The following is a 144,179-nucleotide window of genomic DNA, read 5'->3' as shown; positions in this document are numbered from 1 at the left end:
GCATCCACTTCTGTGAGGAAGCTCAAGTTACCCCACAGAGTGGCTCACATGGAGAACTAACAGCCAGCATCAACCGGCCAGCCATCTTGAGTGAGACATCTTGGAAAAGGGTATTCCAGCCCCAGGTGGGCTGCCCCAGGAACCCTGTATATAGCACACACGAGCAGTCCCCTGCAAGCTCTACCCAAATTACAGATTCATGAGCAAAATAAGTGATTATTTTAAGTCATTAATTTTTAGAGAAGCTGGTTACGCCTAAAGCACATACATATAATTTGGGACTCCGCTTCAAGCAGAAAAGTAAAAATTAAAACCAAAATGCTCAGGGGCTGAAGCTTGAGCTCTAGCAGCTTTAAGGTAAATTTAAACATTCTTCAGGATTCTAGAAGGAGAAACAGGAGCTAAGGGAAAAAAAAGTTTCATTTAGGCACCCAAATCATTAATAATTTGAATTTTTATGTGTTACAGTATTCACTAATAGCAGCTAACTTTACCAAGCACTACATGCTGTTTTAACTGCTTTACATTAAACTCAACTAATCCTCCTGAAAACCATCTAAAATATTGTATTAGTATGCCAATTGTGAAATGAGGAAACTGAGATACAGAGGGATTAAATATATTTGCCAAATTGTACTTTGGAAATGGCCAGGATATAAACCCAAACCATCGAAGTCCAGATCTTACACTCTTAACAAAATTCTAAATACACATTTTCTATTAACAAAGAAATCTTACAAATAGTCACATAAGAAAGATCATTTTCAAAGTCATTATATATATAGCACCTATCATATTAAAAATACCATTGAATGAAAAGTTCACATTTTACTCTCTTTTCTCTATAATCAAACTCAGTCTCTTATGGGCAGCACAGTCTGTTATTTCCAGCACTAATGAATAGAAAAACCCTTACATCTAGCGATTAACTATGTAATAAGAATGGTCATATTACAAACAATTTTAAACCCACAGTGATTTACCATTTGCAAGGTAATTAGTTGTAGGCCCAGATGTTTTTTGTGGCTATCACGATACTTCAATAGAACAAAAGTAATGAAAAAATGCAAGTATGGGGCCCTAATTCTATGGTTACATTCATCTCCTGTGCTGAAAGAAGTGTGCCAGGGGAGGGAGGGAAAGGTTTTTGGTAGCTACAAGAGTAGGAATGGAACTTCCAAATGTACAGAGCCATGAAATCACAAAGATGTTAAAATATCACTAAAAATCATTATAAAACAAGTTTTGAGGCTGTAATAAAATGTGAAAGCAGAAATCACCAGCTCAATGTTTTTTTCAAACTCATGTTAGACTGCTTCAGTTAAAAAAAGAATGAATTAATGACCAATTCCCAATATATAACACTCACGAATATTACTGAGAAATAAAAAATGTGATGAAGTAAAATCTCTTGGAAGCTAAAACAGTTTCAGGAAAGTCTATTAATCATATATTATACTAAGGTCTCAACTACTAGGTATGCTACTGACTCATAAAAGCTAGGGCATTCTAGTCACCTGAAAGCATGAACAGTTTCCAAAGTTTCCTGACTTTACTACTTAAATACTATATAAAACTGCCACACAATGATCAAATTGCTTTACAGTAATACTCAAAGATTATTTCCAATTATTTATACTTCTGGTAGCAAAATAAAAAATCCTAGATACGTTTTAGAAATATATTTTATTATAGTGATGTTTTCAATGTAACACTATCCAATGAAAATACCTAATACAGATGTATTTGTGATTATGCACTTATTTATATTAGAAAATTTAAGATACAAAGTGAATTCATTTTAAACTAAGCCAGGCATGGAGGACTGAGCCTGTGATCTCCGCTACTTGGGAAGCTGAAGCAGGAGGATCACTTGAAGACAAGTTTGAGACAAGCCTGGTCAACACAGAAAGACCCTATATCTTAAAAGAATGTTTTGTTTTTTAATTAGCTGGGCATGGTGGTGCACACCGATAGTCCCAGCTCCTTGGGAGAATGAGGCAGGACAATCTCTTGAATTCAGGAGCTCAAGGCTGCAATCAGCTATGATGATACCCACTATACTCCAGCCTGGGTGAGAGAGACAGATCCCATTTCTACAAAAAATTCTCAAAGTGAAAGAGTGGAGGAAGATTTACCAATAACAGAAAATTAAAAAGAGCAGGAGTCACTATTCTTATCTCAAATAAAACAGACTTTAAACCAATAAAAGTTAAGAAGGACAATGAAAGGCATTACATAATGATAAAAGGTACAATCCTACAAGAAGCTTTAGCTATCCTAAATAAATACACACCCAACTCTGGAGCACCCAGATTTATAAACAACTTCTTCTTGGCCTAAGAAAAGACTTTAGAAAACCATACAAAAATAGTGGGAGATTTTGGAGATTTCAACATTCCACTGACTGTGTTAGACAGATCATTGAGGCAAAAAACTAACAAAGAAACTCTGGAATTAAGCTCAACACTTGAGCAATCAGACCTAATATATGTCTACAGAACACTCCACCTAACAACCACAGAATGTACATTCTTCTCATCTGCACACAGAACATATTCCAAAAACAAACAAACAAACAAAAATACATGCTTGGCCATAAAGCAAGCCTCAATAAATAAAAAACAACTGAAATCATATACCAAGTACACTCTTGGACCACAGTGCAATAAAAATGAAAAGCAATACCAAGAAAATCTCTCCAAATAACACAATACATGGAAATTAAACAAATTACTCCTGAATAACTCCTGGGTGAACATTGAAGTTAAAGTAGAAATGTAAAAATTATTTGAAACTAATGAAAATAGAGACACAACTTACCAAAATCTCTGGAATATAGCCAAAGCAGTGTTAAGAAGAAAGTTAATAGCCTTAAAACACCTTTATCAAGAAGTTAGAGCCCTGTCTGACAGCTCTGAAGAGAGCAGTGGTTCTCCCAGCATGGCATTTGAGCTCTGAGAATAGACAAACTGCCTCCTTAAGTGGGTCCCAGACCCCTGTGTGGCCTAACTGGAAGACACCTCCCAGTAGAGGCCGACAGACACCTCATACAGGTGAGTGCCCCTCTGGGACGAAGCTTCTAGAAGAAGGATCAGGCAGCAATATTTTCTATTCTGCAATATTTGCTGTTCTACAACCTTCACTGGTGATGCCCAGGCAAACAGGATCTGGAGTGGACCTCCAGCAAACTCCAACTGACCTGCAGATGAGGGACCTGACTGTTAGAAGGAAAACTAACAAACAGAAAGGACATCCACAGACAAAACCCTGGGGCAAGGCAGGTCCCTAAAGCCATCATGCAGACAGGATTAGTCTAGGATGAAACTTTCACTGTGCATTAATGGGAGGAAAAACCCCTGGAAAATGAAGGCAAGGTAAATGGCCAGCTGCCTCTGTTTGAAAAGGGCCAGCCTGCAATCTGAGATCAGAATTCTTTGATTACTTCCTTCATATTCAAATGTCCCTTTTTACCAGCCTGGCCAACATGGTGAAACTCTATCTCTACTAAAAATACAAAAATTAGCTGGGCATGGTGCACACACCTGTAATCCCAGCTACTCAGGAGGCTGAGTCATGAGAATTGCTTGAACCCAGGAGGTGGAGAATCAGTGAGCTGCGATCATGCCACTGCACTCCAGCATGGGCAACAGAGTGAGACTCTGTCTCAAAGAATAACATAACATAACATAACATAACATAACATAACATAACATAACATAGCAAAATGTCTTTTTTAAAAGTAAAAAAAAAAAAAGTTAGAAAGGTCTCAAATCAACAATATAACTTTGTACCTAAGAAAACTAGGAGAAAAAGAACAAACCAATCCCAAAGCTACCCATAAAAAAGAAACAACTAAAAATTAAAGAACTTAACAAAATTGAGATGCAAAATTCATACAAAAGATTAATGAAACCAAAAATTGGATCTTTAAAAATAAATAAATAAAATTGATAAACCCCTGGCTAGATTAACAAAGAAACAGAAAGAGTAGATCCAAATAAGCACAATCTGAAATGACAAAAGTTATATTACAATTCATGCCAGAGAAATATAAAAAATCCTCAGAGCCTACTATCAACAACTGTACGCACTCAAATTAGAAAACCTTAGAGGAAAAGGATACATATCTGCAAGCACAAAATCTCCCAAGATCGAATCAGGAGGAGCTTGAAACCCTGAACAGACCAATATCAACTTCTGATTAAATTAGTGATAACGAACGTACCAAACAAAACATACCCTGGACCAGATGGATTCACAGCTGAACTCTAACAGACATACAAGGAACTGATACCAATCCCACTGAAACTATTCCCAAAAATCTAGGAGAATAGACTTCTCCTTAACTCATTCTATGAAGTTGGCATCAACCTGATATGATTCTGTATCTAGAAAATCCTAAAGACTCCATGAAAAGGCTCCTAGAATTGATAATTTTAGTAAACTTTCAGGATACAAAATCAATGTACAAAAATCAGTAGCATTTCTATACACAAAATTCAGGCTGAAAGTTAAATCAAGAACAGAATCCCACCTACAATATCCACAAAGAAAATGAAATACCTAAGAATACAGCTAACCAAGGAGGTGAAAGATCTATATAAGGGGAACTACAAAACATTACTGAAAGAAATCAGATGACACAAATGAAAAAATATTTCATGCTCATGGATTAAAAGAAACAATATCATAAAAATGTCCACACTGACCAAAGCAATTTACAGATTCAATGCAATTCCTATCAAACTACCAATATCATTCTTCACAGAATTAAAAAAAAAAAAAAAACTGTTCTGAAATTAACATGGAACCAAAAAAGAGCCTGAATAGCCAAAGTATAAAGAGCAATGCTGGAGGCGCCACACTACCTGATGTCAAACTATACTATAAAGCCATAGTAACCAAAACAGCTTGTTACTGGTACAAAAGCAGAAACAAAGACCAATAGAACAAAATAGAAAACAGAATAAAAATAAAGCTGCATACCTACAACCATCTGATCTTTGACAAGACCAACAAAAACAGGCAATGGGGAAAAGACTTTCTACTCAATAAATAGTGTTGGTATAAATGTGCACACATGCTCACATGCACACACACACATGAATTAACAATATCTGAAAAATTATGCTTTGGTAACTGGGACTTAATTTTTACTTAATGCCCAGTTCTCAATCAAGTGATTTATTAAATTTCCCTCATTAAAAAACAACATTTTAAAACTTTAATAATTTGTCTCAGAAGAAAATAATAATATTTTATTATATAAATAATAATTATTTCTCATTTTGGCAGTTCATCTAACATACAGTCATAGACTGCATAATGATGTTTCAGTCAGTGATGGACCAGGTATATAATGGTGGTCCATGAGATTATAATATTGTATTTTTACTATACCTTTTCTAGGTTTAGGTATGTGTAGATACACAGATTCTTACCTTGGTTTTACAATTACCTACAATATTCAATACAGTAACATGCTGTACAGGTTTTTAGCCTAGGATCCACAGGATATACATATAGCCTAGCTGTGTGGTTGGTTATACCATCTAGGTTTGTGTAAGCACACTCTATGATGTTTGCATGATGACAAAATCACCTAACAACACATTTCTCAAAAGATATCCTCATCATTAAGTAATGCATGACTGTAATTTAGATAAGTCTCCACCAAAAAGACAGAAGCCATCAGGGAATGGATTCAGTGGGAATCAGATAATATTCAATCACATTTCTGATTTCAGCAATATCCTGGAGAACTCAATCATTATGCTGGCCAATACCACACTTCCTTTCTTAGGAAAACCTACATTCAGTGCTGAGGGGAAAACTGTGAATTGGAAAGCATTACTTTATTGTGTTTCCTCACAATTTGGTGGTCTTAAATTTCTTACTTAATTAGATCTATACACGGAGAGATCTAACTGAAACCTTCAAGCCATCTGTGATGCATTTGCCCCATAACTTGATCCTGAGTTTAACAAGATATATAGAAGAATGGGGACAAATTCCTTTTAAATGCCACTTGTCTGTTTTATCCACGCTTCCTGGTAGGTGAGGAAGGGCATGAATACATTCTCTGATGCATCCTTGCTCCTATTCAGTCCATTCTAATTCCAATTTCCCCCAATTATTTTATTTTCTCCTCTCTCTCAGTACAGGAAATCCTTCCCTTTTCCAAGGTTAGTCCTAAAACACATATCCTATGGTCTCAATTTTTTTTCCTTTGAAAATTATTCACTATTTTCTCTGCATCCATCAAAGCATAATTTGTCATTGTTAATTCATGTGTGTGTGCATGCGTGCATGTGATCATGTGTGCACGTATATACCAACACCATTTATTGAATAGAGAGTCTTTTCCCCATTGCTTGTTTTTGTTGCCTTGTCAAAGATCAGATAGTTGTAGGTATGCAGCTTTATTTCTATTCTGTTTTCTATTTTGTTCCATTGGTCTTGGTTTCTGCTTTTGTACCAGTTCATTCACATATATTTGGTGAATGAATGGATGACTGGATGAATGGCATATTCTTCAGAAGAACTTTTTTATCTTATTTTATTTTATAGACATCAAACCTGCTTAAACACAAAAGTCATGCAAAAGGTCACCACGTACTTCCGACACTTTCTTTAAATGCCTCCTTTATTCTTCATTTAACATTGTTTTGCTGCTACCCAAAACAAGAGCTTATCAACATACATCCATTGTTATTGGCTTTATGAATTTGCTCTCTTCTGCCCATTCCAATAAGCCTTCTCCACATTACCAAGAGAATAGTCTTCAAAAGACTATTTTTATACCAGTCTGTAATACAAAAACTGACAGAGATTCCATAATGTCTAACAAGAGGTAGGAGAAACCCTAACTCTTGCTCTGAAAATCCAAACCAATGCAAATGTCAGGGTAAGGACCTCCTAAAATCCTCTGCTCCATAAAAATGAGAACACTAGCAAAAATTGTCAGAATCCATGCTGGCAGAACTTTGGAAATTAACCAAGGGCTTGCAGGATTCCAAGGAGCATTTATTAAAGAAAAACAGCTGAATCTCCAGGAAATCAGTGTACTTTATTATATTTAAACTTGACCTATTCCCACACAACTCTCCCAGCCTCCAAAGTCACCTTAAAAACTAACAGCCTGCAATCACAGCTAAAACCAGCATCCTGGCAGCCACTGAAGGGAACAGAATGGGGCAGGAAAGCCATCAAAGCCCAATTCACAGAGTTGTCATTGTTTGATCTATCTAGTGGTTTCTTGAAGACTTCGCTCACCACGGTATCTTTATTTGCCCTGACTCAAAGTTTGCCCAGTATATGAAAGGCTTTTCCTTAGAGGCACTTGTCAAAAATATTTATAGGCAATTATGTAACATAACAGCTGCCAGAGGTAGTAGATAACCGCTGGGAAAAACAATAAGCTAACTAAAAGCTTAAAAGGAAAGACTGGGCAATGAGAAGTTTATTGCAAATTTAAAAATTTCTGACATATTCCTAGAACCTAGAAGACGACACACAAGTATAAGGCTGTGCACATGTTCATGAAAAACCTGTAAAAGCCCTACATTCTCACCTCTGGCTGGCTTTGAGGCTGTGTGCAAAGAGGAAGTGAAGGTCAGGCCAAGTTGAAAATTTTCTGGCTGAATGCTAAAGGTATTCTTCAAAATGCACACGGAGCTCCCAAGCAAAAACTGGGAGACTTACTGTTTCCCAGGATTTAAGAAAATCTCTGTCCAATCATTAGCTGACCACTAAGCTAATCAAGCAGAGAAGGCAATGGCCACACATAACAAAGAGTGCATACTTTAAACAGACTTCAGAAAATTCACTAAACAAACAACAATAAAAGCAGTAACAACAACAAACCTAGGAATAGGGGGAATCTGAACTTGAAAGCCATACAGTTTCTTAAAAAAGAAAAACACCAAGCATGGAAAGAAACAAGAAAATATGAGCAATACACAGCAAAAAAGTAATCGATAAATATTGTCCCTGGAGAACATACCAGATGCTAGACTTACTAGATAAAGACTTTGCACAAACTGTTTTAAGTATTTTCAAAGAACTAAGGGAAATCACGTCTATATAAACAATAAAAAGTATAAAAATGATTTATCATCAAATGAATGATATCAAAAAGCTGTTTGTTTAAAAAAAAAAAAAAAAAACAGAAATCTGGAGTTGAGAAGTAAAACAACTACATTGAGAAATTCATTAGAGTGGCTCCACAGCTGATTGAAGCATCCAGAAGAGTAAATCAGTGAACATGAAGATAACTGAAATTATCCAGGCTGAGGAACAAAACAAGGAACAAAAATGAACACAGTCTCAGAGTCCTGTAGGACACCACCAAATATACCAACATAGGCTTGGTGGAAGTCCCAGAAGAAGAAGACTAACAACAGAAAGGAATTAAAGAAATATGGCTGATGAAATAATGGCTGAAGGCTTCCCAAATTTGATTTAAAAACATTAATCTACATATCTAAGAAGCTCAGTAAACTCTAAGTAAAATAAACACAAAGAGATCCACATGTAGACATGTAACAAAACTGCCAAAGCAAAAGATAAAGAGAGAATCATAAAGGAAGGAAGAAGAAAATTATCACATAAAAGTGATATTCTGATTAATACCTGATTTCTCCTCTAGCCTAGGAGGCTAGAAGGCAGCGATGTATTCAAAGTGCTGAAAGACAATAAACTAAGAATACTATATACAACAAAACTGTCATTTCAAAATTAAGAAGAAATTAAGACATTCCTGGATAAACAAAAAGTGAGAGACCATGTGGCTAGCAACTTTCCTTTCCAGAAATACTAAAAGAAGTCTTTCGGGGTGAAATGAAAGAACACTAGAGAGTAATCTGAATCCACAGAAAAAAATGTAAAATGCCAGAAAAAGTCACATGACAGATAAATATAAAAGATGGCATAAATGTACTTTTGTTATAACTACTTTTAGCCTCTCTGATTTAAAAGATGACTACATAGAGCAATAATAATAGATCTGTGCTAAAGAGTAAATACTGTATAAAAATGTAATTTGTACAACAATAACAAAAAGCAGGGGCAGAAATGGAACTATATAGGAGCAAAATTATTGCATGCTATTGAAATTAAGTTGTTATTAATCTGAGCTACACTACTATAGGTTAGGATAGTAAATGTAATCCCCAGGGTAACCAATAATAAAATTAATGAAAAGAATATAATAAAAGAAACAACCACAAAATTAAACTGATACCTTAGAAAATATCTATGTAAAATAAAAGGCAGTAAAAGAGGAACAGAGGATGAAAAGGGACATAGATGCAAAAAAACAAATAGCAAAATGGCAGACATCAATCCTATGCTATCAGTAATTACATTAAATATTACTGTATTAAATACTCCAATTAAAAGGCAGAAGTCATCAGAATGAATTGGAAAAAATGACCCAGCTATATGCTCTTTATAAGTGATGCACTTTAAACTCAAAGCCACAAATACGTTGAAACTAAGAATGAATATATATATAGGCCGGGCGCAGTGGCTCACGCCTGTAATCAATCCCAGCACTTTAGGAGGCTGAGGCGCGTAGATCACAAGGTCAGGAGATCGAGACCATCCTGGCTAACATGGTGAAACCCCGTCTCTACCAAAAATACAAAAAATTAGCCGGGTGTGGTGGCAGGCGCCGGTAGTCCCAGCTACCTGGGAGGCTGAGGCAGGAGAATGGCGTGAACCCAGGAGGCAGGGCTTGCAGTGAGCCAAGATTGTGCCATTGCACTTCAGCCTGGGCAACAGAGAAAAACGGTCTCAAAATAAAATAAAATAAAATAAAATAAAATAATAATCATATATATATATATATATATATATATATATATATATATATATATCAAACAGAAACCAAAAGAAAGCTGAAGTGACTATATTCATTACTATGGTGTGAATGACCTGTTCAAAACTCATATTGAAATTTAATTGCCATTGTAACTAACAGTGTTGTGAGGTAGGACCTTTAAGAGGTGATTACATTATGAAGGCTTTGCCATCATGAATGGAATAATGCTGCTATTAGGGGGGTGGGTTAGTCATCACAGGAGTGGCCTCCTGATAAAAGGATAAGTTTGGTCTAATTTCCCCTCTCTGTCTCACATGCTTGCTTGCCCTGTAACCTTCCATCCTGGAATAACACAGCACAAAAGCCCTTGCCAGATACCAGAGCCAAGTTCTTGCACTTTCAGGCCTCCAAAACTGTGAGTTAAATAAGCCTCTATTGCTTATAAATTACCCAATCTCTGGTATTCAGAAAATGGACTAAGACACTAATATTGGACAAAATAGACATTAGGACAGAAAATGTTGCTAGAGACAAAGAAGGATATTTTATGAAGATAAAGGGCTCAATTTATCAGAAAGATGTAACAATCATAAATCTACAGGTACATAAAAATCCAATCCCAAAACACATGAATTAAAAAATGACCAAATTGAGGAGAATAACAATTTAACAATTATAGTTAGTGACTTTAGTACTCCACGTTCAATACTGAATATAACAACTAAATAAAAGATGAACAAGAAAAAAGAAGAGTTAAAACATACTATAAACTAACTAGACTCAATACACATCTATAGAACACTTCACCCCACAACAACAGACACACATCTTATCAAGTACACATGAAGCAGTCTCCAGAACAGATAATATGGAAGGCCCTAAACCAAGTCTCAATAAACTTAAAGGACTTTAATCATACAAAGTATATTCTCCAACAATAAGAGAATGAGATTAGAAATTAATAACAGAAAAAAACTGCAAAATGTACAAACACGTTGAAATTAAACAGCACACTACTAAATGACCAAAGGATCAAAAAAGAAAGCACAATGTCAATTAGAAAATAATTTGAGATTAATAAAAATAAAATCAGAACACAACAAAACGTATGGGATGTACCTAAAGCAATGCTTGGAAGAGAATTTACAGGCATAAATGCATATATTTAAAAAAAGAAAGATCTCAAATAAAGAACCTAAACTGCCACCTTAAGAAAGTAGAAGAAAAATAGGCAAACTAAACCCAAATCAAGCAGAAGGAAACAAAGAAAAAATATTTGAGTGAGAATAAATAAAATATAGAATAGAAATACAATAGAGAAAATCAACAAAAGTGAAAGTTGGTTCTTTGAAAAGGTAACAAAAGTGACTGGGCATTGTGGCTCATGTCTGTACTCCCAATACTTTGGGAGGCCAAGGTGGGTGGATCACTTGAGATCAGGAGTTTGAGACCAGGTGGCCAACATGGTGAAACTCTGTCTCCACTAAAAATACAAAAATTAGCTGGGCGTGGTGGCAGGCGCCTGTAATCCCAGCTACTCAGGAGGCTGAGGCAGGAGAATCGCTTGAACCCAGAAGGCAGAGGCTGTAGTGAAACAAGATCACACCACTGCACTCCCGCCTGGGCAACAGAGGAAGATTCTGTCAAAAAAAAAAAAAAAAGAGATAACAAAACTGACAAAACTTTGGCTAGACTAAGAAAAAAAGGAAGAATATTTGCATTACTAAAATGACAAATTCAAAAGGGGTCATTGCTACCAACTTTACAGAAATAAAACTAAGTATACAAAGCATAACCATGAACAATTATATGCCAACAAACTGGATAACCTAAAAGTAAACAAATCCCTAGGAAGATACAAACATCCAAAATTGACTCGAAAAGAAATTAAAAATCTGAATATGCCCACAACAATTAAACAGATTGAACTAGTAATTGCAAAACTTACCATGAAGAAAGTCCAGGACCAGATGGTTTCACTCGTAATTCTACCAAATGTTTAAGGAATAATTAACATCAACCCTTCACAAACTTAAAAATATATATGTAAAGAACAAGACTTCCCAAACTATTTTGTGAGGCCAGTATTACCCTGATACTAACACCAGACAAAGACATTATGGCAAAAAAGAACTAAGAAAAAAACTAAGACAAATATTCCTTATGAATATTGACACAAAAACTCTTAACAAAATACTAGCAAACCAAATCCAGTAACATATAAAACAAAATATACACTATACAACCAAATTAGATCTATCCAGGAATGCAACACTTGTTCACCATCCAGAACAAATTAATGCAATGTACCAAATTAATAGAAAAAAAGCAGAGGGAATCACATGATGATCTCAAAAGACACAAAAAAAGCACTTGAAAAAATTCAACATCTTTTTATTATACAAAGTAGGAATAAAGGGGTAATTCTCCAACCTGACAAAGAGTGTCTATAATGGGTATCCACATCATACTTAATGCTAAAAGACCAAAAGTTTTCTCTCTAAGATCACAGGACAAGACAAGGATCTCAGCTCTCACCATTTCTATTCAGCACTTTACTGGAAGTTCTAGGCAGGACAACTAAGCAAGAAAAAAATAAATAAAACGTATCCTTGGGAAAGATAAATTCAACTGTCTCTATCTACAGATGACATGATATTGGATATAGAATATCCTAAAAACTCCACACATAAAAAATAAAAGAGTTCAGCAAGATTACAGGATACAAAACCAATATACAAGATTCAATTGTTATTTCTACACATTAGTAATGAAGAATTCAAAAATAAAATTAAGAAAATAATTGCATTCACAATATTATTAATAAATAAAATGCTTAGGAAGAAATTTAACAAAAGATGTAAAATAATCAAGACTGTGAGGTACTGGCAGAAAGACAATTAGATCAATGAAATAGAGTTGAGTCCAGAAACAAAATCATACATTTATAGTCAATTAATTTTTGACAGTGGAGCCAAGCCAATTTAATGAGGAAAGAATGATTTATTCAGCCAATGGAACCTGGATAATTGGATATCTATGCGCAAATGAAGGAAACTTATATCATATTAAAAATTAACACAAAATGGAATAAAAACCTAAATGTAAAAGCTTAAACTATAAAACTCTTAGATGAAAACACGGGTATAAATCTCTGTGACCTCGTATCAGGCAACAGTTGCTTAGCTGTGACACCAAAAGTATAAGCAACCAAAGAAAAGTTAAATAAATTAATTCAACAAAATTAAGATATTTTGCTTCATATGACACCATCAAGAAAGTAAAAAGACAACCCACACAATGAAAAACAATTGCAAATGATATATCTGATAAGGGATTAGTATTTAGAGTATGGGAAGAACTCTTATAACTCAATTAAAAAAAAAAATTTTTTTTAAACTATTTTAAAAATGGGCAAAAAGCCTGAATAGAAATTTCTCCAAAAATGATACACAAATGACCAACAAGCATGTGAAAAGGTTCTCAACATCATTAGTCTTTAAGGAAATACAAATCAAAACCCGAATGAGACATCACTTCACACCTAATGGGATGGTTAACATAAAAAAGAGAGAAATTGAAACTCTCATACTTGCTGGTGGGCATATAAAATGGTAAACACACTTTAGAAAACAGTTGGAAATTCTTCAAAAAATGAGGCACAGGGTGACAATATGACCGAGCAATTCCACTCCTAGATGTGCAACCACAAGAACAAAAAACGTATGTCTGCACAAAAAACTTGTATGCAAATGCTTAAAGCAGCATTATTTATAATAATCAAAAAGTAAAACCAATGCAAACACCCATCTATTTATAAATGCATAAATGAAAGGTGGCATATCCATACTCTGGAATACTATTTGGCAATTACAAAAAGATTGAAGTATTGCTACATGGTATAACATGGATGAATCCTTAAAACATCATGCTAAGTGAAAGTAGACACAAAAGGCCACATATTGTATGATTCCATTTATACGAAATGCCCAGAATAGGCACACCTATAGAGATAGAAAATAGATTACTGGTTTCCAGGAATTGGAAGGTGGTGGAGAAAGGTGAGATAGAGAGCAAACGCTAATGGGTACAGAGCTTCTTTTGGAGGTGATGAAAATGTTCTGGAATAGACAGTGGTGATGGCTGCACAACTTTTTTTTTGAGACGGAGTTTTGCTCTTGTTGCCCGGGCTGGAGTGCAGTGGTGCAATCTCAGCTCACTGCAACCTCTGCCTCTGCGGTCATACAATTCTCTTGACTCAGCCTCCCAAGTAGTTGGCACTACAGGCCCGCTTACAGGTGCTGGATCCACCACCACGCCCAGCTAATTTTTTTGTATTTTTAGTGTAGACAGGGTTTCACTATGTTGGCCAGGCTGGTCTCAAACTCCTGACCTCAGGTGACCCTCCCGCCTCAGTCTTTCAAAGTGTTGGGATTACAGGAGCGAGCCACCACACCCAGCCACAACTTTTCAAACATATTAAATGTTACGGAAATGTACGCTTTGAAAGGTGATTTTTTTTTCATATGTGAATTATCAATTTAAAAAACAATCAAACCTTCTCTGTACTTCCAGTCATCTCTTTCTCTTCCTTCAACATTTCCGGTCAAGTTAATCTAATATGGGTCTGGGACAAGGCACTTGTATTATTCATGCTTCTGCAACTTTAATCTAAGGTAGTCCCAATCCTCTCTACCTCTTTCCACTCCCTCTCCTCCACTATTTTTTCAAAGTCCCAATGAAGTCCCACTTTTTCCAGAACACTCTCCAACCTTAGCTTACTAGTCTGCCAGAGAACCAACCAACAAGCTCTCTTCGTTTCATTCCTGCTCATTAACACTGTTGAATTTAGTTAAATAAAACGAATGATTCTAACTATAACTGTAATAAAAGCTTTATAATCACAGATTGGAAATATAGATGAAAATGAATTATTTCACATATGTTCTCAAAACTATACTGATCACTTGTAAGACATATCTAAAACACTTCTATTATGCCTTCTTTTGGTTAAACATTATTTGAAGAATGAAAAATGTATTATTTTACTTCCAAATATTTACACAAGTACAGTTATGCAAAAACAGTATTGCACTAAAAGATAGAGCTACACTGAATTACTGGTCCATGACATGGATTACAGGACAATATCATCCTAATTATCCTAACAAAAGGATTACCATACCATACAGTGGCTCCTTCAGAGGAATATGAGTGTATACATGAAGTATATTAATACTACCTAATTGCCAAAATTCATGACTAAAGAAGCTGACAAAAATCTTATTTTCCATCAGCACACAGTACAAAACCTTTATTTCCACAACATGCCTCAGAGCACTTATTCATTTGTTGTAACACTTAAGAATCTTTTCTCTTTTAAACTTATTCCCCACAGAATTCTTTCTGGCATAAAGGAATTGCACCTTCTTTGTTAATTTTGTGAGTCATGGTAACTGAATTAATCCCAGTATGTATGCCCTATGCTTATTGTGCATACTGCATGAGAAATAAACCATTAACAGCGCACACAATGACTTTTTGGAGTTGCATTTTATTTGAAGCTATTCTATGTCTTTCAACCTGTGCCACATTTCAATAATGACTATTTATAATTACAGTCATCCCCTTATTTGCTTGGTATTTCATTTTCCTTGCCCTATGGCACCCTACAGTTGAAGGCAAGGAAAACTCTCTGTTGATTAGTTATTTAAAACCAGCAACAATAACTATGCTGGAGAGAAGACTACTTGGAAAGGATTACATAAGACCTAGCACTCAACAGCCTCAGACAGAGAGCAGCAAATTATAAACCCAAGTACTTCGTTGCATGTAACCAAATTGGCTAGTTGAAATGCTAATTGCCTTTTAGCAAAACTGAAGACAGACAGGGGGACCTTGTGCTTCAGAGAATGAAATGCATTTTTACTCCACTTCTATACCATTGTCTTGCTGAGAATCATTTGGAATCTATTCATAAAGGTAGCTCTTTCCCTAACCTTTAAAATGTGGGAAATTTATTTGGCCCCTACCAGCACCTCAGACGTGCTGATGTGCCAAGATGAGAACAGATGGTTGGATTAAAGCCATGTTAAGCCCCTAATAAAGTGAAGCATGAAAAATCTCTACGCTCAAACGTATAGTTTAAACCAAGAAAATATGCCTAGGGAAGTAAGTTTTGAATAACAAATAGATTTATGAAATTAAAATAACCAGAAAACATAATCTTCAAAACAACTATTTTCAGGGTAATTACATGCAAATGCATACAGAAAGAGTTATCGTTTCTCTCAAAGAAATGCCACAACTTTTCTTTACACTTAATAATTTTGTGAGTATTACTTCAAAACTCATTTATGGACAATGATTCCAGCAGCCAGTGTTTCCCTTTAATATAAAAGAGGGTCCATTCTACGTTTTCAGAATCCTGAATAAATGAATGAGAAATGCCCTATCAGCATCTTGCCCTCGCTTTGGGGTAAAGCCAGACTTACGCCCGACTGCACCAGAAAAGGGCCCCGTGACCACCTGCCCAGCAGCTGGGGGAGGGACTTGGTCTGGTACATTTTTAAGTGTATAGTGTGTCACAGCAGAATCGGAAAACACAGCCTTTGTATTACCACAGTCGCTTGTGCCTCAGCTCCACCCTTCTCCTCCTCTGCCACACCTCACTCAGGGCAACAGAGCTGGGGTGCTGTGGCTTCATGTGTGGCCTAACATCCTGGCATATTGGGGAACCCTCCATGCATGCAAAAGATGCTCCCTGTGTTCCCAATCCTACCTTGTGAAAGGAAAAAATTAGGCATGCAATGTGAGGAAATCAACTTTTCTGTACTATTCCATTCTACATGGAGTAGACTCTAGTTTATTAGTAGTATGTTTACCTTCATTGCTCAACAAATATCTTTACTTACATAAAGTCTGAACTACCCAGGAGTAATGGAATACTAAGACTAAATAGAACTTTACTGTACATGGTTTCAATAAATAATTCAGCTCTCACCCTGATTCGACAGGAATTAAGAGAAGAAAGACCTCTCTGGCTGGATATTCACCAAAACCTTTAGACTGGGGAGGTTCTGGTGATTTTTCATTATTTCTTTACTGTCTAAATTTCCTGCATGACTTTGCATTATCTTTGCACTCAGAAAAAAAGTTATTTCCAGAATGGTGGGGAGGTAAATTGAACAGTGTGTGATACTCAGCTATGTGATTCCTCCCCGCCCCACCAAAATCAGGGAAATACACATCCAAATCTCTCCATGGTAACACACTGCATTTTATAACCAAATTAAACAATTTTCTAAGAAGCTCATTACACTTTGTAAGCATCTGTAAATTGTCTAGTTGCCCTCTACTTGAAGTGAAAAATGGTGATGGCATTGTGCTTCCACTGTGTAGATTTCAGACCTGGTGCATAAAATAACGACTTATCAAAGGCAAATAGGCAACAAGGCAATTTATTCAATAGATTAACCATTATGCTAAACCCTATAGATATAATCACATATATATAGACACTATATAAGAGAAATGTAGAATACAGTCATCGTCTTCAAGGATTTTGCATCCTAACTGGGGCAACCTTGAAATTTTAAATAAAAGTAGGGCAGCAATATAAGAAACGGCACGAGGTGGCATTTGTTTGAGTGACAATAAATCAAACAATTAATGACCAAGTTAACCCATTAGGATACTTCTTACCTAGCAGTATACAAGAATGTATAGGTGACTAAAACATGTGGCCTTAAGTGTGTCTCTTAACTGTTCTAGGTCTCAGTTACCTCAAACATAAAATAAAGAGGTTGGTTTAGTTTGGCTCCAAGTCTCCTTCCAGTGCTTCAAGATTTCATGTTATGTTAACAGCCTAAGAATTTCAGAACAATGAATGATCACACATTTAATCTAAGATAAAAAGTATTTTCTTTGTGGGTCCTCCCAGGACATAGATCTTTCTGCCTCAGTTTCCTCATTTGCAAATCAGGATAAAACAATTTAATTCATGATCCAATATAAAATTACACTAATAAAGGGCTTAAGAGAATTCCTGGCATACAATTCAATAAATGTGACATACTATTATGATTCATCATGGGATATGAACAAAAGAGTTTAGTCACAGCTAATTCCGCTCTCAACACCCTTTTCCCTTGGGTGTAAGCATTTTTGTCTCAAGCATGACTACCTTCAAGTAGAAAGACATCTGACATACTTAATAATAGCATTTGCTTAATACTAGTTTCTGCCCTCTCACATTTTTTCTAGTAGTTATATTACCATAAAACCATTTGTGTTCCAAATATATCTCATATTATCACTTTCTTAGAATACAACTGGCATTCCATAAATATACAGCATAAATATGTAACTTATTAAGATATAATAAATGGAGACTGATACAGCACCTATATATTCAATCGTATCAAGACTCAGTGTTACATAACTTACCTTTGCCCCATTATGGACTCTCATAGTAGTCCAAGATTACTTCAGTTTACGGACAATTTTAGCTTTTAATCATCACATTCAGTATAGTATAAGGTCCTAAGAGCATTCCGAAAAAATATTTGACCCAGCTCTTATAAACTGCAACTCTGGGCAAGGAGCTTAAACTTTTCATTCTTCAGTATCATTATCTATAAATTAGGATATACTACTATTCAATTTATGATGGCACTGTGTTAAATAAGATAATCTATGTAAAGAGTTTCTAAGAATTCACTACCTAGCAGGCATTCATTAACGAATGACTGCTATATTTATTCATCATGGAAATGAGAAAATGGACATAAGATTCAGTCGTACTTCAGCTGTACATTTTTAAAGTGTGTACATCTTGGTTACTTCTTCTAAAAGTAATAATTTGAGAGATATAATATTTTTAGCTGAAATAAACCTTTGCAATCACCTAGTCCAATTACTTTATTTTATAAATGAAGAAACTAATGCCTGGAAGGATGGGTGAATGTCCAAAGTCATTGTGTGTTAATGGCAGAACTAGAACATTATATCTAATCACATATATTTAATATATTTTATCATAACATAGTTCAGAGTGTTTTTGACATCTCCCTGTAACCTACATTTTTCTCAAATTTCATAGGCGGGAATAGTTTCCACTTACTCTATGAAATTAACCCAGAATAAATTATTGGTGCTCATTTGTATCCTGCCTAAGATATCATTTTTTCTCTTACTTATGATCCGTTGGGTTTCTGTTGTTGTTGTTTGATATAATTATTTTGATCAACTACACAAAAAGGGAGAAAAAAAACTTTAGTAATTTAAAGTAATCATAACTTCAGTAAGAATTTCTAATCATGCTGTACTAGTTAAGGTATATTTTTGACTTTCATCCTAATTCTCAGTAATTATGCATCTTTAAAATTTGGTATCAGTTTCTACAGGAGTGTGCAGCATACTAATAAATATATTACACACATTTCAAAGGCTGTGGATTTCATGAAGTGGGAAAAGTTGGTTTAAAACAAGTTACATAAGATAACACACCTTAAAATCAATTTTCCCCTGACGAACACAGCTATAATTTCTTGGTTTTAAGAAAAAATCAATTTTGAGATAGTTTTTAAAATTAAAGTATAAGCTTTTAAATATATATACATATATATGTTATGCTATAGCTCCATGTTAATCCCAAGCTCCCTAAAATCAATATATTTCGCTGAAATTTTTCGACGCAGTGGCTATTTTGGAACACAAACAAGACTCCTTAAGTTTATCTCACCCTTCCCGTTATCAATTATTACCTATGGCGCGCCGTTCTTGGTCGGTTATTTTTCAGCTAGACTTTTTTAAAATTAAAGCTAGGGTTCGGGTTTCAAACAGGCAGAAAAAAGAAGAAAGGAAACTTTTCACTCTGCTCATTCACTTCTCACCTTCTTGAGATCAGGCATCTTTGGAACGGGCGGATAAGGGGTGCAGGAACCTAACGCTCCCTGCAAAGCCGCAGCCTTGGACAGAACCGACGCGGGCAGCTATGCCCCGTTACCCGCAGGCCGCGGCGCCGGCTGCGCGCCCAGCCTCCCTGCGTCCGGCTGTGGCCCGCCCTCCGGGCCGCCCTCGCCGCCCACCTCCAGCAACAGGTGCTGGTGCTGAGGCGCTCCCCTGGGGCACCGCGATGCTCGCAGCACCACTCCTCAGTCATAGCCTACCTGGCCGCAAAAACACCGACATCCGCGCGCTCCCAGCGGTCCCCGCCGGCCCTCCACACACCCTCGCTCTGCCTCTCGCTCCCGTCCCGTCCGTACTCCCTGCTCGGGCTGCTGATTCTTACTCCCACTACGCGATCAGGAGGAGGGCTCCATTCTCCTCCCCTTTCTCCCCGTCCCTTGCCTCCTCCCTCTCCATCCTTCCTCTGCTCCAATAGGACCCCATGGCTCCCCAGGCAGCGCTCACCTGACCAACGGAGCGGGGGTGGCCGCCCAGGGCAGCGCACACTGCTCTGCGCAGCAGGCAGCCAGGTCCGCGCTCCGGCGTCGGGAACACCCTGCCTTGGCCATCCCTAATGGACTCTTCCATCAGCGAGGCGCCTAAGCTGACCTGCCGGGGCTTAGGAGCGCGCGAGTCCTGCCTCTGCCTGCGCGTCCCGCCTCCGCCTGCGCGTCCCAGTCAGAGTGCGCGGTCAGAGCTTTCTAATCGTCTCGTTTGGCTAAACTTTCTAGTTGCCCCTTGGGCACAAGTAACTCACCATGGACAGCGGTGCACACCGCCCTGGGTACTCCACTGTAAGCAATTCCTAGTTTTCTTTCTGGGAAGAAAACCCATTTACTAGTCTTGTTCCGTTCCTAAGAGAATATTTCTTTGCATGTTGACCGAAGCACTCCCTAAGTTTACCCCATAAGAATTTGAGCATAAATTGATGAAATATTAGAAAGGAAGGATCTACCCTCAACTGAATTTATAAAGCAGGGATTGAGGTCAACATCTGAGATGAACTGTCTGTCTCGTCATAAGATAGGATTATTAATTACTAACTCATAAGGCTGTTAGGAGTAGTTGAATGAGACTGTGTGTGAAGTGCAACTCTACAGTATACCTGGCAGGTGGTAAACCCTCAGCAAATGTTGCTTATCTTTCCCAGTGCACAAAGGTAAAGGCCCAATGTCAGACCATACCATCAGCAATGTGCACATCCCTATCTGCACCAGAGATTTTTAAAGCAAATGCAGCATTATTCGAATCACGGAAGTTTCAAACTGGGAGCAAAGAGAAAGATTAGCACTCCCACACCAACTCACCGCTTTTTATAGAAAAAAAAAAAAAAATGGGTTCTCAGCCTCCTCATTTTAAATGCAGCTCACACAAGTACTCTTCCTAACTGGAATAGGAATAACTAGATACTTCGTGTTACATACTGCCGTCCAGGGGCATTAATTTAGCGCTATTATGAGCTGTTGCTGAGCACCTCCTCTGAAAGCTGCAATACTCAACAAACAGCTGGGTATCCAAGGGCAAGTTTGTTCAGACTAAATGATTCTTATACAGAAACCGTGTGGGAATGCAAATGGCACATCAAGGCGCTGCAAAAGGTAGGGAGAATAGCAACCTAGGTGATCTGGGAGATTGAACAGCTTTCCTGTGAGGCAACTACAAAGGTCAGACCTGGGTCTGGAAGCTTTAAATCCACGAGCATTTTAACAGAGTAGACATAGACAGACATCCTTACTAAATCCTGCCGTATATGAACGATAATTTCAAAGCAACTTAAAGTGAAAATTGTGAATCAGTTATCCATGTAGTCACATGTAAAACAGAAAACAGTAACAGAAAAATGTTTTCTTACAGATTATTTAAAACGTCTTACTAAAATGAATATTCAACCCACAGTGTTGTTTTATTAGCATTTGTAAAGGCTTTATTTGTGGTTAAATATTACTTTAGTTGATTAAGACCCTGGCAGAGTCAACGTCTACCAACTAAATATTCCATCTTAATTCTTGTTTCACCAAGTCTCATGATTAAACACATTCCCCACAACTGGACTTACTCAGCTTGCATATTTACTTAGTGTATGACACTACCCTAGGCACTGTGATGAGTAAATGAAAATGTACAACCTCACCCAATCTACCTCAGAGAACTAGGTAATTAACAATTATTACTAAGTGTTTAGGAAGCAGAAGACTCTGGAAGACACTGTGGGAAAAACAGTGATCTCTAAAACCACTCTAAGTTCATTGATTTGCACTCTTTCTGGGGTGAAAGTTAATCAACCAAAAAGCAGAATATGCCATGCAAAAAAACGAGCCACTCAGAGTGCTAGAAATCTCTAGGAAGAAGAGAGCATATGGATTGCTGAAGGCTTCTCCAAAAAGCTTTGCTTTGAAGAATAAAACCACAAGAAACAACATAGGTGGTAATTGTGGTACAAATACTTGACAAAGTAGTGTAGATGCTCTCAAATGCTGAAGTTATTAAACAAATGCTCACTGAACTTAAATCCAAACTTCTTAACATGGAACAAGAGACCTCACATAATTCTATTTCTCTTTTCTTCTCCAACCTCATCTAGTACCACTTTCCCCCTATTTCATTGTATTCCTATCACACTGACACTCCTTTCTTTGGCTGAAACACAGCAAAGTCATTTCTGCCTCCAAGACTTTGCACAAGTTTTTTCCTCTGCCAGGCACACTGCTCCTGGAGAGCTTCATATGGCTGGCTCTTTCTATCATGGACCTCATTTGAGGGGTAGCTTAACTATCTCTTCCTTGGAAGCACCTGCCCTGATAACTTTCACCACCACTCGCAGCCACTACACTCTTCTATTTATTTTCCATAATTTATCCCTAATAAATACCCTGTTTACTTATTAAGATATTTAGGTGTTTTTGTCTCCCCATAAAAATGAAAGCTCCATGGGGGTAGCTTGCATGTGTCTGTCATTTGCTGCTCTATACTCAGTAGCAAGAATAGTCTCTGGGATATAGTAGAAACTCAGTACATGAAGGAAGGAAGGAAAGGAGGAAGGGAGGGAGGGAAGTGGTAAGGCAGGAGGGAGGGAAGTGGTAAGGAAGGAGGGAGGGGGGGATGGAAGGAAGGAAGCAATGAAAGGGAGGGAAGGAAGGAAGGAAGGAAGCAATGAAAGGGAGGGAAGGAAGGAAGGAAGGAAGGAAGGAAGGAAGGAAGAAAGAAAGAACAGACAGACCTGAGAGCCTATCATATTAAAAAGTTTCCCAGGGCTCATTTTTCATTTATTTATATTTCACAATCCAACCTTACAAAACATAAGACTTGATCCCATGTAAAATACAAATATGCCTGAATCAGAGATACTTTAAACCTCACCCATCATTACAACTTAGAGAGCCTTTGTTCTTCAAAGGCTTTGATTAAAAAAGAAAGAAAAAAAAAAGAAAGGAAAAGCATATTACTAGGCACCTGGAGGTGGGAGGTGTCAGGTGCCACTGAGAGATAAGAGTGTTGAAAGGAAAGTTGAAGGTTCTAAAGACAAAGTTAGCCCAATTCCCAATTCTGCCTAAAAGCAACATTGGTAGAATGTAACCTTTTCTTCTACAGGTAATCTTTGTCAAAGTCAACTCAATAGCTCCAAATTTCACACTGTAAAGAGAAATTAGTTTTCTTAAACCCAGTAAGAAAAGTACTAATGTCATACAATTTTCCTTCCTATTCCAATTTAATTAGTCTTGCATACTAAGTAAACCTTATAAATCGTCTGAAAAGAATCTTTTTATTCCCTTGAAAAAGGTATTTCTCATATCCTAGGTTTCACATATCTAAGTTTAGGCATGCATAAAGGAATTTCACCAAAGCAGCAAAATCAAGCTTAGGCAGTATCTACTCCCTCTTACCCCTCAAAAGTAAAAATAGGATAATACTTCAAGAGTACCCGAATCTGCCTCTCAAAGGCTTTTTCTATTTGGGCCCTAGGTCCCAGATGGGAAAAGAAAAAGTTGGGATTGTCAGGAGACACAGACTTGAACTCCTCTTTCTCTCCCCACTCTTAAGTTCAGAACCACCTAGAATCTAAAGATAAAAGAAGGACGCCGGGCGCGGTGGCTCAAGCCTGTAATCCCAGCACTTTGGGAGGCCGAGACGGGCAGATCACGAGGTCAGGAGATCGAGACCATCCTGGCTAACATGGTGAAACCCCGTCTCTACTAAAAAATACAAAAAAACTAGCCGGGCGAGGTGGCGGGCGCCTGTAGTCCCAGCTACTCGGGAGGCTGAGGCAGGAGAATGGCGTGAACCCGGGAGGCGGAGCTTGTAGTGAGCTGAGATCCGGCCACTGCACTCCAGCCTGGGCGACAGAGCAAGACTCCGTCTCAAAAAAAAAAAAAAAAAAAAGATAAAAGAAGGCACCCAGTCACCTCAACAGTCCCCCACCCCCACTGCATTTGCACACTAATATATAGTAACATTCTCAATAAATTTTAGTGTTTGTCATTTTAGAACTCTATAATTGTCTTCATCCATTTTTGCATTGCTTTAAAGGAATACCTGAGGCTGGATAATTAATAATAAAAAAAAGAGGTTTATTTGGCTCACAGTTCTGTAGGTTGTACAAGAAGCATGGTGCCAGAATCTGCTTCTGGTAAGGGCTTCAGCTACTTCCACTCGTGGTGGAAGGTAAAGCAGAGCTGGCAAGTGCAGAACTCATGTGACAAGAGAGGAAGCCAGAGAGAGAACTGGGAAGTACCAGGTTCTATTTAACAACGAGTTGTCTCGGCAACTAATAGAGCAAGAATTCACTCATGGACAGCACCAAGCTATTCATGAAGTATCCACCTCCTGGTGAACCCAAATACCTCCCATTAGGCCCCACCTCCAACACTGGGGATCGGACTTCAACATGAGGTTTGGAGAGGTCAAATGTCCAAACTATAGCAATAATGAAAAAACAAACAGAACTTAAATCCAAGTTATCTCAAAGAGTCAGGCACATAAATAGGCTCTTAACTTTCTTTGAATGAGCGATATGACTGGGCAAAAAAGTGAGGAGGGCCCACTGTCAGAACCTGATTCAGATTTTGTGAGTCAAAGAATTTCCTGTCCCAAAAGGATCAGAGAATCTGTTTAACAACTAAGACTACTTTCAGCCTGAGCATCTGCTCCAGTGTCAGAAAAACATGAGTATTCTTGGGCCTTTTGGAAATAAAAAGCCTCCGCAAGTCTGAGGAAGTTCCTAAACAGTCTTTCACACAGAGCTATGTGTTGGTACTGCCACTTATTTAGACACTCTGCTCCAAACTGATTTTCATTTAATTGATCTCTTACTTAATAATACTTAATAGCCTGCTGCCTCCAAGCTGCCAGACCTTGCTTTTCCTCTTCTTCCAATAGTTTCATAATCCAGCTAGCTGCAATGCATATTTTAAATGAGTACCTATTTATTCAGAAGCATCATTAGTCACTCAGAATATGAACATGAGCACAATATGATCTCCGCTTTCATCTAGTCCACTTCAAGTAAGAGAAAGAAGACATAGTTCAAAGTACAATGTGAACAGTACTATCAGAAATATACAAGGAAAGATGGTTCAGAGAAAGGAGGGAAGATATTACTTGTTTGAATCAAGATGACTTCCCTCTTGGCTCAGAGAGAACTCTCACACCCACCCTGTTTCAGCTCCGGGATCTACTGTTATCCTTCGGACAGAACAGCCAGGTGCTCCCAATCACCTCTACCTGTAGGACCTGGGTTAGCCATGCTATAACTGAGCTGCCAGGAAACATGTAAAAACAGTTTTAAACCTCTATGCTTAGACATCAGGAAACCTTTAATATAAAGAGCCAGATAATAAGTATTTCAGTTCAGTTTCATAGGCCACATAGTCTCTGTGGCAACTATTCAGCCTTGTCATTCATTGTAGTGTGAATGGACCCAAAGACAATATGTAAACATATGAGCCTGACTGTGTGCTAATAGAACATCTACAAAAAGTGGCAGTCAGAAAGGGCCCAAGGGTCACAGTGTACCAATGCCTACTCTATGCAGAAGCAAAAATTACTTAATTATCAAATCGTTTTTTGATACGGGTGTCTGTCCTAAATTGACTAACTCATTCAACAAACATTTACTAAGTGCCAATATTGCATAATGCCTCAGAGATGTAAAGCTGAGTAAGGACATGGTCCCAGCCAACAAGAAGCTTTCTGTAGCAGAATTTGCTGGCTTGTCCCACAAGGTTCCTCTATGTGTTACATGTTAAATACATTCTAGCTCTGATACTTTGCAAAAAAAAAAAAAATCTGCACTGTTCTGTTCTAGGTCCTCATTTTTGTAATCTTCTGTTTCTTCTTTCTCTGCCTAGTTTCTGATCAGTATTTTCACCTTACTCTCAAACCTGTAATATTTCCAGATTCTGGTTAACTTCTTGCTTGATCTGACTTAAAATTCTGACTCTTACCAGACTTACGCCAAATTCCTCATTCTCAACCTCTAAAAAAAGTCAAACAAGTATGATCAGCATCTGCACCCACTGGTACTTTGTGTCCAACTGCTATGAACATTATATGATATTATAAACCAATGCACTAAATGAGCCATCTTCTGCTCCCCTGGAACTGGTGATTAGGTACAAGCTAGGACCAAAGAAACAAGTACATGACTTCTAAAGAAATCTGCCAACCACTGGGAACAGAATCTACTTCCAGAGCTTTCTTAGAGGTGAAAGGATTGAATATAGGACAATTACCTGCCTCCATAGTCACCCCAAGGAGAAGGGAAAAAGGAAAGAGGCCTCCATAGTCACCCCAAGGAGAAGGGAAAAAGTCATAAGTAGTTCGCCTAGTGGGGAGGTTCTGGCTTTTCTCTCTTGCCCAGAAAATTTGTGGTAGAGATTGGAGACTGTATTAGAGAGTGAGAAACAGCAACTCATTCTCTCATTGGATGTCAATAACTTATTTATCTGCCCTAAGCCTACCACTAAGAGGAAAGAGAATTTAAGAAAGAAAGATGGTAGGACCCAGAGAAGGACTGCAAGGGAGAAGCCTCACTCATACCTTTGTATAAGGATGTATAGATCTCCCATGAATTGTGATACCATGTAAGCTGCTTATGAGCAAAATCTTGCCAATACCTGACAAGAAAACAGCCTATGCAGTGGGAAGATCCCAGGAATAAGAGACTGTGTACTGCTGGGCAATAGCTGAAGGAGGTAGTTAAGGAAAAACACACTTCAAGCAACCATACTATGGGTTAGGCTTGCAGAAGCCAACCGAACTTACCTGTGTGCTTTTGGGAAAGTTAGTGTGCTGTTCACACAGGCAAGAGCTAGTCTGTTATCAAAAGAAGCAACCACAACCCTAAAGAAAGGCACTATTCCTATAAGCATGTTAAGTAAAAGGATGTTTGTCCTTTTCCTATATTCCCTCAGTATCCAGAAGAGTTAGGCTTTGAAAAGGAACAGGTAGAAAAGGGGCTTCCTAAAACCAGAATCACCATACACACTCTCTCTCTCTCTCTCTCTCTCTCTCTCTCTCTCTCTCTCTCCTCTCTCTCTCTCTCTCTCTCTTCAAATTGGTCTCTTGGAGGGGAAAGCTTTAAATATGGTTTGAGATTGATGCTTTAAATTATACTGCAGTTATGAAATCTGCCCAAGGGATTTGCTACCCAATGAGAAAGAATGATTTGGCATAGGACACCTACAGAAGATACTGGAGATCACAATGCTGATTCATGTTTGAACTCCACTGAATTAAAATTCCTCAGTAAACCAGTTGTCTCACTATTTCTAAAAATGTTATTATGAGGTGGGACATTGTGGCTCACGCCTGTAATCCCAGCACTTTAAGAGGCCGAGGTGGGTAGATCACCTGAAGTCGGGAGTTCAAGAACAGTTTGGCCAACCTGGCAAAATGCTGTCTCTATTAAAAAGACAAAAATTACATGGGCATAGTAGCATGCCCCTGTAGTCCCAGCTATTCAGGAGGCTGAGGCAGGAGAATTGTTGGAACCTAGGAGGCAGAGGTTGCAGTGAGTTGAGATTTCACCACTGCACTCCATCCTGGGCAACAGAGCGAGACTCCACCTCAAAAAAAAAAAAAAAAAAGTTACTACGAATTTCAGTTCCCCAATTTTGCAAAGGGCAAAAGCCTCAAACCACAAATGTGGGAAACATTCTTAGAAAATCAATAAATTAATAATTTAATAAAATAAAAGTGCTTTCTTAAAATCAGTTTAAATTTGTTTAACTTGCTATTGCATAAATTTTATGAAATAAATTTATGAAATAGCAAGATAGAAACCTTTTTTTCTATCTTATTCCAATTAATATTCAAAATAGACTTTGGAAGTGCTGTTTTAAAGAAGTATTAAAGCCTTACTGTGGGTCTAACATCAAAGTCATATGAATTCCAGTGTGGCAGCTAATGGAAAGGGACTGAGTTTCCTTGGGGTTTGGCATCCTTATGGCTTAGGGCCATGCCTGTCCATGTCAGTCCCTTCATGGGTGCAGGAGTTGTGCAACTCTTGTTCATGTAATTCCCATTTACGTGGAAATCTATGTGACTGGTGCTCCTGGAGTTTGTCTCTCCAATGAAGACTACATAAGAAAATATGTACTTTATGAGGGGATTGAAAAGCTGGTGAAAGGCTGGGCATGTGGCTCACGCCTGTAATCCCAACACTCTGCAAAGCTGAGGCAGGAGGATCACTTGAGTCCCGTAGTTTGAGACCAGCCTGGGCAATACAGTGAGACCTTATCTCTAAAAAAAAGTCAGTTAGCAGAGTGTGGTGGTGCAGGCCGGTAGTACCAGCTGCTTGGGTGGCTGAGATGGGAGGATCAGTTGAGCCCGGGAGGCAAAGGTTGAAGTGAGTCATGACAGCACCACTGCCCTCCAGCCTGGGCAAGAGCGAGATTCCATCCCCTCCCCCTGCCCCCAAAAAAAAAGAAAAAAAAGAAAAGAAAAGCAGGGGAAGATTTTGGAAAATTGACAGGAGTAAGTCCTTCTGGAAGGTATAAAGCAGAACAGCAGAAAGAGTTCAAGAGCTCAAAAATAGCTCCAGTGAGACATGACACCACACAGTTTCCCAGAAAGGAGTTAAGATGTGAGCAGCATCTCAAGCCTAGGTTGGTTCTGTTTGGACAAGGTAGGCCCACTGAAAGCTGCTTCTCAGAAAGCTTCATGCAGTGACCCAGAGTAAAGAATCTGAAGTGCGTCTAGAAGTCTGGTCTCCACATTTTCCTGTCTTGACAAGGCCTTTGGATCTTACTTAGACTATGTGTGGGTTATCTAGCGGTGACAAATTTATGGTAATTTATTATGACTATTTTGAAATCTTTAATGTGATGTGACAAAACCTTCTCTGTAAATGAGTTGTTCCCTATATAGATGAAGTATACAAAAAGTAGTTCCTCTTTAAGACTGAGATGTTTGATAAGCCAGCAGTCAACCCAGATCCTCACAGACAACAGAAGTTGAGGTGGCATTTTATAATTTTAAACCACAAACGTGATAACAAACGCACGCAACAAAAAAGGTTTTTCGCTTTGCTTCTTCATGTGAAATTAATACTTCACTTTTTTGTACTTGTTTATCTCTCTCTTTTCTAAATTTTTATACTCTCATGAAATGTCCTAAAATTAAGTAAAATACAAATGATAAATTAAGTATGATCTTCATGTTCTACTGCAAATATTTTAAATCTTGACCTTCCTAAGTTAAAAATGTTTTTTTCAAGAAGTCTATTTATAGAACATGATGTCTGAGACTTTGTGATGTCAGTCACTAAAACGGTTTCTATTTTTAAAGCCACAGAATAGCAAAAATCAAAATATTTAATATGGTTAGGTCCAGATAATATCAAGAGATCATGTAGTGTAGACAGGTGGAGTGAACTTAGATCAATTAATTAACCTTTCACATTTTAGTTTCCTTATCTGCAAAATAGAGAGTCTCCCAGGACTCATTGCTCAGGCTTGTGTGTGGATTGAATAATATAATGAAGCCTGCTACATAGTGAGATTTTAATAATTGACAAACAGAAAAACAGTAAAATAAAACAAAACAGTTATTGCCTACTCTAGCTGTATTTTAGATGCAATTGAGACAGTTTTTCTTCTCAGTTAACCAATTCATTATTCAAAAAAACTATAGTGTTAATTATACATAAAGTTAACAAATTCATAATCACATATATAACAGCAATTTCCCACTAAAAATTTTAAAATAACATCTTTTCATTGATGTGAATTGCACCTGCTTTTAATATATCTTGATATACTTTATACTAATAAAGAACACATATGTAATTCCTAATTAGCTCCATCAAATGAGTATTAAGATCAACTAATATCCAAGTATACATATTACTTTCTGACATTTATTTCCTTACAAATCTAAATATATGCAGCAGTAATCGTTTGTGATTACACATACTGTATTTTAGTTTTTTACTGGCCATATGTAATACTTTACTACATTATTTAGTAAAAGATGAATTGAGTAGAATTTATTTCCTATGGGAAATATTTTAAATCTATCTTCCCAAGCTAAAAATATTTTATCCTCAAAAGTATGTTTACAAAACATTTACAGAGAATGCTGTCTGAGACTTTTAAAAATCAGTAATAGTTTCTATTTCTTAGCAAGAAGCATGTCTCAGAGCAGTTTTTCTCATATTTTAAAAGGAATTCCTCCATAAATCAAACATAAATGTGTATCAAGTTTTTAACTTTTTGAGAACAGCTAATTAAATCTGTTTTTCTCCTCCAGTTGCCTCTGGTTTAGGCACGCTGTGTGTGGCACTTCCCTTGGTTTGTCATTTTGCTTTAATGGCAGGGGGAGGAAGCCAGCCAGGCTCAGTAAGCAAGCTGCATATCAAAACGTTGCCATGGCAGCGTTTGTCCACTTGTCAGAGTCCTTCTGAAATGACTCAGCCATTCATTTTGTTGAATCAATATTGAAGCTTTTGAGATTTATTACTTGAGATTTGGGAGAAGACAAGGCAAACAAATCCTTCATTCCTAACTTCGAGTTCCAGTTGAACCAAGATTATTATTTCTGTCTACACTTTATTTATGAGGATAGAATATAAAGTTTCCACTCCTTGCATAATTATCTTATAATAAGTTTGCATTTACATTCCAGATACTACAGTAAAAACGAATTTAACATTTTCCAGAAATCATCTGTGGGCCATGGTAAACTTATCCAACGATGAATTCAAATAGTTAATTTCCTGGGAGGTATATGAGAGGGGGGATGGAAATGAGGGGACAGTATAAATCTTTTGATATAAAATCTTTAAATCTTTGATATAAAACATATTAAATTCAATTTCTATATATAATCTATCTGGAAACAGAAGTAACAAGAAGCATGTTATCTACCAAATCTATTTATTAATAATCACTTCCACACATTAATGCCTTCACCATTCAATAAATTTAAATTTATAAAACTGACCCTTCCTATTGTAAAATACTGAGATTTCTTCAAATACTTTTTTATAATCACACAAGTTTCCAGTAGATTGGGTCACAAAATGAGACTGATTTCTCAGTTTAAGCACTCATTGTGTACATTTTCAGCTATCAGTGGGCTATGTCCAGTGCAGAGCTCATCAGTACTGTCCAAAGATGAAATTACGAGAAATTTTTAGACTACAATGCTGCCTGACAAGACCCTGAAGTGCCTTTGAAGATTCATTGACAGATAGGGTCAGGCTAAAGTGAAAGAGGGCGTTTCTCTTCAATATTCCTCTTTCAGATCCCTTCCAGTGGGTGGGGAGTCTCTCACTTAACATCCAGTCCTACATGGATATGCACAGGATGCTGCAATCCAATTTTCCCAAGTGGGGCAAGTCTAAACCAGATAACCTGATGAAGTCATCTGTGTTGGGTTATAGGAAAAGTTCTCCCAGAGCCCCCAAGCTCAACCAAGGACTTCTTCAATCTGAAGTAATGTTTATTTTACCAGTGGCTGCAAGTAAACAAAGACACTGCAAACAAAGCTCCCACTGTCTATTCCCTCGTGGGTGGGAAAATCAAGCCCAGTGGGAAGAGAGGGTTGACTTATGGTGTGTCTGGGGATCATGCAAGACCTTGCAAAGTTTACATCTTATGTGTGGGTGCCTGGTCCACTTGACACAGACATCTCTGCTAACAGTTTTAGACTTGAAGTTAGGAGTGCTCTACTTTTCAAATCATGTTGAAATGCATATACATACTCTACAAAGCTTTAATACTTTGTGGCTTGTAAATGTCAGGTCATATCAGAAAACTTACACTGAAATTATCTCACTTTTCAGAAAATAAAAATTCTTTTTAAGTTTTCTTCTTTTGTAGGGTTCTGAAAAAAGATTAAGATTGTGCTTCAAAGAGTACCATGCAGAAAAAGAGTTTTAGCATTGCATTAGAGCAATCCCACATGGAATACTCCCAAACAAAATGGAGTTCTCTAATATTCCTTAGTTCTTTCCTTTTCTGTCTTTCTTTTTCTCTTCTTCCAAAAGCAAGGAAGTGAATTGTGAATATTTCCTACAAGAAATGCTGAGCTAGTTAATTTCTGATAATTATAAAAGCACGGGTGGCCACCAGTTCAAAGAAAATCTTTCCCAGATAAAACCAATTATGAGCAGAGACTTTAACTGTATCCCTTTATCCACTGCCAAAATGCAGTATCAATAGAACAGAATGTGAAAGCTGCAGCTTTGATATGAAAGGTACTGAAAGTATTCATCTTTAGTAGTAGTTCTGCCACCACATGGAATCGAATAAAAGGAAAAAGAACTATGCAGTATCAAGTTGAATTATGCAACTGGAGAGCCAGAAAGGCAAATCATAACCAGATGAGTACATGCCTACATTTTATTTTTAAATTTCAATTGATATCACCACACAGCCAACGCACTCTACTGGCAGTGTGAAGTAATTAAAAATAATACAAAAGAAAAATTGACTAACGTATAGTATCATTTAAGTAGAAAAGCATTACAGCAAAGAAATAACTATCAGCAATGTCTTTAAAACATCATTAGGCTGAACCACATGAAATTGGTATTTTCTTATGTTAAAATGGTCAAATGTGTAAGAGCATGTACTTACCATAAATCCCATCCTTAGGTCAAAACAACCTTGACCATAAATCCTGTGCCTCAGGAGATTACTATGGTATTCTTGCCTTTCTCTACAGTTGTCCTATACATTCCTTCCCTATGGTATATTATGCCTGAGGAGTGAAGGTGCTGGTATCCACCATCTTGTCTCACCACCACCTGAGACACAGACATGGTTATCTTCATAAATCGTTAATAAATGTTCATTTCTGAAAAACTGGCCCTTATTTTCTTTCTTCGGCCTTTCAGCTTCCTCAGACTTTTAAGGGTAGTCTTGCATAAACCTGCCACCATGAAACACCCTTATGACAGAACTGAGAGGTGATAATGTGCTAGCAGCCCTCACTCTCAGCGCCTCCTCGGCCTCGGAGTCCACTCTGATGGCGCTTGAGGAGCCCTTCAGCCCGCCACAGCACCGTGGGAGCCCCTCTCTGGGCCGGCTGAGACCAGAGCCGCCTCAGCTTGCGGGGAGGTGTGGAGGGAGAGGCCCTAGCGAGAACTGGGATGTGCGCAGCGCTCGCGGGCCAATGCGAGTTCCGGCGGGCGTGTGCGTGGGCGTGGGTAGGCGCTCCGCCGGCCAGCACACGGAGCGGCGGCTAGCACCACCAGCCCAGAGCAGTGAGGGGCTTAGCACCCGGGCCAGCAGCTGCGGAGTTTGCCCAGAGTCCCCCAGCAGTGCCAGCCCGCCGGCACAGCCGGGCTCAGTCCCTGCAGCCGGGCTCCAGCACAGACCGAGCCTCCCTGATGGGCGCCGCCCCTGCTCTGTGGCCCCCAGTCCCATCGACAGACCAAGGGCTGAGGAGTGCAGGCATGGCTCAGGACTGGCAGGCAGCTCCGCCTGCAGCCCTGGTGCAGGACCCACTGGGTGAAGCCCACTGGGCTCCTGAACTGGATGGGGACTTGGAGAACTTTTATATCTAGCAGGAGGATCATATGTGCACCAATCAGCACTCTGTATCTAGCTAATCTAGTGGGTACTTGGAGAACTTTTCGGTCTAGCACTCTGTCTAGCTCGAGGATTGTAAATGCACCAATCAGCACTCTGTGTCTAGCTCAGAGTTTGTGAATACACCAATCAGCATTCTGTGTCTAGCTCAGGGTTTGTGAATACACCAATCGGTACTCTGTATCTAGCTAACTAGGCCTCTGTGACTCTGTATCTAGCTCAAGGATTGTAACCGTACCAATCAGCACTCTGTCAAAATGGACCAATCAGCTCTCTGTAAAGTGGACCAATCAGCACTCTAAAATGGACCAATCAGCAGGATGTGGGTGGGGCCAGATAAGGGAATCAAAGCAGCCCGCCCCCCCAGCGCCGCCCGAACAGGCTTGGGTGGTTTTGCAGGCCATGGCAGCTTTGTGGTTTTGTTGTTTGAAATAAGTCTTGTTGCTGCTCACTCTTTGGGTCCATGCTGCCTTTATGAGCTGTAACACTCACCGCGAGGGTTTGCAGCCTCACTCCTGAAGCCCATGAGACCAGGAACCCGCTGGGAAGAATAAACAACTCAGGACGCGCTGCCTTTAGGAGCCGTAACACTTACCGCTAAGGTTTGCAGCTTCACTCCTGACAGCGAGGCCATGAACCCACCAGAAAGAAGAAGCTCCAGACACATCTGGGTGAACGTCTGAAGGAACAAACTCTGGACACACTGTCTTTAACAAGTGTAACACTGCGAGGGTCTGCAGCTTCATTCTTTAGGTATGTGAAACCAAGAACCCACCAATGCCGGACACAGAACCACACTGTTGATTATTGTAGTTTTGTAATTCAAAAGTGTGTATCCTCCAAATTTGTACTTCTATTTCAATACAAGAGTATTTTGACTATTCAGGATCTTCGGCTTTTGATACGAGTTTTAGGATCAGTTTTTCAATTATAAAAAAATGGCCAGTAAGATTTTGATAGGAATTACATTGAATTTGTAAATATTTGTAGGGAGCATTGCCATCTTACGCATATTAATTCTTCCAATCCATCAACACATCATGTGTTTCCATTTCCATAGATATTCTTTATTTTCCCACAGCATTATTTTGTAGTTTTCAGCGTACAAATATTACACCTCTTGATAAGAGTATATTTTAAGTATTTTTTGATGCTATTACAATCTTAGTTTCTTTTTCAGATTGTTCGTTGTTAGTGTACAGAACTACTAGTGATTTTGTGCGTGTGTGTATCTTGCATCTTACAACTTTACTTAAGTCATTTATTAGTTGCAATGACCAGTAATTCTTGTATTTGCTCCAAATTCAGTCTGTTGCTATATGTGGTTTTGGCTGAAGTAGATAAAAGAAAAATCTGGCCTCATACAGATACATGGTTGGGATAAGGGAAAATATTTTAATAGTTTTTCAGAAAACTGTGAATGTTCTTCTTTGATACTATACCAAGACTCACTAATAGCTTCCTAAAGGTAAGTTGCAATGTAGCATTTGAAGCTGTGAAGGAAAAAAGGAATTTCAGGACCCCAAACTCACTATGCCCAAGGCAAAGTTAGGGAACTGAGTGACACAAAACCTGCGTTCCTTTTTTGTCCCAACAGAGAGCTGTCATTTCGCATGCTTACTTTATCTTGTGTAAAATTTAAACTTAGGGAGCACAAGAGGAACGCATAACTGACTTTTCATCTACCTCCTCCTTTTTGCATGTAAAACACAGATTCACTGAGTGCTAATCAAAGTGGTTATAACAATGTAACCACTTCCCTCATTGCCTATCCATCCTCTTTTTTCTTTTTTCTTTCCCTTCTGCTTGTTATTTACACTTTAAATATTGATGTTTCCAAAACCCTCTTTGGAAAAAGTACAAGTAACAGATCTTACTGTAACTTGTGTTTCTTTTTCCTAGGCACATCCTCAATCTTGGCAAAATAAACCTCTATTCAATTAGATTTACCTCTGTCAATTTTTGGTTTATAAGACCATAGCAGTAAGCTTTTATGCTTCAAATCAGCCACATTAAAATCCTTGGCCTTAACACTTTGAATGGATCTTTTATCTGTGCATGATTTTTTAGCATTTTACATTACATTATTTGGAAAATATTGTTCCCTGAGTTATGCACAAGTTCCAAGTCTTGACAAATTTCAATATATACGATATTTGAAAAATTACATTATTAATATCACCGCTAATCTCATCACAAAATCCTTATAGTTTTGGGAAGCTGCCAACTCTCATAGAGGCAATAAACATTTTCTAAAAATCTAATTTCTGCTTGAGAACTTGAGTTTTATCAATGGTAGCTACTATGGTCTTTTTTTTTTTTTTTTTTTGGAAGTAACTGGCTTGCTTTGCTCATTTTCAAGAAAATGTCCATCAAATATCCAAGTCTTATTGATCATATTTGGTTTTTTTGTTGTTTTTGAGACAAGGTCTAGCAACCAGGCCGGGATCCAGTGGCATGGTCACAGCTCACTGCAGCATCAACTTCCCAGCTTCAAGCAATCCTCCTGCCTCAGCCTACCGAGTAGCTGGGACCACAGGCATGCGCCACCATGACCAGCTAATTTTTAAAATTTTTTATTTTTGTAGAGATGAAGAGTCTCCCTGTGTTGTTCCGGCTGGTCTCAAATTTCTGGGCTCAATTGATCCTCTCACCTCAGCCTCCTAAAGTGCTGAAATTACAGGCATGAACTACTGTTCCCAGCCAACCATAGTTTTTCTGTCAGTCATTCTTTATGTTAAAAAACAGTGTCGTTTGACAAAAACGATTTGCTCAGTTCCCAACTCAAACAAGGCCACCAGACTTTTTTTCTCAGACAACCGTATTACTTTGATATGCAGCAGAAGAACTTCATGTGCATTTCCTGTTTCGTAAGAAAGAATAATAAAACATATATTCAAGGACTGAGAGTTATTTATTTTGAGAGACAGACTCTCACTCCGTCACCCAGGCTGAAGTGGAGTGACACTATCTCTGCTCACTGCAAATTCCACCTCTGGGGTTCAAGCGATTCTTCTGCCTCAGCCTCCCGAGCAGCTGGGACTACAGGCGTGTGTCACCATGCCTAGCTAATTTTTGTATTTTTAGAAAAGACAGGGTTTTGCCAGGTTAGCCATGCTGGTCTTGAACTCCTGACCTCAGGTGATCCACCCACCTCAGCCTCCCAAAGTGCTGAGATTACAGGTGTGAGCCACTGTATCCTGCCTCCAGGAGTGAGACTTAATACAATAAATATATATTTACTGCTTAATCGAGTAACATTTTTAAAGTGGTATATGGTGTTCCTGTCTAATTTGAATCAACCTCCCTTTTTCCTGAGTTACTGCAATTGCCTCTTTTTTTTTTTTTTTTCTGACAAAGTCTCACTCTGTCGCCCAGGCTGTAGTGCAGTGGCACGATCTCGGCTCACTGCAAGCTCCACATCCTGGGTTCACGCCATTCTCCTGGCTCAGCCTCCCGAGTACCTAGGACTACAGGCGACCGCCACCACGCCCAGCTAAGTTTTTTTTTGTTGCATTTTTTGTTGTTGTTGTTAGTAGAGATGGGGTTTCATCGTGTTAGCCAAGATGGTCTCGATTTCCTGACCTCGTGATGCGCCCGCCTCGGCCTCCCAAAGTGCTGGGATTACAAGCGTGAGCCACTGCACCCGACCTGCAGTTGCCTCCTAACTCATCTCCCTGCTGCTGCCCTAACCTTCCTATAAAATCCTTTTAAAAGGTAAATGATAATCTCCTCTGCTCAGAAGCCTTCAGTTGTTTGTTGTCTTGCTCAGAGTGAAAGCCCAAGTCCCTACAATGGCTAACAAAGTCCTATTCCATTTGACTCCCTATGGGCTCATCTCCTATGGCTGTACAAGAATAACTTGAACGCAAGTGATAACTCAGTGAACGCAGCAAATAACTTCTTAGAATTATTGTGAAAATACTTGAGGACCCTACGAAGGAGTCTTGAGGATTGGCAGGGGTCCTGAGATCATACTTTGACAACAGCTTGTATAGTTATCAAAATGTCAGTTTTGCACAGACTGCCTTAACTTTACACATGTTGGAAGTGGTGGTTACCATTCTTATCATAATCTCCTTGTTGTTTTCCAGTCCTTTAGCAATGCATTTGAGTGCTCTTATTACACACATACAACCAGCAACAGCAGTCTCTACTTGTAGTTTTTATGAAACTAGAATTTTAATGAGTAATGGCAGATATTGAGAAAAAAATGAACAAGGCTCATGAGAGGTAACACAGAGCAGGGGGAAAAAACTTACTATAAATCCTTTGTCTATTTTCACCATACTCATTTTGAAACTCTATTCTGTTCAGTTGCTAAAACCAAATACAGTCAAAGGGCTAACATCTCTATTTTACTAGAATAGATTATGTAATGCTTTTATGTCTTTGCCTTACAAGCAATCCTAATATTTGTATACAGAAAAGCGATTCTTTTAAAATATGCCTTCTATTGCATCAGCATTAAATACAAAGCCTATAAACATTATCCTGTCCAAAGCCAGGAATAACACACAAGAAATTTTCCTTAGAAGATTGGTGTAGTAATATTTATCTTTCAATGAAATGATTGAGACAATAGAATTTGAGATCTTTATAAAACAAGTGTTCATTTATATTGTTATGCGATATATAACCAAATCTGTAGTATGAGCTTAAGGACAGGGTAATAAAAGAAAAGTTAATCAAGTTTCAACTAATATAAATTGATTATTCTACAAAATAACAGATTAGATTTTAAACTGAAAAATACTCCAAACAAAAATAAGTACTTTTCAAAACAACAAATCAAAGAAATGAGCTTTTGTATGTTTCTTACTAACAGATTGCTCATTGATCAGTGTGTATCATTGCCAAACACATTGTTCTGGATGGAAAGGAAGGAAGCCTCCACGACCCTTGCTTATATACCCCACCGAGTAAGTCCAAGTGTAAAATCTTCTTTGAAATCAGCAGGCATTCTTTGCTTCAAATAATTCTGAAGGGATTTAGAAGCCAGATAGGATTAAGGCTTGGAAGAAGGGGAAAAAATTCAGCTCAATCTTAACTGTAAATAAAAGAAAACATGGTGAGAGGGCGGAATGGAAACTTTACTTAGATCCAACAATTGCTACAGTGGTAAATCTGGCTTATTTAGAATTAATGGGGAAAAGAGGCCCCGGTATAGAGTCATTAATCAAAGTATGCAAGAAGGAACTAGTGAAAAATATCTTTAAAACTAAAATTGAGCATCCTCATAGAGTCGGGGGTTTTCAAAAAAAATTCTTAAATCAAGTATTTTTAATCCACATCAATGTGATATTTGATGTTTTTCTCTAATTTGAGACATCTTCCCTCTTGCCTGAATTACTACAGTTTCCTCCTAACTGATCTCCCTGCTGCTGCCCTCACTTTCCTATGGGATCCTTTTAAAAGGTAGATGATGACCTCCTCTGCTCAGAACCCTCCAGTGGTTTCCCGTCTTGCTCAGGGCGAAAGCTCAAGTCCTTGCAATGGCCGATAGAGTCCTATCCCATTTGGCTCCCTCTGACCTCTTCTCCTAAGGCTCCCTCCTTCGGCAATCTGCTCCAGCCATGCTGGTATCTTTGTTGTTCCTCCAATACTCCAGGCACAGCTACTTTCTCAGGGAGAGAGAATTTTCATAGGGTGGAGACTCTCCCCCAACCCAAAACACTGCAGCTCCTACCCTATTGAGTGTTCCTCCATTCACTTACCACCATCTAACACAATTTCATTTATTTATCTTTCATCACAAGAATATACGCTCCACGTGGGCAAAGATTTGGGTTTGTTCATTGCATGTCCCTAGTGCTTTATTAAAGCAGGATTTGAAACACAGTTGCTGCTTAATTAACATTTGTTGAATGAATAGATGTAATTTCTGTCTATATTTTGTCAGATAAGCAACTACCTTCATTTTAGGTATGCATATACACCTCACTATTATTATTTTTTGAGCACGGAAGTTTTGCTTTTGAAATTCTTTTTTGGTTTTGTCAGTGTTGACTAAGCTGAGGATGGTCACAGAAGTGGTCTGTATCTGGAAAGGCCTAGACTAGAAAGAGAAGATGCTGTTGCCTCTTCCATTCTTTTTATTCTTCCCCACTCGCTAGCTTTCCTGTCTCTGTGAATGCAGTGCTGAAGGCCTAAGAAATCAAACTGGATGTCTACTCTCTGTACTCCATTTTGACTTGCTCTCCACTTCTGGGTTATCACTATCTACCATTACCCAATTCCATAGACTGGGTCATGCCTCAGGTTTTCCTTTGGTTTAGTGAACTTAATTACGTTCTATCTTATCATCTTAAATCTCTGAAGAAGTAGGCACAGAAACAAGCAGGATGAAGGTTCCGGGGGAATTCACCTGCACTGATCTATGTGACAGTAGTGATTATAAAGACCATGGGAAACAAAGCATTTCAAATTACAGTCTACTTAAATATAAATATGTAACTGTTCCTTTCTATGTGTACCAATCACCTAGCTAAAGAGTGTAAGGATAGTATTTGTGAGGCTAGTTTTCATCGTGTCTGCATGGATGAAGATGTGAAGATGATTGTTTTCAAGTCATGTTTAGGATCCATGAATTAATTACTAGCATTTATAAACAGCTTTGGATTCCTGAAGCATACGTGACTCTTCTTTTATCCACATTATGGCAAAGCCATGATTACAATAATCACTATGTTTAAAAATCACAGGATTAAAGGCAGCTAGAGAGGTCACGTAGTACATATGCTAGCAGAACATATCCAAATCATCCAGTCTGGTTTTTTCCAAGACTTCGAGAGAAAAGACACAATAATTTTCTCTCTACATAGGTTATTTGAAGATCAGAGATGTAGGAGGTTTTTGTTTGTTTGTTTGTTTTTTAAAAGTTTCACTCCATAATCCAATTTAACTTCATTTCAGATTACTTACAGTATTTCCTTATTGTCCAACAGTTCTTTCTAGTTCTGCTTCTGAAAAGTAGAAACTGGACAGAAAAGGCTGCTAAGAGGATAGAAATAGGAATAATAGGAAGGAGGAGAGAGTAAAAGAGCAGGGTTGAAAGAAATCAGAAAGAGGAAAATCAAGAAGACATGTAAAAAGAATTCAATGTTTTGTTACCCTTTCATTTTTTGATTTATGAGAGAATTGATCTGGTTCTTTTCTCCAGACATTTGCCACTTGAATACAAAGTACAAACAGACTCAGGAATGACTAAGAGATGGATGGTTAATTATAGGTTAGTTCCAGATAAACAAGTCCAGTTACTTAAAAATAAAATGTGTTAATTCTTAATATAATAATAAAAGCATGTAGTAATAAAAATTCAATCTATATAGAAAGTTCTAAGAGGAAAAGGCAAAATCTCCTGCCTACTCCCCTGCCATGTCTAGTCCTTTTCAGCCACTGTTAAAATTCCTTGAGTAACTTTCCAAATGGAAAAATTAAATGCATCTCTCTGCATGTGTGTGTGTGTGAATGTGTATGTGTGTGTGTCGGCAGGGTACGGGGGGTAGGATGGGAGATGCTTATTTAAAATTTTATTCCATAGAAATAACATCATACCTCCTGTCCTATCTTTTCTTCTGAAAATAGACTAAAAACATTTTAAAGTTCTATATGCTTTAGTCATTCAAGCTCCACAAGTAAGTGGAATTTGTCTTTTTAAGCACTGTTTTTCTTCAACAAAAACTTCTTAGGTAAATGAATGAATAAATCAGCAAATGCCAGATTAACTTCACTCTTTTGGACCCAAGTATAACATTATATTGTTTTAATGTACCAGAAGTATCAGTCAACTACTGATAAACATTTAGAATGTTTTTAGATTTTTGCTATTGCTGTGCAAACATTCCTGAACATATCTGTTAAATCTTACATATGTGTATCTGTAAGTAAATCTAAGGTAATTACTTAGCAATGTAATAGTTCAGTCAATTGCATTTCTAATTTTGATACATACTGCCTAACAGGATGCATCAATTTACACTCTCACTTCAGTACAACTTCTATTCTGGGGCAACTTACAAAAACTAAACGTTAGTCACTAAAACATATTCCTAGAAATTACATATTATTTCATCTATAGCCTTTTAACAGAAACTGTGTCAGATAAGATTTTGAAGCACTAAAAATCCTTTTGGCTCTGCTGAGCACTGGGGACATCCTTTTTCTTAAAGACAAAATGCTTGTTCCTACTGGCCAGCTTTCTGGAACTTCGCCAAAATTCACGCTCACCGCTTCTTTTGTATATTCTAATAATAAAATATAACCCTATTCTTGCATTTTTATAAAAAGCTTAATATTTGCATCCTTGTTAAATACAAATAACGATTCAAGAGCATGCAGATATCTTTGAGAAAGTTGTTTATATGAAGGATACAGGTATTGGTCCTATAGAGGTGCTTGAAATCTATCACTTTGACTCACATTAATTCCGCTGTCTATTGACATTAAAATAAGAAAAATAACCTATAGACAGAAAGAAGGTTGTAGTCCCATTAACATTCATGAGGGCTAAGCAGCCGAAGTCCTACATATCAAGTAGGGAATATATCCTTTGTCTGCTGATGAGAGAATGTCTCAGTGATAAATGGTTACAGACAGGGATGTCATGAGGGCAACAACACACAGAACAACTCAGACAATCTTTCTTCAAAAGTCGTCTTCTCCTGCAGTTCTTTTTGTGGCGCTGGGGAGCACAGTTCCTATCCCTGCAAATAAAAGAAAACTATTGCAATGCAAAACTCCTAACCTTTGCAGAGGCACTTACCAGAAAACCAAAAACACACCCTTTGAAAAACAATTTAAAACCAACCTTCAAAGGCTTTCTAATGTATAAATATTCAGACATTCTGAAAAGCACTGCTGTGCACCCTGCACCCCAGCTATTTGTGCCTAAAATGGGTATTGTCGTAACAGTTAGCATGGTCGTCAAAGTGCAACATCTCTAATGTCAACACTGAGAGACATCAGATTCATTAAAATGCTTTACATTCATTAGGTTGGTGCAAAAGTAATTGCGGGTTTTGCTATTCAAATACATAAATTCAAACACATTATCATACTCATTTAATACATTTGTGATAAAAATCATGTATGAAGTCATGAGTTTGTTATTTAACAAGCTAACAGCTCATAGAGTCCAATGGTGACTACCAATGACTCAGTTAATTTTCAAACCAAAATAAGTTACATTACAATTTGTTGACTCCCTTGACTCCTCCAGCCAGGGAAAACATTTCCTGGGGCCTGACTCTAGGTGGCTCACTTTCCTCACCTAAAAACACAAAAGTTGAAACAACCCCCCTCCAACCCTCGTCCTTGGTCCCCCAAGGGTTTCTCTCCAGTATTTTGCTTCTTCGGCAACAGTCTGAAGTCTTCAGCATGAAAAGGGTAACAAGCATGGTGCAATTTTCTGAAACTGTGATGTCAACAGTGCTTTTGAGGTGTCCTTCCCCACCCTAAAGAAAATTCGAGATGCACAGCAAGAAAAAAATGCAAGACAGCTCCCGGACACATCCTGAGCCACGGCTCGTCCTCAGTGTGCCTCCGACAGTCTCTGCCAGCTCCGTGTGGTCGCTGGACAAAGACGCAGCCAGTAGGTCGCTGGGGGTCGCGGGTTCGGTCTGCTGACTTGACCACCAGATCTTTTCCGCTGGGAGTGAGGTGACGGGGAAGAAGGAGAAGAGTTAAGTAAGGGCAGGGCTGGGGATTGGACCCGGTGATTGGACCTGCCCCCGGGCCCCTGCAGAGTCCCTGCGCCTGCGTGCTGGGCGTGGACCTGTGGTTGGACTCCCCCGTTCTGGGCTTGCCCTCCGCCTCCTCCCCCGCCCCTTCCCACCTCCGCCCACTTGACGCGATGACGCACCTCAGGTTTGCGGACGTGGCGGCGGCGTACGGCCCGGAAGGCGGAGACGTTGGCGGCAGAGGCGGAGGCGGACTGGGTCAGCCCAAGGCGGAGGCTGGGCCATGAACTTGCCCGGGACAGCGGGGGCGACGGACCTTTTGGTCATCTCGTCGCAGCGTGTCCCCTGCTAACGAGGACAGGTAAAGGTGGTGGCAGGAGGTGAGGGTGGCCCGGTCAGGAGGGCGGGGTTGGGCCCCACCTGCGTCCTCACTGGAGGGGCTGAGCCGTCGGCCACAGGTGTGGTGGGTGCTGTAGGGCGGGGCTCGGCCCGCAGGGAGGACACCCCCGAGAAAGGGAAGAACTTCCAGACCAGCCCTGCCAGGCCCTCTTGTCACACTGTCGGGGAAACTGAGGCTCAGAAGAAGGACACCTACCGGCTTTATTACGGGGGCAGCTCATTTCCCACCCAAATACAGCATTTCTCCCACAACTTTATGTTGGCGTGAAGTATTCGCTGACGGCATCTTGTCACATCGCTTAAGTGTCATGCCGTGACCGAAGAATCTGAGACGTAATCCTCGCTGACGATAGCAGGGAAAGAAAAACTTGAGGCGTGCGATACAGAGGGGAGGAAGTTAAGTTTTAAAAAATAAAATTGGCCCTGGCAGCGGATAAGGCGCCTTTGATTCTGTCCCTTTGCAACTTTAACTTGTGCCCTGTGACCCTCTTATTGCTTCTTGCTTAAAGAAGGTCAAGGCGAAACACCCAGCAGCAGCCGTTCTACCGTACGAAGGTGTTTGGGAAACCATTTTCAGTTACAGACTGAGCTGATGAATGCTTTAACACTGTTTTGTGGCCCCTCGTAATCTACGTAGCGCGCTGGCTTGTTCCAGGTTTCTGAAGAGGGAATTCGTGCCTTTTTCCTGCACTAAGAGAATTAAGAGAAGTGAATAGAATTGAGCCGGATGAGTTAAATATTATGTACTTTCTAATCTCTGAGTAGTAGACTGGAGTGATTGCCTGGGTCTGTCTATTCACTTCGGTTGGAGACACAGCCAGTTCTTGATCATTCAGAATACCCAGTTTTGTAACTAGGTATAGCCAGCTGCCTGCATTTCATTATAAAGGGGAGTGGAGAGATAGTGAGACAGGTGAAGTTCTGACCTTTAAATTACTATTTAGAAATATATCATGGAGAGAGGTTGATAGAAACAAATAGCTAAAATGGCTTTGGGGCATTGCTTAGTGATTTTCAGTTAGCTGTACTACTAAGCCAATTTTTAAGTTCTAAGAACAAATTATTAGGGAGAAAGTGTCTAACGGGACAGCATAAGTAGTTCGGTATAGCCACGTGTAAATTGCTGTATATTAAGTCTTAACTTTTTTGATCATGGATGCCTTTTGAGAATATGAAGCAATAAAAATTCTCCCCAGAAAAATATACATATGTATAAAATTTGCCTGGAATCTACAGGGTTCATAGACATTCCCTAGATTAAAGACACAAGATTAAAAAAAGACTTGGTTAAATGAGTGGAAATAAAACTGTTATCCTTGGAGGAAAAGATGTGGTCATGACTTCAAAACTACTTTGGAGATACAAAATGTGATAGTTTTCTTTAGTTTGATAGCTGTCAAGTTAGGAATCCTAGTTCTTGGTGGTAATGTAGCACTTAAGAGAACAGTTGAAATAATCTACTTAACATATAGCTATTAGTTCTCTGTGTTATCTTAATAGGAAATCTTGAGCTTTTAAAGCATTACAATATTGCCCTTTGAGCAGGGTCAGAAACTGGCTTTCAAGAGTTGGATTCAACTATATTAAATGGTTTTAAAGCGTTTTATGATAAGTATACGCCTACATAGAAAGTACAGGTTGGGTAGTCCTTACCTGGAATGCTTGAGACCGGAAGTGTTTCCGATTTCTTGGGATTTTGGAATGTTTGCATATACATAATAAGATATATTGGGGATGGGACCCGTCTGAACATGAAATTTGTGTTTCATGTTCAACTTATACACATAGCCGGAAGGTAATTTTATATAATTCGTGTACAAAAGTTTTTGTACCTGGAACCATCAGCAGGCAAAAGTGTCACTATCTCAGCCACCCTTATGGAAAATTTGTGGTTGTTTGGCATTACCATCATTCCTAACTCTGAATTTATGTGCTACTAGTAAGCAATCATTTTTTTACAGTTACTCACACATAAGCGCTTAACAGGAAAAATAAAATTAAAAAAAAAGACATACCATTAATACAGTGAAAAACTAATGTGTTCAGGGTACTTAAGCACATCACCAGAATACCTATACAGGTTTAGCATTCCTAATCTGAAATCTGAAATATAAGACGTGGAATTTTCCATTTGTGGCTTCATGTCAGCACTCACAATATTTCAAATTTCAGAGTATTTAAGATTTGGATTTTTGGGTTAGGGATCCTCAGCCTTTGTAATTTATTGTCATCCATTTTATGTACTCAGATTTTTGGAGCTGGTCTTTTCTGTTTTTTGTTTGTTTGTTTTTTCCTGTTTCACTTGGTGCTCATCCATAGTATTAAAAAATAGTGAGTCTTTGAGATGTTATTTTGCTTTGGCTTCCATGACATAACACTTCCATGGTTTCTCCCTCTTCTGGACACTCCTTGTCCATATTTTCAGGCTGATTTCCTTTCACCAAGATACTGAATGTTGGACTTCTTTAAGGCTCAGTCTTGGGCCCTCTTTTCTTTTTCTATACTCTCTAGGTAATATCATATGTACTCACAGATTCATTTTCACCTATGTGCAGATTGGTCATGAAATTTTATTTCTAACCTAGACCTTTCCTCTGAATTTGACTGTATAGCCCATTTGTCTATTTGCCATTCCTTTTTACTATCTTAGAGGAATTCATAGTCATAGCCATGCACCTACTGCCCCAGCTCCTCTTCCATATCTGAGAGAATGGCACCACAATTTGTTATGTAAATCAGAAATCTTGGTGTGATACTTAACTTACTCCCTCTCTTCATGTCTGAACCACCTTAAGTGCAAAGTATTTTATCTCCAAAGTGCTTCTTACTACTTCTCTCCATCTTTCCCAACAAGAACAGAAAGCAATCTTCCCTTTCTTATGTGAATAATTAACACGAAGCCAAAACTGAATGTGGGATTAGTTTTTTAGGTTCTTGTGTTCCTAGTGAGAGTAGATCAACTTGATGATGGTGAGTTGAGAGTGAGTATGCAAGTAAACAAAAAGTATTCATTGATGCATGTTTTTAACTTAGGTCAGCTCCCAGTCAGTCCTACAATGCTTTTTCTAAAGTATAAATGAACACAGTGACCTAAGATCTGTTCACAGCCTTTATGGACCATCAATTGAAGTTGATGAGGACTCTTAAGTTGGCTAAAAGGCTTCCAGGGAAGCAAAATCATAACCTGTATAGCTGGCATATCTGCACTAAATATAAATACTGAAGTCCAGGAGGAAGTAATACAAAAGATACTCCAAATCTGAATGAATTTACAATGCAGAACAAGCCGGAAAGTTTTGAATTCATAAAAGTGTATGTGTATGTAAAACGTGCTTTGATTCCATCAGAGCTATAAGTTGTATAGTCACAAGTTTTTAATACATAACACAATTATTTCTCTGATTTTCTTCACATACTCAGAATAAGGGGAATTTAAGATTTTATATTTATAAATTATATTTAATGTAATATTTTATAGTGTTTAATTTTATAAGTTCTATTTTTACCAAAAAAATTTAGCAATTTGCCTTTGTTAGTATGTAATTACTCCACGTATTTAGTGATATATGATCTAATGGAGGAGGAGATTACCTCTTCTTCCCATACCTTTGCCTCCACTGCCAAATATGTTTGTTGTACTTTAACAGTTATAAAGCCTGAACCTAGACCAGGCGTGGTGACTCACACCTGTAATCCTAGCACTTTGGGAGGCTGAGGTCGGCGGATCACCTGAGGTCAAGAGTTCGAGACCAGCCTGGCCAACATGGTGAAACCCTGCCTCTACTAAAAATACAAAAATGGGCTGGGCATGATGGTGGGCACCTGTAATCCCAGCTACTCGGGAGACTGAAACAGGAGAATCACTTAAACCTGGGAGGCAAAGGTTGCAGTGAGCTGAGATCGCACTATTGTACTCCAGCCTGGGTGACAGAGTGAGACTCCATCTCAAAAACAAAAAAAGGCCGGGCGCGGTGGCTCAAGCCTGTAATCCCAGCACTTTGGGAGGCCGAGACGGGTGGATCACGAGGTCAGGAGATCGAGACCATCGTGGCTAACACGTGAAACCCCGTCTCTACTAAAAAAATACAAAAATTAGCCGGGAGCGGTGGCGGGCGCCTGTAGTCCCAGCTACTCGGGAGGCTGAGGCAGGAGAATGGCGTGAACCCGGGAGGCGGAGCTTGCAGTGAGCTGAGATCCGGCCACTGCACTCCAGCCTGGGGTACAGAGCGAGACTCTGTCTCAAAAAAAAAAAAAAAAAAAAAACTTAAACCTAATGTTTAAATAACGAATACTATTAAAACAAAAACAAAAGATTGTCTCCTGAATGTACGATACATGCTGTCAGTCAGTTGGATCAGCTACATTCCAAAATTTTCTCTGCTTTTTTTTTCCTCTAGATTTTAACATTATGGCAGGAAGGCATCAGAATCGTAGTTTTCCTCTTCCAGGAGTTCAGTCAAGTGGTCAAGTACATGCATTTGGAAATTGTTCAGACAATGATATGTTGGAGGAGGATGCTGAAATGTATGAGCTTCGATCCAGAGGAAAAGAGAAGGTCCGAAGAAGTACATCAAGAGATAGACTTGATGACATTATAGTATTAACAAAAGATATACAAGAAGGAGATACACTAAATGCAATAGCCCTTCAGTACTGTTGTACGGTAAGTTTTAATATCACATAATGCAATCCATAAGAAATTGTTTGTTTACCCACACTGAAATAAATTCCATGTCCTTTTTTACCTTGTTTATTCCTTTCTCCATTTTTTGCTCTTATTATTTTTTGCATAGAAATCTGTATCACATGGGCTGGGCGTGGTGGCTCACGCCTGTAATCCCAGCACTTTGGGAGGCTGATGCAAGTGGATCACGAGGTCAGGAGATCAAGACCATCCTGGCTAACACAGTGAAACCCCGTCTCTACTAAAAATACAAAAAAATTAGGCGGGCGTGGTGGCAGGCGCCTGTAGTCCCAGCTATTTGGGAGGCTAAGGCAGGAGAATGGCATGAACCCAGGAGGTGGAGCTTGCAGTGAGCCAAGATCCCACCACTGCACTCCACTCCAGCCTGGGCAACAGAGCAAGACTCCGTCTCAAAAAAAAAAAAAAAGAGAAAAATCTGTGTCTGTGTCACATTTGTAAATGTTTACTTTTTAAAATTTTAACAAATACTTGAATTTCTGTGTATTTCCAAATCCACGGATTTCAGTATTGAAATCAACACTTAACTATGTTATCTTCTTATTCAAGTGGTAAAAAAAATGTGGAAATGTATAAGGAAAAGTTTTTCCCTGTCCCAATTTCTTGAGATAACCAGTGTTAACACTTTGGCATGCTCCTGTACCTTTTTTTTTGCTCATAAGTATTTATTTATATATACATGTTTTGGGGAGTTACTAATCTTTGTATTTTTAAACGTGGATTGTATCGCATTTTACTCTGCAACTTGCATTTTTCATTTTTTAGTGTATCATGGACACCTTCATGACCATCCCTCAAAGCCTTATAGATCTAACTTATTATTTTAAATGGTTGTATAATGTCTGTAGTATCAATGTTCCAGTATTTTTAAGCCATTGCCCTATTAATTAATACTCAGGACTTTCTTGGTGTTTTACCTTATGTGGCAAATATCATCACAACTGTATCTTTAAATGGCAGTGCCTTTATTTCTGTGGGATAGATCCCAAAAGTGGGATTGCCAGATAAGAGGAATGGTGTATTTTTAATTTTAATAGATACTGTACTCTATTTGGACCCTTTTTCTGTGTTATTATGTCCATCTTGAGGCCTTAGCAGGATATTTTTATATACACATTGATATGGAAACTGGTTAGAATATTTTGTTTCAAACTTTTTGTTCTTATACTCCCAACAGAATTTTGAAATATATGTACTGTGTACCTCCTCGCACATTTTTAAGTGAACTTAAATTCTTCCTCATGACTTAAAATAGTTACAAAGTGTATAATTTTCAGAATGTTGTATTAACATTTAAAAATAAGACTATTAGAGTGCTCTTTAAATGCATCCACAGAATTCTAAGTACTTCCAGGATTTGCTACCTGAAATTTGTATTTTTTTAAAAAGTGGAAAGTGTGTATATGAGAGCTCTTTTATTAATAGCATGAGATTTTATATCATCCCTTTTTCTCATTAATATTTTCATCTTCCCCCCAAATTTTTCATGATGTAAAGTATTTTTATACTTGAAAAACCTCTTATTGACTACCTGTAATACTTCTCTCCAATAGGAACACACATCTATAAGTTTATATTATATAAATGTATTTATATATATTTATATTCTAAAAAAATTATGGTCATGAGGTTGTATTTTTTTCTACATTTGCAACTATTGCAATAATTCACATTTCTTATTACAATTCACAATTCATCAAAACATTACAAATTTTGATTTTAAAATTTAATAAAATATTTTATTAAAATGAATTTTTTTGATGTAAAAGAGCTGGGTAGTTTTTTCCTCCTACCTTGCTCATGTATGGCAACATCAATTCTTGCCATTATTACATCACAATATATCTAAGTTTATTTCTAAATGTAAATAAATATGTGAGTAAATGTTTTGTAGAGAAATAAGACCATTGATAAATAAATTACAGAATATGTCATAGAAGGTAGATGGTGGAATAGACTTCAAAATGAGAGACAAGGCTAAAAACATCAAGGTACAGATCCAAGAGGAGAGTTTGTGGTTCAGAGGTTTTATAAGATACTAGCTTTCTTTTAATGAACCTAGAAAATTATCTTAGGAAAATTTAACATACCATCTGAATAATTAAAAATAGGTCATATTTCCAATGAGGTACAAAGATGTTTCAGGTATTCAACAGTGATGTAAAGATTTCAAGGAGGAAATATGGTAAACAACAAAGGGAATTTTTGTAGGTATTTCAGAAATGAGTGGCACAGACTATTTGGGATGAAATGCTTTGAGACACTGAGGAAAAGTTTGATCCATACAGTAAGGGAATACGTATTGTAAGATTTTAACAGGAGTGATACAGAATGGAAAAGTTTGATCCATATAGTAAGAGAATACAGTTATTGTAGGGTTTTAACAGGATTGATGCAGAACAACAGAGGGGCCTGCTGATGAATTGAAGGGGATCCAATAAAGAGATTACTAGAATAATAAAGATGATCAGGACTTAGACTAAAATATTTGTGATAAGGATAAAGAAGTGTTAAAAAATGTATTGGGGAAAATCACAGGATATATCAGCTGATTGCTTATGTGAAGTGAGAATGATGAAAAGTGCTTAACATTAATGGAGAGATGGCATTGGCTTCTGTATTAGTCTGTGCTCACATTGCTATAAAAAAATACCTGAGACTGGGTAGTTTATAAGAAAAGAGGTTTATTGGTTCTGTAGGTTTTACATAAAGCAGGCAGCATCTGCTTCTGGGGAGGCCTCAGAGAGCTTTTACTCATGGCAGAAGGCAAAGCCAGAGCAGGCATTTTCACATGGCTGGAGCAGGAGGAAGAGCGAGTGAGAGAGGAGGTTTCATACACTTTTAAACAACCAGATCTCACAAGAACTCAGGACATTATCAAGGGGGAAATCCACCTGCATGATCCAATCACCTTCCCCAGGCCAGTCTCCAACACTGGAGATTATAAGATGACATGAGATTTGGGTGGGGACACATACCCAAACCATATCAGCCACTATAGTAGGAAAGGTGATGAACAGAATTAGTTAAGATAAGCAGTGCATCTTTTTGATGGGAGCATGAGCAACAAAAAAATTAAAAAATGTATTATAAAAGGATTTATCATTTAAAAAATACAGTAAGTAGTTAGTGGTATATTCCACTTAGAAATAATCTTAAGAATTATTAAAAATCTGTCAGTTATACAACTGATGAGAAGAATAAAAAGTCCAAGGTTGGAATCTTGAATGCAACCAAGGAAGTTGGCATAGCATAGAAATCATTATAGGGATATTCAGAGAGATAACTTAGGTAGATACTAAACCTTGGAACCCTAATTCAAAAAGAGTATTAAGTAGATTAGTAGGAGTACACAATACCAAGCAAAAGAGCATTTAAAGAGAATGGGGTCAAACTTTGGGATTTGTCAGTGAATCTTCATTTGCTGTAAGACAAAACAGTGTGAAGGTAGTAAGATGATAAAACACCCTTTATCTTTACTGTTTCATCTTTTAGTTATTGTTCAACCCTTTCTTTCTAATCCCCCCACACATACACTGCAAGATAATTTTTCCAGCTTGACCTCTTTTAGTCTTCATTGTACTTGATCACGAATCTACAGTTGATTCTGTTCACTACTCCCTCATAAAGACCCTCTCTGCTTGACCACCTTGAATTTTCAGGTTTCTGGTTTTCCTACTGTTAACATTTAATAATAGCTAACTTTTATATGGCATACTATATATCACTGTTCTGAGTGTCCTGCAAAATTTAAATCATTAATGTTCACCTCAACCCTATAATGTAGGTAGTATTATTACTGCCTTATTGCAGGTGTGGAAACTTAATGGCAAGGAGGTTAAACAACTTGCCCCAGGCCGTACAGCTAGAAAGTGTCAAAGCCATGCTTCAAACCCAGTTATCCATGCTTTTAACCACTATTGTATATTCCCTTCCTGGCCATTCTTCATCTCCTTTGTGGATTTCTGTTACTCAGCATACCCATCAAATGTTGGAGTTCCTTAGGGATCTTGTTTTTTTCTCCCAGGCTTTTTCTAGTGAATCTGTCTACTCTTTGACCTCTTTCACTTCAATTACTTTTTTTTTTTTTTTTTTTTTTTGAGATGTAGTCTTGCTCTGTTGCCCAGGCTGGAGTGCAGTGGCATAATCTCTGCTCACTGCAACCACAACCTCCCAGGTTCCAGTAATTCTCCTGCCTCAGCCTCCCGAGTAGCTAGGACTACAGGCACGTACCACCATGCCTGGCTAATTTTTATATTTTTAGTAGAGATGGGGTTTCATCATGTTGGCCAGGCTGGTCTCGAACTCCTGACCTCAAGTGATCTACCTGCCTCGGCCTCTCAAAATGCTGGGATTACAGGCATGAGCCACCATGCCTGGCCGACTTCAATTATATTTTTGCTGATAGTCCACAAATCTGTGTCTCCAGCTGAGATCATTCTTGAGTTTCAGACATATATCTACAACTCTGTCCTGAACATCTTCCACTTGTGTATCTCAAGCAGCTCCAAGTCAGCATGTCTAAAATCTGCATTCATCCTCTTCTTACCCTCCACAGTGTTCCATTTCTTAATGAATGCCATCATCCCTCAAGTTGACCAAACCAGAAATCTAAGCTTCATACTAGAAGCTTTATCTTTATCTCTCTGACATCAATCAGGTGTTACATGATTAGGTTTTAGATTAAAGCATTGATGGAAATGAATGGGACTAATAGATGGTGGGAGAACCTGGCATACCAATTGGTAATCTGCCAGACACTCCCCTCTTCCCCCAACACAGTGGAATAGGATGTACAGACAGGTTATCTCAGAGTGGATGGGATAATACAAACAGGTTGAGGAATAGATAACATATAGAGAAAAAGCTTATGTGATTAGTCTTGAAGGTAGTTGAATAATGCATTTACACTGAGAAGTTTGTGGGGGGGGGGTGGAAATGGCTTCAGAAGTAAGGGGGATAAATTACCAGTTTTTTAAATTCTAAGGTATATATGCTTTTCCACACATTTTAGCATCTTTTTTTGGAATGGTGGCGTCTTCAATTTTTGGTGAAGCTTTTTTTTCCCCCTAGATATACATAAAATAATGCTGCATCTTAAGAGTTATGGCATCTTAGTTTTGATAAAATATGGTAGTTTTAGTTGGGTAGCATTTGTCTATATTCCAGTTTCCAAATGGGAATAAAGAAGATAACTACCCATAATCCTTCCTTCACAAATTGTTTACAAGTAGAAGGACTGTGGTATTTATGCATGATGCACAAAGGGAAGCAGCAAAGGATTCTAGGATTTACTTAAATAGCATTAATTAGTGTTACAAATATATGTGGGTGATAGTAGAAAGTAGTGATTTCCTAAGATTGGTAGATCTAAAGTGGTGTAGAATTCTCATCTACAACTAAAATTAAAATTTCTCTGGGTGCAACTTAATACTACTAATAATTAAGTTCAACTTTTTTTTTTCCTCCAAAAGTAACTAGGATGAATGACTATTGCTATCTTTATTTTGATTTAGAATTCAGTTGTATGTTGCTTTTTTTTTTTTTTTTTTTTTTTTACAGGTAGCAGATATCAAGAGAGTTAACAATCTCATCAGTGATCAAGACTTTTTTGCCCTTAGGTCTATCAAAATTCCAGTAAAAAAGTTCAGTTCCTTGACCGAAACACTTTGTCCTCCAAAAGGAAGACAGACTTCACGTCATTCATCTGTTCAATACTCTTCCGGACAACAGGAAATTTTGCCAGCTAATGATTCTCTTGCTTACAGTGACTCAGCTGGTAGCTTTTTAAAAGAAGTAGACCGAGACATAGAACAAATAGTAAAGTGTACAGACAATAAGAGAGAGAACCTCAATGAGGTAGTATCGGCCTTAACAGCACAACAAATACGTTTTGAACCTGATAACAAAAACACTCAACGTAAAGATCCCTATTATGGAGCAGACTGGGGAATAGGGTGGTGGACAGCTGTTGTGATAATGTTGATAGTAGGTATAATAACACCAGTGTTTTATTTGTTGTATTATGAAATTTTAGCTAAGGTGGATGTTAGTCATCATTCAACAGTGGACTCTTCACATTTACATTCAAAAATCACACCCCCATCACAGCAGAGAGAAATGGAAAATGGAATTGTGCCAACTAAAGGAATACATTTCGGCCAACAAGATGATAATAAACTGTATAGTCAAGATTCTCAGTCACCTGCTGCTCAACACGAAACATAGCAATTAGTTCGTAATCAAACGTTAGTAGTCACATGTGCATCTGGAATGTGGTGAATCAGTTATATCCAATAATCACTTCAAAGGCAGAATTTAAAGAGATTGAGATGCTTTTGTTTTTAACAAAAGGATTTCACACTTTGAACATTTTTTGAGCAACTAGTTGATGTTGAGAGCAGTTGATCCATAAATCTGGTGTGTCAATGTTTCAAGCAGAAATTAATTTAAACGTGTGTTTAGGAAGTTCTTAACTTGGAAGATGTATCATTTTTCTTAAGATGTATGTTTAAATTTTTTTTTTTTAGGTAATTTTTAAAAAGTTTATTAATGTTAAATTTATGATGCAGAATGATAGCATCAGTTATCTGCAGCTGAAAAAAATTTACTACTATGAACCCCCAAAATATTCAGTTGCAAGAAATTTTGATTCTAAAATTATTCATGGTAGCATACGTAACACACCACTTCAAAACCTTTAAAAATTACATTTAGCACATGTACTATGAAAGCATACATACAAAGAGAAAGGGGAAAGTGATTTATAATTCCTACAACAGAGGCCAAGAAATAGATTAAAATATTTTCAAGACCCCAAAATAATGTATTATGGTTGGGAAGTCAGTAGAACACTGGAATAGGTGAAGACCTGACAGTAATTTTTGTCTTAAGAATGCTTTCTTTAGGACAGACCCTTTAACCTCACCTCTGTGCATCTGTTTTTAAAATGATTATATTTGTCTCTGATATTTGAAAGCACTTTTGTAGTTTTGATGATGAAAAATGTTAAACATGTACATATTACCATTATTTAAGAAATAATTCCTTACATACTGTGATAAATCATTGCTGTTACATACAGTAACATGTCTTAATTATATTTAATGCCTTACTGCTTTATATAAGTAAATCCAAGTTTCAGAATTAAAATTAAGCATTATTTCAGATGGTCCAGTCAGATGCGTTACATAGGCTATATAAATTTGTCTCCATTTTCACCATCAAGCACAAATAATTGGGTCAAAACTGTCTGAGGTCTGTTGAAGAAAACGGTTCATTAGGCAAAAATGAGTAGAGGTCTTTTATATTAACTGTAACAGACAAATTAGTAATCCCTTAACCTCTGTTTTCAAAGAGAAAATACCCAATTTAGACTTTTTTCCTGAACTATACATATAGCATCAAATTGGGAAACAAAGGCCAAAGGTGTATAGATTGCTTGAAAGGGCGTGATAGTGCCTGTTTGTTTTTGTTTTTTTTTTTTTTTTTTTTTTTTTGAGATGGAGTCTCACGCTGTTGCCCAGGCTGGAGTGCAGTGGCGCGATCTCGGTTCACTGCAAGCTCCGCCTCCCGGGTTCCCGCCATTCTCCTGCCTCAGCCTCCTGAGTAGCTGGGACTACAGGCGCCCGCCACCGCGCCCGGCTAATTTTTTGTATTTTTAGTAGAGACGGGGTTTCACTGTGGTCTCGATCTCCTGACCTTGTGATCCGCCCGCCTTGGCCTCCCAAAGTGCTGGGATTACAGGCTTGAGCCACCGCGCCTGGCCGATAGTGCCTGTTTTTAAGATCTGTTGAGTCGGCTATAGTCTGGCTAAGGAAGAAGCGTTTGCATACTGATTCCATCATTTAATCTTTAAAAGTATGTGTTCTAAAAATGTAACCAGAATGATTCTTCAATAGAAATGAGATTTGGTGGAGTCTGGATTGCCTGTTTTGTATATAATATATACTTAAGATATATAATACCACCTCATTTTCTGGGCATTATTTCCTAATTGTTGATGTTTCAGGCTTTTGATAAGTCATTTTATATATTTCAAATTTCAGTTGGAATAAGTATTTATGGCAAGTGGAGTTTTATGTACTTTCAGAAGACCATCAGGAAAAGACAGGACAAAGAAGTCAAACATTAAAGCCTTTGCAAATATTAGAGGACCTTAGCCAATTACCAACAAGTATTTAATAGGGAAGTTACAAATTGGTTCTCTTAGCAAATTAAACATTTAAAAAATAGTTTTAATGTGCCTTGGGCATCTTGAAAGGAAGAGTGTGATATAATTTATGCTCAGTGTTAACTGGTCAGTTTACATTGTATTTATTAAGCCTGCTGAAAAATGAGGTTTTAAGGAAGAAAATGCAGATTATTTTAGGGTAAACAGGCCAGGTGTCCTTTGAAGAACTTTGTTTACATCAAATTGATGAAATTACAGTCAGTGATTCCTTACCTTTTTGCTAGTTGTACTTTGAAATTGTTATGGGTTCGATTTCCAAAATATGTTATTTATTTTTAAAGGAATAAGGTGTGCTGTGTATTTGTTGATTAAAAACCATTTGTCTTGCAGAGTATCCTTTTTTGAAGGAAATATACATCCTTATAACACATCAGGTAGTTTTCTTTTTTCTATATTTAAATTATATATTTTTGAATTAATTGAATATAATTTGAGTTACATATAATTCTGTATAAAGGTTACCTATTGAATTACAGTTCTTATCCGTTTAGAAAAGAATTTTCTAAGCATTTAAAACATTTGGAATAATTTTAGTTTCTAAAAAGTACTAATGTAAGTTAAGTTTGTATCAAATGCAAATTACCTTGTATAACTAATTAACAAGCACAGTTATTGTTTAACATTGTGATTTTAATTGTGTTGACACCCTTATTTGAATCTGCTGCTTTACATGTGGCCTGTGTGTGTGTCTGCATGTGTGCACGCATGCACTTGTATGCAATGTAAAAGTAACAGCAGAATTACTGCATTTGGTTCACTTAAAATTTTGGAGTTAGCAAGTAAAGAAAAAGCTGATAGTTTTGTGAAGTCTGGGTTAAAATAAAATTGCTATCCCACTCCTAGGAAGTTATGGGGTTCCTGTTTTCAAAAGGTATTTTAAAAGTGGTTATAGACTCTGCTGGCCACATTAAAAATTAGAAGACTCATGTTAAATTATCTTCTCCAAAGGACTTTTTATTTACAGCTTTTCTTTTGCTGGACTCTACCTGCTTGGCTCAGTGTCCTGAAGTTTTTTTTAAATGAACCACTACTTAGTAATTAGTTCTTTTTTATTTAAAGTATTTACTTCTAAAATTACCTAGTTGGAAATATGAAGGATACGCTTAGTTTTAGAAATATCATGAAGCAAGGATCTAGTCAGTGTTACAGGATAAAAGTGGAGTCTTTTAAAGTCTGTATTTAAATGGTGCATTGATGGGATTCATTTTTTATTTGAATTACAAAAATGTTGCTCAGGTAATCAGTATTTTCTTCCACGTATGTGCATATTGCACTGTTAGATCATAGAAATATCTGAATGCTTTAATTTTTATGTATGTAAAATCTATAAATCTTTTGTATAATGTATTTTATACAAATGTAACTAGAACATTATGTTAGCATGTACATCTGTAAAATGTTTTTAAAATTTTTTGCCCCTTATTTTTCATATTTTGAAAGATCTGTAACATGTAATAAAGTTTCTATTATTCAATCTAAAATGGAAGCCAGTGAATTTAATTGAATAAAGCAAAGCTTTTCTCCTCTACTCTTAAACTAATACAGAGATATTATGTAAGATACAGCAAATTGCCAGAGGTTTACCAATTCAGATTTCCTGTTTGCTACAGTGAGGCAGAATACCCTGGATTATCTCTAAGACATAGATAAAACATTTTAGATGAATGTTCTTTGGGGGATTTTCCTCAGGGTAAGATCTGGTAAGGCATGGTCCAGGAATTTCTATGAAGTTGTAGATGAGTCATTATCTACAGATTATAACCTGCTCTATTTATATGTAGTTTTAATTTATTATAAAACAACCTCAAGAATACTGTTTAAAAGATTCTTAGCAGAAAAATTGAGAAAGGTCTTTGGAGCTTTTATTTAATGGAGGAATGTGTATAAACCCTGTTTTTTTCTTTTTCCCATTTTCAAATGCATCTTGATCTTAAAATTGTATTTTTTAAATAAAATGGAAATTTTTACTACAGGGGTTTTATTTTTTAATTTTTTTTTTCTTTTTTTTTTCTGAGACAGACTCTTGCTTGGTCGCCCAGGCTGAAGTGCAGTGGCATGATGGTTCACTGCAGCCTCGAGCTCCCGGGGCCAATTGATCCTCCCATGTGAGCCTCCCAAGTAGCTGGGACTACAGGCACATGGTACCACACAGGCTTGAGATTTTAACCATGTAAAAGCAAAGCCATGGACATTGTACATTTGAAGGTAGTGAAGTGAAAAGTTTAACAAGAATCTCCATGGACACTGTACATTTGAAGGTAGTGAAGTCAAAAGTTTAACAAGAATCTTCTGAATGTCTTAACATTCTCTGGTATCCAGTATAAGTCAGCCCAAGCACGAATGATCACACTAAATTATATTGTCTGCCAAATCTCTTAAGTTTGTTGTCATAACTGTGTGTGTGTGTGTGTTGCCATCTTGGCTCACTGAAGCCTCAACCTCCTGGGCTCAAGCAGTCCTCCCACCTCAGCTTCCTCTTGGCCCACTGAAGCCTTGACCTCCTGAGCTCAAACAGTCCTCCCACCTCAGCCTCCCGAGTAGCTGGGACTTATAGGCACAGACCAGCATGCCCATCTCACAACTTTTTTGAATAATCATTACCCAGAGTTTTGTTGTTTGTGGTGATTGTTTATTCAAGAATATTTGGAACAAGCATTCCTGCTTAATATATAGTTACTAGGTAAGATCTGTATTAACAGTTTTCTCTGCCAAATAAACATTTAAATAAGTTCAAAACAAAATATCTTACTATAAAACGAACGCAATTTTGTAAGAATTTAATGTGTAAATAAATACAGAAAAATAAGCATTACAGCAACCAAACAGTTTTGCTCATGATAGCAATTTTAAAGACACTTCAACAAATACTTTTATGTAACAGGCTAATTCTGCAAAATAACATTCACTTTCCTATGGAATAATTTCACAGTCTCAGATTTTAAGCCAGAAAAATGAGATTCATGCTGGTAAAGCAACCTGCAAATCCTGCTTGTTCTCACAACTACTATACTTTAACATTGTAAAAAGATCTTTCAAAGGGGGAAAGAAGGCTCTTAAAGGGTATGGCTGGTACCTCCCAGAGTAAATCCTTGCCCCAAGGGGCTGCCCTACTATCTGCAAGATTAAAACGGTCATGACAAATTCAAAGCTAAAAAAAGAAATAACCTTTATCTTCAGTGTATTTGCCTGGTTCAAGTGGTTATCTGCAGATTTATAATAAGTAAGTAAACAGAACAATATTGATAAGATTTCCGAGAACTAAATGGTATTTGGCTCTCGTACTAAGGAGTTGAAAGAATAAAACACCTATGTTAATTACCAACCACAAATGACAACTTTTTGTGAGGTTTCTATTCTACGGCTTACTTTATTCATATATTCCATTTAGAATCTTAAAAATTTTTTGACAACTTCCTTTAAACAAGAAGTAATTCACAAATGGTTAACACAGCTCTAAACTAATAAGATAGGTCCTCACACCCATCTTGAATTATTTAAGAAAGTATTGCCATTGAAAGTGATCTTTTTCCTGAGAAATTCATGTTGCAAAATGGCGCAAGACAATACACATTTTCTCCAATTTTCTGCATGAATACAAGATAGGAAAATAAGATTATATTTTGTGAGGAAAACATGTTTCTTAAAATTGTGTTTTCAGTTACTCTCCAAACTACAAATTTTTAGAGGGTGAGGGCCAAATGTAAATTAAGAACAGATCTTTAAGGCAAGAGAATGAATACATATGGTAAATTTTGGTTGGTGTTTAAACAATTTTTATAGGAAATTGTTTACAAGTAGAGAAACTAAGGCACAGAAACAACCAAGCTCAGGTTCAAGGTTGAGTTTAATAGTACAGGTAGAAACAGAATCTAGGGATCTGATTCTCACATTAGAGGATAATATCTTCCCAAAAGGGAAAAATAAAATTATTTCTTTTGGTAGATAACATTGATAAATCATTTTTGAAATATATAATATGAATTTCCTTGAAAATCTTTGGCATTTGTGAGAGTCTTTGTAGGCTCAGGTTTTTGGGTATTTTTCCCAAAATATAAAGTTAAGAGAGCTAGCTTTGAAGTTAAACAACAAAAAAATTAATCTTAATTTCAAAATGACCTGAGTTCACTTTGCATTTTTATATAAATCAATTGTACAGCTTGAGTACTCTGAAACATAAAAGGCCACCACACTTCATAGAGTTCACACACATGCATTCTACATGATATTTATATGACCAGAACTTACTTCACATTTACATAAAATATAAAATTAAATAAAATGTTAGTCAAATTTTTCATAAGCCCAACTATTTGAAGATGTCAGTTATTACAGTGGGATGATTAATTCATATATCATATAGTATTAAGTTAGTCCCAAATTCAAGTATTTATAATATTCACCCCATGTGAGAGTTTCTTTGTACTGGCTAAGATGTGAGTTGTGACATTTATATTGCTCAGTTTGGTATTTTTCCCTGTGTGTATGTTTTCCATCACAAAATCTCTATCTCACAATTCTGTACTTGTAAGAGCTCAGGTAGGTTTATGTAGTCATAATGCAGTAGTCTAGAACACACCATGTAAAGGTAAAAAATAAAATTATTTTCAAGTTTCTTTGTTTTTAAAGTGCTCCATGTGCTGTATTATATCAACTTTCAGGTTATAGAAATCCATTATGACTAGCAGTAGTTTTACAAAAGATCGGCAGTTAAGCAAGAATGATTTCTTCAAGTACATATACATAGATTATAATAGAGCAAAAATTCTTTAGGCACATTCATATTCAAATAATAATTAAAAAAATCCATGAGAGTACGTGAGAGAGATGGCAGAGGTGTTTAGAAGGAATGTCAGAATGTCAGGGACTAATTTGTAAGGTAACTAGTATGTAAACTCAAAGTGGTTTTGAATATTTTGGTAACAAATATTTGTCCAAAACAAAACAAAACAAAACAAAAATAAATGTTTGTTCCTCATCAGAGACAAAATACAAATCAAGTCTGTCCAAATGTTCAGAAGCTGCGTCATAAAAATATTTTTTGAAAAATTTCATGCCTAATAGGTTGCTTCATCCATGTTGTCATCACTGTCTGCGCCAAAATCATCTCCATCTTCAAAGTATGAATTAATGTAGTCATTTTCCTAAGTGAAATGATACATTCCTTTGTCAATATTAAAATGAATGAGTAGTAAGAAAATATTCCAGGCTTAAAAGTCTCTGCTTTTTTATCAGCTCCAAAAACACAACAGTTTTCGCTTGTGTTTACCTGTGCTACTTTCTTCCTTAAGACTACCACCTCCCACTCTTGTCAGGCACCAACTAGCTAAGAGAACATGAACGGTTGCCCATACCATCTCGATAGGATAATATAGCCACTAACACATTACAGCTTACTGGGATGATACATAGTTTAGTTAGCTAAACCTCTAAACACTTACCCAAAAAATGCACAGACACTCAAGAAAAAAAGCCAGTTTACATTAACATCCATTAGACTACCCCAGTACTGAGATTTTTAGTCACAAAGCATAACTGAGCATAAGCCAGAGTCACTTTTACTTCCAAAAAAAAAAAAAAAAAAAAAAAAAGCCTCATGACACCAAACCAAATCCTAAAGATGCCTATATTATACACTATTTAGGGCTTCTTAGTTTCTTTTTCTTGTGGCTGAATAAGACTATCGTCCATGCAAATAACTCAGAAAATATCTGTGCTTTCTATCAAAAATTCAAAATCTTACTTTCTTATTTATTTATTTTTCTGGGCCTCCAGTATCTTGCAATCAAAAATCCACTTTGGATATAAATTAAACCTACGAGTTATTAATCAGTTGCAATGTATGGATTGTATTTGGATTCTGTTTGAAACAAACAAACCTTTTGAGACAACCAAGAAAATTCAATACTGGCCTGGTATTTGATGAAATTAAGAATTACATTTCATTGTATGTATGTTATAATGATACAGTGATGTTGCTAAAGAGCCCTTATTTTTGAATCCATACTGAAATATTTGTAGATTAAATGATACAATGCCTAGGATTTTCTTTGCAATCCAAGGCACATGGGGCACAGGGAATGGGATGGGTGGACAGGGAGGGATTGGGTAGATCAATGAGTGGTTGAAAGGTTAGCTATGAATTGACCATTGTTAAAGCTGAGTGATAAGACCATGGGTGTTTCTTTTACTAGTCAGTACATTTTTGCACATGATTGAGATCTGCTATAAAAAGAGATTAATCTCCACACCTCTACTATCTATAGTAAGAAATACAGACTATTCTCAAATTTTATTAATTTTTTTAATAAATTTTATTTCTCCTATCAATTTTATTAACTTTTTTCCAAAGTTTTTTTTTTTTTTTAACTATCTGGATAGTGGGATTTTTAATATAAATGTATTTACATAATGCAAGAAAAGTAACATGTATTATTCACTGTATATGCATTATTTAGATAGTTATCTCATTACTTTTTCTTCCCTAGATACTGTAAGTTTCTGCATCCAGCTAAGACCATTCCCATCTCTGGAAAGTTGGCCTGGCTTTTCTGGTGCCCAAAAAATTTGGCAATATTTAGACATCTGGGTGAAGCTTGGGGCCTGTATACCAGGGGAGGGTGGCATGGTTGAGAGTTCAAATGAGGTCTCATTGTAAAGGAGACCTTTGGTAAGAACACTTGTGTAGAAATAAAAGTAAGCCGATTTGTACATAAAGTGGAGATGAATAAGGAAACGACACTCTAGTATTCTAAATCAAGCATATGTCACTTGTGTTTTAGACATGAGTACCTCCTCCAAGTTCTGTTTAAGTGGTTCAAATTTGGTAATTGTGTAATGTTAGTAATCTTGATACAGGTACAAAGTAGTGAAACCTATAATTTCAGTAGTGAAACTGATGGCTTAAATGGTTCTAGGCTCCCATTTGAGCCCTTGTGTTTTTCTTCAATTACAACATTCAAAAGATTGAAGAAGACAAGTTTTTATTTCCTTGATTTTACTAATAGGTGTTACCAGATAATTTGCCGCATTTTATTCTTCAAATGAAAATGCGCCATCAAATCCTCAATACATTGGATAAATTACCACAAATTTTAATTAATAATTGCTAAAAAGAGCAGAGAGGAATAATTTTAAATGTAGAAAGGTGTTAATGAAGATCTCCTTTCCAACCCTCACTCAGCCATACATGCAGAACACACATCTATTAAAATGGGGAGTTTTTTGGTTGTTTTTTTGTTGTTTTTTTGTTTGTTTGTTTTAAATGAAATGTTATAATAAACCCACTGGTGTTGTTTAATATTCTGCTAAGGCTAAATGAAGAATTCTAAAACTACTAGAATCCCAATGTTTGTTGTTTTTGTTAGAGGAGATCTTAATTTCAACACAGATATAGTTCCAACTCAACTCAGTGCAAGCAGACATTGTCAACAGAGCATTGCAAATGCCAGTCTTGTCTAGAATATTGACCACACAAACTAGAACCTATAGCACCACCACTCTACTACCCCCATGGCAGTGAGACAACCAAATGTATCTCCAGACACTACTAAATATCCCTTCAAGAGTATTGAAAATCACTGGTTTACAGCAATAAGCTTTCAAATATGACCCAAACTTGGCTCTTCCATTCAAAGCAACTGAGCTTTCTAAAATATAAACATCATTATACCATTCCACTGTTTAAAACCCCTGAATGCTCCCCACAGTGCTCAGGATAAAGTCAAATTTCTCAGCTTGACATTCAAAGTCCTTAATGACCTGCTCATCTCTCCAGCTTCATCTCTTAACATAAGCCCACTTACATCCTCTAGTTCAGCCATACCGATTTATCTTATCAGTTAAATTAAGATGCTACACTCTCATCACCTGCAAGCCTCTCTCCATGTTCTTTTTTCTCCCTGTAAGTGTCCACTCCATTCCATGTTTCTATCTTGATGTGATTAGCTCTTCAGATCACCTAAATTGTCTTCCTTAAAATATCATCTTTGATATGCCTAAAATAGACTTTGGTGTGCCCATAGCATCTCTTATGTGCCGCTATAGCATCCTGTACTAACATATCATAGCGTTATTCACTGTGTATTAACTGTTACCTTTCTTGTCTCTCTAGTGATTTCCCTGAGAGAAGAACTGTATCTTATCTTCATATTCCCATTGCCTAGTACAATTCCAAGCATATACTTAGTGTATACTTACTATAGGTTGAATGAAAAAGAACTGAGGAGTTACACGTCTATACAGGGTAACTATGGGGAGGGAAGCAATCAATCAGAGAGATTATGGCAAGAAAAAGAAGCCCAAGGGAAGAACCCTGAAGAACACTGACATTTAAAGATTAGAAATAACTCAAGAGACTACAAAAATGTATCAGAAATAGGAGAAAAATGAGAAGCATCATGTAACAAAAATGAAGGGAAGCTACCATGTTTGTCTACGACTTGGCAATTAGCACAATCCCTGACATACAGAAGATGCATATAATTGCTGAAAATTGTTGAATTTAAAGGAAATTATATGTATTTATATATATAAGTATATATATATGTTGCCCAGGCTGGAGTGCAGTGGCATAATCTCGGCTCACTGCAACCTCTGCCTCCTGGGTTCAAGTGAGTCTCCTGCCTCAGCCTCCCAAGTAGCTGAGATTACAGGCACCTGCCACCATGCCTGGCTAATTTTTGTATTTCTAGTAGAGACTGGGTTTCACCATGTTGGCCAGGCTGGTCTCCAACTCCTGACCTCGTGATCTGCCTGCCTTGGCCTCCCAAAGTGCTGGGATTACAGAGTAAGCCACTGTGCTTGGCCAGGAAATAGTATTTTAATAATAGAGCTATCAGAAGTGTTAAATACTACAGAAAACTTAAGTGACATAAAGGCTAAAATTTGTCTATGGTGAGCATGGTAGCAATAATTTCTTTCTTTAAGCTACTTCTATTTGTCAAAAGCAATAATTTGAATAGGATGGAGGTGAAACTAAGATTGAAAAGAGCTAATGGTGGGGGAGGAGGAAGGTGATGACAGCTAAAGCAGCTTTCCAAGAGATGGCATGAAGGAGAATGTAGACACCATATTTTACAATGGGAAATGAACATATTTTAATTCATGAATGGAAGAGACAGACAGAAAAAGAGGTTAAAAATATGGAAAGGGAAATGACCTGAGGACTATGGTTCCAAAAAAGGATAGGACCGTTAGCCCCAAATAGGATAAAGGGGATTTCCTCCCTCGATTAAAAAAAAAAAAAAAAAGAGGAGGAGGAAGGAAGACACTGAGTTTGCAGGCAGAAAACATGAAATTAATAGAGTTTCCTCTTGATGACTTCATTTCCTGTATGGAGGTACTATCACCTGCTAAGAGTGAAAGAAAAGGTAGTAAACAAAGGGAAAGAAGAAGAAAGAAGTTGATCTAAAATAACTGCTGTAAAGAGCTGACTTAAAAAGAGAAACAGAAAACATGTTAGCCAGAAAAATAGGGCTAGTGTTTTTGAGGGGCATCAATTTCTGTGATTCCCAAGAAATGCTCAATAGGTCAGATTTGAAAGGGGAAAGAGATAGAGAATGGATATGATCAAAGTTGGCTTTGGTCTAGAGTGTGCGCTGGGAGGACAAGAGACAAGAATAATGGCAAAAAAGAAGATGAAGGGTGAGCAAGGGTCTAAGTTTCTTAGAAAAGAAAATTAAAACAGAGAACCAGTAAAGGGGAAAGAGATGATCAGAAGTACTGACAGTCTCGATCGTGTCAGAGAGCAATAGAAATAAAAACATGAATGATCTGAAAAGAAGGCTGGAGACAAATGTGATCTACCACAAATGTGACATATTCAATTTTTAAATGTTTAGACTTAAAATTTATCTGAAAGAGTAGACAGAATATTCAGGAAAATTGTGAAAACAAAAGATTGGACAGAAGACATGCTCTACAAGCATAAACAAATAATCAGAAGCTTCCACTACTTGGAACAGCTTAGTGTTGATTCAAAATAGATCAATGGAACAGAGAACAGAGGTAGAAATGGGAATCTAATAGCTGATACAGGAAGAATTTCAAAATCAATGAGGAAAGCAAATTATTGAAGAAATGAGGTTAGCAGCTGGCTAGCCACTCGGAAACAGATAAAAAATGTATCCACACTACTCTGTTTATATCAATATAAATTTCAAAAGATAGCAAATTTAATGCAAAATAAATATAGTAAAGATTTCATAGTTGGAACAGTTTCTGGAGAAGCAAAATTTGAGAATGTGGTATAAGAGGCTGAAATGAAATGAAGACAAAGGTCACCAGAATACAGAAGAAACTCTCCACCTAGGGTTACTGTCTGAGGTGTCTACAAAGTCCCAATGAGGCTGTGGTCTGCAAAGTTACCCTGCTAAAAATACCTGATTGACTCAAGCTACTTCTGAAATGTACTATGTGCATTTCATTCTAAAAGTTAGGCATCCCAAATCGAAAACACAGGGTCCTGACTCAGCCAGATACCTGAGGTTAAATTATCAATCTTCTCTGATAGTGTCCACACGCACTTTGGAATTTGAAACACACTGCAGGGATTCTCCTCTAGACCTATGTGGTTAAGCCCTCCGTTATGTGAATTGCTGACTTAAATTTTTATGTTGTTAAATCTTAACTGCACTAATCTGATCAATCTCCTTAACTTGCAGATTTATACTTACAAAGCTGCCAATCAAGTTATTTTTATCTCCTATATTCAATTTGACACCATTATAATTTCAATGCTATAATGGTTCTCTCGATAGCAAGGAATTGATGCCATTGATAATAATATACTTCTGGTTCCCATCATCTTGGTTTCTGTTTGTTGATTTTAGTACATACTATATATATGATTCCTTATTAGATAAACCTTATTTATTTTGCTGCCATCCCCAAATGAACCATTACCTCTTCTTGCTCTTCTTCATCATATTCCTCCTGTTCTGCAGCATCATCGTCATCGTCATCATCACCTTCTTTACTTTTCTCTTTGCTGCCTTCTTTATCTTCATTTTCCTCATCTGATTTTTCACCATCGTCTCTTTTTTCCAATTCCTGGTATAAGCATGTTTCATTAATTTGTATGGAAACCACTAGACTGCTGACTTCCCTGCTTAGCCTTAAGGGAACAGTTATCTATCACCTTATTCTAATCCCATCTTAACACCACCTCCAGGTCACCACTAGGAAACTATCAGTCAACTCAAGAAAGAAGGAATTTACTATCTCACCATGAAACCAGCATTTTCTTTGATTTTGTTACTTAATAATTGGGTTTCAGATTAATACTGGGCTTATCAGCTCTAATGCACAATGCTTAATTTCCCTACCTTCTCTTTTCTTTTGAGAGAAAGTCTCGCTCTGTCACCCAGGCTGGAGTGCAGTGGCACGATCTCGGCTCACCGCAGCCTCCTCCTCCTGGGTTCAAGTGATTCTCCTGCTTCAGCTTCCTGAGTAGCTGGGACTACAGGCACACACCACCAAGCCTGGCTAATTTTTTAGTAGAGACAGGGTTTCTCCACGTTGGCCATGCTGGTTTCGAACTCCTGGTCTCAAGAGATCTGCCCACCTTAGCCTCCCAAAGTGCTGGGATTATAGGCATGAGCCACAGTGCCTCGCGGTCTACCCTACCTCCTTCTAAAATATTTGAGGTGACTTAGTTTATGGAGAACTTTTAGAATGTTATTTTGTTTTCCTTCTAACATAAAAGGAAACAAAATAAGGTAATAGTATTATTTCAAAATGTCTATGTTTCACTTTATACATGAGACCATTTAACACTATTATTATAATAGCAAGTCATCCTGGGCTAGATTATCTTAGTTGCATTTTATCTGTGTCTTTATCTCTTTTCTCTCTCATTATTTACTTCCTGTTGCCAGGAATTCTTGTTTCTTAATATATCTGGCAGATGGAGAAGAAAGAGAGAAATTAAAACTCAAATCACAGTCAATACCAGCAATTATCAGAAATTCTCAAAGAGAAGACAAAAGAGAGATGCAGTTTGGAAAGCTTTGATTCCATGAGAGTTCCACTTATCCACAAGTGGAACCATCAGGGAATAGTACACAAAATTAACTTTAAAATTACATCTTTGTATTTTTATTAGGACTACCAACAATTTTTTTCATTTAATAAAAAGTGACCTATGTTCATTACTGTCATTATCTGTTCACTAAATTGTACTATGCTCAATTTGCACATATGAGAGAATTTCACAAGTTTTCCAGGAGTCAATAATTTCACATATTAATACTCATAATTAAGGCATAAATCACCTCAGCTAAAATGTGATTAGTCCCCTAAACAGAAATTGGAATATTAATGCATGAATCTGCAAACACTCCATCTCTATTATAAAGTATTTGCTTTGTAGATTACATATAGAGAGAAAACAGGTTTTATATCTGGAGTAACTACAACTTAGCTATTCCTTTATTGGTTCTTAAATGCGTATCTTTAAAAATTGTAATTAATTCAAATTTGAATTTAAGGAAACCAAAGACAATAGAGAGACTACATTAGATAGGCTCAATTTCTAATCAAAATTCAAACTCTACCTTTCCTGTCTGCTTAACCCACTCAGGCAGAACAAATAACACCAAGGTAATAGACATAAGATGATTTATCTTGATACTGACTCATATGTTGTCTTATATGAGTTACTACTACAATATAATGTGTGCAATTTTTCCAAATGGAAATCCTTTTGGAAAAGTGCAAGTAAAGCGTGCTTATGGATCTTTTGCAGCATCTATAATAAGACAGACACACATATATGATGCTATGTTAATATTATAACTTTTTTTTATATTTTAATCAGATCACAGTAAAAAGACCTGCAACCAATAAGTTTGTGTAGTTAATAGGAAACTGTAGTGCCATATTTATTTAGCTCTGTGCAGGGTACACACTATGTCTAAAAAATCATGCTATTATTTTATAATTAAGAACATAGTTATTTAAACCAGTTATGTAAAAGTAAGTTTTTTTTTTTTTTTGGAGAAGGAGTCTTGCTCTCTCACCCAGGCTGGAGGGCAGTGGCACGATCTCGACTCACTGCAAGCTCCACCTCCCAGGTTCACATCATTCTCCTGCCTCAGTCTCCCGAGTAGCTGGGACTACAGGTGCCGGCTACCACGCCCGGCTAATTTTTTTGTATTTATAGTAGAGACGGGGTTCCACTGTGTTAGTCAGGACAGTCTCGATCTCCTGACTTTGTGATCAACCTGCCTCAGCCTCCCAAAGAGCTGGGATTACAGGCATGAGCCACCACGCCTGGCCAAAAGTACTTTTTAAATTCAGTGCCACATAGGAACTAGGAAGTCTATATTTCTATTATTGCTATCTCAAATATCTTTAAAAAAATTCTCATCTTTATTTCCAACATAGAGATCTAAATCAGACTCATAAAATAGGTTAAAAATAGCAGATTTATACAACTTTTTAATAAAAACTGATCTCAAAGTCACATACATTGTCTCACTGCTTCATTCCTTTTGCATTAAGCTACTAGTTTCAGCTCTTCTACTTACTAGTCTCCATTTTCTCTCCTGTTGAGATTTAACCATCTAACCTTACTACTTTACAGATTTAAGAATAAAATGAATAATATAAAGACACTGAAAACAGTGTTCAATTATGGACAGAGAGCAGTTCTTCTGGTTTAAATATTATACAGCCTTACAGCCACCATACAGAGCCTCCTGTTATGCAGAAAAAAGAAATCTCAGATATTAGTTTACCACTAATTACTCACAGATTAATCATGAGATTTGAATGTATGTCACTCCCTATCCATCCATTAATATACTATTATAAAAAAATTTGGAACTGTTTTTGCTGAAAAAATCAGCAATAAGAGAGTCATCTGGGAACAACTTTTGCTCTACTAAACTCATTGGTATTTCTAGATTTAAATTTCCAGTTTTACCAGTATGTGTCCTGAAAAAGGTGTTTAAATGTAGAGAATATGGAAACACAATTTGTTACCAGGAGAAACCACACCCAGAGATCCAGATCAATCTTCCTTACAGCACATGTCATCTTAGTAAGTTTTCTCCAGGAAGCTTTAAGCATAGCCAGAACCTGAGTTCAATCAATACAAACTGGCTAGAACTGCAGTCCCATCATTCCAGTATAGTTAAACTTGACAGTTATCACTGCTCCTTCGTCAGTACTCTGGCTTTATTTTTCAGACATGTTATCTCTAACTCAAGTACTGGTCAAATAATAAAATAAAAATATGAGTTTCCACTAGCAAGTAGCTGTGCCTACTTGGCCAGGCAAGTAAAAAATTTAAAGCCTTGACTTCCTCATCTGTAAAGAAGGAATAATACCCACCTCTCCTTGTTGTTACGAACTTTTATGAACATAACATATATGTTCATCAAGGAGGCTGGCACAGAATAAGTTTCAGTAAAGTGTTAGCTGTTACTGTCATCATCATCATCAAAGCAAGACAATGCATGCACTGATAATGGTAGTTAATTGGTATAATCTCCATAAAGAGCAATGTAACAATAGCTATCCATTTCATACAGTGCACGTAAGTACTGACCAAACAAATATTGTAGAAAGCTACCCTACACATGTGAAATGACATACTTAACATGAATTCATTGCAGCACTGTTAATAACAGCAAAACACTAGATGAAACATAATGTCTGTATGTCCAATTATGTAGGACATATAATTAAATAAATTACAGTTCATTTTTATAGTGCAGCCAAAAAAAAAAAAAAAAGGATGAGGTAACTCTACACAGACTGATATGGAACCACATCCAAGGTATTTTGTTAAGTGATAAAATGAAAATGCAGAATGTAATACGCTACCTCTGTCTTTAAAAAGAAAAAAAAAACAGCCTCGTATTTGCTATGTATGAAATACTTCTGAAAAATACATATAAGAAACTAGTAACATTGGTTGCCTATAAGAAGGGAACTGGATGACTAAAGAAAGGAATAGGAGGGAAATTTTTCAGTGTTTTAACCTTCTGAATCTTACATTTTTAAATTTTTGAAATATTTAAATTTTTTAAATTTTCAGTGTTTTAACCTTCTGAATCTTACATTTTTATTTGTGAAATATTTAGATAAAGAAAGCTATAAAAATAAGTTCTATAAAATACAGTTTTCCCTCAATATTCAATACTTAACATAAGACCAAAAAAAGCATTAAAACAGTACATATTAACCAACAGGAGGAAAAATGAGAAGTTTTTAAAAGAATTACATATGTAACTCTTTGTAAAACTTTTTCATGTTTCTCTTTTTTTTTTTTTTTTTTTTGAGACGGAGTCTCGCTCTGTCGCCCAGGCTGGAGTGCAGTGGCCGGATCTCAGCTCACTGCAAGCTCCGCCTCCCGGGTTCACGCCATTCTCCTGCCTCAGCCTCCCGAGTAGCTGGGACTACAGGCGCCCGCCACCGCGCCCGGCTAGTTTTTTGTATTTTTTTTTTTTTAGTAGAGACGGGGTTTCACCGTGTTAGCCAGGATGGTCTCGATCTCCTGACCTCGTGATCCACCCGCCTCGGCCTCCCAAAGTGCTGGGATTACAGGCTTGAGCCACCGCGCCCGGCCTTCATGTTTCTCTCCCCCTGCATGATTCAAATACAAGGGGAAAGGGGGATACAGTGAAAAAGAAAGAGGTGACAGAAGATGAGGTAAGTGGCCAGGCAAGTGGTAACGAAGGACAGGACAGACCCTCCATATCTCCCAGCCCACAAAGTTCAAACCTTCCCAGTTACCTTAAACGCTGGGTTCGCTTCTGCCAAATTTTCATTATTAAAAAGTAAGAGAATGCTGAAAGGTTGAGACAAGAAAGCAAAAGGAGGTAGGATCTTTTACATTTTTTCAGTTCACTTGTATAGTAAGAAGAAAACCTTACCTCAATTTTTTTCAACACATCTGCAGTATTAGTGAGTGATGTGCCTTTGCCTGCGTCTTTTGCCTTTTTGGGTTTTGGGCCTGCTGAAGTAAAACTACCAGTTAACACATTTTTCTGCAACTGCAACTGTGTATTATATTTCCTTGTCTTTGTGTATGCTGTCCAGCATTGTGCTACTGTATCCTAGGCAGTCACATAGTTTCCAGAGTAAATTAATTTTCTCAAAGAATAAACAAATCACACCTCACCAATTTTCCAATGATAAGGAATAAATGATAATCACTTAATAGGATTTTTCTTTTTTTAAGACTGAAGTATATTTTTTACTAGTACTGAAAATTGGTACTGGCAATTAATATCATTAGGGCCAAAACTGCTAAAATGTTGCCTCAGATAGAGAAGTACCAAGAGTATAGTGAAAGGCTCCCACAAATCCACCTGCACTGGCTTCTCCTTCACTGATAAGTGTACTTCATTCTAACCAGAGGAATCTTACCAGGTGTGCAAAATAAAAAGGAAGTGCAGGATAAATATTCTTTTCGGCTTTAAAGTCAACTATAGATGTGTGATCCTCTAGGACATGACCAGTATCATTCAGGCACAAGTATTTTATTATGAAAATAATATACTTGCCCAATAATGAATGGTATAAAAGACAGAAGATAAATTGCCATATCTCAAAATTCTGCATTCAAGCTAAATATGATTATATACTGTATCTTTAAAATAAAATAAAAATATGTCTGCCTTAAATACATATGTGCAAAAAATGTAAATTGTGTATGTACTTCAAATATGTGCATTTGCCAATGGTGAAAGAGATGACAATGCAACACACAGTATCTTTGGAATAAAGATTACAATAGTTAAACTGAATATACTCATCATATGAATCTGAAAACTCAAAAGCATATAAGTGAAATAAAATGTTGTAATGGCTTTGGGCTACATAATTTTTTTTTCTACTCCTATCAAAAATACTGCATTTTGAGGCTCTTCTGAAAGTGCAGGGTCTAGAGAACTATTTCACATATAAATTCTGCCAGTCAGTTACCAAAGCAATATGATAAGCGACAAAATTGTCCCATTGTGGTCAGAGAGTATTACAGTTCTTTTCCAAAATAAAACTAAACACTTAGAAATTACTTTGCAAGAGGAAAATGTGGCTCAGGAAGATGTAATTTTGTTAAAGATTAACATTTAACCTACAAAAGAAAATTTTTAGATTGTGGTAGATGACCCATAACTGATGGAATTACAATTTACTGTGTTATACTGAATTGCCCCTCAGGGAATTACTGAGCTCAGAGCTCCCAAACATATGTATTAGTGATTCCTCAAACAAAAGTAGTAGTTAAATTTAATGATGGGTAACTTTCTCTGACCCCCTTGGGGGCAAAGACTGTTTAATATGAACTGTAACAAATAAAATATAGCATCACATATGAACAAGATCTCAAGAAATATAATATTAATGCCAAAAAACATTAGCTAAGAATGTATTCTACTTACATCATGAAGTCTTTTTCTAAGAACTTTTTATCAAATTATTTAATTTCATAACATAAACCTTTGTTAAAGGGATACTAAAGAATATGGTCAGGTAAGTAAACTAATTTTTTTTCCCATCTTTGACCAAGTATCTGCATATATTTGAATAGTTTCTTTTAACACATGGCAGTAGCTGGTTCTTCAAGAAACAACTGTTTTCAGCCTTTGACTCTATTGTTACTGTTCACTTCTATGTAAATCAATGGAGGGCATCTTAACAAAAAGGAGAGTCCAAGCCTATCAGAAACAAGACATAAAAATTACACCATATGTAATAAAAAATACTAGAGCAACATGAGAAACAAAGTTTCATTGTTGCTTTGTTTATTAACAAATGGAAATCCTGATACATTGGGAGCTTTTACTAATGATTAATGTGGGTATAAAATCCCAGGGATGACATATTTGAAAACGTTAACTCCTCCAAAATGAGCACATTCTTTTCAGCTTTAAAGTCAACTACAGATGTGTGATCCTCTAGGACATGACCAGTATCATTCATGCACAGGTATTTTATTATGAAAATAATATATTTGCCCAATAAAAACCAACAGTATAAAAGACAGAAGATAAATTGTCATATTTCAAAATATTCTACACGCAAGCTAAATATTATATACTGTATCTTTAAAATAAAATAAAAATACACATGTGCAAAACATGTAAATTGTGTATGTACTTCAAATATGTGCATTGTATTGTATGTCAATTATATCTCAATAAAGGTGTTAAAACAGGGAATGGGAATTCCTTCTCTTCTGTTCGTTGATAACCCCACTGTTCTTAACCTCGCTGGCTACCTTCCTTTTTCACTCTTCATTCTTCATAGCAAAATTCTAAGAAGACTCATGTATGCTAGCTGTCTCCATTTCCTAAGCTCCATTTACCGGTTAAGCCATTCCAATATGGATTCTACCTCTGCGAATCTTTCAAAAAGCTCTCACTGAGGTCACCAATAACTGACACGCCAAAAATGAGCGAACATTTTCCAGTCTTCATCCTATTTGACCTCTTAGCAGCAATGTCTAACATCTTTTAACATTGTTGACCACCTTTCGAAATACCAGACTACCTTGTGTAACTCTGCTCTCCTGGTTCTCCTCCTCCCTCCCTCTTTCCAGTTTCCTTCTTTGCCATTCAGTCTCCTCTACCAGCCCATTAAATGTTGGCATTCCTGTAAGCTCAGGTTTAGGCCCTCCTTTCTTCTAATTATCTAATTCTGCCCTAGACCATCTTACCCTTTCTTTTGGTCTCAATGATCGTATCTCTGATAATGACTACAGTCTCCATTTTGAAGTCCATTCCCCTGTGTCCAACAATATATTTAACATTTCTATTTGTATATTTCAAAGGAACCATAAGTAACACCTTTGAACTGAACTTCTGATTTTCTCTTACAAACCTGTTATTTCCCTATTTCCTCTTCCACAACTGTGTCTCAGTAAACTCCTACTCATCCTTCAATCTCAACTCCAGTTCCATTTCCTCAAAGAACCCTTCCCAATGAGGACAGTGTGTTTTTGTTTAATGATGTTACCCCATTTGACTACAAGCTCCATGAGGGCAAGGATTATTCCCACTTTGCTCAGTTTTATTCCTGTCAACACAATGTCTGGCAATAACAGATACCTATTTACTGAATGAAATTACTAAAGAAAAACAAACTGCAAACATTCACTTTGGCATTCTTCTATACAACATAAAACTCTATTTTATTGGTTTCCCAATTTTAAAATGTTTTAGTAATAATTCATACTGTAGCCACTATAATAAAAAATCTGCAATTATGCAAATGAAAAGGTCCACAGTAATTGAAGAGTCTTTCTTAGCATCTCCAGGATTCCACAACTAAAGGAAAATCCTAAGTGAATAAATACAGAAAACCAAATATTGCATGTTCTCACTTATAAGTGGGTGCTAATGAGCACACATGGACGTAAACATGGGAACAATAGACATAGTGAACTACTAAAGTTGGGAGGGGAGGACGGGGTGGAGTGGGTTAACTACCTATTAGGTAGTACACTGACTACCTGGGTGCAATATACCAATGTTAACAAACCTGCACATGTACCCCTGTATGTAAAATAAACACTGAAATTTCTAAAAAGATATAAAATTTAAAAATTAAAAAATAAGACACAAAGAAAAGGCAACAACTAAGGGAAAAAAACACCCAAAAGATAAACAACAAAAAACAAGCTTTAGCAAAATAGTTATAATGCATTTTTATACATACAGGGGGACAGAGAGAGGGAGAAAGAGAGTCAGGGTCTTAGAGTGTCAAGGTCTTGCTCTGTCTTCCAGGTTTAAGTGCAGTGGTGCAATTTGGGTGAACGGCAGCCTCCGCCTCTTCGGCTCAAGTGATCCTCCCACCTTAGCCTCCCAAGGAGCTGGGACTATAGATGCATGTCACCACACTTGGCTAATATTTGTTTTAACTTTATGTAGAGACAAGTTCTCACTATGTTGCCCAGGCTGGTCTCAAACTCCTGGGCTCAAGTGATCCTCCCACTTCAGCCTCCCAAAGTGCTGAGATTACAGGCATGAGCCCTCTTGTCTGGCACAAAATACTTTAAGAAAAGCATTAAGAACAGTTGAGTATAATTTTGGGTTGACAAGTCCATATTAACAGAATGTAAGAAATAACCTTTTCCTACCTGAATTACTATTATATTAGTGAATGTACCTTTTTTACATTTATTTCTTGGCATCATCTCTCTTGGAAGTCTTCTCCAATCTGTACATAAAATAAAAAATAAAAAAATTGCAGTTTCCTCTAGGAATTAGTGGCATTGAATATAACTATGTGAAGGACACAATAGTTGTCCAGGAAATGACAATAAAGTGCCTTAGTATCTGACTTTACAAATTTAGCTTGAAACATAAAAAAACAAAATCCAAATATAACAGACAATGATATATTTTCTCCTATAAAGAAAAGTTTATCACAATAGCTTTGAAACAGTGCTATAAAATTTTTTGGGGAAGAAAATCTTACGGTAATTATTTGTGGGTGCTGGAATTATGACAGTTTTTCTTAAGTATTATTTATATTTATTTATTTGACTACTTTGTATTTCATAAGTTTTCTGTAGTTCATATATTTCTTATGCAACAAATTTTTTTTTCAAAAGTATGTTACCACAATCCCAACATATGCAAAATGAAATAAACAATTCTAACATCTGAAAACTTTAAAATTAAAAATATAAATAGCTGTCAAAAATAAATTTCCTCCAATAAATAATTTTGCTTATATTACTTAAATAATTCCTCTAATGTGTCACTTTCTTTTAATTTTTAAGCACAGAGTTAAACAGAAAATTGAAGCAACATAAAAGTTGATTTAAAAATACTGCCTGCTAATAAAGAAATTTCGGAGCATTTTTACAAAGCATTTAAATCTCAAGTCATTTTACCTGAAAAATAAATTTTGCTTTGAATATATTTTAGTTTTTGTAAACTATTCATTTTAGATCATGACGGGAATATATAAAGAGAATCATTTGAGAGATGAATACTAATGAAACGGAAGAAATGAGAGACCTAAGTTGTTTCCAACCTTACCAACACTGAAAAGATAGTACTATAATCTGTGAAAACGATAATGCTATTAATGCCATTTATGTTTTTACATAAGGGCAGTTTCCATAAAAGACCAAGGACAGAGACATAAAAAGAATGTGAATTAAAATGAGAAGACCTGGGTTCTAACAGTATCTGACAGGTCACTTTATTTCTATGACAACTGTTTTTATTTGCAAAATGAATGAGTGGGATGAGATCTCCTTTACGGCCCCTTCTAACTTGTCCATACTCAAGGTAAAGCTTCTTTTTAGATATAGTTCTTTTGAAAAAGAAACCTAACAACTAAAACTAGTCTGCTTAAAAGAAAGGAAGATCCATGAGCTTGGCTTAAAATACCTTTAAAACAAGAATTTTGTTTTCTCTTCAAATGCTCTAAAATTGCTCAGGAGCATAGTATTTGTGCTTCTTGGTACTACAAATTAAAATTGTGATTGTGGCTAATTAAATTGGAAAATCCAAATGGTTTGTTTGGCCTGTCCTATTTTTATAAAAAATATATTTTAAGGGCTGGGCACAGTGGCTCACGCTTGTAAATCCCAGCACTTTGGGAGGCCAAAGTGGGCGGATCACAAGGTCAGGAGATCAAGACCATCCTGGCTAACACAGTGAAACCCTGTCTCTAGTAAAAATACAAAAAATTAGTCGGGCGTGGTGGTGGGCGCCTATAGTCCCAGCTACTCGGGAGGCTGAGGCAGGACAATGGCATGAAAACCTGGAGGTGAAGCTTGCAGTGAGCTGAGATTGCACCACTGCACTCCAGCCTGGCCGACAGAGCGAGACTCCATCTCAAAACAAAACAAAACAAAACAAACAAACAAATATATATATATATACACACACACACACATATATATATATAGTTTAAGAACTTCCACAAAAGCACTTCAACTCTTCCTTGTTTTAGCATAACAATCTTTTCACCTTAGTTTCTAACAGATTTATATTACTAATTAATCACAATAAAAGAACCAGACTCAATTTTCCTATGGTAAAAATAGAAAACTTAGCCTAAAAAAAAATATGAGGTGAGAGAGACAGCCTTTAAAAATTGTTTCCATATTGTGTGTTTTGCAGTTACCTGGTATCCATTCTTCCTTGTATACCTTCATGTATCTTTTACTATACCTTTCAATATCTAGGAGAAAAAAAGAATAAAGAACTCATTAGGAAAATCAAGAGTAACCCTGAACTTAAGCCATTCCTTTAAGATAATTGAAAACAAGAGATAACATTTTTTATTTCACATGCAGGGAGTTTCCTATATTTGTACATAAGAGAATGGGAAAAAGGGTAAGGGTAGGCAAGGTTGGACTTGGTGAGGGGTTACCAATGTGAGGCATAAATGAGTAACCTGCAAGCCCTACATGCCAACTGCTGAAAACTCTACAGGGATCCTCTGAGCTTGCCAAAACCAGTAAAGCCACAACTGCGGCTCTTGCTTCAGACTGGTCCACCTTATCACAAGAAACACCCTTAAGGAGGGCACAAACTCTTTCCTAGCAGCACAAGTTGGAAAGCAACACTATCACACAAAAGCTTGAAGCCATGTTCATCATAAAAAGTAGTTCAGGAGTTAGTCATGAAAAGCAAAAGGTAATACTAAAGATGAATAGATAAAAACCAGGGACCAAATACGTACTGATTTTTCTTCTATGTTAAAAATATGCTTCCAAATAATACAACCACGTATGACAGAAAGGTAACTAAAATAAGCAGTAGATCAGAGACCAAGAGATCAGGTTTTTCTAGGTATTTTAACTGCTTGACTTCAGGTCAAATGTTTTAACTAATCTTGCCAAGTTTTTCACCTGTAAAACGAAGTCAGCACAAATGAGAGATTCCTAGCATTTGTAACACAACGACTTCTTTTGAAGAATTTTCTCCAAAACAGATTCTATATTTTAAATAATTTTAACCTTCAGTATACCAGAAAAAACAATTTTTAGCCTTTTTCCTCTGGGTACAATAGACCATTTTTTATATTTTAAAATATTTTTAGGTTAATTTCAAATAATGAAATACAGAGAATAAATAAAAAAGATAACAGATAAAAGAATAGCTATTGAAAACTAATCATTGGAACCCAATTAAAAAGGGGTATAAAGGATTTGAATAGACATTTCTCTAAAGAAGATACAAAAATGGACAAAAAGCATGAAAAGATGACCAACATCACTAATCATTACGGAAATTCAAATCAAAACTACAATGAGATACTGCGTTACAACCACTAGGATGGCTAGGATCAAAAAACCAATAAGAAACATTGGCAAGGATATGGAGAAATTTGAACCCTCATATATTATTGATAGGAATGTAAAACAGTACACCCGCTTTAGAAAACAGTTTGGCAGTTCCTCCATATGTGAAATACAGAGTTATCATATGATCCTATGTGCATACTCAACAGAAATGAAAACATACATTCACACAAAACATGTACAGGAATGTTCATGACAGGATAACTTATGTAATCCTGAAAGTGAACCGACCCAAATGCCCATCAAGTGATGAGTGGATAAACAAAATGTGGCATATATCCATACAGTGGAATGTTATTCAGCCATAAAAAGGAATGAAGCACTCATATGCACTAAGCCATGAATGAACCTTGAAAACATTATGGCAAGTGAAAGAAGCCAGTCACAAAAAGACACATATTACAGGATTCCACTTATATGACATGGTCAGAACAGATAAGTCTCCACAGACAGAAAGCAGATTTCTGGTGCCACGGGTTGGAAGGAGGGAAGAGTAGGGACTGACTACTAAAGGTTACAGAATTTCTTTTCTGGATGACGAAAAGCTTCTAAAAACTTAGATAGTGGCTGGGCATAGTGGCTCACACCTGTAATCCCAGAGTGGCTGGGTGCAGTGGCTCACACCTGTAATCCCAGCACTTTGAGAGGCTGGGGCAGGTAGATTACTTGAGGTCAGGAGTTCAACACCAGCTGGGCCAACATGGTAAAACGCCATCTATACTAAAAATACAAAAAAAATTAGCCAGGTGTGGTGGCGTGTGCCTGTAATCCCAGGTACTGAGATTACAGGTACTGAGATTGAGGCAAGAGAATCACTTGAATCCAGGAGGCAGAAGTTGCAGTGAACCTAGATCATGCCACTGCATTCCAGCCTGGGTAACAGAGCAAGACTCTGTCTCAAAACAAACAAAAATTAAATAGTGGTGTTGGCTGCATAGCTCTGTAGCTATATTAAAAGTCACTTAATTGTACACTTCAAGAAGTAAATTTTACACATGTGGATTGTGTCTCAGTAAAGCTGTTACTTAAAAATCATAAAACTAGGCCCAACACAGTGGCTCAGGATGGATGTAATCCCAGCACTTTGGGAGGCCACGGCATGGGCCGTGGACTGAGTCCAGGAGGTTGAGACCAGCCTGAGCAATATGGTGAAACCCCATCTCTACAAAAAATACAAAAATTAGCCAGGCATGGTAGCTCATGCCAGTGGTTCCAGCTACTTGGGAGGCTATGGTGGAAGGATGGCTTAAGCCTGGGAGGTGGAGGCTGCAGTGAGCTGAGATTATGCCAGAACAAGATCCTGGGTGACAGAACAAGATCCTGTCTCAAATAAAAATAAATAAAGCTATTGGAGATTTTACTAAGCAATTAACTATAGCAAATCCAAATTTATATTACATGTTTTACTGGTTTTGAAGGTAAATTTAACCAAAATGGGCAAAGTCATTTGAATGCAGTTTTCTGTGCATCAGCTGCCACACACAAACCTAGAATATATGCCTTCTGTATTTCCTGATCCCAGATTCCAAATGCATCTTTAATAGGTTCTAACTTATCATTTCCTCTGGTTCTTTTTCTCATAGGTGTATCATCTAAATAATTTCATATTACAAATGCATTTCTAGTACAATCTAGCTTATCACTACTTCCAAGTCTTCTTGTACTTACATATCTAAAATGCAATATTTTAAAAAACTTTCATGTCTCATACTTCTATTGAAGAGAGGATGGCCCAGCCATCTTCTTTGCTCTATACTTGCAAAATATTTTCATTATTAAATTTAAAATCACCAATTAACATGATCAATCCAAAAAACAATTTCATGTCTATATAATCAATTTCCTTTTGATCATTATTGTCTCTGCCTTTATGTTGAGCATTTGCCATTTACAAAACACATCAAATTAATTTTGGTGCATAAATATCATAAAACAAAACAAAAACGATCACCTCATTTTAGCAAATGGGATGTTCCAGGTTTTTGATACAAAGTATTACATGATGAGTTCTTCTTCAAAGATTGACTGTACAAGGTCACCATAATTCCTTTTTAATTCTTGGAGAGAGTGTTTACTCATTGATTCTTGAATTTGAGAAAATTCACTGAAGACAATATCATCTGAAGACTCAGTCTGAGATTTTGCTTATACAATCAATTTAATCATCATCATTAGCATCCAGAGAGCTATCTATCTCTTTGCATTTGTCTTCTGATTCATCTAAGAACTGTGGAATATGTTTTACTGTCAATTTTGGACATTATGAGCAGAAAATTAAAAAATTTTGAAATTTTCAATTGTATTAAATGAAAATTAAAACAGAGCAACTACAAATATGAAGGTCTCTGAAGACTTTATGTCTTCTTAAAACACAGATATAATACTTTGGACAATGCAACAGGAAAACTATATGATGACATAATAGTGATAATTCATTTCAATTGCACAGTCAATTCCATCATTCTCCCATTTTTTATATTTATTCTTTTTTTCAGTATAGTGGGGAATGTCTGATGAATAATGATAAGGTAATATCTATGATGATGAAATAGGAAGGTATTTCAAGATAGAGAAAAAATAAGATCACTCAGATTCCACAGTTATCTTAGATATATAAAAGGGTTCAATGGGCTGATATGGTATTCTAAGATAAAACGAGTTTTCCTTTTTAAGTAAATTTCTGTTTCTTCTTTAGAAAACCTCTACGCAAGAATAAAAGTTATGAATATCAATCACACAAACAATAAGAACTGCTCCAAAAATACCGCCAAAAATTTATATTGAGTCTCATGGACACGGATGGTATAGCAAGAATTAGTAAGCCAAATTCCATTTATTCAGTAACAAACCTATGGACGTATTTAAGTAAACGTATTTTTCCATTAAGCTGTGAGGTTCTGAAAATGACTTATGACACCATCACCACTGTCAGAATCATGTTTCTACCTCAAAGGACTCTGTAGTTCAGGAGCTTGAGCTAGAAACCACTGGACTGGACGATCTCTACATCCTCTTACAGCTAAAATTCACTAAATAATATTCATTGGTGTTTTTCCTTTATTATATAACAAAGTTTGATGCAAAATACTAATCATTTCTATAATTCTACCTGAAAACATTAAAAACAAACTTTGAAGACATTGCAACATGAAAAATGTTCATTCCATGCCTTCAGTTCTTTAGGACTGATCTCAATGCCCTGAGCCACCAGCCACTTGACTATCAGGAAGTCTTGAGATCTCCCACCCTATTTGTCTGTCCTAGTGTCTAATGATTTAGTTCTTTACAGTAGCCCTTAAGTCTCTCTTTCCTAAAGAACACAAGTGGCAAGTGATGCACCTGGCGAAGGCACAGTCATGCAGTATCTCTATCCGGAATATGATTCTGACAGTAGGGTGGTTCTGTTCAGTCTGGCCAATTCTTTTTCACTCATAGCATGGATATTATATAAATTTATACATGCACATATATACACATATTATATAAACCTATATACGCACATATAAATGTATATATTTTATAGAAAAACCTTTATTTTTAACATGAGTGTTTTTTAAACACACTATATCAGGAAAGAGAGGTAAGCTGGGTGTGACGGCTCAGGCCTGTAATTCCAGCACTTTGGGAGGCCGAGATGGGAGGATCGCTTGAAGCCAGGAATTCGAGACCACTGTGAGCAAAAAAACGAGACCGCTGTCTCTACAAAAAAAAATAAAAATAAAAAATTAGCCAGGCATGGTGGTGTGTGCCTGTAGTCCCAGCTACTCAAGAGGCTGAGGTAGGAGGATCACTTGAGCCCAGGAGTTTGGAAGCTGCAGTGAGCTGTGATCGTGCCACTGCACTCTAGCCTGGGTGACAGAGCGAGACCTCATCTCTAAAATACAAAATAAAACAATAAAAAAAAAAGACAGAAGTAAACATGAAGATCTCAGGGAGAATGTACTTGTATCAATCTGGAAATTTCTATATAAGAGTTTTCCCCTGAAAGAAATAAAAGCAAAAAAAACCCTTATTTTTAAAATACTTTATTGCCTAGTTATCAAAGATAAAGTGCCCCTTAATCCAAGTACAAGCCAACCATTCCCATAGACCAACAACAGAATTATAGTTTTTTGTTTGTTTGTTTGTTTGTTTGTTTGTTTTTAAGAGACAGAGTCTCGCTCTGTCACCCAGGCTGGAGTGCAGTGGCACGATCTCGGCTCACTGCAAGCTCCACCTCCCGGGTTCACGCCATTCTCCTGCCTCAACCTCCCGAGTAGCTGGGACTACAGGCACCTGCCACCATGCCCTGCTAATTTTTGTATTTTTAGTAGAGATGGGGTTTCACCGTGTTAGCCAGGATGGTCTCGATCTTCTGACCTCGTGATCCGCTTGCCTCAGCCTCCCAAAGCGCAGGGATTACAGGCGTGAGCCACCGCGCCCCACCAACAAAATTATGTTTTTAATATCCCTGTCTAAAACACTCACATAAATGCTTTAATTATTTGATACACTTTTTTTTTTTTTTTTTTTTTTGAGAAAGAGTCTCACTCTGTTGCCCAGGTTGCAGTACAGTGACATAATCCCAGCTCACTGCAACCTCCACCTCCCCGGTTCAAACGATTCTCCTGCCTCAGCTTCCTGAGAAGCTGGAATTACAGGCACGGGCCACCACGCCTGGCTAATCTTTGTATTTTTAATAGAGACAGGGTTTCCCCATGTTGGCCAGGTTGGTCTCAAACTCCTGACCTCAGGTGATGCGCCTGCCTCAGCCTCCCAATGTGCTAGGATTACAAGAGTAAGCCACTGTGCCTGGTCTAATTTGATGTACTTTTAAATTAGACATGTGTTTTAATAACAACCACATTCAGCTAAGTAAATCTGTACCATAGAGAAAAGATCAATTTTAAAAGCACTAAAGTATACCCTGCATTACTATTTTTTCTAGTAAGAATGAATACTGATTAGTTCATTTGGTCTTTTTGAAATCTTTAAAATGAAAAGTTTTATTTTAGAACTCAAACAGATGAAAGCATACAACATATTCATGGAAGTTAAAAATTTCAGTATTAGGCTAGGCGCGGTGGCTCACGTCTGTCTGTAATCCCAGCACTTTGGGTGGCTGATGCGGGCAGACTACTTGAGGTCAGGAGTTCCAGACCAGCCTGGCCAACATGGTGAAACGTCTCTATTAAAAATATCAAAATTAGCTGGGCACGGTATTTCGCGTCTATAATTCCAGCTACTCAGGAGGCTGAGATGTCAGAATCACTTGAACCCAGGAGGCAGAGGTTGCAGTGAGTCGAGATTGCACCACTGCACTCCAGCCTGGGTGAGAAGAGTGAGACTCCATTCTATTACAAAAAAAACCAAAAACAATTAAGTATTTTTGAGATAAAATATCTCTTATCAAACCATTATATAACTCAAAGCAGCTATGTTTTGAGAATTAAAAGAATTTGTCTAAAATGCTTCTTATAATTATAAGCACATGCTAAGATCATTACACAAGGCTTCCTTTTTTGACTCAGCCAATTCAAACTATTCTAGAGAGAGGAAAAATGGAATGTATTTTTAATACTAATAGAATGAGATGACACTATTAATTTCTCATGTTTTAATGATGTTGTTTTGAGAACTCAAAGATGGTATCAGTCTCTCTAATTTCAACAATCAAGGGCAGAAAGTGAAAAATCAATATAGTACTGCTGTGCTAAATAGCTACGCAGGAATCGTTTCCTTTCCTATAAAACCACTTCCCACTTCTAGTCTGAGACTGTTGAGCCCTCTCCAACTATAATGTTCCCTTTCTTCACTAAGCAGCACTAATGAACACATATTTTACATCATATCAAATACCTGAATGAAAAACCAAACAAAATCAAGCCTTAAAAATTTTTTTAACCTAAATATTAAATAATTGGAGACATGCATAAAGGTTTATGTATAATAATAATCACAGCATTATATATACAAGCAAAAAACTGGAAATAATCTTTAAAAAGCAGGAAATTAGTTACAATTAATATTACATCCACAGAGTGGACTACCAGTCATTAAAAGTCATGTTTGCCAAGAATAATAAGGATATGTGAAAATGCTAATATGCTACTGATTGAAAAAAGATACAAAGTAATATGAATCTAATTTTGTAAAGAGAATATGCATGCATAAGAAAAAATCTGGACTATATAACAAAATATTAATAGTGGTTCTCTAGACATAAGCATGGGTAATTTTTACTTTTCAAAATTTTCCTGTTTTTCATAATTTTCACTGAACATATAAAATTATTGTGAAAGCTATTTCTAAAAATAAAATATCAAAGTTTAAAGTATTTTTTCTGTTAAAGCAACATAAATATGCTTTTTCAAAGTGGTTGATAATTTTTTATTGAATAGAATCAATCAACATTCAATGATTATATATCTTGTGCTTAAACACTGTTTCATCTGTACACATTAAGACACATAATCAAAGACTCCAATATGGTACCTTGTCTTTCTTCAGGTGTTTCAATAAAATAAGGCATTCTTTTCATTGTTTCTCTCAACTCCTGTTTCAAAGCCAGCATATATTCTTCACCTTCTCCTGTTTTCAGTGGCACTGGTTTATAATCTGTATCCTGTTTAAATTAAGACACAAAGGGTTTTTTTCAAATCAATTATGTATTCTAATATCCCTTTTATCTGTATTGTAGAAAAGAGCAGTTTTATTGAAATACTGTGTTTTACAGGCACTAAGTTTTACAATCAACTTAAAAGATGAACTTCTGTAGTCTATTTAACCTGTTAACCCATTTCCTACTTTGCTCTCATATTAGAGGTAAAAAAGACGCATAATTTTCCTATTGGCCCTGAAAACTACACCAATAATCATTTTGTCATACAGTCTGTTGACCTATGTGATTATCTACTTTAAGGATTAAGATACCAGGCCAGGCGCGGTGGCTCACGCCTGTAATCCCAGCACTTTGGGAGGCCGAGGAGGCGGATCACAAGGTCAGGAGATCGAGACCATCCTGGCTAACACGGTGAAACCCCGTCTCTACTAAAAATACAAAGAAAAAAAAATTAGCCAGGTGTGGTGGTGGACACCTGTAATCCCAGCTACTCGGGAGGCTGAGGCAGGAGAATGGCGTGAACCCAGGAGGCGAAGCTTGCAGTGAGCCAAGATCGTGCCACTGCACTCCAGCCTGGGTGACAGAGCGAGAGTCCGTCTCACCAAAAAAAAAAAAAAAAAAAAAAAAAAAAAAAAAATTAACATACCAAAAAAAAAAAGAAAAAGAAAAAGAAAAACTAAGGTACCCAAATGAGGGCAGCTGCTTTAGGTCCTTATTAACCTCAACTAGTGGTGGTGTTATTGGGAAAAAATAAATAAAAAAGCAGCAGCTATAATTTAGTATATGGTTACTATGATATATTCAATATCCAATATCCATTATCTCATTGAAAGGACTACCAATATTTCTCCTTTTACAGTGAAGAAATTGAGAAGTGAATAATTTATAAGCCCATAGAATGAATAAATGGCAAGATAGAGTTTGAAGCTGCATTTCAAGTTTTTAAAATTATACACACATATACATATACACAAATATGCATTTGTATGTGTGTATATATTTACACAAATATATTCATTAACAAGTGGATCTCCAGGGTACATAGTAAAGACATTTCTGGTTTCAGAGAATAAAGATAAGGTACATTCTCAAAATTTGATTAGGAATATATACATTCATGCTGCAACTACTTATTGAGTACCCAACATGGTTAGACTATAGAAGATACCATGATAAACAAGTCAAAGTCCCTGCCCACAGGGAACTTACATTCTAGGAGAGAAACACACAACAAATTAGTAAACAAATGAGGTGACATACAATTTCACATAGTGATAAATGACATAAAAATAAACGAAGGTGGGTAAAGGCAAAGTGACTGACAGTGCAGGGAGGATGGAGGTGCAGTCTACACAGGGTGAGCACGCGTGGCCTCTTGGGGAAGTCACATTTGAGTAGAGATTGGGATAAAATCAGGGAGCCATCCATGCAAAGAGAAGAGATGGTAGGGAACCAGCAGGCCCAAAGGCCTGAGGACACAAGGAGGCCCGCGTAGCTGGGGAATGAGAAGGACAGTGGTAGAAAGAGTCAGAGAGACATCAGAACGGAGAGATCAGGAAGAGCCTTTTACCCAGTAGTAAGGAATTTTAATTTCATTCCAAGCATAAAGAAATACTATGTACTAACATCCCCAGTGTTTAGAAGTAATCTCACACATGGAAAAGAGCTTGTTTTAAAAATCACTGTAAAGTGACATTATGCCAATACCTGAGATATTTGTCTTTGTTTTTATGCTGCGCTGAATATCAAAAAGGTAAAATATCAACAGCAAAAAGCGGAGACCCCTTGTGTGTGAGATATCTAGATCCCTGGATACATTCTAAACTAAACATAAAGTGAAAACATTACATATTATGCAAATTTAGCTTGCAGCATACTCACTAAATTTTAAAACAACACTAAAATAAGCAAAAAAAGTTCAGTGGGGGACAAAGTCAAGTGGCATACTAAGGAGCAAACTTAAGTTCTATAGATACAAGACGAGAAGAAAAGTGAAGGTGCGGTAGGGTGGGAACTTAGAACCATTATAAAACCTAATGACTTTTAAAACTACTATTTTCATACTGGAATTTATCAGTAACACCAACAGGAGTTGTAAGAATTGAAAACTAATTCTTTACTGGTTCACATAGTACTAAATATATTAATAGAAAGATGTATACAGTTTTGTTTTCTTTATTTTAAGAAAGCAGATCATGAAAATATTTAAAGGTAAGTGAAACACACTCTCCTTTACTTTCTTATACTTGAGGATACTATAATCATATATCAAGTCCTATATAGAATTTAATATTCTCTAAAAAATGAAAAAACACACTATGAGAATTCAACAGTTCATATACTTACAGGAAATAGTGGGGGTGGTTTCAACACTACATCAGGTAACTTTTCGCCTTTGCTAAATCCAACAGCCTCAATATTAAAGGTATAAGCAGCACGTCCTCTTCCTTTATTCCCAGCCATCAGAAATAGTTATACCAGATGAGTAGCCAAATTCTGAAAGGCACTATTAATGATTAAGATTTACTGGATCACACATAAAAAAGAAATCAACACTTTAAAGCAAAATATAAAACTGCATCCCTTAAGTAGCATAGTTGATTTAAAATACTTTTGGAAAGCAAAACATGGAGAAATAAACATTTGACAAGTAACTGTTGAATTTCTCACACACACACATCTTTGGCAGGTAAGATAATGATGGCTTCAACTCCCTCACCCACTACTACTGTCCCACATCCAGACTGATGAGGAGAAGAAATCTTTCTTTTTCATATCAACATAAAAACATAAAAAAAAAAAAATCTTTCTTTTTCACATCATCATTAGTCATATATACTTTAAGACTTTAAATGATTTATCTTAGCATGTGAGTGTTAGGAAGAATCCCTGAGATCTAGTCTAATGTCTCCCTTTTAGAAATGGGAATGGTCGTTTGATGAGACTCGAAAGAAGCCTGTCCAAGAAAAAAAAATTCAGAGGAAAACAGCTGAAATCATTAAAGTTACGATAAACCTGTACTCTTCAATTTTGGGGACAGGAGTGACATCATACATGCAAGTTGTAATGAACTTTTGAATCCTCTGATTATACTATGAGAACTGAGCTGGCAATGTAAAAACAGGGTTCCCTACGCTAGAGTTCTTCCAATAGAAGTCTGCATTCAACTGTAGTGATGATTATAATGCACACTCTTTACATCTCTTTTCCCGCTGATAATACTGAGCCTCATTTAAGCCTGTGAACCCAAGACAGAAACTATATGTCCTCCAGTCCACCTGGAGGAAGTCAGAGGAGTGGCTTTGGTTTTGGCTCCATCAGCTCAGTCTCATTTCTGAATCCACTCACTCTCACTTGCCCTCCTTACAAAATTATGCAAGTCACAGTACTTCACACAGCTGCTCTACTCTTCACCAGGGTTTCTTGCCTCGTCATTAATGTCACCCCTCTTAGTCTGCCACATTAATGGTGAAGGAACACCACCTAAAACCAACAAGGTGCTACTTCTTTATATCAATTTTACTGTCTACAATTTGAATATACGCAGTTCTTTGGACCAAAAGGCTGAAAACTCCCAGCTCACTTTATCACAGGGCCAACACTACAAAGCAAGCGCCTCTCAGTTCTCAACCCTGGCTGCCATTAGAATCACTTGGGTAGCTTAAAAACCTAGAGCAATGGTTCTCAAAGAGTGCTGTCTGCAGCAGCATCACTCAGAACTTGGTAGAAATGCAAACTGTGAGTTCCACCACAGACCTAAAGAAAAAAGAAACTGTGGGTGAGCCCAGTACTGGTGTTTTAAGAAGCCTTCCAGATAATTCTTATGTATGCTAAGTTCTGAGAATCACTGAACTGAACCAATCAATCCAGATCTCTTGGGGTGAGGATTGAGCAAGAGTCAGTTTTAGAAGCTTCCCAGGTGATTCTAACAGCAAATGTTAAGAGTATTGAGAGAACCGTTCTGGTGGAAGTCTTAGCAACTAAGTAGTAGTTGAGTTAAAATACACATGTAGAATCAAGGACTTCATAGGTCTCATCTTTGAGGTTTAAAATTATACAAACTAGCCTTAGCAACTTAAAAATATTTGCCTTAAAGGTGAGATAACTGTAACTGCTGTAAATCTACGTAACACTCAGGATGTGGCAGTCCAAGTTTTAATTCATTTACAAGGAATAGCAGTAACAAGGCACTGCACTTTTAGACAGCCAATTTAATTTTTAAAATTATTTATTTATTTATTTTTTTCAGATGAAGTCTTGCTCCGTCACCCAGGTGGCACAATTGTGGCTCACTGTAACCTCCCTCCCTTGCTTAAGTGATTCTCCTGTCTCAGCCTCCTAAGTAGCTGGGATTATAGGACTTATTTTTGAATTTTTTTAGGAGAGACGGGGTTTCACCATGTTGGCCAGCTTGGTCTCAAACTCCTGACCTCAAGTGATCCGCCTGCCTCAGCCTTCCAAAGTGCTAGGATTATAGGCATGAGCCACGGCGCCCAGCCAATGACACACTGCCAATGATGGCCAATTTTAATGTCCTTCTACATTTAAGGCCCCAGAAGCAAATCATATATTCAACATCTTTTTGTAATGAAACATTGTTTCCTGTTTTCTGTGAATTACCCAAGTAGAATATATGGCATTTGATTTGACATAATGGCTATGATACTGAGAACATTTTCAGATATGATTTTGTAACTGCCCAAGGGGTTCACCATGCCTGTTGTCTGGACAGAGCTGATTTATCAAGACAGGGGAATTGCAATATAGAAAGAGTAATTCACACAGAGCTGGCTGTGCAGGAGACCAGAGTTTTATTACTCCTTAAATCAGTCTCCCCGAAAACTTGGAGATTTTTTTGAGATGGAGTGTCACTCTTGTTGCCCAGGGTGGAGTGTAATGGTGCGGTCTCAGCTCACTGCAACCTCCACCTCCCAGGTTCAAGCAATTCTCCTGCCTCAGCCTCCCGAGTAGTTGAGATTACAGGCATGCACCACCATGCCTATCTAATTTTATATTTTTAGTAGAGACGGGGTTTCTCCATGTTGGTCAGGCTGGTCTTGAACTCTTGACTTCAGGTGATCCACCTGCTTTGCCTTCCCAAAGTGTTGGGACTACAGGAGTGAGCCACTGCGCCTGGCTGGAGATGAGAGATTTTAAGGTTAATTTGGTGGGTAGGGGGCCAGTGAATTGGAAGTGCAGATTGGTTGGCTCCGGGATGAAATCATAGGAAGTCAAAGCTGTTCTCTTCTGCGGAGTCCGTTCCTGGGTGGAGGCCACAAGATCAGAAGAGTCAGTTAATCACTCTGGGTAGTGCCCCCTGATCCATCAACGGCAGGGTCTGCAAAATATTTCAAGCACTGATCTTCGCTTTAGGGAGGGCAGGGTCTGCAAAATATTTCAAGCACTGATCTTCGGTTTAGGGAGGGTCAGAATCTTGTAGCCTCCAGCTGCATGACTCCTAAACTATAATTTCTAATCTTGTGAATAATTTCTTAGTCCTACAATGGCAGTCTAGTCCCCAAGCAAGGAGGAGGTTTGTTTTGGGAAAGTCTGTTACCATCTTTGTTTTAAACCATAAACTAAGTTCCTCCCAAAGTTAGTTCAGTCTATGCCCAGGAATGAACAAGGACAGCTTAAAGGTTAGAAGCAAGATGGAGTCACAGTTAGTTTAGATCTCTTTCGCTGTCTCAGTCATAATTTTGCAAAGGTGGTTTCACGCCCAAGAATGAACAAGGACAGTTTAGAGGTTAGAAGCAAGATGGGATCAGTTAGGTCTGATATCTTTCACTGTCATAATTTTCTCAGTTATGATTTTTGCAAAGTTGGTTTCAATCCCTCCCTTTGGGTTTCATAGTTTTACATTATTCATTTTGTAAATTTATCCTTGCAGGCCTCCATATTTGAGTTTTCCTTCATAGCTGCTTGAACACTAAAAGTTGATTTATCATCTTTAATGCTGCCATTTTAAACTACAACTCCATGCCTTTTTTTAATACTTACATTTACTATACTTACATACACAAAAGTCAGTATACTAAATCCCCATATACCCACTACTCAGCTTCAAAATTATCAGTATATGACTATTGTACTTTATACTTTTCTACTCCCATGCTTCAGATTGTTTTAAACTCTTCAGTATGTATCTTCTCTGAGAGTTAAGGGCTTTTAAAAAAAATAACAATAACATTGCATCTATAATTTTAACAATAACTCTATACCATCCTCTTATATAGAACATTCACATTTTTTACTTATCACATAAATGTTTTTACAGTTAATTTGTTCAAATCAAGATATAAAAAATACATGACATTTTACTTTCTTTTAAACTGTAATCATTTTCCTTTTTTTTCTTTTTTCTGTCTATTTGTCTAAAAAACTAGGTCAGTGCCCTGTACAATGCTTCTTAAACTTTAGGTACAAGAGAATTACCTAGGAATCTTGTTAAAATGCAGATTTTGAATCAGTTAGCCGCAGACAGAATCTGAGAATTTGCATTTTTATCAAGGTCTCAGGAGACATCAACTGATTTGTAAACCATACTTTGAAAGTAGCAAAGCTATACAATTTCCCGTATTCTGGATTTGACTGATTTATACCTGAGATATGGTTTAACATATTCCTCTATTCACTGGGTGTATTTCCAATAAACAGGTAAACTAGAGGCTTAGATTAGGGTTTGATTTTCTTTTTTTTCAAGAATACTTAAAAGGATGCTCTCTCTTTCCTTCTGCATTATATCACAATGAACATAAAGTCTCCCTCTTGGTATTGATCAGGCTGGTCATGGGTTCAGGTGTTGGTCTATTTCATTAAGTATAAAGTGTCCATCAGTTTTCACCTAATGATTTTAGCAGTCACTGATGATCACCACCTACATCCATTTTTCCATTATGAATTGCAAAATGGTGGTATACAAATTTTATCATTCTTTCTGTTTTATTAATTGGAATTCCACCAGGAATCAATTTCTCTTATCTATTATTTAGTTACCTTAAAATAAAGTTCATACAGTAACTGTATTTATTTTAAGAGCCAAGCTTATTCCAGCTCTCTACATTAAAAAAGCAGGAAAATATCCAAATGGACTTGTTTCAACTGCTGAGTCACTAAGACATATGCTGAGCCTAGAGAAAGCGTATCTCCCAAGTATCCAAACTGCTGAGCAGAAGGGGTCACACCTTTCACTCTAAGAAACAATTACAAGAGCCCACTAGCCCTACTCAAAACCACTGGGCTGCACTCCAGTCCAGGATCTGCCACTACTTAAAGATTAAAAACAATTCCAGGTAAAGTTTACCAGACTTTCCTGATCATGAGAATTTACCGGAGGATCTGCTAAACACACAGTCCTAGGCTTTCTTCAAGCCCTCAAACCTACTATACTAGAATCTTTGGAGGTGGGCCCTGGAAAAGTTTGGAAAACTCACTCTAAAAAAAGAGGATACCAGCTAGCACGGCTTCATGGAATAGCTCTTGAAAAATAACAAACTTTACTGATTCTAAATTTCCATTTTTAATCAAGCAATCTTTGGGTGTATGAATTGCTATCATTAGCGAATGTACCACCCTTAACAGAAAAGTTTCCTAGTTTGTTGACACATTTAATAATTATATGGCATTCCAGTCTACAAACCTATCTCTTTAAGTTTAGTTTTCATGAATTCATTCCCCTGTACACAGAGGAGCTGATAAATTCATTTTCTTCTCCTGCAGAGCTCAGAGAGAGTCCCTGGATCCTGGTAAATACATCATGAAAGAAACGACCTACAAGTGAGACTGTGGTTGAGTTAACTCACACTGCCTCATTCCTTTTTCAATACATCAAACTCTTGAATAAAAAAAAAAACTCTTGAGTTCTAGTGCTTTCTATATTTCCTCATGTTCCAAATCTTTCTCTACTTCATATGGCCCAATTTCACTGAGTCACTCATTCAACCAATATTGAGCATTCTAGGCACTGTGCTAGGAGCCAGAGAGCACTGATCAATGCCTTCCTTCTAAATGTCACTTTCTTTGCAATTTCTGTACCATAATCCAGCTCAGTCCTTTTTCACCTCACTTCTGATTAACTGCAAACTTTGTGGTATCCCTTGTTCTTCCTGTTTAATTTATGGATCCACATTACTCATTCTAAAGCACAGTTTTAATTCTGCTACTCTCTTCATCTTCCCTCTTCGCTAATTGAACTAAATCCAAACTCCCTATTTACTCAGAGCCCTTTTAAGATGGTTGCACCCTATTTTCCTGACTCACTATAGTCATTTCTTGAATACCAGTCTTTCCCTCTGCCTCCCTGACTTGCTACATCCCCTTTTACCATAAAAGCCAGTTTAAGTCCCCAGCAACCACAACAGTCACTTCATCCCACATTGCTCTTGGAAAGATCCTCCTGTTAAAACACATAGATTAAAAAAAAAAAAAAAAAAAAATCAGGTGATACATGTTACCACACTCATCAGTTTTTAAAGAAATAAAGAGAATACCACTTTTGGGAAATGGACCTTCTCCAAAGGAGAGGAGTTTCACCTACGTTTTTAGTTTGTTGTTTGTTTGTTTCCCTCCCCCGGCCCGCCCCTCGAAATGTAGTCTCTGTCGCCCAGGCTGCAGTGCATTGGCGCGATCTCGGCTCACTGCAACCTCCACCAGGTTCAAGCAATTCTTCTGCCTCAGCCTCCAGTGTAGCTGGGATTACTGGTGCCCGCCACCAAACCCGGCTAATTTTTGTATTTTTAGTAGAGATACGGTTTCACCATGTTGACAAAGCTACTCTTGAACTCCTGGCCTTAGGTGATGTGCCTTCCTCAGCCTCCCAAAGTGCTGGGATTACAGGCATAAACCACTGCACCTGGCTGTTTGTTGGTTCTGACTGTGTTAAGTAGAGATTTTATCCTCCCTACTGTCTATTAAGTAGAGATTTTATCCTCCCTACTGTCTAGCACAGTGCTTCCTATATAGCAACAGCTCCACAATTAATGTCAAGCTTACCCTATTTGTGCACTGTGATTTGAGGAGCAAATCTACCCACAGAAGTACAATTCAGTTAGCCCATTATTAAGGCTTTTTTCCCCCTTTCTTTGAGTGGGACCTACCTGCACACTGGAATCACTGGGAGGTTTTAAAGAAAAGAAAACCCAGGATTCACCCCAGAACAATAAAATCAGAAGCTCTAGAGGTACTATTTAAGCATCAGGACTTTTTAAAGCATTCCAGGAGATTACAGTGTGCAACCCAAATTAAGAACCACTGCATTTTTAGTAGAGACGGGGTTTCATCATGTTGGCCAGGATGACCTCGATCTCTTGATCTCCTGATCTGCCCGCCTCGGCCTCCCAAAGTGCTGGGATTACAGGCTTAGCTGGGCATGGTAGTACACGCCTGTAGTCCCAGCTATTCAGAAGGCTGAGGCAGGAGAATCACTTGAATCCGGGAGGTGGAGATGGCAGTGAGCTGAGATTGCGCCGCTGAACTCCAGCCTGGGTGACAGAGTGAGACTCCCTCTCAAAAAAAAATAAATAAATCCGGGCACGGTGGCTCACGCCTGTAATCCCAGCACTTTGGGAGGCCGAGGAGGGTGGATCACGAGGTCAGGAGATCAAGACCATCCTGGCTAACACGGTGAAACCCCGTCTCTACTAAAAATACAAAAAATTAGCCGGGCGTGGTGGCGGGCGGCTGTAGTCCCAGCTACTTGGGAGGCTGAGGCAGGAGAACGGCGTGAACCCGGGAGGTGGAGCTTGCAGTGAGCCCAGATCACACCACTGCACTCCAGCCTGGGTGACAGAGCAAGACTCTGTCTCAAAAAAAAAAAGAACCACTGCAGATTAAACCTCCCATTTTACAGAAAAGGAAAGTGACACCCTAAGCGGTTACTTGATTACCTAAGGATGCAAAGCTAATTCCTAACAAAAGCAGGACAGCTTTAAGGCCTCAGAAAACCTTTCCACTATTCTTTCATTTGCATTACACTTCAGGAAGCATAGTCTAGGCTGGTTAGAAGACTTTTTTAATCCCAGGGAGGTCTTTATTCAATGAAGTGAATTAATAACTGCAAAACAGACTCAATTAAAAATGTAAAATCAGTAGCATTGCCCCTTCCATTTCAGGATGTCTCCTGAAAATTCCTATTCAGAATTGTTCTGAGAGGCTTAAAAATGGGTATAGTTTAAGCATCCAAGAGATGAAATAAAAAAGTCAATTTTAATCAACTACAAAAACAACCCCAGCAGATGCTGAGCTAATCTCTGAAATTCCTCCTAGTTCTAACATTTTATGAGTTATGATGTAACCGAAATGTCTTGTCCTCCACGTTTTACACAGTTCCTTGTATACACTGAGGCAGGAAAACAGGGTCTGGAGGCAGGGAACAAAAAGGCTGATTCACACTTCAGCTATGACAGGAAATACCCTCTTCATAGGGCATATGCCAAGTAAATGACTTTGTAACTTTACTTCATCCTCTTCGTTTACATGGTGTACACCAAGTAACTAAATGGAAACCCTAAAGGGTATTTAAACCCCGACAAATTCTGTAAGGGGACCCTTGAGCCCATATGCTCCACCCACTCCTTCACTGGAGTGTACTTTCATTTTCAACAAATATCTGCTTTCGTTGCTTCATTCTTTCTTTGCTTTGTGCATTTTGTCCAATTCTTTGTTCAAGATGCCAAGAACCTGGACACCCTCCACCAGTAACAACATCAGCTCCATCAATAAATGCACAAACAGATAGAAGCAGACACAGAAGCTAGAGGAGGCAGTGAAAGTTAAGTCACAGTATTATTCCTGATGAATGACCCCTAAATTGCTACAATCAGGATAGGTATCCTGACCTGTCTACTTCCAATCCCCCATCTAAAAGTAGAGGTTTACCAGCTCTGTTCTCTCTCCCATGTTCCGTTTCTTCCACCTCTGCTTCAGTTCAGACCCTCTCATCTTTCACCTGGACCTCTAAAACAGAACAAATAAACTTCCTGTGGCCAGACTCTCCCTTTCAATCCACTCTGCAGTCTAGGGTATCTTTCTGGAATACAAATCTTGACATGTGACTCTCCTTAAAAGAGCTTTGGAGTCTTTCTGCCTCTCACTACATGCACCCCACGCTGTGGCCAAATCAACCAGTGCATGCCTGGAGTGCCCTTCCTGCCACATCCACCTAAGCCCCAGGTTCTTTTCAGATGCCATGCAAATAACACTTTCTCCATGACAATTTCTTCCACCCTACATGGAGATAGGCCTCTCCCTTCTCTGTTTCCCAAGTACTACTCTGCTTTTAAGCCCTTTTTACAATCATGTTGTAACTGTCAGCTCTTATCTGTCTCCCAGGGAGGCTCTTCAATCCTATCAAGTATTTATTAAGCACCCTCATCATCAGGCTGTCTTCTATGAATTGGGAATACAGTAGTGAGCAAAACAAAATCTCTCCTCTCATGAAGCTCAGAGTCTGAGGTAAGAAACTGACAAAATATATTTTATAGGAAATGTCAGGAAGTGACAAGAAGAAAAATAAAGACAGGAAACATGGATGCTATTGTGGAAAAGGTGGCTGAAGAAGTCCTCTCTTATTCAGTGATATCTGAGCATAAGCCTGACAAAAGTAAAGCAAAGAGCCATGCAGAGAATTAAAAAAGGATATCCAGTGAGATGTGGGATGCAGGCAGAGGGACCTGGAAGTGTGAAAGTCTCCTTGGAAACTTATTCTCCTTTTTATGTCCCCATTACTAACCAAAGCCCGGCAAAAGGCCAATGATTATTGTGCAAATTATTGCTGAGCTCATGGCCTGGTAGAGATATCACTCCATTTCACCACTAGTGGCTCACTTCTGCCTAGAGAAAAAGTACCCAGACTACTGAGGGCCCTATATTACTCTGCTGAGAATGCCCTAAAAGTAGTCTTTTAAGGCCAGCTCAAAAGCCACTCCTCAAGAATCCCTTCCATCTGTATTCTTATTGAATCTAGTTTTTACTGTCTCTGTGGTACATACGCTGTAATGCTTTATCTTCCAAGTAATTGTGTACAGACATTATCTTCCTTCAAACTCCTGAGAATCCAGATTATGACCTTTTTACACAATTCTCTCATGAATTATCTAGCTCAGCGACTTGTGCATAAGGATAGCCCCCAACTGAGTAACCCAATAATCTCTACCAAGATTAGCAAAGTATTTAGAAAAGCTGCATGCCCACCAAAGACTTCAGGAGGGTAGCAAAAGAGCGTATACCTCTCCTTCCATGAAGGCTTATTAGTAGTTGTCACAGTAACGGTTTTCATAATTCTTTTGTAATGCTGTCTCATGAGTCTCCTTATCATTTTTCCTGGCTAAGTTGGGAGGTTAGTCAAGTTCTCAAGGGAATTTCTTAAGCCTAAATAGATGTTTCTGGCCGGGTACAGTGGCTCACGCCTGTAATCCCAGCACTTTGGGAGGCCGAGGCAGGCGGATCACTTGAGGTCAGGAGTTCAAGACCAGCCTGGTCAACATAGTGAAACCCCATTTCTACTAAAAATACAAAATTAGCCGGGTGCAGTGGCGGGCGCCTGTAATCTCAGCTCCTTGGGAGGCTGAGGCAGGAGAATCGCTTGAACCCAGGAGGCGGAGGTTGCAGTGAGACGAGATTGCGCCACTGCACTCCAGCCTGGGCAATAGAGACTCTGTCTCAAAAAAACAAAAAACAAAAAAAAAACCTAAATAGATGCTTCAATAGCTGGGAAGTGGGGAGTGGAGACAGTGACCTGATGTTAACAGAGCGGATGATTTAAGAGGCTGGCGGGGCCACACCCAGTCATTATTCACTTTTCCCGTCCTTACCAGGTGCTCCTTTTCTCTATTTGAGCCTTTCTACCAACTCGCGTTTCTCTCTTCCAAGGACAGACCAAATCAAAAAAAAAAAAAAAAAAAAAAAAAGAGGGTGGATACAGAATTTTATTTTTTAGAAGAAAAGACAAACCATATTAACAACTTCCTTCCCTACGATATAAAATGCCAACAGTTACGAAAACAGATACTGAACAGTCGGTCCTTAGCTGCAATCTGCGGCAATGACTAGTGCCTCAACAAATCATAAAGTCACTGGATTTGGAAAATAACCTACTATCAGTAAGAGCATAAATACCCTTCTAACTCACTGCAAACAGTCCCAGGAGTGGAGACTGGGTAAGATCTGGAAATTCGACTTAAAAAAATTCTGAAGGGAGCAGGACAAGGAGGGGAGGTACCAAGCTATCTCCAAACACCCCTCAACCCAGAGGCGCTTTAATGAATCTCTACCCCCGACTTCCCCCACAACTTCTCCACATGCCCCTTTAACTCCCCTCTACCCTCACCACCCCTCCCAAGTCTTCGATTGCTTCCTCGGTTACCTGTTCCCTAAGTCTCGAAGCTTGGGCAAAACTCTGCAGCCGAAGCGCCGGCCGGCAAGTAAGGGGTGCTGGCAGAGAACACCGGCGCTCGAGTGCCGTTCGTTCCACCTCAGGAGAAACTCGCACCGCCCTCCACGCGGCCCCAGGACCGCGGCGTGAGCCCTACCAACTAGCCCCGCCCACTCCCTAGGCAGGCCCCACCCCCTCGGCAAAGAGCTTTTTTGCCCTTGGCAGGCTCCGTAGGCTCCGTACAACCTGCTAGGCCCCACACTTTCCGCGCCAGCTAGGAGTGCGCGCTGTGGGGAGCCAGTGGGTGGGCGGTCCTAGCGCTTCCCACCCTTGCTCCGGGCCTCTGCTGTCACACGCCCGGGGTGGCGAAAGGGTCACCACCTGAGTCTCCATTCTGCTGCAGTGGTCCCTGCGTTACAGCTCCCTCGTGGTGCGCTTGCCGAGGCTGCTGTAGCTCCTGCGCCCCCGTGCTGGTGGCGCAGTCTCTGCTTGCTGCCGACCTGGCGGGAGGGTACGAGAGCGCACGCTACTGGCAGCGTCGGTCTGCGTCCTTCCTCCTCCTATTCTGACTCCCGCATCCCCCGCCCCCGCCTCACTCAACGCCTACTCCCTGGCTGCAGGCAGACGGCTCCACACAGCCGCAGCGCCCGGTGTCTACACAGCCTGTGGGAGACTCGCACGCCCACACTCACCCCGCCTGGCTGCATCCCTGCCCAGCATGTCGGCGCTCGAGTGGTACGCCCACAAGTCTCTAGGCGATGGTATTTTCTGGATTCAAGAACGCTTCTACGAGTCGGGCAACCGTGCCAACATCTGGCTGGTGCGCGGCTCCGAGCAGGACGTGGTGATCGATACAGGCCTGGGGCTGCGCAGCCTCCCTGAGTACCTGTACTCTTCTGGCCTCTTGCAGGACCGCGGGGCCAAAGAGGACGCGGCGCGCCGGCCGCTGCTTGCCGTGGCCACCCACGTGCACTTCGACCACTCCGGCGGCCTCTACCAGTTCGACCGGGTGGCCGTGCACCACGCCGAGGCCGAGGCGCTGGCTCGCGGGGACAACTTTGAGACCGTGACCTGGCTCTCCGATAGCGAGGTGGTGCGGGCGCCCAGCCCCGGCTGGAGGGCCAGACAGTTCCGGGTACAGGCGGTGCAGCCCACCCTCATCCTGCAGGATGGTAATGGGCCCCCGCGGGCGCGCGCTCTCGTTAAGGGAGGGTATTGGGAAGAGACTGTCCGAGTGCCGCATGTTGCAGACTTGCGTGGCCATAAAGGGGATTATTTTGGCACCTCGCAGAACCACTTCTGTTACACCCTTCCCTAAGTAAAAACCTACTTGACCAGAGCCAAAGCCATCACAGCCTTCCCTGCCAGAGGCCAGCTCTGGCACCGTATAGCAATTCTGAGTACTTCTTTGAAAGCCGGCACTACCCCTCCCTAGCCAGTTTCCTGAGTCGGCTGTAGTAGTAACACTACAGAGACTTGTGACTGACTAGGGATTTCTTATTCTTTCCCTAAGCACCTACCCGACATTTCCAGGAGCTTTCGTAGTGACTAGACTTTTAAGGAATGACGCCCCACGGGGAGTGCATGTCATGATCTGTGCTTTTGAGAACTGCAGACTTCATCAGCTTGGTCACCACCGGGTATGGGCAGTTCCCACCTGTAGCCTTAGAAAGTCATCAGAGCAGCGATTCCAATCCGCTAATGCGATTGGAAACCTCTCAGATAGGTTTCTGTTCTTGATGTTGACTCACGATTGCAAAAGCTTAATAGTAATCATAAACGTAGAATAACTTTATGACAGGTATCTGGTCCGGCTGAAAGCAAAGCCTGAGAAAGATCAATAAGGAAGTAATTTTCGGTAGAGGTAAATTATGTGGACTAATGCATAGGTAGCCATGGTCCTCTTTGGCTCTGTGAAAGACAAATATGGAATTCAGAGAGAAATCCATGGGATGAAAATAAATAGATTAGGGCCTCAGCCCATTTCCCTACGCAAGGACTTAAATAATTGAGCTAATTTGCCACATCAGCAATATTTGGTATATTAGTTTTCTATTTTCTTTTTAGTATACTTTTGATTTCATTTTATCCTCACAACACATTTAAAGTGAGGCCACTGACCTCCCAGTTAAATGGCTTGCCTGAGACAGATCATGATAAAAGCTAGGATATGAATCTAGGCACAATAGATCAAGGCATGCAGAACGTACATAAATCCTACCTCATAAATATATGATGATAATTCTGAGTAGAATGTGAAAGGCCCCTTCTTTCCTTTAGTGTGAGACTATTTTAATTACCAATTTGGTTTATTAAAACATGCCTCTATATAGTAGAAAAAGCCAGTTGCTGCAGTATAGTGAAGCTCACTTTATGACCAAACAATATGGCAAATAATGAAATATTTTACAAAAATCAGTTTATCTCACAGATGACATCTTACTCATTTGAGATATTTTAAAAATTGCAGTATTATATTGTATTACTTATCGGTGCTAAAAAAAAAAAATTGCAAGATTCTGTACCTCAACCCCACCCAACAAAAGTCTTCATTAAAGTTTTAAATCTAAAATTAAAAAAAAAAAAAAACTGGTTTAGATGGGAGTCTTACATTATCTGACAATATGAGATGAAAGTACATGTACATTAAATTTTAATTTACATTAAAGTCACACCTAATTACTGTATTTCTTGACAAAAATGGGTACTTTTAGGGGTAAGATTTCCATGCAGTTGATGGGTATTCAGACTAAATTCTGACACCCGGACCAAAAATGTTTACATTAGTATTAAAATATACTTAAATTATTGAAAAGAATAAATTACTTTTGAAATTGACTTTTGATTCTGTATCAGCAATGGGAAATCAAAGGTGAAAGAATGATAGGGATTGTTTTATAGATGAAGAAAGAACCCATGTAGGCCTGAGTATCATGCAAGAGGTCACATCGCCCATCTCGGAAAGAGCTGGGACTAGAACCCAGGTTTACCAGTTGATGGTAGAATCCTAACATTTTGGGAGCTGAAAGGGGCCTGCAAACTACTTGTGTGGTACTTTAAGCCTTTAAAAGGGTGAAAAGAAAGCTTAATGTTTACCAGACACTTTGAAGGTGATAGTACTGTGTTATCAAAAGTTGTTTTTCATGAGGAGCTGGATGCCCCACCCTCTCAAGCAGTGTCTACTTTCCTCTCTTCTCAAGAATATTAATTTCCCATATCTTCTGAATGATGTGGCCTGCTAACTTGCTGTTAACATAATCCAGATGCCTGGGAGGATACATAAAATATTTGTATTAAAAATTTGTATACAGTTACACACATGAACAGCATAAAGTATTCATTGCTTTGGTAGAATGCAAGGAGCTGAAATCATTTATTACATTTCCTTTAATGAATTGATGATTGCTTGTCATGGAGAAGCAAAAATCTGTGCACTGTATCTCTAACCCAAAAGCCAACTTGTAAATGAGGGACAAGGAGAGAATAGCCATATAATCCAGTGCATTATCTGGATGAAAAAGCAACTCGCCTTATTAATAGTGAAATGGTTATCTTCCTCTAAGATAGCAGTAGACCCTAAATTGACATAGCACATACCTCTTGAGTGGGCAAACATCATTTTGCCCATTTTTCACTAAAGTGATACAAAGTTCTGGCATTGTGATCCCTATTACATACATGTTTAAACCATATGCCCAGTGTCACCAAGATATCTCAGAGGCGTGATTTCAGGCGGACTTAAGTCATTTGCAGAGGCTAAAACAGGTTGTAGGAAGGTGGTGAATTGAACAGACACATCTAATTTGGCTCTCTTCCGAAGCACCATTAATGTACTGTAAAGAAACCGTGATTTAAATGTAAATCCCCATTGGCTGGGGGAACTGTTTCGGATGCTAGAAAGTAGATGTGGTGACTAAGTTAACAGTTTTATACTATGCCAGCAAAGGGAAATTAAGAGCCAATTCAGTTTCCACCGCAGAAGCCTTAAAAAACACAGGAATTAGCAATAGGCAGTACCTCAGTGGCGGCAAAGGGAAGAAGAGTAAGTAGAATTTCTTGAAAACCTTTTAAGAAGCTCTTAAAACTCTAGTGAGTGCCCCTCCCTCTCCCATCCAATTAGTTTATTCTCTAGGGATAGTAAAACAAAGGAGTTTCTTGATTGAAGGATGCCAGATTACTATTGAGCTTAAGGGCTCAGTATGGAAAACAGGAGAAAGAAAGAGTGTGTTTGTGTGTGTGTGTGTCCGTCCTACTAGTTTCCCAGAAGGATGAGAGCCAGGCCTTTCCCCACCCAGGTAGGAAATTAGAAAAATGTTATCTAGGGAATCTGCCTCCTAGAGGAAAGACGAAGATACCAATGTAGAGGAATACCTAAGAAATCCTGGCCTCTTTCTCTACTGTGAAGCCTCAGTCACCAGGCCCCATGCATGTGCTGCAAGCAGCCTTCTTGTCCCCCCTTCTTTTTTTAAATTGATACCTAATAGTTGTAATTACTTGTGAGGTACGTGTGATATTTTGATAAATGCATACAATGTAATGATCAAATCAGGTTATTTAGAATATCCACCACCCTTCAAACGTTTATGATTTCTTTGTGTCAGAAACATTCCAAATCTTCTAGCTATTTTTAAACATACAGTAAATCCTTATTAACTCTAGTCTATCAAACGCTGGAACTTATTTATTTTATCTAATTGTATTTTTGTACCCATTAACCAATCTCTTCATTCCCTTCCCCCACCCTTTCCAGCCTCTGGTAACCACCATACTAGCACTACCTCCCACATATGAGTGTGAACATGAGGTATTTGTCATTTTGTGCCTGACTTATTTCACTTAACGTAATGCCCTCCAGTTCCATCCGTGTTGCTGCAAGTGACAGAATTTCATTATTTTTTGAGTGAATAACTCCACTGTGTATATTGTCCCACACTGTCTTTATCCATTCATCTGCTGATGGACAGTTAGGTTGATTCCACATCTTGGCTATTGTAAATATTGTTGCAATAAACATGGGAATGCAGTTATCTCTTTAGTATTCTGATTTCCTTTCTTTTGGATGTATATACCCAGCAGTGGGATTGCTGGGTCATACGGTAGTTCTATTTTCAGTTTGTTGAGGAACCTTCATACTATTTTCAATAGTTGCTGTACTAATTTACATCCCCACTAACCAATGTACAAGCATTCCCCTTTCTCCACATCCTTGTCAGCATCTGTTATTTTCTGTCTTTTTGACAATAGCCATTTTTACTCATGCCCCCGAACTCTTAAATAGGCAACCAAGCATTATTAAAAAAATCTGAGAAAATTCTCTAACATGATATCAACTATTAAACAGCATAAAGCAATTCGAGAGTGGGGAACTATCATCAATATCATCAGGGGATAAGACAAGCTATTGCATTCAAGATACCTAAGAGTCAATAAGGATGCTTTAAAAATAAATAGTAGAACAATATTCACCCAAAAAAAAAGCTCTCGGAATTTAAAACATCAGAAATTACGCAGCAGTAGGTCTGGAAGATAAAGTTGAAAAACTTACTAAAGAGCAAAGCAATAAAGGAAAGTAGAAACCAGGAGAGAAAAAGACTAAAATAAGTAGGAGGATCAGTTTGGAAAATCCAGCCTTAGAATAATGGATGCAGAGAGAGGACAGAGACAGTGAAAGAAAAGAAATAGTAGGGCAGCCAAGTGCAGTGACTCATGCCTGTAATCCCAACAATTTGAAAGGCCGAGGAGGGCGGATCATCTGAGGTCGGGAGTTCAAGACCAGCCTGGCCAAGATGGTGAAACCCCGTCTCTACTAAAAATACAAAAATTAGCTGGGTGTGATAGTGCATGCCTCTAATCCCAGCTACTCGGGAGGCTGAGACAGGAGAATCCCCTGAACCCTGGAGGGAGAGGTTGCAGTGAGCCGAGATCGTGCCATTGCACTCCAGCCTGGGCAACAGAGCTAGATTCTGTCTCAAAGAAAAAGAAAAAAAAATAGTAGAGGTAGAGGTAATCCAGTAATATATCACACAATTAAAGGATATAAATTTTCCAGATTGAAAGGGCCCACAGAATTCACAGGACAATAGATGAAAACACATCCAAACCCAAGCATGTTACTGTAAAATTTCAGAACACTGAGATCAAAGATTTTACAAGCTTTAAGAAATGTAAACAAAAGAGTTATGTACTCAGAATAGAATGGTTTTGGAGCTAGCAAAGAAGAAATCTTGCCTTCCAATTTTAATGAAAATTATTTCCAATCTAGAATTCGATATCCCACTATTAATCAAGTTCTCAAATTATTTCCCACATACTGTTACTTAGAAAGCTACTAGGATATGCCCCTTCAAAATAAGGGAGTGAACCAAGAAAGAAGTACTATAGTAAACAGGAAATAGAATTCAAAAGAAAGCATCAGGAAGATGCAACAGATGACACTCTAATAATGATAGTACCCCAGACTTAGAGGGTCCAGATCGGAGCAGTTGAATCATAATTCTTTCTCAGGGGGATGTGATGGTATGTGGAGAGTGGGGAGTAAAGAGAACTAAAAATCCTATTTCACAGTGAAGTCAATGGCTAACAAAATTTTAAAACCAAGATATAATACATGCATAAAATCAGAGTATACCCAATTGATAAATATGGAAATGGAGTATAACCATTATTTAGAGATAACTGTATCTGGGAGAGGTAACTACCAGAAGAAATAGCTGAGATTGTTAAAAGTGAGTGCATCATGGAAGCAAGATTGGAGATAGAGCAAAACTGGGGCAAGTAAATTTTTTTCTTACATTTTAAGCCCCTCTGAAATATTTTATTTGAAATATGCACATAAATATTTTTGTGTATAAACTGAAATTTTAAAAGATAGAGGATGCTGTGTTGGAAGAGGGTATAAGAGAAGTCTAGAAGGACTGGAATCTGGACAATTAAATCAGGATGAAGTTGGAAGGATTTTGTGTATGTGTGTGCTTGTGTGTTTATGATACACTTCGTAGGCATTTCTGGTTCTTGTAAGAGGTGCTCATGAAATTCTATGTGTGAGCATTATCAGCATATTGAAAGCATTTTTAAAGCCACAGGATAATGGCAGAACTAATGATATTCAGCAACCATGGCCTTATTGATTGCTTATAGTTGGTATCTATTTTGATGGGCGGGTACTTACATTTTATCTATTGCTAAATATTTTAATCTCACTTGGATATAACCAAAGATCAATATGATTCTGTCCCTGAATTGGTAATTCTCTATAGCTTCTTTTTAGGATCAGTCTTCTCTTACATTTAACCTTTCTCTACGTTTATTAAACAGTTGGTCTCCAGTAGCTCTATTACTAAATCAACTTAGCAATAATTTGTTTGCCTTACCTGCCAGTCATACAGGAAATGGTAGTGGTTTGTAATCACTAGAGGTGCCTTAAATCTGGACTAATTATCCTATAAAGGAATTCTGGTCCCTTACGACTGGAATGTGAAGAACTCTGGGAGTGTCCGAAACCATCTTAATGTCACTACTGGGATTCAGACAAGACAAAATGGGCAGATGAAGCAGCAAACGAGGCGCTGCCCTGACGTAGATTTCAGCTACCCAGGACAGATGCCAGCTGGCTTTTTGCTCTTGTGTCCTGGCAGTACCATCAGGACAAAAATTCTTTCAGAGAATTTAGCCCTATGATTATACAGTGCTTGGCATCATCCATTAGAAAAGTCATTTAGGCATGATGACAGTGGTTCTAGATCTTTGGTATGCAGGTGCTTGTTAAAAATAGCAAGTTCTAGGCTTTAACACCTAAGTTTGGATGCTGTAGGGCTTGTGTGTGACAAAGGAATCCTTTAACAGTCCCCAGGTGATTCTGATGCAGAAGTTCTGCATACCATAATTTGTGAGATATATTATTTTACAGAATTACATTGCATAGCATTGTATAGTGCAGTTATGGCTATGCAGTATTTTACTTCATCCTTCTTTACATGTTGTCATAACTGAAGAGGCAATGCTGCCTGAGCAGTAGTTCTCAAAGCATGGTCCTCACCAACAGCTTTAGTGTTGCCTGGGAGCTTGTTAGAAATGTAGATTCTCGGGCACTAGTCTTATCAGTGCAGTAATTGGGGGTGGGGCCCAGCAGTCTGTGTTTTAACAAGCATTACAGGGAATTCTGATGCACACTAAAGTTTGAAAACTACTAGCATAGTTCCTTGCTTCCCAAACTTTCTTTCCCATAATCACCTTGGTTGTTTGTTCAGCATACAGATTTCAGACTCTTCCCCAAAAGATTAATTCAGAAACTTTGGAGTGGGTCTAGAAACGTGTGTGTTTGACATGTATTACAGGTGATTCTTATTGTTACCAGCAGTGAATCTATATGGGTCTGCAGCAATCTCACTTCTTGCCTCCTCAGAAGAAAGACTTCGAATGAGGGGCAGAAGGCAGAAGGAGAGACCGAGGCAAGTTTTAGAGCAGGAGCGAAGGTTTATTAAAAAGCTTTAGAGCAGTAATGAAAGGAAGTACACTTGGAAGAAGGCCAGGCGGGCAACTTGAGAGATCAAGTGCGCAGTTTGACTTTTTGCTTTGGGGTTTTATATGTTCTCATACTTCTGGGGTCTTGCATCTCTTCTCCCCTAATTCTTCCCTTGGGGTGGGCTTTCTGCATGTGCAGTGGCCTGCCAGTGCTTGGGAGGTGAGTGTGTGCAATGTGTTTACTGGAGTTTTATACATATTCACTTGAGGCATTCTTCCCTTACCAGTTGAATGTCCCTGGAAGGTCACATACCAGTTAAACGCCGTTTTGCCTCTTAATGCACATGCTTGAGCCCACTCACCCACCTCTTAAAATCTTATTGGGAAGCTGCTGATCACCAGTTTCAGGTGTTTCTGTCTATTGGGAGACTGCTTTACCCTGGCATGAGCTGCAGCTGATTCTTATTTTAGAGAGAGCATTTCAGCAACCACCTGACCATCACCTGACATTCCTGATGTGTGTGTGGGGTTGCGGAGATCCCTCTCCTGCCCTGCTTATGCCTGACCGTTATCACAGGCAAATTCTAGAAGTCTGGATTAGATTTGTTTTTCAAACTACTGCATGCATGAAAAACACCTGGAAAGCTGCTACTGCTGCTACTGCTACTGGTCTTCAGATCATGCTTTGAGCAGTACTGTTGTAGAGACAGATCAGTTCACAATGGAAGAAGGGGAAAATGATACAGATAATGACACAAATGGCTCTTCAAAAGCCAATAATTGGGAATTCGAAGTATTAAGAAAGGCCGTTTGGAAAATTGTTAAGGCTCTTGACTTTTGCCCAAAGGACCTTCTGTATGAGAAGAAAATAGTACTTTACAGGGCATAATATTATTACATTTCATCTCACTAGGAACTGTGGCCACGGTAGATTAGCAAACTACCAAAGAGACTCTCTACTGGTTAAATTTAGTAAAACTTTAAAATGAAATTCTAACCAAACTGTTTTCCGTTTCTCACTATGTACTGTAAAATTTTAGTCCTTTCTACCCCCCCCCGCAAAAAATTCAGTCCGTTTTAAATCATCTTATATTACTAATGATTCCCAAATAACAAGGAATTTCTTTACTCCTAAATTCAGAAAAGAAATAATGTGAATCCCTGGGCTTATAAAGCAAAAGCCAGAAGTACCAGCATATTCAGAAAATGTATTTGAAGCATTATGCTTATCTTTAAAATTACTGAATTTTTTGCATTCAGTTCTATTATATCCCTTTTAATAGCTTTTTATGAATTAGATATAATTCATATACCATAAAATTCACCCATTTAACATGTATAATTCAGTGGTTTTAATCTTTTCAGTTGTACATCCATTGCAGTCAATTTGAGAATATTTTTCTTACCTCTGAAACAAATAGCCCCTTCTTTTAGCCATCATCCCCCTCAACATCCCCAGCCCCCTATCCCTACCCCAGATTTGTCTATTCTGGACATTTCATTAAAGTGGAAAAATACAACGTGTGGACCTTCACAATTGCCTTCACTTAGCATTATGATTTCAAGGTTTATCCATGTTGAAGGGTGAATCAGTACTTCATTTATTTTTATTACCAAATAGTATTTCATTTTATGAATATGTATCATATTTTAATACCCATTTATCCATTGATGTACATTTGGATTGTTTCCACTTAAATCTTTTTAACAGCTTTATTAATGTATATTTACACACCATAAATATACCCATTTTAAGTGTATGGTTTGATGAATTTTAGGAAATGTATTCATACATGCAACTATAACCACAATTTAGTTCAAGAACACTTCTGTTAACCCTGAAAGTTTCCTCCTGCTTTTTTTTTTTTCAGTCACCTACTCCCACCCCTGGCCTCACTGATCTGTTTTGTGTTGCTGTAGTTTTGATTTTCTGAAAATTTTCTATAAATACAATCATGCCGTAGATAGATAGATAGATAGATAGATAGATAGATAGATAGATAGATAGATAGATAGAGTCTTTTTTGGCTTCTTTTGGATATTCATCCATATTGTGGCATCTATTAATAATTCATTCCTTTCTATTTCTGATAAATATTCCATTGTGTGAATATAGCATTTTATGTATCTCTTCACCTATTAAAGGAAATTTAAATCTTTCCAGTTTGGAACTGCTATGAATAATACTGCCATGAACATTCGCATACAAGTCTTTGTGTGGATGCATGTTTTTATTTCCCTTAGTAGACACCTACTAACAGAATTCCTGGGTCATATTGTAAATGTACGTTAATTTTTTAAGAAAGTGCCAAACTGGTTCTCAAAGTGATTATACCATTTTATATTCCTAGCTACAGTGTGTAAGGGTTCCAATTTTTCCAAATCTTTTTCTTTTAAAAAAACATTTTTATTTCAATTGGTTTTTGGAGGAGCAAGTGGGTGTTTCGTTACATGAATAAGTTCTTTAATGGTGATTTCTGAGATTTTGGTGTGCCCATTACCGAGCGACATACACCGTACCCAATGTGTAGTCTTTTTTTTTTTTTTGAGACGAAGTTTCGCTCTTGTCGCCCAGACTGGAGTGCAATGGCATGATCTTGGCTCATTACAACCTCCACCTCCTGGGTTCAAGTGATTCTCCTGCCTTAGCTTCCCAAGTAGCTGGGATTACAGGTGCCCGCCACCACGCCCAAGTAATTTTTGTGTATTTAGTAGAGACAGGATTTCACCATGTTGACCAACCTGGTCTTGAACCAATGTGTAGTCTTTTATCCCTCACCACCCCACACCCTTTTCCCCAAGCCCCCAAACGTCAGTGTATCATTCTTTTGCCTTTGCGCCCTCATAGCTTAGCTCCCACATAATGAGTGAGAACATATGATGTTTGATTTTTCATTCTTGAGTTCCTTCACTTAGAGTAATAGTCTTCAATTTCATCCAGGTTGCTATGAATGCCATTATTTCATTCCTTTTTATGGCTGAGTAGTATTCTGTGGTGTGTGTGTGTGTGTGTGTGTGTGTGTGTGTGTGTGTGTATATCACATTTTATTTACTTGTTGATTGATGGACATTAAGATGGTTCCATATTTTTGCAATTGCAAATTGTGCTGCATTTCCATGTGAAATTTAGAGTCAGACTTTCAGTTTCTTCGAAAAAAGATCAAGATTTTGATTGAGATTATGTTGAATTTTTACTGGTCATTACAGTAGCCACTAGCCATGTATGACTAGCAAATTTAAATTAAGATTACCAGATGTGGTGGCTCACCTGTAATCCCAGCTACTTAGGAGACTGAGGATGGAGGATCATTTAAGGCCAGGAGTATAAGACTAGCCTATGTAACAAAGTGAGATCTTGTCTCTAAAAAAAAGTTGTTAAGTTAGCTAGGCTGGTGTCATATACCTGTAGTCCCAGCTACTTGGAAGGATCCCTTGAGCCCAGGTGTTCAGGGGTTACAGTGAGCTATAAGCAGGCCATTGCACTTCAGCCTGAGTGACAGAGATTCCATCTCTTTAAAAAAATAATTAAGATTCGTTAGAATTAAAATTTTAATTCCTTTATTGTACTAGCTTTATTTCAAGCACCATTAGCCACACCATACTGAACAGTATTGAGAACCAATATTTCAGTCATTGCAGAAAGTTTTCTTAGGCACTGTAGCTATTGGAAAAATTGGGTTACATTACCATCATAGCAATATTGAGTCTTAGTGATACTGAGACAGTCAGTAAGCATAGCCTATTTCTCCTTTTATTTAGGTCTTCTTTAATTTCTCTTGACAGTGTTTTTGTAGTTTTCATTATACAGTGTTCATATATTACAAAACATCTTTTGCCAAATTTTTTCTCAAGTATTTTACTCTTTGATGCTATTTTGAGTCGAATGTTTTAAAATTCATTTTTGATAGTAATTTGTAGCATGTAGAAATAGTTTATCTTTGTATGTTGATCTTGTATCCTGTGACATTCCTCAACTTGTTTTTTAGTTCTCTAGCTTTTTCCTACTTTACGTAGGATTTTCTGTACGTAAGATTATGTCTAAATAAAAACAGATTTACTTTTTCTTTTCTAATCTGTGTGACCTTACTTTCTTTTTCTTGGCTTATTACACTGTCTAGGATCTTCAGTATAATGTTGAATAGAAATGGTAAGAGCAGACATCCTTGCCTTGTTATCTTAGGAGACTTTCTATTCAAAGAGGTATTACCTATAGGTGTTCATAAGTGACCTTTATCAAGTTCAGGACCTTCCCCAACTATTCCTAGTTTGCTGGAAGTTTTTATCATGAATGAGAATTGGAGTTTGTCATATGCTTTTTTATGTATCTATTGAGATAATCATATGGCTTTCTCCTTTATTAATACAGTATATTACACTAATTTATTTTCACTAGCTCAACCAAACTTAATATTTCTGGGATAAACTCCACTTTGTCATTTTCCTATTTATAAGTTGCTGGATTTGATTTGCCAATATTTTGTCAATAATTTTAAGATTGCATTCATTAGGTATATTTGTGTACAGGCTTTTGTTTTGTTTTGTTTGAAAGAGTCTCCTTTTGTTGTTCAGGCCGGAGTGCAAATGGTGCCATCATGGATCTCTGCAGCCTCAAACTTCTGGGCTCAAGCAATCCTTCCACCTCAGCTTCCTGAGTAACTGGGACTACAGGCACAAAACACCCTGCCTGGCTTTTTATTATTATTATTATTTTTAATTTTTATAGAAACGGAGGTCTCATTATCTTGCCCAGGCTGGTCTCGAACTCCTGGCCTCAAGCAGTCCTCCCACATGTGGCCAAAGTGCTGGGATTACACAAGTGAGCCACTGCAGCAGGCCTGATGTTGTTGTTATTTTAATATATTGTCTTTCGCTTTTATGAGAGTAATAACTGAGTTAGATTTCTCATCTATATTCTGAAAGTCTTTATATGGGTTGAAATTATTTAGGGTTGAAATTGTCCCGTTTTAAAATGATTAACAGAATTGATCAATGAAGTCTTCTTTGAGCCCAGACTTTTCTTTGTGGGGAAACTTTAAATTGTTAATCAATTTATTTGTTTGATATACATTTATTTAGACTTCATTTCTTCTTGGATCACTTTTGATAATTTGTCTCTTTTTAAGAATATGTTCATTTCAAGTAAGTTGTCAAATCTGTTGGCTTAAAATTGTTCATAATATTCCCTTACTCTCCTTTTAATTTCTTCAGGGTCTATAGTGATGTTCCTTCTTTCATTCCTATTTTAGCAAGTTGTATCTTCTCTAATTTCTTCTTGATTTGTCTAGCTAAAGGTGTACCAATTTTGTTGTAGTTTTCAAGTAAATAACTGTTGGTTTCATCTGTTTTTCTTTGTTGGTATTTGTATTCATTTATTTTTGCCCTGTCCTTTATTATTTCCATTAACACTTACTTTGTGTTTGATTTGCTCTTCTTTTCCTAACTTCTTAAGATAGTAATTTGATTATTGATTTTAAACATTTAATCCTTTATAAAATAAGCATTTAAAGCAATAAATTTTCTTTTAAGTACTGCTTCAGCTGTATTCTATACATTTGGATATGTTTTGATTTTGTTTCATTCAAAATATTTTTATATTTCCCTTGGATTTCTTCTTTGATTCATAAACTATATAGAAGTTTGATGTTTGCTTTACATATATTTGAATATTGCCCATATTTATTTTTGTTCTTCCTAATTTGTTATTTTTTGCCTATTAAAAACACATAATAAGGTTGGGCGTGGTAGCTCATGCCTGTAATACAGCACTTTGGGAGGCCCGGGAGGGAGGATCACTTGAGGCCAGCCTTGGCAACATGGCAACCAGCCTGGCCAACATGGTGAAACCCCATCTCTACTAAAAATATAAAAATTAGCCAGGCGTGATCCACACGCCTGTAATTCCAGCTACTCAGTCAGCTGAGGCACAAGAATTGTTTGAACCTGGAAGGCAGGAGGTTGCAGTGAGCCAAGATTGTGCCACTGCACTCCAGCCAGGACGAGAGAGCAAAACTCTGTCTCAGAAAATAAACAAACACAAAGACTACACGTTATCAATTTTCTGTTCATTTTGTTATTTCTAATTTAATTGTGTTATAGTCAGAGAACATACTTTGTATGATTTTATTCCTTTTACATTTATTTATTCTTGCTTTATGGCCTAGCTTTATAGCCTGCTGAATATTTCAACTGCAGTTGAAAAGAATGTGTACTTTGCTATTTTGGAGTAAAGTGTTTTATTTTTGTCAGGTCAAGTTGGTTGATAGAGTTGTTCAGGTCTTCCATATCCTTTTTGATTTTCTGTTTACTTATTTTATGAATTACACAGAGAAGAATGTTGAACTCTCCAAATATAATTGTTGAATTGTTTATTCTTTATTTCTGTTTGTTTTTGCTTCATGTATTTTTGGTGATATTTTAGGTGCATGTACATTTATAATTATTTGTCAGTGTATTGATTTAATGTATATTATCATAAAATTACTTTAGTAACATTCTTCATGTAAAAATCAATTTTGTCTTACATTAATATAGCTGCTCTAGTTCTCTTAAAGTAATATTTAATATGGTTAAGCTTTTCAACCTATTTGTGTCTTTGGCCTTATAGTTTCTTTCTTGTAGGCTGCATATATCGTGATTTTTAATCCAGTCTGATAATCTCTGCCTTTTTATGTTTACCAAATCCTGATTATTACACCATCTTGATTCCTTTATTAATTTTTTAGCTATATATTTTTAAATTTTTTCCTGTGTATGTGCTTGCACTAGAGATTACAGTATGAATCTTTTAATTTACCATTATTTACTTCAAGTTTATACTAATGTAATTCCAGTGAAACAGAGCGATTTTGCACCCATGTAGCTCCATTTCCTCTCTGCTGTCGGTAACTGAAGTCTGAGATTTAACCCTATTTGCAAGTTAGCCTGCCAGAGTTTGATGTATTCTGACAGAAGACTTGAGGTTCCTGGGTCAGAGATTATGGAGATTATTACTCACATATTAGAGCATCATCATTTATATCAATTCCTCAAGCCCTAATTCTGACAGGGTGATACAACAAGAGGCAAAATACAATAAAATTCCCTAGAGCAACATTCATTAATTGTGTCAACAGGATACTGGTACCACAGATGTTCTGAAAATTAAAAGTTTCATGATCAAATAAGTTTGAGAAATTGTACAACTATATCTACTTTGTGTATATCCACAGTATACATTCATATAATAAAAGCTCAAAGAAGTCTTTCTGAAAAGAAAGCTGCTGAATTTTCTTTAAACTGAGAGTTCCTCAAATTATTTGACCACATAATTACCTCCTTTTCATTTATGTCTCATGATAGCCTGTAGAAATAGTGTTCCACATTACTTGCTTTGGCAAACACTGGTCTAGCAAACAATAGGAATGAACCATAGGCAGCTTATTTTTAAATCATCATTAAGAAATACAGTATTTATGAAATAAAGTGTCATCCTTCCCAATTTCTTTGGAAGCATATAATGCTCTTCTGTGCTTCAAATGCTAAGTCAAGTATACAACATGTTTATCTGTAAACTGTGTTTCCATTTGTAGGGGATGTGATCAACCTTGGTGACAGACAGCTCACTGTTATGCACATGCCAGGTCACTCCAGGGGCAGTATTTGCTTACATGACAAAGACCGAAAGATTCTCTTCAGTGGAGACGTCGTGTATGATGGATCACTGATTGACTGGCTCCCATACAGCAGGATAAGTGACTATGTTGGGACCTGTGAACGTCTAATAGAATTAGTGGACAGAGGTCTGGTAGAGAAGGTGCTTCCCGGGCACTTCAATACCTTTGGTGCTGAAAGGCTTTTTCGATTGGCTTCTAACTATATTTCAAAAGCTGGGATATGTCACAAAGTTTCTACTTTTGCCGTGCGATCTCTTGCAAGTTTAGCTCTACGTGTAACAAATTCTAGGACCTCACCGTAGTATCTATATTGATAATATATTTTGATTAATTACATACATTAATTCATTCTGTACTATTTAACTGATTAATAGTGAGCATTTCATGAAGTGCTTTTTATACCACTATTATATATCAGAGAAAGATTGAGAATGAATAAGCCAAAAAGAAAATTGTTAGTTTAAATTGTTTTCTTTCTCCTAAGAAAGAAGCCATTTAATACGCTTATACTTTGCCAAAGCTGTCATCTTGTAATGTATGCTCTAGAAATGACACAAAGGTTTATGGGGAAGTAAAGAGAAATTCTGTGACAAGAGAAAGAACTGCTCTTGCCTCTGTTTGTCTTGTTTTATTTCCTAGATGACCTAGGAAAAAAGGCATATAGAGTATTATGTTTATACGTTAAACTTGATATTTTTGGTGTATTATTTAAAGATAAAGGTTCTTGGGTTTAAAATACATCAGAATTTAATGCAGACATATGAAGTAACACTGAGAATGACAGCTAAAACATTCCATTGTTATCGTCCTGAATTTTTTATGCTTCATTTCATTTATTTATTCTTTGTGTAATTATAGCATACATGACATGTAATATAACTTATGAAAAGTACAGTGAATTTTGCTTTATTGCAAAGCTTTAAATATAAATTGCAGAGTGCTTCAGTATAAAGCTACTATATGTTGTTGTTTGTTATTGTGTAAGTAATATTTTCAATTATGAAAGTGAAATGCAAATGTCTGTAATCTAACTACAAATTGTCAGATTCTTAAAAGGACACTGTCAGGCAAATTTGAAAATATACACATTGAGAATAATTTTTTATTATTATATCCTATTTTAATATTAACAGCTATTATAAACAAAATTTTTCCTGTTAAATAGCGACTTCAGTATTGTGTTATGTTTTACAGTATTAAAACTACTATGAAGATCTGCAACTATTCTTTTACTTAACATGCATATGTACTACAGAGGGATTTTTAAATTAATTGCAAAATGTGCATTAGCTATTGACTTAGAGTGAATTGCCTTTTGTATCCTGATTCACAACACCTATTCCTGTTCAGTATTCTTTGTCTTGAATAGAGAAGTCTACGTTCATAAAGTCATAGAAAAGGTTATACCACTATTTAGTAAAATGTTTTAGTTCGGTGCTCCTAATAATTTGTTAAAAGGCCTTTTAGAATATTTCATAAAGGGTTTTAAACAGTTTTTTCCCACTGCCTTTTTATTACTGACATAACTAAAACCAAACTGAAATCGCTTTGGAAATCAGATTTTTTAATGTTAGGAAGATCCAGCAATTTTGGTTTCTGAAAAATTATGAAACTTTTCTACCCTACAGATGCCCAGGTTCTTTAGTTTTTTATTCATTCAACTCACACACACATAAACATATACATACACAAACACAACCCCACATGCAAACACACACAGTCACATGTATACATGTGTAGCACAGCGCTAAACACTGTGGAGGCTTAAAAAAGTCAAAGACAACATTATAGCTAAAAGTTGAAAGCACACAAAATATAAATAATAGTATATGCAAGTTAATGTACATTATATGTGCATGTAAGGGACATAAATAGAGGGGTGTGAACTTTGGTTAGGCAAAGTTTACTGGAGGAGGGGTTTTTGAATCAAATTTGGAAGGATGAGCTTGTTAGATGTTCAGGGTAGGAAACAAAACAATCCAAGAACAGGGATATAAGCATTGCTAGTCTAGAATAGTCTATTCCTTGTGAAAATATAAATTTAATTTTCAGGAATCCAGTATATTCCAAACACCATATATTTAGCATGAGAAAAATTGATTTGTGATTGTGTATATGAGTCATTCTTAATGGGAGACAAGCTGAACTGCCACATGCCACCAAATGAACCTTTACTTCAATCAAAAAGGAGGATATGATTGGTTCAATTATATTAATAGGATATCATGGGCATTTCTCTACGATGGTCATTCAAGGCAGTAGGTCTGTTTCAACTGAGTGCAACATTGAGAATAATGATTTGGTTCAGGGCAACTACAAATAATCACTTACTAAGCCTTAAATAAAGCCATTATTTTTATATCAGTAGCACAAAGGAAAACCAAAAGTCCTTAACCACTGATCATTTTTATCATATTTTAGGCCTTTTTTAAAAAAATCAGGGTATAGTAGGCACTAAGTTTTATTAGGAAATATTTAAACCTGCTGAAGGATTTATTTATAAAAAGGGCAATTTTTCAAAACACATTGATTTTTTTAAAATTTCCCAATTTTTTCAGTTTTTCAAATTGTACGACAACATGGAACTGTGATATTTTACTATTACTTCAATGTGAATAAATTGGGTAAAGTGTATCATTTATTGAGTGCCCATGCTGTACATTTAAAATATGCTTTATTTAATTTAATCCTACTCCCAGCACCAAAAGGTAATTGACCAGCCTCAGACAACACAATTTTGGACAAAGCTGGTAACTGAACACAGGTCTGTCTGCCCCACACTTCTCTTTCTCTTATATCTGCACAATAGCAGAAAATTGGCAAAGTGTATTTTTACTTTCCAAGATGCCACATGTGCCAAGAATAAATCAAACAAAGCATAATAATAACATATCTTTAAAAAGCTTTTCAAAATATATTTTCATCCTGACAGTGACCCTTGTAACTTACGATTTTGGAAATACTAGTATGTAAGTATAATACAAAGTTGTCAAAATGTTAAGACATTTAGAAGTAATTTTATTATTTATATTGTTAATGCTTAATCATTGGAAATTCATTTTCCTTACTTGATGTTTTCTTTCAACTGGGAAGCCTAAAACAAACAAAAACCTTGTGTGTTATCCTGATATAGTTGACTAAATGACTGTATTTGTTCTTATATGGATAGTAATATGAATGTGACATGCACCAATTGTCCTATTATAATTTTCAGATAAGTGTAACTAAGCATTTGTGTAATAAATATTAAAGTAGTCATTTTATTTCAATCTATAATTGATATTTTTATAACATTAGCAAGTTTCCATTTAATTTCTTGCAAGGATATTTCCTGTACAACGTGCAGTTTTGAGAAGCTTATGGTCAATAAGACACTAAATTTGTGAGAAAGAATAGAGAACCCAGAAACAGAAAAATACTCATATAAGCCTTTTGTAATTAAGAAATATGGCAATTCAAATCAATGGGTAAAAGATAGACTGTGCAATAAATGTTACCATTGTTGATGTGGGAAAAATGGCCCCTGCCATTATAAAAGTAAATTCCAAATGGGTTAAAGACCTAAATGTGAAAATCAGAACCACACATGTATTAAAAGAAAATCATATTTAACACCTTGGAATGGGGAAGATCTGCCTTACATAGACACAAAAAGCAAAATTACATCAAAATTTTAAATTTCTTAGAATTTAGATGAAATAAAAGAGATTTTTAAAAATCACAATTTGTATAACATAATTTAACAAATATAAAGAATGCCTACAAATCAGTAAGCAAAAGATAAACTACTGTAAGGGAGGAAAGACCTTTCTTGTCCCCTCTTCAGTTCTATTGCTGTGGCTGTGAATTAAACTGACAAAAGACAGATTAACAGGAGAAAAGCATAAGCATACAAATTTTATTTAATGTTAATATTTTTATGTGTACACACAGGCCTTCATGACCCATAGAAGCAGATAGGCCTGAGCACTTATATACCATTTCAACAAAAAATGACAAATTGTGGAGGTGTGACAAGACAAAGGAAAGTGGAGTTTTGGCTAAGGGTGGTAAATTGTGGGAAAGTGAACAGAAAATATATGGGAGAAACCAATGGAAGATAAGGATTACTTTAGGTTTGTTTATGCAGATTTATTTTGGCATAACTCTTCATCTCTAGTGAGAAGAATGTCCTCTTTATGGTATGGTGGAGAAGGGTACCTCTCTCATGGGAAGTGTATGCCCTGCTTTTGGGTAGTAAGGGGGCATCTGCATTTTCTCAGTTACCTTCGGTTCAAAATATTCGGTATACCAAAATGGCATATTTGGGGGCAGCATGTTCTGATCCCCTTCACTACATACTATAAAAAATGGGTAAATTGGGCCAAGCACGGTGACTCATGCCTGTAATCCCAGCACTTTGAGAGGCTGAGGCAGGTGGATCATGAGGTCAGGAGTTCAAGACCAGCCTGACCAACACAGTGAAACCCCATCTGTACTAAAAATACAAAAATCAGCCAGGCCTGGTGGTGCATACCTGTAGTCCCAGCTTCTTGGGAGGCTGAGGCAGGAGAATCGCTTGAACCCGGGAGGCGGAGGTTGCAGTGAGCTGAGATCACGTCACTGTACTCCAGCCTGAGTGAGAGAGTGGGACTCCATCTCAAAAAAAAAAAAAAGACGGGTTGGGGTAAATTGTATGAACAGGTTACTCATAGAAGGGGAAAAACAAATATATAAACATATAAAATAACACTGAACCTCACTAGTAACCAGGGAAATACAAATTAAAGTAAATGAGATAGTTTAACCAGATTGGTAAATTTTAAGAATATGGAGTACTGGTAAGAGTAAGTGGCTATTTCATGCTGTGCTGCCAGAAGTATAAAGTGCTGCACCATTTGGGGGGCAGTTTTGAAGTATGATTTGGCACCATCAGACTTTGCCTTAAGAAGGGCAGTTTGAGTATACACACTGCCCTCTGCTCTTTTCTAAAACTTAATAAAATGACAGGAAAGAGTTTTTTTTTTAATGGCATAAACTCACAGGAACAAGAAGAATGGCAAAGGAGACAACAGCAACAACATTTCTGGACACCAAAAAGCTGATGGATGAATGAAAACTGATTTGACAAACCCAAGAAAGCTGAAAACTAGCCCAGAGATGAGGAAAGCCAAGAATTGATCCTCTAGCACAAAACCCCATAAAAAGCTTAGAAATTGATATTACTAGGTGACTGTGAGAGGGAGGTTAAAGATCTTGATTCAAATTTTGTTTGTGATTTAGACTACCAAATTCCTCCCTTACGCTATTAAGCAATTTTCTCTCCCCAACTTCAGGGACTATTGGGAGTCAATACAGATTTGCCATGAAGTAAAATATGCTATAGTTTCAGGCCACTGCACTTGGATGAGCCCCTTCCAAGAACCCAGGAAGAGCCTGAGATATGTGTTAAAATAGTCTTTTTTTTTTAATTCTTTAACAGGGTCTGACTCTATCACCCAGGCTGTAGTGCAGTGGATTGATCACAGCTCACTGCAGCCTCAACCTCTGGAGCTCAGGTGATCCTCCCACTGCAGCCTCCCAAGTAGCTGGGACTACAGGCATGCTAGTTTTTGTAGTTTTAGTAGAGATGGGGTTTCACTATGTTGCCCAGGCTGGCCTCGAAATCTGAGTTCAAGCAATCTGTCTGCCTTGGCCTCCCAAATTGCTGGGATTTTATAGGCATGAGCCACCATGCCTGGTAAGTCTTTTTTTTTTTTTTTTTTTTTTTTTTTTTTTAATTTGCAAAGGTAAGTTATTTTTGTATTCGTTCTCTCAAAGCCCCCAAATTCCATACGCTTCAGGGCCCATAAAACTGAGATCTGCTCCAGGCTAGAGGATTTTTAGTTAGAAAGGTAAAACAGTGGATTTTTATTTTGAGGAGACTAAACTTTATTAAGACTTGGGCCCTATATTGAAAAAAAGAGAAATTTGGCAAAGGTTAATATACAACAAAAGTCCTGGCATGGTGGTTCACACCTGTAGTCCCAGCACTTTGGGTGGCCCAGGTGGGTGGATCACCAGAGGTCAGGAGTTCAAGACCAGCTTGGCCAACGTGGTGAAACCCTGTCTCTACCAAAAATACATAAATTAGCCAGGTGTGGTGGCGGGCGCCTGTAATCCCAGCTACTCGGGTGGCTGAGACATGAGAATCCCTTGAACCCGGGAGATGGAGATTGCAGTGAGCCAAGATCACGCCACTGTATTCCAGCCTGGGCGATAGAGCAAAACTATCTTAAAAAAAAAAGTCTGTATACAAACTAAAGACCCACCATTCCCAGACTCTTTTGACGTAGTTCAAAGAATGCATGTAGGTAGCATCACACCCTCCCAGCAGAAGGCTGAAAGAGTCTTTTTGTAGAAATTTGACTCAAGAGAAAGAACTTCATGATATTGAATCTAGAGTCCCCAAGGAAAGGGCCCAGGGAGATTACCCTGTAAGGCAGCTCACAGTTGAGACTCCTTTTCTTGCCACTCCTACCCGAGAAACTCTAAAGTCTTCTACTGATAATAAGTATCTATGTCAAAAGCAAACAACCTACGGGGGAAGGGGAAGGAAATAAGTGGAAAACAAACACTAAAAGCATTATGAGAATAAAGTAACAGGACGTCAAATTAACATTAAAAATCGAGAGTTCCTTTATACATACAACGAGTTCAGAAATATTATTTATTTATGTAGGTATTTTTTGTTTATGAGATGGAGTCTCGCTCTGCCGCCAGGCTGGAGTGCAGTAGCACAATCTTGGCTCACTGCAACCTCCACCCGGTGGATTCTCCTGCCTCAGCCTCCCGAGTAGCTGGAACTACAGGCGTGCGCCACCAGGCCTGGCTAATTTTTGTAGTTTTAGTAGAGACAGGGTTTCACCATGTTGGCCATGATGGTCTTGATCTCTTGACCTTGCGATCTGCCTGGCCTCCCAAAATGCAGGGATTACGGGTGTGAGCCATCGCGCCCGGCCCCAAAATATTATTTATAATATATAATACAGTATATACTTACAATAAATAATTTTTCAAATACCTAGGCACAAATAATAAAAAATGTTCAACATTATTTACAGAAAACTATGTCAAGAAAAACAACAAATACTATGTATTAATATTTGGATAGGAATATTGAGAAACAATTCTCCATGGGGTCTCTCACATTTCTGTGCACCTTGCAAACAAGCACTGACTACTTTTGTTCCATATGTTAAATTTTTTTAAATTATAAAAATATAATTCTCACACCATTAAATTCATCCATTAAAGTGTACAATTTAGTGGGTTTTTTTTTTTTTTTTTTTTTTTTTTTTTTGAGACGGAGTCTCGCTCTGTTGCCCGGGCTGCAGTGCAGTGGCCGGATCTCAGCTCACTGCAAGCTCCGCCTCCCGGGTTCACGCCATTCTCCTGCCTCAGCCTCCCGAGTAGCTGGGACTACAGGCGCCTGCCACCTCGCCCGGCTAGTTTTTTGTATTTTTTAGTAGAGACGGGGTTTCACCATGTTAGCCAGGATGGTCTCGATCTCCTGACCTCGTGATCCACCCGTCTCAGCCTCCCAAAGTGCTGGGATTACAGGCTTGAGCCACCGCGCCCGGCTAGTGGTCTTAATTATATTCACAGATGTGTGCAACCAGCACCATCACCTAATTCCAGAACATTTTTATTGCCCCCAAAGAAACCCTGTACCTATTAGTAATCACTACCAATTCTCCTTTACCCCTCAGTTCCTGGAAACCACACCTACTTTTTGTCTCTAGGGATTTGCCTATGCTGGGAATTCCAGATAAATGGAATTATATAACATATGGCCTTTTGAGTTTAGATTCTTTTACTTAGCATAATGTTTTCAAGATTCATCCACGTTGTAGCATGTATCAGTAGTTCTTTTTGTTGATGAATAATTCCTTGTGTAATATACCACATTTTGAATATCCATTCATCAATTAATGGACATTTCAATTGTTTCTACTTTTTAACAATTATGAATAATGCTGTTATGAACATTCAATAATAATTTTTTTGCGTATTCATATATTTTCAATTCTCTTAGTTCCATACCTGGAAGTGGAGCTGGATATGGCAGCTCTACCTTTCACTTTTTGAAGACTCGCCAAACTCTTTTGCAAAGTGGCTGTCCCATTTTATATTCCCCACCAGCAATGTATGATGGTTACAATTTCTCCATTATTTTTCCTCTTCTTTATTATACCATCTGCTATGATGTGAATATTTGTCCACTCTAAAACTCATGTTGAAATTTGATTGCCATGGTCACAGTATTAAGACGTGGGACTTGTCCAGGCAAGGTGGCTCGCACTTGTAATCCCAGCACTTTGGGAGGCCGAGGTAGGCAGATCACCTGAGATCAGAAGTTTGAGACCAGCCTGGGCAACATGGTGAAACCCTGTCTCTACTAAAAATACAAAAGTCAGCTGGGCATTGTGGCATGCCCCTGTAGTCCCAGCTATTTGGGAGGCTGAGGCAGGAGAATTGCTTCAACTCAGGAAGTGGAGGTTGCAGTGAGCCTAGATCGCGCCATTGCACTACAGCTTGGGCAGCAGGAAGAACAGGAAGTCTCAAAAAAAAAAAAAAAAAAAGGAGGTGGGACTTTAGGAAGTGATGATTAGGCAATGAGTACTAACTCTTATGGGCAGGATCGGTGCCCATATAAAAGAGAGGGTTCACCCCTCTCTGACTCTCTCTTGCCCTTCCACCTTTACCATGGGATGATGCAGCAAGAAGATCCTTGTCAAATGCTAGCCCCTTGATCTTGAACTCTTAGCCTCCAGAACTGTTAGTCAATAACTTTCTGTGCATTATAAATTACCTAGTCTCGGGTACTATGTTACAGCAGCAAAAATATATTAAGACACCATCTTATTGAGCATGAGATTTTGATTGTAGTTTTGATTTGCGTTTTCCTATTGGCTAAAAATGTCAAGCATTTCTATATGCTCATTGGCTATTTGTGTCTTCCCTTGGAAGGAACAAGTATTCATATCTTTTGCCCATTTTTAATAGGATTGTCTTTGGTTGCATTTTAAGAGATTCTTGCACATTCTGCATACTAGCCCTTTACAAATATATGGATTTAAAATATTTTCTCTCATTGTAAAATATTTTCTCACATTACCACTTTCTTGGTAATGTTCTTTGAAACACAGAAGTTTTTAATTTGGATGAAGTCAAATTTATCTAGATTTTGGGGGGCTACTTGTGTTTTTGGTAACATATCTAAGAAAGTATTGTCTAATGCAAAGTCATGAAGATTTATGCCTATGTTTTCTTTTACAAGCTTTATGGTTCCAGCCATTACATTTAGTTTTTTAATCCATTTTGGGTTATTTTTTGTATATGATATGAGGTAGGGGGTTTGACTTCCTTCTTTTGCAAAAGGATATCCAGTTGTCCAATCTTCATTCGTTTGAAAGTGTTCTTTCTCATTATTGTCTTTATACCCTAGGCAAAAATCAGTTTTTTATGGCTGGGCATTGTGGCTCATGCCTGTAATCCTAGTACTTTGTGAGGCCAAGGTGGATGGATTGCTTGAACTTAGAAGTTTGAGACCAACCTGGGCACATGGCGAAACCCCATCTCTGCGAAAAAATTAGCTGGGTGTGGTGGCACATGCCTGCAGTGCCAGCCACTTGGGAGGCTGAGGTGGGAGAATCACCTAGGCTGGGGGAAGTTGAGGCTTCAGTGAGCTGTGATTGCACTACTGCACTCCAGCTTGGGTGAAACAATGAGACCCTACCCCAATTTTTATTATTATTATTATTATTTATTTTAGTTTTTTTTAGATGGAGTCTCACTCTGTAGCCCAAGCTGGAGTACAGTGGTACGATCTTGGCTCACTGCAACACCCACCTCCAGGGCTCAAGCAATTCTCGTGCCTCAGCCTCCCGAGTAGCTGGAACTACAGGTATGTGCCACCACACCCAGCTAATTTTTTGTATTTTAGTAGAGACAGGGTTTCACCATGTTGCCCAGGGTGGTCTCAAACCCCTGAGCTCAGGTGATATGCCTGCTCTGGCCTCCCAAAGTGCTGGGATTACAGGCATGAACCACTGTGTCTAGCCTAAAAAAATTTTTTTAATCAATTTTTTAGCTAGGCATGGTGGTAAGCACTTGAAGTCCCAGCTACTTAGGAGGTTGAGGGGAAGAGGATCTGTTTAGCCCAGGAGTTCAAGGCCAGTCTGGGCAACATAGCGAGACACTGTCTCTAAAATAAAAATGGGAAAAAAATTCATAGTTTCAAAGATGTCTGTATAGTGAATAGTTTTCAAAAATACAGATGGTGTCTCCCTCCAGAGCAAAGGGTGTATCTTCTTAATGTCCAGTATAAAAACACTGGGTTTCCTAAGCTTTTTTCTTTTTAGCAGCTCCCTACTTGCGCCACTGTCACCTTGCCCTCTTCACATCACCTTGTGGCAACTGGAATTTGGGAAAACAGTGCAAAAACATTCTAATACTCTAGCTACTAACATTGCTATAATGAAATCCTTTGTCTCCGACCCAGACATTTCATATTTTCTACCAGCATCCATAAACTGTGGTAGGCTTACTAGTTAGCTTGTAAATAGGGCAAAATTTCATACTTTTCATAGGTTTAGACAAGGATGGTTCTGTATTATAAAGATATCAATCTTTCCCAAGTTACTTTATAAATTTGACATGATACCATAAAATTCCTACCATTTTTTTTTTCTAGACCTTAACAAGTTAATTATAAAGATCTTTAGGAAAAGCAAGCAAGCAAACATAGCCAGAAAAATGGCCTGGTGCAGTGGCTCGCGCCTATAATCCCAGCACTTTGGGAGGCCAAAGCTGGTGGATCACTTGAGGTCAGGAGTTCGAGACCAGCCTGGCCAACGTGATGAAACCCGTCTCTACCAAAAATACAAAAATTAGCAGGGCATGGTGGTGCACGCCTGTAATCCCAGCTACTTGACAGGCTGAGACAGGAGAATCGCTTGAACCCGGGAGGAGGAGGTTGCGGTGAGCCAAGATTGTGCCACTGCACTCCATCCTGGGCGACAAGAGCGAAACTCCGTCTCAAACAAACAAACAAACACCAAACAAACAAAATAGCCAGAAACACCATGCTAAGGAAGAATAAATAAAAGGAGTCCTATCCTATCATATTACAAATTCTGTAAAATTAAAACATTATGGTATTGTTGCATGAACAGAACTGATCAAACAAAATGTAAAAATTTATATAAATAGATACAATTATTATATTGATTAGTGTACAATAAAGGTGGTACCTTAAATTAGCAAAAGAAAACAAATTTTTCAATATGTGGTCTTGGGGTAGCAGTGAAATGGAAAAAGATAAAATCAGATTCATTCTTCTCAAGAGATGTAAATGTAAAATAATAAAACCATATATATTTCAGAAAAAACAGAAGCAAACTCCTGTATAACTTGTGGATACGAAAAATTTTTCTGATCCTTATTCCAAATACTAGCAATAAAATAAAAAATGGATACACTTGCATACATTAAAAATTATTTTTTAATTTTGCATGATAAAAAGACCATAAACAAAGCAAAAATATAAATAACAAACTGGAAAAGATTATTTTCAGCTTATGCCACAAAGGGTTAATACCTAGATTTGAGCCTCTACATTTAAATGCCAGTTTATAGAAAACATAAAGCATAGAGTAACATGTTAAATGGCATCATCAAAATGTAATCAGCGAAGTTCATAATGTGGAAAACTATAAGATAAACATAATGGTTTCTTCAACAAATAAACTAGAGGAAAAAAAGGACACAAGAAAAAGGAACCTATGTAGTTTTTTTTGTTTTTGTTTTCTTTTTTTTTCTGAGACAGAGTCTCACTCTGTCGCCCAGGCTAGGGTGCAGTGACGCGATCTCGGCTCACTGCAAGCTCCCGTTCTCCTGCCTCAGCCTCCCTGAGAGCTGGGACTACAGGCGCCTGCTACCACGCCCAGCTAATTTTTTGTATTTTTTTAGTAGAGACGGGGTTTCACCGTGTTAGCCACGATGGTCTTGATCTCCTGACCTCGTGATCCGCCCGCCTCGGCCTCCCAAAGTGCTGGGATTACAGAGTGAGCCACCGCACCCAGCCAGGAACCTAAAGTGCTGGGATTACAGAGTGAGCCACCGCACCCAGCCAGGAACCTATGTAGTTTTAAAGGCTTAAGAAACATTTAAATGGAATGCAAATCTTGCAGGTTTAGAGAGTGTTTAGATCCTGATTCAAACAAACCAGTATAACAACAAAAGAAGAGGAGGAGGCAGAGGAAAGAGAAAGAAACAAATTAAACGTGGAGAAATGCCAATGCTGACTTGATCATTTGAGACTATTACAAACGTATTTTTTTGTGTGTTTTTTAGTCATGGTAAAACTATTACATTTTTGGAAAAAAAGTCATTTTGGAGATACATATTAATTGTTTACAAATGAAAGGATATCTTTCTGGGATTTGCTACAAAATATGGGTATAACAGACTGGCTCCATGGCTCATGCCTGTAATCCCAGCACTTTGGGAGGCCCAGGCTGGAGGTTAGCTTGAGCCCAGGAGTTCAACACCAGCCTGGGCAACATAGCAAGACCTCATCTCTACAAAAAAAAAAAAATATATTAGGTGGGCATAGTGACACATACCCGTGGTCCAACTACTCAGTAGGCTAGAGGTCGAGGCTGCAGTGAGCTGTGATTGTGCCACTGCAATCCAGCACTCACTCCAGAGTGAGACCCTGTTTTAGGAAAAAAAAATTTAAAAAACGGTGTAACAAAGAAGAAACAAATTAGCTATGCAGTTGTAAATGTTAACTGGATGATAGATACATGGGATTTATTACATTACATTCTCTTACATATATTTGAAATTTTCAATAATAATAAGTTTTGAAAAATGTACATAGCAAAAAAGTATATATCAAACACTGATATAACCAGAAATTTTTATGTAACTCTGGGGAAAATAGTAAGGAGCGTTGTCACATGAGTGCTAACTTTACATCTATTACAATAGGATATCAACACATAACCTTTAAAAACATAAACCATAAATTGCAAGATAACTAAATATCTTAAAATGTGAAGAAATGTCTTAAGGACTCTAAACTGGTTTCTTCTGGAAAGTAAGATTTATGGGTAGGCAGGAATAAGGCAAAGAGTTGCTGGTTTTTCATTTTTGCCATTGTTATTAGTCTTGTAAGACTGATGTTTTAATAGAGTATTATTTTCATGAAGATTAAAAGGAATTCTTGTTAATTTTTTAAGGCAAGATAAAGATATTACGGTTATACAAAAATAAACAGTACGTATTTTTTAGACAACTATATCAAAAACAATAATGTAATGTCTGGTCTGGGATTTACTTCAGAATTATTCAAAGGGGGAGGGGAGTTGGGAAAGCACTGGGGGTATAGATAAAACAAAATTGTGAGTTGATAATTGTTGAAGCTGAATGATAGATCCATGTGGGCTCATTATACTATTCTACTTTTGCATGGATTTAAATTTCTTAAGAAAGGAATACTTTAAGAAACGTATCATTAATCTTCTCAAAGGTAAGACAAAACTTGGCATCCATAAAAGAATAGAATGGGGTATAAATAAGCAACAAGAAGAAAAAATAACTCTTAAAAAAAGATGATAGTAGAAACTTTATAGATATTTTGGACAATATGGTTGGAAAAAACCTAGAAAGTAAACCAAGGAATGGAAAATAGGATGGAGATGATAAATAAATCAGAGTATCAGTCCAGGAGGCCTAAAATTCAAATAGTAAGTATCCTAAAAAGTAAGAAAAGAGAAAACAAAGGGGAAAATATTATCAGTGAAATGATTCAGAAGGATTTATGAGAGTACAAAATATGAATTTCTAGACTGAAAGGACTGCTTACAAAATGAAGATGGATACACACCAAGATACAAGCCATGAAGTTTAAGAATACTAGATACAGACAAAACACTCAACGAGCTTCCAGTTTGTGGGCGGGTGGGGATGCGGGGGGGTGGGGGTGGGAGTAGAATTAGACTTTATTTAAAAGATAAGGAATCAGAATGACTTTAGAGTCCTCAAAAGTTACCCTGGATGCTAGAAGACAATGGAGGAATGATTTATTAAACATTTGAGGCCGGGCGTGGTGGCTCATGCCTGTAATCCCAGCACTCTGGGAGGCCGAAGCGGGTGGATCATGAGGTCAGGAGATCAAGATCATCCTGGCTAACACGGCGAAACCCCATCTCTACTAAAAATACAAAAAAAAATTAGCCGGGTATGGTGCCTGTAGTCTCAGCTACTCGGGAGGCTGAGGCAGGAGAATGGCGTGAACCTGGGAGGCGGAGCTTGCAGTGAACCGAGATCGCTCCACTGCACTCAAGCCTGGGCAACAGAGTGAGACTCCATCTCAAAAAAAAAAAAAAATTGAGGCAAATGCTTTTCAACTTTGAATTATATACCCAGCCAAACTATTAGTCAAGTGTGAGTTTAGAACAAAAACCTTTTTATACACTGGAATGCCTTCTACTGAAACAGGAGAGTAAACTCTAAAATGTGAAGAAATATGATTTAAAGCACATGGTTTCAACACAAAAGCAAGACAAAGGCATTCCCAATATAATGTTGAAAAAGCTGCTCAATCCACAGGAATCTAGAAACCAACCCAGTTGTACTGCAGCAGTTCAAATGGCTCTTGAAGAAACTTCTTCAAGATGATAAAACTATTAGAATACTACTTAATATATTTATTTACCCATATTAAGAAGAGATTTACATACCTGGGGAATATTTGGATGATGAAATAGTGATAAATGAAGAAAATTGAGTATATAAAAAAAAATAGTTATTAACTTCAGGAAAAACCATGTTTAGGAAAGGAAAAGTTACTACAAATAACCATACAAGAAAATTGGGGAAATGGGAAGCTTTATGGTTTCAGTACTCATATTTAAGTCTTTAATCCATTTTGAGTTGAGTTTTGTGTATGGTGTAAGATTAGAATCTAGGCTGGGCACGGTGGCTCCCACCTGTAATCCCAGCACTTTGGGAGGCTGAGGCAGGCAGATCACCTGAAGTCCGGAGTTCGAAACCAGCTTGATCAGCATTGTGAAACACTGTCTCTACTAAAAATACAAAATTAGCCGGGCGTGGTAGTGTGCACCTGTAGTCCCAGCTACTTGGGAGGCTGAGGCAGGAGAATTGCTTGAATCCCGGAGGCAGAGGTTACAGTGAGCCAAGATCATGCCACTGCACTCCAGCTTGGGTGACAGAGAAAGAGAAGAGAAGAGGGGAGGAGAGAGGAGAGAGGAGAGAGGAGAGAGAAGAGAGGAGAAAAGGAAGGAAAAGAGGGAGGGAGGGAGGGAGGGAAGAGCCAGGCACAGTGGCTTAGGAGTTCAAGACCTGCCTGACCAATATGGTGAAACCCCGTCTCTACTACAGATACAAAAAATTAGCCATATGTGGTGGTGGGCGCCTGTAATCCCAGCTTCTGGGGAGCTGGAGACAGGAGAATTGCTTGAACCCGTGAGGTGGAGGTTGCAGTGAGCCGAGATCACACCACTGCGCTCCAGCCTGGGTGACAGAGCGAGACTCCATCTCAAAAAAAAAAAAAAAAAAAAAAAGATTAGAATCTAATTTAATTTTCTGCATGTAGAAACCCAGTCTTCTCAAGACAATTTGCTGAAGAGGTTTTTTTTTTTCCCATAATTTTTTTTTTTTTTTTTTTGAGACGGAGTCTCACTCTGTCACCCAGGCTAGAGTGCAGTGGTACAATCTCAGCTCACTGCAAGCTCCACCTCCTGGGTTCATACCATTCTCCTGCCTCAGCCTCCTGAGTAGCTAGGACTACAGGCGCCTGCCACCATGCCCGGCTAATTTTTTGTATTTTTAGTAGAGATGGGGTTTCACCGTGTTAGCCACGATGGTCTCCATCTCCTGACCCCGTGATCCGCCCACTTCGGCCTCCTGAAGTGCTGGGATTACAGGCGTGAGCCACCGTGCCCAGCCAGCCCATAATGTATTTTTTAAGCCTGTTCAAAGATTAGTTACCATATATGCATGGGTTTATTTTGTGCCAGTGGTCTGTGAATCTGTTTTAATGCCAGTGCAATACTGTTTTGTTTGCTAGAGCTTTCTAATATAATCTGAAATTAGGAAGTTTTGTTCCTGCTCAGGATTGCTTTAGCAACTCAGGGTTTTTTTGTGGTTCCATATGAATTTTAGGATTATTTTTTCTATTTCTGTGAAAAGTACCATTGGAATTTTGATAGAGGTTGCATTGAATCTGTAGATTACTTTGGGTAGTATGGACATTTTTACAATGTTGACTTTTCCAATCTATGAAGGCTGAATATGTTTTTATTTATTGATGTCTTCTTCAGTTTCTTTCATTAATATTTTATAGTTTTCAATTTACAGATTTTTCACCTCCTTGGTTAAATTTAATCCTAAGTATTTTATTTTTAATGCTATTGTACGTGGATTTTTCTTAATTTCTGTGGGTTTTTTTTGATAGTTGGTTGTTAGTGTATAGCAATGCAACTAATTTTTTTTTTTTTTTTTTTTTTTTTTTGAGACGAGTCTCGCTCTGTCGCCCAAGCTAGAGTGCAGTGGCCGGATCTCAGCTCACTGCAAGCTCCACCTCCCAGGTTTAGGCCATTCTCCTGCCTCAGCCTCCCGAGTAGCTGGGACTACAGGCGCCCGCCACCTCGCCTGGCTAATTTTTGTATTTTTAGTAGAGATGGGATTTCACCGGGTAAGCCAGGATGGTTTCGATCCCCTGACCTCGTGATCCGCCCATCTCGGCCTCCCAAAGTGCTGGGATTACAGGCTTGAGCCACTGCGCCCGGCCCAGCAATGCAACTAATTTTTATATGCTGATTTTGTATCCTGCAACTTTACTGAATTTGTTTATTAGTTTGGTTTTTCAGTGGAGTTGTTTGAGTTTTCTATATATAAAATTGTGTCATCTGCAAACAGAGACAAATTTACTTTTCCCTTTCCTATTTGGATGCCTTCTTTTTCTTGCCTAATTGCTCTGGCTAAAACTTTTGGTCCCTCCTCTTCCAGTTTCTTCCTTTTCAACTTTTTGGAAGAATTTGAGAAGGACTGGTATTAATTCTTCCTTAATGTTTTGTAGAAATCAGCAATGAGGCCCGGCATGGTGGCTCACACCTGTAATCCCAGCATTTTGGGGGGCTGAAACCGGTAGATCACCTGAGCTCAGGAGTTTGAGACTAGCCGGGAAACATGGTGAAAACCTGTCTCTACAAAAAAACAAACAAACAAAAAATTAGCCAGGTGTGGTGGTGTGTGCCTGTACTCCCAACTACTTGGGAGGCTGACATGGGAGGATTGCTTGAGCCAGGAGGCAGAGGTTGCAGTGAGCCAACATGGCACCATTGCACTCAGCCTGGGCAACAGAGTGAGAAAAAAAACACCTGGTCATTTCAAGAGCATTTGAAGAAAGAAGAAGGAAGGGGAGGGGAGAGGAGAGGAGAGGAGGGTGAACCAGCAATGAAATCGTGTGGTAGGAAAATCCAATCAAGGTGCCAACAGATTTGGTGTCTGGTGACAGTTTATTTCCTAGTTTATAGACTGCTATCTTCTCACTGTAACCTCACAAGATGAAGGAAGAAAAAGAGCTCTCTGGTGTCCCTTGTAGAAAAATCACTAATCCCACTCATAAGGACTCCACCCTTATTACCTAATCACTATGCAAAGGCCTTATCTTCAAATACCATGACACTGGAGGTTAGATTTCAACATAAGAATTTTGGAGGGGACTCAGATATTCAGTCTATGGTATAGCTTTCTTGATTTCACCACTTTTCTCATAGGTATCCAGAGCCGAATGCTCAGTTATCCTGACTCTTTCCTATTAAAAATGTCATCATCTTTCCGATGTCTGTCAAGCTTGTCTGTTACTTTGCATCACTCTACCTTCAGTCTATTTCAGGATTCTGTCATCTCACACATGGATTACAATAGAAACCTCCTACTATGCTTCATATCGTTTCTCTGTCTCTCTCTCTGACTCCTCTCTCTTCATCTCTCTAATCCTGAACACTAGCATTTGAATAATTTCCCTCAAATACCAGTTTTAACAGATATTCTTCAGCTCAGTATACTTTAACATTTATATATTTATTTACTGATGATAAAAAACTAATGTGAAATGAAACTTGTTATTAGAGGTAGAGAAGTTGAAGAGTCTATTTGTTCTTATTGTTGTACTCTAAGTTCATAGCAAAATATAATGAAATTTAATGATCTGTACCATAATTGTTCATGCAGTTGATAATAATTAGATATGATTACAAAGCTAGTTGCCAGTAGAAGACTGTGGGAAAAAAGATGATTTTTAAAATATAAACTATATTTTATACTTATATATATATCTTCTATAATTAATTTAAATTCTTATTTATTTATAATAAATAAATACAAAGTGGTGAAAAGAAAAAAAGGTAACTCAATCATTGATGAATGAATCGAAGAAAAACATGTTTATATTGAGGTAAATTGTTTCCATTGAGCTAGTTATCTTATTTGAAGCTTTAAAAAACTGCCCATTAAATAGACAATAAAATGAGATAGTTTTAAATATTAAAATGATACTATTTCTTATAGCTAAAAATGCAAAAATTGCAACCTTTTTTTTTAAATTTATTTATTATTATTATACTTTAAGTTGTAGGGTACATGTGCATAACGTGCAGGTTTGTTACATATGTATACTTGTGCCATGTTGGTAACCTTTTTTTTTTGAGACAAAGTTTTGGTCTTGTTGCCTAGGCTAGAGTGCCAATGACACCATCTCAGCTCACTGCAACCTCCGCCTCCCGGGTTCGAGCAATTCTCCTGCCTCAGCCTCCCGAGTAGCTGGGATTACAGGCACCCATCACCATGCCCAGCTAATTTTTGTATTTTTAATAGAGATGGGGTTTCACCATGTTGACCAGGCTTGTCTCGAACTCCTGACCTCAGGTGATCTGCCTGCCTTGGCCTCCCAAAGTGCCGGGATTACAGGCATGAGCTACTGCGCCCAGCCTGCAACCTTTAAATGTAGGCCTAGGAGCCACCACAACTTTGATATTTTTAATGGAAATATATGATGTGGAGATAATTACATCAGAAATGCCAAGGAAGACTCAACATGACCCTGACGTTCCATTTCATCTTATTTTTAGCAACATTTTAATTTAACCTTCAGCATCATGATGGTAAAAAGCACTGAGAATCAGCTGTAAAAATCACCATAGAGATCACAGCATGTTCTCAGGTCACAAAAATGAGGTCTCTCCATTCTGCCAAACAAGAGTTTCCTGCATCTGGCAGTGCTGCAACTAGTAGACAGGGATTATCCATTGCATGATTATACATAGCAAATATACACAAATCAGCACCAATAAAGGAAGAGTTTATCAAGAGGACAAAACTGGTCACTTCAAAAGCATTTGAAGAAATAAAATATAGTTGGTTCACCTGGAAAATGAAAAAAAAAGTGTTAAAACCCCAATACTTCCTTTCATCTCTCTCCAAGTGGCATGGCCCTGATTCTCTCTGTACTTCTGGGCATCTCTTTGCCCCCCCCCAAATTATCTTGTACTTGGCTTTGATTTGCTGTCCTTTGTCAGGTCTTGCCCTGACCTTTCAGTTCAAGTACTTAGCATTGTCTGACTAGTCGGCTCAATATCCATGTTCAGCATCTCAAGAAAAAGAATCTGATTGGTTCAGTTTAGGTCAGAGTTCTCCAAGTGGTCTAATAGACAGTGATAGTGGTAGAGACTTTGGTATACATCTTTACAGAAACTGTGACCAGTTAAAATATACTTTCTATTATCCAAAGTTTTGTGAAATCCTTAGGGAGTAAAGGAGTAAAAGCAGGCTGTGGTGATAATATATTCCCAGTTCCTTTCTGGAATTTTATCATTAATAATTTAATCACACCTTTACTTCTCCACTGATTTTAAGAAATTAAGACACACACACACATACATACACACATGCACAATGTCTGAGTTGTAAAACAGTGGACAGAAAATTAAAGTTGTTATATTAATCCTTGACCTGTTATAAGAATGAGAACCCAATTAGCAAATATTTATTGGTTCCCTTAAGTGAGCTCAGCACTGACAGCATTGGAGTGGAGGATGAGAATAACAAATGATGAAACTGATACTCAATTTTTTTGAGTGTCAATAAACAAATGATAAAATTGATAACTGATACTCTTTAATACTCAAGTTTTTCCTAAGTCATGAGAATTCCCAACTCCCAAAGGACCCGCCGCTTGTGATGGTTCCCAATTGACTCATAGATATATTCTATCTATAGCCTATATATTCTTACTGTTTGCCTGCTCATTACTGCTGCTCAATTCTTGCCACTTCCCCAATTACACTCTTACTTCTCAACTGACTTTCCCTTTCAACTGACTTTTAATGGAAGAGGACTTCTAGAAAACTTCCTTAGGCAGATTTTTGTGAGGGCAAGGCAAGATACATAGTTGCCTGTTTGGGAGGTTGAATTTTTTTAAGGCCGTCTTAAAAAACCAAAAGAACGCAAAATTTGGTTTTCTTGTTTCTCTTGAGAAATCTGAAAATCTGGCAATTTAGGGCATGTATTTCCCCACATTATCAATTGTCTGGACCTGAATATTGGTCTCTCTCTTTAGATGAGGCTGGACCTGAATAGTGGTTTCTCTCTTAGATAAGTCCTGAGCCTCCCAAGTTTTTATGGTTCTCATACCATGTGATATATTATATCCAGCTAGCTTTACTCATTTTACTTATCTGCCTTCATCTTCAAAGCATTTGTGTTTGCAAATTTTGACCTTTTCACAGTTTGCAAGATGTACTGTGTTCTCTTGTTTATTTCCAGATCTAGTCTCTGAAGAAAGTGGGACACATTTCCAGATTTGAGAATGAGTGGCACCACATCCCATTTAGAATAGTGAGCCAAGTCAGAGATAATTTATTTCTATTCTCTTTTAATTTAAAAACAATTCTTTGCTTATCTTCAAGGACATCTACTTCTTTTTGTTTGTTTGTTTGAGACGAAGTCTCGCTCTGTCACCCAGGCTGGAGTGCTGTGGCGCGATCTCAGTTTACTGCAAGCTCTGCCTCCCAGGGTCCAGCGATTCTCCTGCCTCAGCCTCCCAAGTAGCTGGGATTACAGGCACCTGCCACCGGGCCTGGCTAATTTTTTGTATTTTTAGTAGAGACGTGGTTTCACCATGTTAGCCAGGCTGGTCTCGAACTCCTGACCTCAGATGATCTGCCTGTCTCGGCCTCCCAGAGTGCTGGGATTACCGGCATTAGCCACTGCACCTGGCCTGGACATTACTTCTAGAGTTAAGGCAACTCATTGCCTGCTTAATTTGTTCCAAAGCTTAATGACAGTATCCCTGATTTTATCACTAGTCATATTCATCATTTGTGCAGGAAATTTAGAACAAAAAATTTCTCTTTGTAGTTTGCTCTGTTGCAGCACATGGAATAGGCTCTTTTCTGAGATTATATTGCTCATTCCACAACATAATAACTTTTAAAAATGGCAGTGTTGGAAAAATTGTCTACCACTTGGAAATGGGCAAAATGAGATTACTGAGTTTAGCAGACCTTCTGGAAATTATCTGATTATATAAGGTTATGCACCTTTGACCGACTTTCTATTAAAAAGGCTATTTTACATCTTAATATAGGTAGACATTTACTTGGACAATACTAATATTAATAGTAATGGAAGTAATTATTATCTATAGCAATGCAAATTAATTCTGTCTGTTAGGGATACAATTGATTTTTGCCTTGTAGAAAAGTTTACCACAAATATTTTTATTGCCCTACAGACTATTACCAGTTTTTTATGTGTTAGCTAGTTTTTTTCAGCATTTTTAATTGTGTATATGTATGTATATGTTTTTGAGATTTTTCTTTAAATTGATTCATTAATCAATGAATAGAATAAAATCTTTCATATTAGTTCATTTTATATTTGCATGACAGTAAAAATTATATATATCTTTTTGCTTCTTCTGAATATTATAATTTAGCAGTAAAATGCTTAAAGTTTTGATGATCATATTTCAGCAGTTTCAATTAAAAAAAGAAAACTCAGATAGGTTACTAAATATGTAAACCTAAGTTGCTCAAAAACTGTAATCCCAGCACTTTGGGAGGCCGAGGCAGGCAGATCACCTGAGGTCAGGAGTTCGAGACCAGCATGGCCAACATGGTGGAACCACGTCTCTACTAAAAATACAAAAATTAGCTGGGCATTGTGGCATGCGCCTGTAGTCCCAGCTACTCCAGAGGCTGAGGCAGGAGAATTGCTTGTACCTGGGAGGCAGAGGTTGCAGTGAGCCGAGATCGCTTCCCTGCATTCTAGCCTGGGTGGCCAAGCGAGACTTCATCTCAAGGAAAAAAAAAAAAAAAAAAGAAGTAGATGTCCTAGAAGATGAGTGAAGAATTGTTTTTAAATTAAAAGAGAATAGAAATAAATTATCTCTGACTTGGCTCACTATTCTAAATGGGATGTGGTGCCACTCAATATTCTCAAATCTGGAAATGTGTCCTACTTTCTCCAGAGACTAGATTTGAAAATAAATAAGAGAACACAGTACACTTGTGAACTGTGAAAAGGTCAAAGTTTGCAAACTCAAATGCTTTGAAGATGAAGACAGATAAGTAAAATGAGTAAAGCTAGCTGGATATAATATATCACATGGTATGGGAACGATAAAAACTTGGTAGTAAATCTGAGGTAGAAAATGCATTTTGGGTACAGTGACTATAGTTTTTCCATGCAGTGTGTAAAATCTTCTATGGTAGAGGAAATCCATCAGAGTCGTCTGCTCTGAAAACCTTCATTCTACCCTTGGCTGTGTTTTTTACATCCACAAAGAACAAAAATAAGTTTTAGAGTAGGTGAAATTAGATGAGAAAGGAAAAAAATTAGTCGAAAGTAATGAAGACATATTCATGATCCCTGGTTCAGCTGTGTCTTCCTGTATGAAGTATCTTTACAGGCCTAAAATCTTGGAAGTTTGCGGGCTCCAAAGTGAAGCCAGCTGTTCTTTTTCCACCTCAGTGACCCAGCGACTTTCTGATTACTAAGGAAGGACATTAATTTACTACAACTCAACACTATATAATAGTCTCTAACTGTTCTAGGGTTTTCTCGTTTGTAATTTTCTTTTTTAAGAATTGAGGAATTGCAATTTGGTAGCTGAAATAAGAGCTTTTAACAAAACAAATGTTTTACGAGCCATTTGTCTAGTTCATTCACAAAGAAACAAAGCTATTGCCATCTAGTGGTTTAATTGAAGACATTCAGTAAAGCAAGTTTTTCCCATGAAGTTTCACATTAATATTTTCGTGTGGCCCTGAATATAAAAACATTTGTTTGTAGAAAGCAATTCTTAATACACTTTTTCAAATTAAGGATTCAGACTTGGCCACTTATCTTTTTCTTTTCAAGTTATATTCTCTATTAAGTAGGATTTGAATTAAAACACACAAAAACCTCATAATTGAAGAAAATATTAATGAAAGATGATGTTACACTGAAGAAATTGACAGATATTAGACAGCCAAAACCAAAACCAAAATTAAATTAATGGTGAAATTAATAGTTCTAACAAAATTTTAGAAGAAGCCTTATAAAATAAATAGGTATATGTTATATAGTTATATAGTGATGTTTTCTAAAGTATAGTCTAAAGCTACAGTCCCTTGCTTTTGTTAAATACACTATTATAGCAAAATTGTCTACAAAAGTATATTTTATTAAATATTAATTTATCATTGACTTTTATCACAAAATTTAAAATGTATTTCTGTAACACTATTCAATCCAAAAACCTTTGACGTTTATACTTATAAAAATTACATCTGTAAGTCCAGCAAAATTTTATTTATAGGTAAACTCAGAAAATTCACAGGCATCATTTACTTTCTGCATGGGTATATGTTTTCGTAGTCCTAAGTAAAATGGAATCACTCTAGTTTATAGAGCGATTTTATTTCTAATAACAGCATGAGAGACAAAAGCTCCCATAGATGTTTGGACTCCATCTGACCATGACAAAGATTTTCCCAGGTTCTCCTTGGACATTTCAGATCACCATTAGCTCAAGTATTGTCAAGAGGAAACTATTTTTTTTCATTTCCTGAGTATTCTGATACCACTTTTAAAGCAATTTTTTTACTTTGGAGACTATAATAGCTTAAACTGAATTAAACAGAATAGAGCTTAATTCTCATCCTTGGTCTAGAGAGTACCATGGTGGAATATATACAGCCTGAGACAAACAAGATGCCAAGTCTTTTCTAGAGTAATCTAGATTTTCTAGTATTCTTCTAGAGTAGATATACAAGTTTAAAGGGGAGATGAACTAAACAGAGGAACAAATAGGCTCACTTTATGATTCCTGTGTAAAATAATAAAAACCTTTATTCTGAAAACAGTTTGGGGCAGAGACTAACATGATACCCTGGATAGTTTACAGTAAAGGGAGGAAGGTGTATACTTGTCCCCTTCCAGCAGCCCCCTCAGTTGTTTTCAGGGTTCAGGTAACTACAGAGCCTGTTGTGGGAAGTGAGAACAGACACAAGGTCTGGAGTAAGATTCGATTTTGTCATCTAGTAAGAAGGCAACATGCAACATGTGAGCACACACAAGTCAAAGTTGGATGACCACACTCCCAATTTCTTGGTTAAATATGCAACCTACCTTTACATTCACAAGAAAAAAAAATAGACAGTGGATTTTTCTTTAGGTATGTTAAGTTACTAGGCAAGTCAATCAAGGCAAAATATTGTAACACTGCCAAACTTCAAGAGCTATTTGTAAAGTGTACTGATAAACTCTTTTGAAACAGGTCATGGTATTTGTCCAGAGGAAATAAGTCATAAGGGTGTATCTGTTTGTAAAAATGCCATCCTTTTCTCTAAATTATACAATCTGTAGTTCTGTTTATTATAGGGGATACTTTCTTCTTCAAAATCTCATTAAAAATACGGAGCATGGCTCCTTCCTACTCAAATAATGAATTTGAATCTTTGGGATTGAGGTTCAAACATCTCTATTTTTAGCAAGCTCTCCAGGTCATTCTGATGTGTCTGAGTTTAAGAACCAGTCTTCTAGACTTCATTACCAAAACTGATAAGACTAAATACTTAAAAAAGATTTTAAGGCAATCAAGGGTGAAAAAGTAGAACAACAGGTCTTATTTAATAACCACTTAGCTGGAGGACTGGCAGATCAACAATGAGATGCTCAAATTACAATACCATCAGTGCAGGGAAGCATTCTTTAATAAGTCTTACTACCACATGTAGCAACCTGATAAAATCTCTGTGAAAGAGTGGAAATATTCCAGAGAAGCAATTTTATTTATTAATTCAAGTGTTACATACTGGGCATCAGATACATGCTAGGAGCTATGTTAGGCACTGGAATTACAAGGAAAAAAGATCCTTCCCTTTAGGAAGCACTTATTGTAAAAAATTGTTTTTAGACTTCAGTGTGGATAAAAATCACTTTGCATACTTTTTATGAATGCAGACTCTTGGTATCTGATTATGAAGAATGATAGTCTAATTAGTAAGACACAAAGTAAGCCAATACTTATAATACAAGTGGTAGGTTTTGAGATATACAGGCTGGGCATGGTGGCTCACACCTGTAATCCCAGAACTTTGCAAGGCAGAGGTGTGAGGATCCCTTGAGCCCAGGAGTTCGAGACCAGCGTGGGCAATATGATGAAACCCCATCTCTACAAAAAAATACAAAAATTAGCTGAGCATGGTGTTGCATGCCTATAGTCCCAGCTATTCTGGTAGCTGAGGCAGAGGGATCACTTGAGCCTGGGAGGTAGAGGTTGCAGTGAGCCATGATGGTGTCACTAAACGTTAGCCCTAGTGACAGAGTGAGACACTGTCTCAAAAAAAAAAAAAAAAAAGATATACAGAGATGGTCATTTGATCACCTATCCAGATCAAGAGGGAAGGGGAAATATCAGGGATAGTTTTTTGTAGAAGATGATACCGATTTGAATTCCTTAATGAAAACAAGGAGCTTTCTAGATGAAAAAAGGTAGGAGTCAGGCAATGGCAGTGAATGATGAGAAAATGTACCATACATTAGGCACTAAATCTTATGTCTGGGTGTGGAAGTTGAGGGTAAAGTACAGTGCAGATGGGATTGAGTAAATAAGCAGGACCAGGTTATGAGGAGTCTTGTGTCCTAAACTAAAGAGTTTTAACTTTACCCAGAAATAAATGGCGAATCATCAAAGCATTTGAGGTAGAGTTTGACCCTGTCAGAATTGGGTTTTAGAAAAAGCATTCTGATAGTACTGGATGAATGGGTTGGTTAATTCAAGAAAGGGAGAATAACAGGAAGGTCAGGTAGATAGAAGGTTGATATGATACCTAAAGCAAGGAACGTGAAAGCCTACCTTAAGGTAGTGTTGCTGGATGGAGAAGAGAGAAATGAGAGATGCTAAAGTGATTAAACTGATGAGACATGGAGAAAAAGGTGGGGTCAGCGGGGGAGCCGGGTGAAGAGAAGAAGGTAGAGTGAAGGATGACTTCCAGGTTTCTGGGTTGAGTCTACTCATCTCATCTCCTTAGTGACAGTGTTTCCTCTTTAATTGGGAAGACCTGCCCTTTGCCATCTTTGTGCTGAGCACCTTGTACTTTAAGTAGCTGTATCATTTGTTGAGTGCTTACTGTGTTCCAGGAATTAATATGATAAATACATTATCTCACTAAAGAAGATGCTGTCAATGCCCTATCCATATCCCCTTGGCCCCATCTAGAAGTCATCTGCAGCCTTAGTGGACAGTTCCTGTGAAAACAATGCTTTCTACTTCAAGCCATGGATTTTCTGTGAGAGGGCTTTCTCTGTGTTCTGGACTATACCTGACCTGTGCTCAGGGAGGCCAGAAGTGTCTGGTACACTTGCCCAGGAGAAATTCTCAACCAGCAAGGAATGGGAAGTTAAGGATAACCAACCTTCCCAGCTTCCTAGCCCTGTGATGAAGAATCCTTGGTAGGATTTGGCCTCTTCTTCACACAGGGGATATGTGCTTATTAACTCAGCCATTATTGGCTTCTCCCTGTCTCACATCATCACACTCTCACCTCCCAAATAAACTACTTGCATTCAAAATTTCATCTCAGATTGTGCCTTGGGGGAAACCTAAATTAAGGTACTCGATCATCATTACAACCCAATGAGGATAGTAAGAACTATTCATGTCACCATTTTATGTGTGTGTAAACTTATGCTTGGAGAGGTTAAATCAATTATCCCTATCACTTAGCTGGTAAATGCTAAAACCTGGATTCAAATCCAAAGGCTGTGATCTTAACACTAGGCTATACTGCCAGTCCTGAATTCCAAGATACAAACTAGGCATCACTAGCTGTGGAGCAAAAGCCAGAGGAAGCCTGAGTGCCTTTTAGACAGCACTGAAGCTGACTACTCTTTTCAGATTTCAGTTCTTATTATTATAAATGCTGAGCCTGAGACTTGCCTGCCAGCACATCTTCCCTTTCCTCATGCCCACTTTAGTTGGTTAAAAATTCACTGTGTAGTTTCTTCCCCTTTTCTGAGCCTGGTAGTAATATAGAATTAGAAGCTGGCCAGGTCATTTTTGAAGAAGGTCAAATGTAGTCACATAATGGCAAAAAGTGGTATGATGCATCAACCCTTCTTAATTCTTTTTTCTGCTTGTCAGATTTGCCCGCAGTATTTTCTTGGTTCAGTTCCTGGTTAAGAATTTGAAGCGAAATTGAGTGATGAAAGGCAAAGGGCAACTGCTACTTGAGGTCAAGAAAAATAATGTGTCCAGAACCCAGCAGCAGCTCAGACTTTTCTCTCCTTGTCTATAATGTAAATGATTCATGTTGAAGGGAAGTACAGAGGAGAACAATGGAAAGCAGAAAATCTAATCTCAATTCCTT

General features: G+C 37.7%; 4 protein-coding genes and 1 long non-coding RNA gene across 27 annotated transcripts in view; 2 read left to right on the top strand and 3 right to left on the bottom strand.

Moving 5' to 3' along the window:
* The window catches only part of ADGRV1 (adhesion G protein-coupled receptor V1), a 594,013-nt gene extending 573,883 nt beyond the window's left edge, over positions 1 to 20,130 (bottom strand). The window contains exon 1 of the mRNA XM_015140403.3: positions 20,002 to 20,130. Within this exon, the coding sequence (XP_014995889.3) occupies positions 20,002 to 20,023 (22 nt within the window). The 5' untranslated portion in view covers positions 20,024 to 20,130. The remainder of the gene's footprint in view (positions 1 to 20,001) is intronic.
* A 22,030-nt stretch (positions 20,131 to 42,160) lies between these two features.
* On the bottom strand, positions 42,161 to 43,595 carry LOC144341321 (uncharacterized). The gene is made up of 2 exons (XR_013418180.1): positions 43,091 to 43,595; positions 42,161 to 42,524 (listed from the first exon to the last, which is right to left on the bottom strand). It is a non-coding gene; the product is annotated as an uncharacterized LOC144341321 (long non-coding RNA).
* Positions 43,596 to 43,723: 128 nt separating this feature from the next.
* LYSMD3 (LysM domain containing 3) lies at positions 43,724 to 58,314 on the top strand. 2 transcript variants are annotated; one of them, XM_015140401.3, is made up of 3 exons: positions 43,724 to 43,860; positions 48,296 to 48,561; positions 54,222 to 58,314. In XM_015140401.3, the coding sequence occupies exons 2-3, from the start codon at positions 48,307 to 48,309 to the stop codon at positions 54,348 to 54,350; spliced, it is 384 nt and encodes a 127-aa protein (XP_014995887.1). In that variant the 5' UTR covers positions 43,724 to 43,860; positions 48,296 to 48,306; the 3' UTR covers positions 54,351 to 58,314. The 2 variants fall into 2 exon arrangements, with proteins under 2 accessions (XP_014995887.1, XP_014995885.1); XM_015140399.3 differs by having other exon boundaries at positions 54,163 to 58,314.
* Positions 58,315 to 59,440: 1,126 nt separating this feature from the next.
* On the bottom strand, positions 59,441 to 101,735 carry POLR3G (RNA polymerase III subunit G). Of its 22 annotated transcripts, none has more exons than XM_078004447.1 (9): positions 100,472 to 100,592; positions 99,531 to 99,580; positions 89,068 to 89,227; positions 86,595 to 86,724; positions 78,938 to 78,994; positions 76,958 to 77,008; positions 72,718 to 72,800; positions 67,736 to 67,882; positions 59,441 to 61,974 (listed from the first exon to the last, which is right to left on the bottom strand). In XM_078004447.1, exons 3-9 carry the CDS (start codon positions 89,182 to 89,184, stop codon positions 61,888 to 61,890), a joined length of 672 nt encoding a protein of 223 aa, XP_077860573.1. In that variant the 5' UTR covers positions 89,185 to 89,227; positions 99,531 to 99,580; positions 100,472 to 100,592; the 3' UTR covers positions 59,441 to 61,887. The 22 variants fall into 22 exon arrangements, with proteins under 22 accessions (XP_077860573.1, XP_077860581.1, XP_077860575.1 ...); XM_078004455.1 differs by having other exon boundaries at positions 72,718 to 72,797; XM_078004449.1 differs by having other exon boundaries at positions 89,068 to 89,217.
* MBLAC2 (metallo-beta-lactamase domain containing 2) lies at positions 100,333 to 119,471 on the top strand. Its single transcript, NM_001193835.2, is given in 2 exon segments — positions 100,333 to 101,262; positions 116,119 to 119,471. Coding segments are annotated over 2 exon segments (840 nt in total). The 5' UTR covers positions 100,333 to 100,808; the 3' UTR covers positions 116,505 to 119,471.
* The last annotated feature ends 24,708 nt before the right edge of the window (positions 119,472 to 144,179 follow it).

This window comes from Macaca mulatta, chromosome 6, assembly GCF_049350105.2.
Source record: "Macaca mulatta isolate MMU2019108-1 chromosome 6, T2T-MMU8v2.0, whole genome shotgun sequence".
NCBI classification, from domain to species: domain Eukaryota; kingdom Metazoa; phylum Chordata; class Mammalia; order Primates; family Cercopithecidae; genus Macaca; species Macaca mulatta.
This window is presented reverse-complemented; position numbering and strand designations above follow the sequence as displayed.

Coding starts and splice junctions, on each gene's coding strand:
- LYSMD3 (XM_015140399.3), top strand. CDS start 48,307: ATGGCAGGAAGGCATCAGAATCGTAGTTTTCCTCTTCCAGGAGTTCAG. Junction 48,562..54,162: donor CCCTTCAGTACTGTTGTACG/GTAAGTTTTAAT, acceptor TTTTTTTTACAG/GTAGCAGATATCAAGAGAGT.
- POLR3G (XM_078004450.1), bottom strand. CDS start 89,184: ATGGCTGGGAATAAAGGAAGAGGACGTGCTGCTTATACCTTTAATATT. Junction 78,995..86,594: donor AACACCTGAAGAAAGACAAG/GTACCATATTGG, acceptor TTTTTCTCCTAG/ATATTGAAAGGTATAGTAAA. Junction 72,801..76,957: donor AAGAAATAAATGTAAAAAAG/GTACATTCACTA, acceptor GTTTTACTTCAG/CAGGCCCAAAACCCAAAAAG.